The sequence below is a fragment of the Nerophis ophidion genome, linkage group LG28 (assembly GCF_033978795.1).
Source record: "Nerophis ophidion isolate RoL-2023_Sa linkage group LG28, RoL_Noph_v1.0, whole genome shotgun sequence".
Lineage (NCBI taxonomy): Eukaryota > Metazoa > Chordata > Actinopteri > Syngnathiformes > Syngnathidae > Nerophis > Nerophis ophidion.
In genome coordinates this window covers 26,412,045-26,556,223 of record NC_084638.1, presented here as the reverse complement: position 1 = coordinate 26,556,223, position 144,179 = coordinate 26,412,045, and the positions used below count along the sequence as shown (strand labels likewise).

General features: G+C 34.2%; 5 protein-coding genes across 15 annotated transcripts in view; 1 reads left to right on the top strand and 4 right to left on the bottom strand.

Moving 5' to 3' along the window:
• The window catches only part of LOC133545062 (dnaJ homolog subfamily B member 6-like), a 24,695-nt gene extending 4,797 nt beyond the window's left edge, over nucleotides 1–19,898 (bottom strand). The window contains exons 1-7 of the mRNA XM_061890370.1: nucleotides 19,713–19,898; nucleotides 17,152–17,247; nucleotides 15,253–15,362; nucleotides 12,876–12,941; nucleotides 11,010–11,120; nucleotides 10,790–10,933; nucleotides 5,110–5,323 (exon numbers count right to left, since the gene is read on the bottom strand). Of these exons, the coding sequence (XP_061746354.1) occupies nucleotides 5,110–5,323; nucleotides 10,790–10,933; nucleotides 11,010–11,120; nucleotides 12,876–12,941; nucleotides 15,253–15,362; nucleotides 17,152–17,216 (710 nt within the window). The 5' untranslated portion in view covers nucleotides 17,217–17,247; nucleotides 19,713–19,898. The remainder of the gene's footprint in view (nucleotides 1–5,109; nucleotides 5,324–10,789; nucleotides 10,934–11,009; nucleotides 11,121–12,875; nucleotides 12,942–15,252; nucleotides 15,363–17,151; nucleotides 17,248–19,712) is intronic.
• Nucleotides 19,899–29,084: 9,186 nt separating this feature from the next.
• Nucleotides 29,085–82,018, bottom strand: exoc3 (exocyst complex component 3). 4 transcript variants are annotated; one of them, XM_061890684.1, is made up of 16 exons: nucleotides 81,890–82,018; nucleotides 78,544–78,728; nucleotides 74,091–74,310; nucleotides 72,713–72,885; nucleotides 68,716–68,928; nucleotides 67,391–67,569; nucleotides 42,678–42,794; nucleotides 39,909–40,023; nucleotides 39,721–39,846; nucleotides 39,558–39,658; nucleotides 39,379–39,489; nucleotides 37,464–37,605; nucleotides 37,059–37,181; nucleotides 34,901–35,062; nucleotides 33,452–33,573; nucleotides 29,085–29,329 (listed from the first exon to the last, which is right to left on the bottom strand). In XM_061890684.1, exons 2-16 carry the CDS (start codon nucleotides 78,685–78,687, stop codon nucleotides 29,134–29,136), a joined length of 2,244 nt encoding a protein of 747 aa, XP_061746668.1. In that variant the 5' UTR covers nucleotides 78,688–78,728; nucleotides 81,890–82,018; the 3' UTR covers nucleotides 29,085–29,133. The 4 variants fall into 4 exon arrangements, with proteins under 4 accessions (XP_061746668.1, XP_061746667.1, XP_061746666.1 ...); XM_061890683.1 differs by having other exon boundaries at nucleotides 81,876–81,985; XM_061890682.1 differs by having other exon boundaries at nucleotides 81,805–81,958.
• A 105-nt stretch (nucleotides 82,019–82,123) lies between these two features.
• gad3 (glutamate decarboxylase 3) lies at nucleotides 82,124–102,845 on the top strand. 6 transcript variants are annotated; one of them, XM_061890687.1, is made up of 17 exons: nucleotides 82,134–82,369; nucleotides 85,108–85,146; nucleotides 88,176–88,262; nucleotides 88,414–88,520; nucleotides 89,839–89,974; nucleotides 90,546–90,636; nucleotides 90,722–90,837; nucleotides 92,539–92,654; nucleotides 94,355–94,434; nucleotides 94,703–94,757; nucleotides 96,554–96,670; nucleotides 96,748–96,812; nucleotides 98,756–98,834; nucleotides 98,914–99,063; nucleotides 101,925–102,032; nucleotides 102,108–102,197; nucleotides 102,273–102,845. In XM_061890687.1, the coding sequence occupies exons 2-17, from the start codon at nucleotides 85,116–85,118 to the stop codon at nucleotides 102,444–102,446; spliced, it is 1,602 nt and encodes a 533-aa protein (XP_061746671.1). In that variant the 5' UTR covers nucleotides 82,134–82,369; nucleotides 85,108–85,115; the 3' UTR covers nucleotides 102,447–102,845. The 6 variants fall into 6 exon arrangements, with proteins under 6 accessions (XP_061746675.1, XP_061746671.1, XP_061746672.1 ...); XM_061890688.1 differs by having other exon boundaries at nucleotides 88,173–88,262; nucleotides 96,557–96,670; XM_061890686.1 differs by having other exon boundaries at nucleotides 88,173–88,262.
• Nucleotides 102,846–106,921: 4,076 nt separating this feature from the next.
• Nucleotides 106,922–116,746, bottom strand: LOC133545218 (uncharacterized). 3 transcript variants are annotated; one of them, XM_061890607.1, is made up of 5 exons: nucleotides 116,636–116,746; nucleotides 114,309–114,545; nucleotides 111,598–114,084; nucleotides 109,516–109,594; nucleotides 106,922–107,005 (listed from the first exon to the last, which is right to left on the bottom strand). In XM_061890607.1, the coding sequence occupies exons 2-4, from the start codon at nucleotides 114,529–114,531 to the stop codon at nucleotides 109,530–109,532; spliced, it is 2,775 nt and encodes a 924-aa protein (XP_061746591.1). In that variant the 5' UTR covers nucleotides 114,532–114,545; nucleotides 116,636–116,746; the 3' UTR covers nucleotides 106,922–107,005; nucleotides 109,516–109,529. The 3 variants fall into 3 exon arrangements, with proteins under 3 accessions (XP_061746591.1, XP_061746592.1, XP_061746590.1); XM_061890608.1 differs by having other exon boundaries at nucleotides 114,309–114,542; nucleotides 116,636–116,740; XM_061890606.1 differs by lacking the exon at nucleotides 116,636–116,746 and adding an exon at nucleotides 116,356–116,511.
• A 9,061-nt stretch (nucleotides 116,747–125,807) lies between these two features.
• On the bottom strand, nucleotides 125,808–138,163 carry cahz (carbonic anhydrase). The gene is made up of 7 exons (XM_061890161.1): nucleotides 138,033–138,163; nucleotides 134,446–134,643; nucleotides 132,942–133,060; nucleotides 132,258–132,350; nucleotides 130,814–130,876; nucleotides 130,557–130,712; nucleotides 125,808–126,218 (listed from the first exon to the last, which is right to left on the bottom strand). The coding sequence occupies exons 1-7, from the start codon at nucleotides 138,064–138,066 to the stop codon at nucleotides 126,099–126,101; spliced, it is 783 nt and encodes a 260-aa protein (XP_061746145.1). The 5' UTR covers nucleotides 138,067–138,163; the 3' UTR covers nucleotides 125,808–126,098.
• Nucleotides 138,164–144,179: the final 6,016 nt, after the last annotated feature.

Genomic DNA, 144,179 nt, shown 5'->3' with positions numbered 1-144,179 from the left:
TTTACCATTATATTTTTATTTGAAATAAAAAGGCAGGAGCTTTATTTTCTAATTTTAAAAAAGCATGGATATTTTTTGTAATAAAAACCTCATTAAAACGGTGACTTTTTATATTAATAAAAAACAAGAACATTTTATTTAAAAAATCATGTACAATTTATTGTTATTTTCATTAAAAAAAGAAGAATTAGACGTTAAATATTTATTTTATTTAGAAAATTAATAATTTAGATATTCCATCCATCCATCCAACATCTTCCGCTTATCCGAGGTCGGGTCGCGGGGGCAGCAGCCTAAGCAGGGAAGCCCAGACTTCCCTCTCCCCAGCCACTTCATCTAGCTCTTCCCGGGGGATCCCGAGGCGTTCCCAGGCCAGCCGGGAGACATAGTCTTCCCAACGTGTCCTGGGTCTTCCCCGTGGCCTCCTACCGGTTGGACGTGCCCTAAACACCTCCCTAAGGAGGCGTTCGGGTGGCATCCTGACCAGATGCCCGAACCACCTCATCTGGCTCCTCTCCATGTGGAGGAGCAGCGGCTTTACTTTGAGTTCCTCCCGGATGGCAGAGCTTCTCACCCTATCTCTAAAGGAGAGACCCGCCCCCCGGTGGAGGAAACTCATTTGGGCCGCTTGTACCCGTGATCTTATCCTTTCAGTCATGACACAAAGCTCATGACCATAGGTGAGGATGGGAACGTAGATTGACCGGTAAATTGAGAGCTTTGCCTTCCGGCTCAGCTCCTTCTTCACCACAACGGATCGGTACAACGTCCGCATTATTGAAGACGCCGCACCGATCCGCCTGTCGATCTCACGATCCACTCTTCCCTCACTCGTGAACAAGACTCCTAGGTACTTGAACTCCTCCACTTGGGGCAGGGTCTCCTCCCCAACCCGGAGATGGCACTCCACCCTTTTCCGGGCGAGAACCATGGACTCGGACTTTGAGGTCCCGATTCTCATTCCGGTCGCTTCACACTCAAATGCAACCGATCCAGTGAGAGCTGAAGATCCCGGCCAGATGAAGCCATCAGGACCACATCATCTGCAAAAAGCAGAGACCTAATCTCGCGGCCACCAAACCGGAACCCCTCAACGCCTTGACTGCGTCTAGAAATTCTGTCCATAAAAGTTATGATCAGAATCGGTGACAAAGGACAGCCTTGGCAGAGTCCAACCCTCACTGGAAATGTGTTCGACTTACTGCCGGCAATGCGGACCAAGCTCTGACACTGATCATACAGGGAGCGGACCGCCACAATAAGACAGTCCGGTACCCCATACTCTCTGAACACTCCCCACAGGACTTCCCGAGGGACACGGTCGAATGCCTTCTTCAAGTCCACAAAGCACATGTAGACTGGTAGGGCAAACTCCTATGCACCCTCAAGAACCCTGCCCAGAGTATAGAGCTGGTCCACAGTTCCACGTCCAGGACCAAAACCACACTGTTCCTCCTGAATCCGAGGTTCGACTATCTGACGTAGCCTCCTCTCCAGTACACCTGAATAAACCTTACCAGGAAGGCTGAGGAGTGTGATCACACGATAGTTTGAACACACCCTCCGGTCCCCCTTCTTAAAGAGAGGGACCAGCATCCCAGTCTGCCAATCCAAAGGTACCGCCCCAGATATCCACGCGATGCTGCAGAGTCTTGTCAACCAAGACAGCCCCACAGCATCCAGAGCCTTAAGGAACTCCGGGCGGATCTCATCTACCCCCGGGGCCTTGCCACCGAGGAGCTTTTTAACTACCTCAGCCCCAGAAATAGGAGAGCCCACCACAGATTCCCCAGGCACCGCTTCCTCAAAGGAAGACGTGTTGGTGGGGTTGAGGAGGTCTTTGAAGTATTCCCTCCACCGATCCACAACATCCGCAGTTGAGGTCAGCAGAACACCATCCGCACCATACACGGTGTTGATAGTGCACTGCTTCCCCTTCCTGAGGCGGCGGATAGTGGTCCAGAGTCTAATGAGCCAAAAGAACCCGATAGGACTGCTTCTTCAGCTTGACGGCATCCCTCACTGCTGGTGTCCACCAGCGGGTTCTGGGATTACCGCCACGACAGGCACTAACAACCTTGCGGCCACAGCTCCAATCACCCGCCTCGATAACAGAGTTTCGGAACATGGTCCTCCCTCGTGAAATGTTCAAAGTTCTTCCTGAGGTGGGAATTGAAACTCTCTCTGACAGGAGACTCTGCCAGACGTTGCCAGCAGACCCTCACAATGCGCTTGGGCCTGCCGGGTCTGTCCGGCATCCTCCCCCACCATCGCAGCCAAAACACCACCAGGTGGTGATCGGTAGAAAGCTCCGCCCCTCTCTTCACCAGAGTGTCCAAAATATGAGGCCGCAAATCCAATGAAACAACTACAAAGTCAATCATGGAACTGCAGCCTAGGGTGTCCTGGTGCCAAGTGCACATATGGACACCCTTATGTTTGAACATGGTGTTTGTTATGGACAATCCGTGACGAGCACAAAAGTCCAATAACAAAACTTCACTCGGGTTTAGATCCGGGCGGCCATTCTTCCCAATCACGCCTCTCCAGGTTTCACTGTCGTTGCAAACATGAGCGTTGAAGTCTCCCAGTAGGACAAGGGAATCACCCGGGGGAGCACTTTCCAGTTCTCCCTTGAGTGTACCCAAAAAGGGTGGGTACTCTGAACTGCTGTTTGGTGCATAAGCACAAATAGCAGTCAGGACCCGTCCCCCCCACCCGAAGGCGGGGGGAAGATACCCTCTCGTCCACCGGGTTGAACTCCAACGTGCAGGCTTTGAGCCGGGGGGAAACGAGAATTGCCACTCCAGCCCGTCGCCTCTCACTGCCGGCGACGCCAGAGCGGAAGAGAGTCCAGTCCCTCTCGAGAGAACTGGTTCCAGAGCCCTTGCTGTGTGTCGAGGTGAGTCCGACTATATCCAGCCGGAACTTCTCCACGTCGCGTACCAGCTCAGGCTCCCACCCCCCCAGTGAGGTCCCAAGAGCTAGCTTCTGTAGCCGAGGATCGGACCGCCAAGTGCCCTGCCTTCGGCTGCCGCCCAGCTCACAATGCACCCGACCTCTATGGCCCCTCCTATGAGTGGTGAGCCCATTGGAGGGATGACCAACGTTGCCTCTTCGGGCTGTGCCCGGCCGGGCCCCATGGGGACAGGCCCGGCCACCAGGCGCTCGCCATCGTTCCCCAACTCCGGGCCTGGCTCCAGAGCGGGGCCCCGGTGACCCGCGTCCAGGCAAGGGAAAGCGGAGTCCATTTTGTTGTAATTCCATAGAAGTCTTTGAGCTGCTCTTTGTCTAATCACTCACCTAAGACCTGTTTGTCTTGGGAGACCCTACCAGGGGACATGAAAGCCCCCAGACAACACAGCTCCTAGGATCATTGGGACACGCAAACTCCTCTACCACGGTAAGGTAGCAGCTCAGAGAGGAGTGATTTTTTTTAATAAAATGTTCTTGTTTTTATTATTATGAAATACCTCCGTTTTAATGAAGTTTTTATTACAAAAAATATCCATGCTTCTTTAAATTAGATAACAAGAACTCCTTGCTTTTGTTTTTCAAATAAAAATATAATTATAAATTTTTATACATAAAAATAACATTGTACATGTTTTGTTTTTTTAAATAAAATATTGTCTATGGTTAAAAAAAAAAAAGTCAATTTTTATTTTTCTATTATTTTTTTAATAAAAAATGTTGATGCCTCTTTAAAAAATATATATAAAATGTCCATGCTTCTCTTTTTTAATCTAAAAAATATATTATTATTCATTTAATTAACAACATTCATTTTTTTAAATGATTATTTTTAATTACAAAATACGTAAATTATTCCTTTTCAAATAAAAAAAATAGAAAATGTCCATTTTTTTTGAATGGAATGCCTATGCTTCTTTTTTTTTAACGAAAATAAGTAATGCTAACAACACTCAAGTCTAACAAGATACAATGTTAACAAGTTATGCTAACACACAATGTTAAGACACAATGTTGACAAATAATGCTAACAACACACAATGTTGACAAGTTATGCTAACACACAATGTTAAGACACAATGTTGACAAGTAATGCTAACAACACACAATGTTGACAAGTAATGCTACCAACACACAATGTTGACAAGTAATGCTAACAACACACAATGTTGACAAGTAATGCTAACAACACACAATGTTAAGACACAATGTTGACAAGAAATGCTAACAACACACAATGTTGACAAGTAATGCTAACAACACACAATGTTGACAAGTAATGCTAACAACACACAATGTTAAGACACAATGTTGACAAGTAATGCTAACAACACACAATGTTGACAAGTAATGCTAACAACAAACAATGTTGACAAGTAATGCTAACAACACACAATGTTGACAAGTAATGCTAACAACACACAATGTTAAGACACAATGTTGACAAGTAATGCTAACAATACACAATGTTGACAAGTAATGCTAACAACACACAATGTTGACAAGTAATGCTAACAACACAATGTTAAAACACAATGTTGACAAGTAATGCTAACAACACACAATGTTAAGACACAATGTTGACAAGTAATGCTAACAACACACAATGTTGACAAGTAATGCTAACAACACACAATGTTGACAAGTAATGCTAACAACACACAATGTTGACAAGTAATGCTAACAACACACAATGTTGACAAGTAATGCTAACAACACACAATGTTGACAAGTAATGCTAACAACACACAATGTTGACAAGTAATGCTAACAACACACAATGTTGACAAGTAATGCTAACAACACACAATGTTAAAACCCCACAATATGAAGACATAATGCTAACAACACAGCTGAGGGTTGTAGCTGGGACTATCAAGTTGACCAAGTTATTTTTTCAGAACAACTTAAGGCCATGGAAGCTTGGTTGTGACTTAGAGTAATGACAGTATATCCAGGAAGTGGACATGTTGTAGTGACCGGGTGACAACCATAGCAAAGAAGCTGGCAGTCAGTACTGACATAATATCAAATATAGGATTGTATGAAGTTCATTCTTGTTATACAGTATAACAATATGTGATATAATGAAGTATATATAATAATAATAATAATAATAAGATAGTGTGAGCTGACCTCTTGGTGGTGATCTTCCTGCCGTGGATGATCTTGGTGGACGTGGACACGGAGCGGAAGTTGCCCATCCCCCCTCCTCCTCCTCCTCCCCCAAAGGAGCTGCTGGAGAAGGTCAAGCCCCCCCCTCCTGGACCCCCCATGGTGGCCATGGGACCCATGTGACCCATGTGACCCATGTGACCCATGGAACTCATGGAACCAAAGGAACCGAAACCTGAAAAACACACAGCAGAATAACCTGGTGTCAATGTAGAACTAAGGTAGGACTATGGTGTCAAAGTAGGACTAAAGTAGGACTATGGTGTCAATGTAGACCTAAGGTAGGACTATGGTGTCAATGTAGGACTATGGTGTCAAAGTAGGACTAAGGTAAGTCTATGGTGTCAAAGTAGGACTAAAGTAGGACTATGGTGTCAATGTAGGACTAAAGTAGGACTATGGTGTCAATGTAGGACTAAAGTAGGACTATGGTGTCAAAGTAGGACTAAAGTAGGACTATGGTGTCAATGTAGGACTAAAGTAGGACTATGGTGTCAAAGAAGAACTAAAGTAGGACTAAAGTAGGTCTATGGTGTCAAAAGTAGGACTAAAGTAGGACTCTGGTATCAATGTAGGACTAAAGTAGGACTATGGTGTCAATGTAGGACTAAAGTAGGACTATGGTGTCAATGTAGGACTAAAGTAGGACTATGGTGTCAAAGTAAGACTAAAGTAGGACTATGGTGTCAATGTAGACCTAAGGTAGGACTATGGTGTCAAAGTAGGACTAAAGTAGGACTATGGTGTCAAAGTAGGACTAAGGTAAGACTATGGTGTCAATGTAGGACTAAAGTAGGACTATGGTGTCAATGTAGGACTAAAGTAGGACTATGGTGTCAATGTAGGACTAAAGTAGGACCCTGGTGTCGAAGTAGGACTAAAGTAGGACCCTGGTGTCAAAGTAGGACTAAAGTAGGACTCTGGTGTCAATGTAGGACTAAAGTAGGACTATGGTGTCAAAGTAGGACTAAAGTAGGACTATAGTGTCAAAGTAGGACTAAAGTAGGACTCTGGTATCAATGTAGGACTAAAGTAGGTCTATGGTGTCAATGTAGGACTAAAGTAGGACTATGGTGTCAAAGTAGGACTAAAGTAGGACTATGGTGTCAAAGTAGGACTAAAGTAGGACTATGGTGTCAATGTAGGACTAAAGTAGGACCCTGGTGTCAATGTAGGACTAAAGTAGGACCCTGGTGTCAAAGTAGGACTAAAGTAGGACTATGGTGTCAAAGTAGGACTAAAGTAGGACAATGGTGTCAAAGTAGGACTAAAGTAGGACTCTGGTATCAATGTAGGACTAAAGTAGGACTATGGTGTCAATGTAGGACTAAAGTAGGACTATGGTGTCAAAGTAGGACTAAAGTAGGACTATGGTGTCAAAGTAGGACTAAAGTAGGACTATGGTGTCAAAGTAGGACTAAAGTAGGACTATGGTGTCAAAGTAGGACTAAAGTAGGACTATGGTGTCAATGTAGGACTAAAGTAGGACTCTGGTGTCAAAGTAGGACTAAAGTAGGACTATGGTGTCAATGTAGGACTAAAGTAGGACTATGGTGTCAAAGTAGGACTAAAGTAGGACGCTGGTGTCAATGTAGGACTAAAGTAGGACAATGGTGTCAATGTAGGACTAAAGTAGGACTATGGTGTCAATGTAGGACTAAAGTAGGACTATGGTGTCAAAGTAGGACTAAAGTAGGACGCTGGTGTCAATGTAGGACTAAAGTAGGACAATGGTGTCAATGTAGGACTCTGGTGTCAATGTAGGACTAAAGTAGGACTATGGTGTCAAGGTAGGACTAAAGTATTACTATGGTGTCAAAGTAGGACTAAAGTAGGACGATGGTGTCAATGTAGGACTAAAGTAGGACAATGGTGTCAATGTAGGACTAAAGTAGGACTATGGTGTCAATGTAGGACTAAAGTAGGACTATGGTGTCAAAGTAGGACTAAAGTATTACTATGGTGTCAAAGTAGGACTAAAGTAGGACTCTGGTGTCAATGTAGGACTAAAGTAGGACTATGGTGTCAATGTAGGACTAAAGTAGGACTATGGTGTCAAAGTAGGACTAAAGTATTACTATGGTGTCAAAGTAGGACTAAAGTAGGACGATGGTGTCAATGTAGGACTAAAGTAGGACAATGGTGTCAATGTAGGACTAAAGTAGGACAATGGTGTCAATGTAGGACTAAAGTAGGACAATGGTGTCAATGTAGGACTAAAGTAGGACAATGGTGTCAATGTAGGACTCTGGTGTCAATGTAGGACTAAAGTATTACTATGGTGTCAATGTAGGACTCAAGTGGGACTATGGTGTCAATGTAGGACTAAAGTAGGACTCTGGTGTCAAAGTAGGACTAAAGTAGGACTCTGGTGTCAATGTAGGACTAAAGTAGGACTATGGTGTCAATGTAGGACTAAAGTAGGACTATGGTGTCAATGTAGGACTAAAGTAGGACTATGGTGTCAATGTAGGACTAAAGTAGGACTATGGTGTCAATGTAGGACTAAAGTAGGACTCTGGTGTCAAAGTAGGACTAAAGTAGGACTCTGGTGTCAAAGTAGGACTAAAGTAGGACTCAGGTGTCAAAGTAGGACTAAAGTAGGACTCTGGTGTCAAAGTAGGACTAAAGTAGGACTCTGGTGTCAAAGTAGGACTAAAGTAGGACTCTGGTGTCAAAGTAGGACTAAAGTAGGACTCTGGTGTCAAAGTAGGACTAAAGTAGGACTCTGGTGTCAATATAGGACTCTGGTGTCAATGTAGGACAAAAGCATTACTATGGTGTCAATGTAGGACTAAAGTAGGACTCTGGTGTCAAAGTAGGACTAAAGTATTACTATGGTGTCAATGTAGGACTAAAGTAGGACTCTGGTGTCAAAGTAGGACTAAAGTAGGACTATGGTGTCAATGTAGGACTAAAGTAGGACTATGGTGTCAATGTAGGACTAAAGTAGGACTATGGTGTCAATGTAGGACTAAAGTAGGACTATGGTGTCAAAGTAGGACTAAAGTAGGATGCTGGTGTCAATGTAGGACTAAAGTAGGGCAATGGTGTCAATGTAGGACTAAAGTAGGACTATGGTGTCAATGTAGGACTAAAGTAGGACGCTGGTGTCAATGTAGGACTAAAGTAGGACAATGGTGTCAATGTAGGACTAAAGTAGGACAATGGTGTCAATGTAGGACTCTGGTGTCAATGTAGGACTAAAGTAGGACTCTGGTGTCAAAGTAGGACTAAAGTAGGACTATGGTGTCAATGTAGGACTAAAGTAGGACTATGGTGTCAATGTAGGACTAAAGTAGGACTATGGTGTCAAAGTAGGACTAAAGTAGGACTATGGTGTCAAAGTAGGACTATAGTAGGACTATGGTGTCAATGTAGGACTAAAGTAGGACCCTGGTGTCAATGTAGGACTAAAGTAGGACTATGGTGTCAAAGTAGGACTAAAGTAGGACTATGGTGTCAAAGTAGGACTAAAGTAGGACTATGGTGTCAATGTAGGACTAAAGTAGGACCCTGGTGTCAATGTAGGACTAAAGTAGGACTATGGTGTCAATGTAGGACTAAAGTAGGACTATGGTGTCAAAGTAGGACTAAAGTAGGACTATGGTGTCAAAGTAGGACTAAAGTAGGACTATGGTGTCAATGTAGGACTAAAGTAGGACTATGGTGTCAATGTAGGACTAAAGTAGGACTCTGGTGTCAAAGTAGGACTAAAGTAGGACTCTGGTGTCAATATAGGACTCTGGTGTCAATGTAGGACTAAAGTATTACTATGGTGTCAATGTAGGACTAAAGTAGGACTCTGGTGTCAAAGTAGGACTAAAGTATTACTATGGTGTCAATGTAGGACTAAAGTAGGACTCTGGTGTCAAAGTAGGACTAAAGTAGGACTATGGTGTCAATGTAGGACTAAAGTAGGACTATGGTGTCAAAGTAGGACTAAAGTAGGACGCTGGTGTCAATGTAGGACTAAAGTAGGACAATGGTGTCAATGTAGGACTAAAGTAGGACTATGGTGTCAATGTAGGACTAAAGTAGGACTATGGTGTCAAAGTAGGACTAAAGTAGGACGCTGGTGTCAATGTAGGACTAAAGTAGGACAATGGTGTCAATGTAGGACTCTGGTGTCAATGTAGGACTAAAGTAGGACTATGGTGTCAAAGTAGGACTAAAGTATTACTATGGTGTCAAAGTAGGACTAAAGTAGGACGATGGTGTCAATGTAGGACTAAAGTAGGACAATGGTGTCAATGTAGGACTAAAGTAGGACAATGGTGTCAATGTAGGACTAAAGTAGGACAATGGTGTCAATGTAGGACTAAAGTAGGACAATGGTGTCAATGTAGGACTCTGGTGTCAATGTAGGACTAAAGTATTACTATGGTGTCAATGTAGGACTAAAGTGGGACGATGGTGTCAATGTAGGACTAAAGTAGGACAATGGTGTCAATGTAGGACTCTGGTGTCAATGTAGGACTAAAGTATTACTATGGTGTCAATGTAGGACTAAAGTGGGACGATGGTGTCAAAGTAGGACTAAAGTAGGACGCTGGTGTCAATGTAGGACTAAAGTAGGACTATGGTGTCAAAGTAGGACTAAAGTAGGACGCTGGTGTCAATGTAGGACTAAAGTAGGACAATGGTGTCAATGTAGGACTCTGGTGTCAATGTAGGACTAAAGTAGGACTATGGTGTCAAAGTAGGACTAAAGTATTACTATGGTGTCAAAGTAGGACTAAAGTAGGACGATGGTGTCAATGTAGGACTAAAGTAGGACAATGGTGTCAATGTAGGACTAAAGTAGGACAATGGTGTCAATGTAGGACTAAAGTAGGACAATGGTGTCAATGTAGGACTAAAGTAGGACTATGGTGTCAAAGTAGGACTAAAGTATTACTATGGTGTCAAAGTAGGACTAAAGTAGGACGATGGTGTCAATGTAGGACTAAAGTAGGACAATGGTGTCAATGTAGGACTAAAGTAGGACAATGGTGTCAATGTAGGACTAAAGTAGGACAATGGTGTCAATGTAGGACTAAAGTAGGACAATGGTGTCAATGTAGGACTCTGGTGTCAATGTAGGACTAAAGTATTACTATGGTGTCAATGTAGGACTAAAGTGGGACGATGGTGTCAATGTAGGACTAAAGTAGGACAATGGTGTCAATGTAGGACTCTGGTGTCAATGTAGGACTAAAGTATTACTATGGTGTCAATGTAGGACTAAAGTAGGACAATGGTGTCAATGTAGGACTCTGGTGTCAATGTAGGACTAAAGTATTACTATGGTGTCAATGTAGGACTAAAGTGGGACTCTGGTGTCAAAGTAGGACTAAAGTAGGACGCTGGTGTCAATGTAGGACTAAAGAATTACTATGGTGTCAATGTAGGACTAAAGTGGGACGATGGTGTCAAAGTAGGACTAAAGTAGGACAATGGTGTCAATGTAGGACTCTGGTGTCAAAGTAGGACTATGGTGTCAATGTAGGACTAAAGTAGGACTATGGTGTCAAAGTAGGACTAAAGTAGGACTCTGGTGTCAAAGTAGGACTAAAGTAGGACTATGGTGTCAAAGTAGGACTAAAGTGGGACGATGGTGTCAAAGTCCGACTAAGGTAGGACTCTAGTCTTGAGGTACCTGGATCAAAAGGTGAGAAGCCCCCAAAGGGCATGAGGCCCACAAAGCCCCCCGGGTAGGGAGCAGCATTTCGGCTTCTATTTCCCCGGCTGTGGTGTCGCCGGCCGCTGCCAAAGAAGGGGTGTTCTTGGAAAGGATCTGCACCTGGAAGGAGGAGGAGGGGCACGTTGGCAGAGAGTTTTGGTTTGGAGAAGCAGCAGCAGCACCAAAGAAGACGTACCAAAGAAGTTGGCAAAGGGGTCACTGCCTCCAAAGAACTCCCTGAACACGTCCTCTGGGTTTCTGAAGGTGAAGGGTTGATGGAAATGGTCTCCGTTGTGGTAATGTCCTCCTGGAACACATCATCCAGCTTCATGACTAACAGTCACCCGTAGGTCAAAGGTCAGACACAACGTGGCACCTAGGCCACAACCACAGATCCTGGACCACGGAGCGTCCAACTCAAGACTAGACAACCAGGACCTTTGAGGTTTCACTCTAAAGTGACATCTTCTATCGTGTCAAAGTAACATTTCTCATTGATTTTGATAGTCAATTTAAAAAACATATTTTATTATACAAAATTTGAAACAAAATCAATAAAAAATAATAAAGCTTGAAATAAGATACTTTCAAAAAGGTGCATAGTAATAGAACTCTAAATGAACAAAATCAGCTAAAATGCAGTAACATCAATACTGGTTTATTATTATTATTATCATTATTATTATAGAGTTTAATGTAACTGCACCTTTAATTAATTATAATGTACATTTAAGTTGTATTTACTTATCATTTATTTTATTTTTGAGTTGTCCAATTTTATTTTTTCATTATTACTCCTTGCTTGTGTGCCCTTGAGCATTTTACTTATCTTTTCCTTTGGTAATTGAACTCTTTTGTTGAACAAGATTTCGCTTGGAGGTCAAAAAAAAAAAAATAAAATAAAAAAAAAAAAAAAAAAAATATATATATATATATATATATATATATATATATATATATATATATATATATATATATATATATATATATATATATAAAAATGTGTATATGGATATATAGTGTATATGTTTCTTTTGGTTTCTGTTCATGTGTGTATGTGGAAGTTGCTGGTTGCATCGGCTCCGTTACTTTAATGTCTTTAATGTTCTTTGGTGTTTGATGTTTCCCCCTTACACACATGAGTGGGATGTGTGCTATGGCTATGAGTTGTTTTTTTCCCCTTGGCCTCAGTCTGGACCCCTTCTCCAGGGCCCAGGCTTAGACCGATTTTTTTATTTTATTTTAATCTTCTATTTTTTTCTCCCATTCCCCCCCACCTTGTTTACCTGTATCTAACCTTTTTTGTAAGGGGCGCTGGAAGCCAGCAGACCCGTCAGCCATCCTGTTCTGTCTCCCTGTTATGTTTGTCTGATCTTTAATGGGATTGTGCTGAAAATTTGAATTTTCCTGAAGGAACTCTCCTGACAGAATAAATAAAGTACTATCTATCTCATTTTAATCTAATCTAATATATGTGACTTTTTTAGTCTAGTCGCAGGTTTATTTAAACACATCTTTTTAATTGTGAACCTTTTCTCTCTTTTTTAATATCAAAAACTATCATTTTACTATTTTTTAAAACAACTTTAAAATATATTTTTTAATTAAAAAAATATTTAAATGTCATATGTTAGTTTAATTTGTCATCAATTTATTTTTAATATTTTTATTTTATAGTTTTCTATTTAAAAAAACATTTTTTAATAATTATTTAGCATTTTTAAAAAACAACATTTTGAAATACATCTAAAAGAAACTACATTTATTTAAATACATGTATTTTAACTTTATTTTTTAATATAAAAAAACATGTTTACATTGTTAAAAACTAATTTCTAGGTTTATTTTGTTTTTTTTATTTACCTATTTTTAGTATATCTTTTTTTTTAAATTTTTGAAAGAATGAATTTACATTTTTTTAAATATTTTGAAATAGATGTTTTAAAAATTACAAAATCATAAAAAAATACATAGGTAATATATTTTTTTTAAATAATTCAATTAAAAAAATACATATTCAAACAAAAAAAGTGTACATTTTGTGTAGTACCAGGAAAATTACCTGGACCTCTGGCGCTTCCCGTGAGTCCTTCTTTGCCGTAGCGATCGTACGTGCTCCTCTTGTTGGCTGCACACAAAGATGGAGGTGAAATAAAGAATAAAGAACAGCAGGTGTAGTAGTAGAAGAAGGACAGGTAAAGGTGTAGTAGTAGTAGTAGAAGGATAGGTAAAGGTGTAGTAGTAGTAGTAGAAGGACAGGTAAAGGTGTAGTAGTAGTAGAAGGACAGGTAAAGGTGTAGTAGTAGTAGAAGGACAGGTAAAGGTGTAGTAGTAGTAGAAGGACAGGTAAAGGTGTAGTAGTAGTAGTAGTAGAAGGACAGGTAAAGGTGTAGTAGTAGTAATAGAAGGACAGGTAATGGTGTAGTAGTAGTAGAAGGACAGGTAAAGGTGTAGTAGTAGTAGAAGGACAGGTAAAGGTGTAGTAGTAGTAGAAGGACAGGTAAAGGTGTAGTAGTAGTAGAAGGACAGGTAAAGGTGTAGTAGTAGTAGAAGAAGGACAGGTAAAGGTGTAGTAGTAGTAGAAGAAGGACAGGTAAAGGTGTAGTAGTAGTAGAAGAAGGACAGGTGAAGGTGTAGTAGTAGAAGAAGGACAGGTGAAGCTGTAGTAGTAGAAGAAGGACAGGTAAAGGTGTAGTAGTAGTAGAAGAAGGACAGGTAAAGGTGTAGTAGTAGTAGAAGAAGGACAGGTAAAGGTGTAGTAGTAGTAGAAGAAGGACAGGTAAAGGTGTAGTAGTGGTAGAAGAAGGACAGGTAAAGGTGTAGTAGTGGTAGAAGAAGGACAGGTAAAGGTGTAGTAGTAGTAGAAGAAGGACAGGTAAAGGTGTAGTAGTAGTAGAAGAAGGACAGGTAAAGGTGTAGTAGTAGTAGAAGAAGGACAGGTAAAGGTGTAGTAGTAGTAGAAGAAGGACAGGTAAAGGTGTAGTAGTAGTAGAAGAAGGACAGGTAAAGGTGTAGTAGTAGTAGAAGAAGGACAGGTAAAAGGTGTAGTAGTAGTAGTAGAAGAAGGACAGGTAAAAGGTGTAGTAGTAGTTGAAGAAGGACAGGTAAAAGGTGTAGTAGTAGTTGAAGAAGGACAGGTAAAGGTGTAGTAGTAGTTGAAGAAGGACAGGTAAAGGTGTAGTAGTAGTAGTAGAAGAAGGACGGGTAAAGGTGTAGTAGAAGAAGGACGGGTAAAGGTGTAGTAGAAGAAGGACAGGTAAAGGTGTAGTAGAAGAAGGACAGGTAAAGGTGTAGTAGTAGTAGAAGAAGGACAGGTAAAGGTGTAGTAGTAGTAGAAGAAGGACAGGTAAAGGTGTAGTAGTAGTAGAAGAAGGACAGGTAAAGGTGTAGTAGTAGTAGAAGAAGGACAGGTAAAGGTGTAGTAGTAGTAGAAGAAGGACAGGTAAAGGTGTAGTAGTAGTAGAAGAAGGACAGGTAAAGGTGTAGTAGTAGTAGAAGAAGGACAGATAAAGGTGTAGTAGTAGTAGAAGAAGGACAGGTAAAGGTGTAGTAGTAGTAGTAGAAGAAGGACAGGTAAAGATGTAGTAGTAGTAGAAGAAGGACAGGTAAAGGTGTAGTAGTAGTAGAAGAAGGACAGGTAAAGGTGTAGTAGTAGTAGAAGAAGGACAGGTAAAGGTGTAGTAGTAGTAGAAGAAGGACAGGTAAAGGTGTAGTAGTAGTAGAAGAAGGACAGGTAAAGGTGAAGTAGTAGTAGAAGAAGGACAGGTAAAGGTGTAGTAGTAGTAGAAGAAGGACAGGTAAAGGTGTAGTAGTAGTAGTAGAAGAAGGACAGGTAAAGGTGTAGTAGTAGTAGAAGAAGGACAGGTAAAGGTGTAGTAGTAGTAGAAGAAGGACAGGTAAAGGTGTAGTAATAGTAGAAGAAGGACAGGTAAAGGTGTAGTAGTAGTAGAAGAAGGACAGGTAAAGGTGTAGTAGTAGTAGAAGAAGGACAGGTAAAGGTGTAGTAGTAGTAGAAGAAGGACAGGTAAAGGTGTAGTAGTAGTAGAAGAAGGACAGGTAAAGGTGTAGTAATAGTAGAAGAAGGACAGGTAAAGGTGTAGTAGTAGTAGTAGAAGAAGGACAGGTAAAGGTGTAGTAGTAGTAGAAGAAGGACAGGTAAAGGTGTAGTAGTAGTAGAAGAAGGACAGGTAAAGGTGTAGTAGTAGTAGAAGAAGGACAGGTAAAGGTGTAGTAGTAGTAGAAGAAGGACAGGTAAAGGTGTAGTAATAGTAGAAGAAGGACAGGTAAAGGTGTAGTAGTAGTAGAAGAAGGACAGGTAAAGGTGTAGTAGTAGTAGAAGAAGGACAGGTAAAGGTGTAGTAGTAGTAGTAGAAGAAGGACAGGTAAAAGTGTAGTAGTAGTAGTAGTAGAAGGACAGGTAAAGGTGTAGTAAGACAAACCATCAGACAAAACTTCATAAGCTTCTGACAGCTCCTTGAACTTCTTCTCCGCCTCCTCCTTGTTGTCTGGGTTCTTATCAGGGTGCCACTTGAGGGCCAGTTTCCTGTAGCTGCAACACACACATGTGGATGAAGGAGCTACATCCAAAAGCCACATCGGTGTGTCAAGGATATCACCACATGGAAGACTTCAGAAAACCACTGTCAGTAACTACAGTCGGTTGCTACATCTGTAAGTGCAAGTTAAAACTCCACTATGCCAAGTAAGTCATTATTATGACTTAGTAATTTACTAAGTCAAAATAATGACTTAGTAAGTCATAATGACTTACTAAGTCACAATTATTTTTAGAAAACAACATTTTGAAATCCATTTCAAAGAAATTACCTTTCTTTAAATACATATATTTTAACTTTATTTTTTATTATCTTACAAAAACATTTTTACATTGTTAAAAACTAATTTCTAGTTTTTTGATTTATCTATTTTTAATATGTTATCTGTTTTGTTTTAACTTCTTGAATGATTGAATTTACATTTTTAAAACATTTGGAAATAGATGTTTTAAAAATTACAAAATCATTTTAAAAAATTGTTTTAAATATATATTTTTTAATGTTTTAATTAACGCTTAATTAACTTACTAAGTCACATTAATGACTTACTGTATGTATTTAAAGAAATGACTTAGTAATTCACTAAGTCAAAATAATGACTTACTAAGTCACATTAAATTTTAAAAAACAACATTTTGAAATAGACCTAAAAGAAACTAAATTTCTTTAAATACATATATTTTAACTTTATTGTTTAATATTTAAAAAAACATTTTTACACGTTTTAAAACTAATTTCTAGTTTTTGATTTATCTATTTTTAATGTTATCAATTTTTTGTAACTTTTTGAATGAATGATTTTATATTTTTAAAACATTTTGAAATAGATGTTTTAAAAATTACAAAATCATTAAAAAATAGTTTTAAATATATTTTTATACTGTTTTAATTAACGCTTAATTAACTTACAGTAAGTCATTAATGTGACTTAGTAAGTCATTATTATGACTTAGTACATCATTATAATGACTTAGTAATTTACCAAGTCAAAATAATGACTTAGTAAGTCATAATAATGACTTACTAAGTCACATAAATTTTTTAAAAACATTTTGAAATACATTTAAAATAAATTACATTTCTTCAAATACATATATTTTAACTTTATTTTTTAACATAAAAAAAACATTTTTACATTGTTACTACTTACAATGTCACATTAATTTTTAAAAAACAACATTTTGAAATACATTTAAAATAAATTACATTTCTTTAAATACATATATTCTAACTTTATTTTTCAATATTTAAAAAAAACATTTTTACATTGTTAAAAAAACTAACTTATAGTTTTTTTATTTATTTTTAATATGTTATCTACTTTTTTTTTACTTTTTGAATGAATTTACATTTTTAAAACATTTTGAAATAGATGATTTAAAAATTCCAAAATCATTAAAAAAATTGTTTTAAATATATTTTTTCATGTTTTATTAACGCTTAATTAACTTACTGTAATTCATTAATGTGACTTAGTAAGTCATTAATATGACTTAGTAATTTACTAAGTCAAAATAATGACTTAGTAAGTCATAAAAATGACTTAGTAAGTCGCATTAATGACTTACTGTAAGTAAGCATTTGCAATAAGCCAATAATAAGTCATTATTATGACTTACTAAGTCATTATTTTGACTTAGTAACTTACTAAGTCATATTAATGACTTAGTAAGTCATAAAAGTGACTTACTAAGTCATAATAATGACAAACCTAGTATCTCAGGTACCTAAATTTTCTGTGTGTGTCATTTTTCAAGAATAATAAAGAAATGTAATTTTTACGCTTTCTTGATGTCGTCTGCAGGCGCGTCTCTGCGCACTCCCAGGACCTGGTAGTAGTCCACCATGGCTGACGGGACCTTCTCAAGCCTGTCCAACCTAGGAGCACAGGTTGCCGGTTAGATTCCACATCTCGCAAATACAGACAAGGCTATAAATCCCTTCATTTTACGGCTGGGATGATTCACATGAGCTAAAATGCTAGTATGAAATGTTAGCATGCTAATGTTGGCCCGAAAATAGGAACAGTTAGCGTATAACAATCTATGAATTTCTATCCATCCATCCATTTTCTACCGCTTATTCCCTTTTGGGGTCGCGGGGGGCGCTGGCGCCTATCTCAGCTTCTAGGTTTGCATAAAATAAATACTAGCATAAAATGTTAGGATGCCAACAATAGCGATACATAAAATTTTAACAAACTCCTAATATGACGCAAAGTATTAAAAGCCATGAGTTTTAGGTTTAAATGAATAAAATGAACACAATAGTTGACGTAAAACTTAAATGCTAATGTTAGCATGCTAATGTAATCATGATCATATAAGAAAAGTTATCATATTTCTAAAATGTTGTCCGGTATTAAAAGGTCATGATGTCCAGGGTGTACCCTGCCTTCCACCCGATTGTAGCTGAGATAGGCGCCAGCGCCCCCCGCAACCCCGAAAGGGAATAAGCGGTAGAAAATGGATGGATGGATGGATCTTTGGTTTGAAATGAATAAAAATTAACTATATGCTAGCATAATATATTCGCATGGTGACGTTAACATGCTAACTTAAGATGAGTTAGCACTCTTCGACGACGGTTTCAAGTATCAAAAGCCATGATTTTTAGGTTTAAACAAAACTGTGTAAAAGAGCTATCATAAAACATTAGCATGCTTTAGCATGTTATAATGGGAACAGATAGCATACTTACAAGATAGAATGAATCACATTAGCATAAATGCTGGCAGAAAACCTAAGTATGCTATCGTTAGCAAGCTAACAAAAGAGGTTACTATATTCCTAAAATGGAGCAGAGTATCCAAATTAAATATTTTTAGATTTAGACAAATAAAATTTGCAAAAATTCTTGCATTAAACATTAGCATCCTAATGTTAGCTTGTTTTCATGGGAATAGTTAGCATACTTGCAAGATGGAAAGAAGACTCAAAAGCCATTGATTTTAGGTTTGATTCATCCAACTGAGCTAAAACGCTAGTATGAAATGTTAGCATGATAACATAGGAATAGTTAGCATACTCTTAAAATGGTATTAAAAACTGATTTTTAAAAAAAAAAGTTTTAATTAAAATAAAGAGCAAAAAAAATAACAGCATAAAATGTTGAAATGCTAACATTAGCATAACATAAAAAATGTAACATACTTCTGAGATGATACGGAGCACTAAAAGCCATGACTTTTAGATTTGAACATATAAAATGAACAAAAATGCTAACATACAATGTTCCCATGCTAATGTAAACATAATAGCATAAGAACAATTAGCATACTTTTAAGATAGTATCAAGTATCAAAAGTGATCTTTAGGTTTAAATTAAAATTTTTTGCTAAAATGCTAAGATAATACCTTCGCATGCTAACATTACCACGCTAACGTAGGATAGGTTAAAATTCTTGTAAGATGGCTTCAAGTATCAAAAGCAATCACAATAAAATGCTAGCATAAAACGATAGCTTGCTCAAGAGTCTGAATGCTGACACCGGGACAAGTTAGCATACTTCTTGGATGGCGACATGTATCGAAATAAAAAAATTTTTTAGCTTAAAATTAATGACCTTAGCAAAAAATGCTAACATGAAACGTTAGCATGCTCACAAGTCCGAATGCTAACACCGGGACAAGTTAGCATACTTCTTGGAAGGCGACATGTATCAAAATCCATGGTTTTTTTTAGCTTAAAATGAATAGACTCAGCAAAAATGCTAGCATTAAACATTAGCATGCTCAAGAGTCAAAATGCTAACACCAGGACAAGTTACCATACTTATTGGATGGCGACATAAATCAAAATCCATGTTTGGTTTGTTTTTTAAGTTAAAATGAATAAACTCAGCAAAAATGCTAACATAAAATGTTAGCATGATCAAGAGTCAGAATGCTAACACAGGGAGAAGTTAGCATACCTCTAGGATGGCGACATGTATCAAAATCCATGTTGTTTTTAGTTTAAAATGAATAACCTCAACAAAAAATGCTAGCATAAAACGTTAGCATGCTCAAGAGTCAGAATGCTAACACCGGGACAAGTAGGCATTTTTCTTGTAGGTTTTGTAGGGTTTAAAGCTCTACAGGAAATGAGGTTAAACGCCAGTCTCCGAATTACGGCCAGTCCCATCATAATGTGTTAAAGTGCGACAGAAAACAGGTTTTAATTGCCGGCTAAACACTAATTGAACGTAATTATTGCTAGTTGTAGGGAAAATGTTCAACTTGTACACAAATATACATATTAATACATGAATATATGTAATAATAATCCGCTGGTTAGCTCGCGGGCTAGCCAGCAGTTAGCAGCCCGCTAGTTTAGCGCCAATGACGCCACGTCACGTTTACCTGAAACGATGTTGTCGTCTGACGTGGGACAAAAGTTATTTAGTGAGGTTGCCGGTGTATGAAAAAAAAAGGTTTAAAGGCAGAAAAGCGGCTTCTTGTCGCCACAACAAACTGCAGCTTGTCGGATTAGTCGCAGCGTCATGGCAGCCAGGCTTCTTCGTCGGCAACTAGGCGAGGAGGATTTACACATGCCGGCCTCACACTGACACCCGCTGGTCATAGATGGTACTGCAGCCACCGGTCATGGATGGTACTGCAGCCAGTGGTCATAGATGGTACTGCAGCCACCGGTCATAGATGGTACTACAGCCAGTGGTCATAGATGGTACTGCAGCCGCTGGAAACAGATGGTACCGCAGCCACTTATTTTTTTACTTATGACAATGACTTTTTATTTGATAATTCGGCCTTTTATATCGTGATTGTGACATTCTGTGGAGGATTTGCATTTGGTTTTCACTGTCAAATGCGGGCTTCAGTGGATATTAATTTGGATTTAGACAAACTTCCTTAATCCACAAAACAAATTGTTCAAAATAATAATTTGTTTTATTATTTAATTTTTTTAGTATTTATTTATCAATGTGTTTATTTTTTTTTAATTATTATCACGATTGTTATTATTTAATTGATTTAATAATAATATATATATTTTTTGGACACTGAATTTATGTCCCTGTTTTTTATTTATTTCCTATTTAAAATAATAATGTATTTTAATTAATATTGTATTATTTTTTAATTTTATTATTTATTATTATTATTTAATTTATTGTATTTTAATATTTATTATTATCATTTTAGTTAGTTACTTATTATTTTATTATTACAATTATTATTGTTATTTTATCATTTATTAATAATAATAATTTGTCTTTTTTGTCTACAATTATGTACTTATTTTTATTTCATATTCAAAATAATTTATTTAAATAAGGTTTGTATTATTTTATTTTATTTTACTATTTATTTATTTATTTATTATTATTATTATTATTATTTAAAAATTATCATTTGTTTTTTAGACACTGTTTTTTTAAATTTCGTTTTGAAAATAATAATTTATTTTAATTACCTTTGTATTATTTTTAAGTTGTATTATTTATTATCATTATTTAATTTATTTTAACATTTATTATTATTATTATCATTTATTTAATCATTTATTATTGTATTATTATTATTGTTGTTTTATTATTTAATTAATTTAATAATAAAAATTTGTCTTTTTTGGACATTTATGCATCTATTTTTTATTTCATATTCAAAATAATAATTTTAATTAATTATTTATCATTTGTTATTATTCATTATTTAATTTGAATTATTGTATTATTTATTTATTTAATTATTATTATTATATTTGATTAATTTAATGATAATAATAATAATTCGTCTTTTTTGGACATTTATGTACCTATTTTTTATTTCATATTCAAAATAATAATTTATTTTAATCTTTTTTTTATTATTTGTTATTATTATTCATGATTTAATTTGATTTATTGTATTACTTAATTATTGTATTACTTAATTATTAGTTAATTATTATTATTTGATTATCTTATTATTTAATTAATTTAATAATAATTTATTTTTGTACACTGAATTTATGTCCCTGTTTTTTCAAATTTCCTATTCAATACAGTAATTAATTTTAATGAATTTTATATTTTATTATTTTATTATTAAATAAAAAATTTTTTTTATTATTTGTATTATTTAGTATTTTATTATCAGTTATTTTATTATTTTATTAATTTAATCATACTCATTTGTCTTTTTTGGACATTTATGTACCTATTCAACCATTAATTTTGTATTATTTTATTAATTATCATTAATATGATTATGTATTAATTAATAATATGTTATTTTATTATTTTGTTATATAATTAACTTAATAATGATCATTTGTATTTTTTGGACACTGAATTCACGTATATTTTTTTCATATTCCATATTTAAACACATACAGATGTGACATTCACTTGTGTTTTTATTATTATGATTTTATTATTAAAAATATTTGTATTACCTTTGAAATCATTTTTGGAAAAACAATCTTAATTGAACAATGATGAAGTACAATAAATCATCAAATCAATAATTTAAATGAATAAATAACTAAATGTACATTTCTTCGAATACATTTATGACACATTTAATAACACATTTATGTGTTTATACATGTTATTTTAATTATTTGTTATTATTAATTTTGTGATTACAAAACAACTTTAGAATCATTTTTGGAAAAAAAATCTTCGTTTAATTGAATATTGAAATAATTAAACAATAATTTAATCATGAAAAAAATTCAATCACCAAATCCGGAATTGAAACAAACATTTATGTGTTTATTGCCAATTAATAACAATTATTGTCACATTTAAATCATCATTCAAAGTTGATGTATTTATTGAAAAATCAGTGAATTAAAAACATCATAATAAATATATAAAATAACCTTAAAGTAAGAATTATTCAATTAAATTAAAAATGTAAAAAAACATAATTTAAAGAAAATACAATTATTCATAATATTAAATAAAATAACACATAAGTGATTAGGTGGCGACTTGTCCAGGGTGTACCCCGCCTTCCGCCGATTGTAGCTGAGATAGGCGCCAGCGCCCCCCGCGACCCCGAAAGGGAATAAGCGGTAGAAATTGGATGGATGGATGATTTTCACATATAACTTTAAATAAATGCACGTGGGGGATTTTAGATACAAACACACAATTAGTACATGAATTGTATTACACACACACAGATTAAATACAGACACACAATCAACACACACAATTATCTGACTAAACACACAGATTGAGATATAGATACACAATTAAAATGCGAACACAAAAATCTGACTATACACACAAATTGAGATGGACACAAAATTAACACACACACACACACACACACACACACACACAAACACCTGACTACACACAGAGATACAGACACACAATTAACACACACACATCTGACTACACACAGATTGAGATACAGACACACAATCAACACACACGCACACATCTGACTACACGCAAAGATTGCGACACAGACACACAACTAAAACACACAAATCTGACTACACACAGATTGAGATACAGACACACAATCAACACACACACACACACACACACACATCTGACTACACACAAATTGAGATACAGACACACAATCAACACACACAAACATCTGACTACACACACAAATTGAGATAGACACTAAATTAACACACACACACATCTGACTACACACAGATACAGACACACAATTAACACACACATTGGACTACACAGATTGACATACAGACACACAATCAACACACACATCTGACTACACAGATTGAGATAGACACACATTCAACACACACACATCTGACTACATGCAGATTGCGATACAGACACACAATTAAAACACACAAATCTGACTACACACACAGATTGAGATACAGACACAAAATCAACACACACACACACATATCTGACTAAACACATAAATTGAGATACAGACAATCAACACACACAAACATCTGACTACACACACAAATTGAGATACAGACACACAATTAACACACACACATCTGACTACACACAGAGATACAGACACACAATTAACAGAACATTGGACTACACACAGATTGAGATACAGACGCACAATTAACAAACACATTTGACTACACACAGATTGAGATACAGACACAACTAAATAGCGCACACACAAATCTGACTACACACACAAAGTGAGCTACAGACACCTATTCAACACACACCTGACTACACACTCAAATTGAGATACAGACACACAATCTACACACACAAACATCTGACTACACACACAAATTGAGATAGACACTAAATTAACACACACACACATCTGACTACACACAGATACAGACACACAATTAACACACACATTGGACTACACAGATTGACATACAGACACACAATCAACCCACACATTTGACTACACAGATTGAGATAGACACACATTCAACACACACACATCTGACTACACGCAGATTGCGATACAGACACACAATTAAAACACACAAATCTGACTACACACACAGATTGAGATACAGACACACAATCAACACACACACACACATATCTGACTAAACACACAAATTGAGATACAGACACAATCAACACACACAAACATCTGACTACACACACAAATTGAGATAGACACACAATTAACACACACACATCTGACTACACACAGAGATACAGACACACAATTAACAGACACATTGGACTACACACAGATTGAGATACAGACACACAATTAACAAACACATTTGACTACACACAGATTGAGATAGACACAACTAAATAGCGCACACACAAATCTGACTACACACACAAAGTGAGCTACAGACACCTATTCAACACACACACACAGACACACACATCTGACCACACGCAAAGATTGCGATACAAACAATTAAAACACACACAAATTGAGATAGACACACAGTCAACACACACATCTGACTACACGCACAGATTGCGATACAGACACACATCTGACTACACACACAAATTAAGATACAGACACACAATCAACACACACACACACATCTGACTACACGCAAAGATTGCGATAGACACACAATTAAAACACACACACACATCTGACTACACACAGATTGAGATACAGACACAATTAAAACACACACACACATATGACTACATACACAGATTGCGATACAGACACACAATTAAATCACACACACATCTGACTACACACACAGATTGAGATACAGACACAATTAAAACACACACACACACACATATGTCTACACACGCAGATTGTGTATTTACCACCTTGTCCTTCAGGTCATTAGCCACAGTTGGTGACATGTAAATCGAGAGCTTTGCCTTCCGGCTCAGCTCCCTCTTCACCACAACAGAGCGCTAGAGTGGCGCCGCCGCACTCATCCACCTGTCCATCTCACCTGTCCATCCACCTGTCAATCACACCTTCCACTCTTCCCCCACTTGTCAGAATGTTCCTGTCAAAAAGTACTTTTCTATTTACAACAAAACAAAGTTTATTTATTAGTCAAATGATGGCAACTCAACGGACATTTTGTTACTGTTAAAAATCAGCAGAACTGTACTCAATATAACATAACAACAACAATAAAAATAAATAAAATAATTATAACAATAAAGTCAAAAATAATAATAATAATAATGGCAATAACAATAATCATCATAATAACAATAGCAACAATGCTAATAGCAATAATAATAATACTAACAATAACAATAATAATAATGTGGACAACAATATCAATAATAACAATAATAAAAATAATGGCAAAATAATAATACTGATAATAGCAATACAATAATAATCATCATCATCATAACAATAATATTAGTAATAACGATAATAGCAATAACAATAATAACGTTAACATTATTCATAATAGCAATAATATTCATCATCATAATAATTATACAAATAATGCTAAAAATAATAATAACAATAATAATAATGTTAACAATATTAGTATTAACAACAATAATAAAAATAGCAATAACAATAGTATTCATCATCATAATTATAGTAATCATGCTAAAAATAATAATACTAATAATGTTAACAATATAAATAACAATTAAAATAGCAATAATAATCATCATCATAATAATAGTATTAATGCTAAAAATAATAATAACAATAGTGATGATACAATAATAACATTAATAATAGCAATAACAATAATAATCATAATAACAATAATATTAATAATGCAAAGAGCAATAATAACAACAATGATAATAATAATAACAATAATAATGATAATAATAACATTAATAATAATAGCAATAATCATAATAATAATAATGTTAATATTAATAATAAAAATAATAGCAATAACAATAATGGCAAAAACAATAATACTGACAATAACAACAATAATAATAACAATCATAATAATAATAATTTAACAACAATATTAATAATAATAGCAATAACAATAACACTAATGATGATATAACAATAATAATGTAAACAACAATAATAACAATAATAATCATCATCATCATAACAATAGTAATAATGCAAAGAGCAATATTAACAAATCATAATGTTAACAATATTAATAATAATAATAGCAATAACAATAATGATAATAAGGGCACAAACAATAATAATACTGATAATAACAACAACAATAATAATAATAGCAATAACAATAAACATCATCCTGCGATGAGGTGGCGACTTGTCCAGGGTGTACGTTGCCTTCCGCCCGATTGTAGCTGAGATAGGCACCAGTGGCCCCAAAGGGAATAAGCGGTAGAAATCGGATGGATGGAATAAACATCATCATCATAATAACAATAATAATATTAGTAATAATGATAATAGCAATAACAATAATAATACTAATAGTAATAACGATAATAACAATAATAATACTAATAGTAATAACAATAATTATTACAGTAATATTTGTAATAATAACAATATTCATAATTTAAATACTACCATGATAATTATATTAATAATAACAAATAATCATAATAAAACACAACATGCATGAATTAAAAAGGAGTGTTAAATAAACACAGTCAAAGTTTCTCGGGGTTTATGAGAAAGTCTCCAGTAACAAAAGTGTCCGCATCAACTTAACTTACTGAGTCCTGAGCCTAACAGCTTACTGTGACCACTTCAACTTAAAGACAGCACATGTCCATTCCTGGTTAATATTAATATGAATATTAATATTAATGTGGTCTTACTTCATTATGAGTCTTACGGGCTGAAAATTGTGAATTACAACTTGTACTTTTTTTGAGCTGTTCGCCATTTTAGTTGTAGTCCTTACAGTATCCATTTTTCCATTTTCTACCGCTTATTCCCTTTTGGGGTCGCTGGCGCCTATCTCAGCTACAATCGGGCGGAAGGCAGGGTACACCCTGGACAAGTCGCCACCTCATCGCAGGGCCAACACAAATAGACAGACAACATTCACACTCACGTTCACACACTAGGGCCAATTTAGTGTTGCCAATCAACCTATCCCCAGGTGCATGTCTTTGGAAGTGGGAGGAAGCCGGAGTACCCGGAGGGAACCCACGCATTCACGGGGAGAACATGCAAACTCCACACAGAAAGATCCCGAGCCTGGATTTGAACCCAGGACTGCAGGAACTTCGTATTGTGAGGCAGACGCACTAACCCCTCTGCCACCGTGAAGCCTTACAGTAATTACTCGCAAATGTATTATTTAATACAGTTTTTCACAGCATTTTAACCCTTTCAAAAAAGTCTATTTCTCTGCCGAGTGAAAATCGTGTATATATTACCTTATTTTACATTGTAAAATACTTTTGTAAAGTTGTATATTACCTTATTTTACTATTGTAAAGTTGTATATTATCTTATTTTATTATCGTAAAATACCATTGTAAAGTCGTATATTGCCTTACTTTAATATTGTAGTGTTGTATATTATCTTATTTAACTATTGTAAAATAATATTGTAATGTTGTATATATTGCCTTATTTTACTATTGTAAAACTATTGTACATTTGTTTATTTGACTATTGTAAAATAATATTGTGAAATCGTATATTACCTTATTTTAGTATTGTAAAATACTAGTGTAAAGTCATATATTACCTTATTATACTATTGTAAAACACAACCCTAAAGTCGCATATTGCCTTATTTTACTATGGCAGAGCATATATTGCCTTAATTTACTATTGTAAAGTTGTATATTGCCTTATTTTAATATTGTAGTCATATATTACCTTATTATATGATTGTAACACACAATTCTAAAGTTGTATATTGACTTATTTTACTATTGTAAAATACTTATGTAAAGTCGTATATTGACTTGATTTACTATTGTAAAATTGCATATTGCCCTATTTTGCTAATGCAAAGTCGTATATTACCTTATTTCATATTTTACTACTGTAAAGCCGTATATTACCTTATTTTACTATTGTAAAAGTGAAGTGAATTAAATTTATATAGCGCTTTTTCTCTAGTCACTCAAAGCACTTTACATAGTGAAACCCAATATTTAATTCTTACATTTAAAAAGGTGTGGGTGGCACTGGGAGCAGGTGGGTAAAGTGTCTTGCCCAAGGACACAACGGCAGTGACTAGGATGGCGGAAGCAGGGATCGAACCTGCAACCCTCAAGTTGCTGGCACGGCCACTCTACCAACCGAGCTATACCGCCCAGTTCTAAAGTCGTATATTGCCTTATTTTAATATTGTAAAATACTGTTGTAAAGTCGTATATTTCCTTACTATATATTAGATTATTTTACTACTGTAAAGTCGCATATTACCTCATTTTACTATTGTAAAATACTATTCTAAAGTCGTATATTGCCTTATTTTACTATTGCAAAGTCGCATATCACCCTATTTTACTATTATAAATTTGTATGTTATCTTATTCTACTGTTGTAAAATACTATTGTAAAGTCGCATATTGCCTTATTTTACTATTGTAAAATACTATTCTAAAGTCGTACATTGCCTTATTTTACTATTCTAAAGTCGGATATTACCTTATTTTACAATTGTAAAGCCATATATTATCTAATTTTACTATTGTAAAGTTGCATATTGCCTTATTTTACTACTGCAAAGCTGTATATTACCTTATTTTACTACTGTAAAATATTTTTGTAAAAAAGGTGAAAATATAAATAATATAGGTATAATCTACATAAAATAAGTATTTCTGTGAATATATTATATAAATCCTTAAAAAAAAGTGAAACTATAAATAAGAATATAGGTACAACCTACATAAAATATGTATATATATATATATATATATATATATATATATATATATATAATGTTAATCATTAAAAACAACATTGTGGGGCGGCATAGCTCGGTTGGTAGAGCGGCTGTGCCAGCAACTTGAGGGTTGCAGGTTCGATTCCCGCTTCCGCCATCCTAGTCACTGCCGTTGTGTCCTTGGGCAAGACACTTTACCCACCTGCTCCCAGTGCCACCCACACTGGTTTAAATGTAACTTAGATATTGGGTTTCACTATGTAAAGCGCTTTGAGTCACTAGAGAAAAGCGCTATATAAATATAATTCACTTCACTTCACTTCAAAAAAGGTGAAAATATAAAAAGGAATATAGGTACAATCTACATAAAATACGTATTTATATATATATATTATATATATATATATATATGTATATATATATATATATTTAATGTAAATCATTAAAAAAGGTGAAAATATAAATAAGAATATAGGTACAAACTACATAAATATTGTGTACTGGAGTGATGTGCCTGCTGTGGTTGTCATGGCAACAGAGGAGTAATAAAAGTGTGGTGTTTACAGGGATGAGTTTATTGTTGATGAAATGCGATGCTGGGAGTTACTTGAGAAGCTTAGCGGTTGCCATGGAGGTCATGGTTGTCATGGTGATGGTGGGCACGCTGATGTCCCTGAAGATGGGCTGGGAGACCCCCCCGTACGACACCTTGTTCTCACTCAGTGTGCCCATGATCATGCCACGCAGCTCTCTGCTGGCGTCACCTCGCACCGTCAGCAGCGCCTGGATGTGATCCTCCCTGAAATTATTATCAGCATCATTATTATTATTATCATCACTTCTCTACTGGCATCACCTGGATGTGATCCTCCCTGAAATTATTATCATCATCACTTCTCTACTGACATCACCTGGATGTGATCCTCCCTGAAATTATCATCAATATTATTATTAATATTCGATCCATGCTCTGGTTATGTACTATGAATATTATTATATCCATAATACTTGAATTATCATACCATGCACTGTGTGAATATTATTAGTGTTATATTCATGAATGTAAATATACATATTAGTATTATTATATTCATAAATGTGAATATAAATATTACTATTATATTAATGTAAATATAAATATTAGTATTATATTCATGAGTGTAAATATACATATTAGTATTATTATATTAATATAAGTAAATATGAATATTAGTAGTATACAAATGTAAGTATACATATTAGTATTACTATATTCACAAATGTAAATATTATATTCATGAATGTAAATATTAATATTTTCATGAATGTAAATATATATATATTAGTATTATATTCATAAATGTAAACATGAATATTAGTAATATATTAATGCAAGTATAAATATTACAATTATTCTATTAATTAATATAAATATTAGATCATTATATTCATTGATGTGAATATTAATTATATATTCATGAATTTAAATATCAATATTAGATTCATGAATGTACATATTGATATGAATATTGTATTCATGATTGCAAAAATAAATATTTATATTATATTCATGAATAATAATATATTTATGAATGTAAATATAAATATTATATTCATGAATGCACATATATATAATAGTAGTATATTCATCAATGTAAATATATATTATAGCATAATAATCATTAATGTAAATATTAATATATTCACACATGTAAATATACACATAATCATGAGTGTAAATATATTATTATTATATGAATGAATGTAAATATAAATATTATATTCATGAATGCACATATATATAATAGTAGTATATTCATCAATGTAAATATACATTATAGCATAATAATCATTAATGTAAATATTAATATATTCACACATGTAAATATACACATAACCATGAGTGTAAATATAATATTATTATATGAATGAATGCAAATATATATATTAGTAATATATTCATGAATGTAAATATACCTTTTAGTATTACTATATTCATAAATGTAAATATTAGTATTATATCAATGTAAGCATAAATATTAGTATTATCATATTCATGAATGTAAATATGAATATTCGTATTATATTAACATAAACATAAATATTGGTATTATATTCATAAATGTGAATATAAATATATTCATGAATGTAAATAATATTTGTACTTTATCCATGTATGTAAATATTAAACTTGTATTCATGAATGTAATTATTAATATTATGTTCAGGTATGTAAGTATAAATTAGTATTATTGTATTCATGAATGTAAGAATAAATATTATATTCATGAATGTAAACACTAATATTTATTAATGTATATATATATTAATATTATCATATTAATGAACGCAAATATAAACCTTAGTATTATATTCATGAATGTAAATATTATATTCATGTATGTAAATATAAATATTAGCATTGTTGTATTCATGAATGTAAAAATAAATATTAATATTATATTCATGAATGTAATTAATAATAATATATTAATGTAAATATAAATATTAGTACTATTATATTAATTAATGCAAATATAAATATTAGTATTATTTTAATGAATGTAAATACAAATGTTATATTCACATATGTACATAAACATATTCATAAATATAAATATTAGTATTCTATTCATGAATGTAAATTATATTTATAATATATTTATGAATGTAAATATACATATTAGTATTATATTCATGAATGCAAATATTAGTATTATATTCATGAATGTAAATAAAAAATAGTATTATTATAATCAGGAATGTACTTATTAATATTATATTCATAAATGTAAACATTAATATTATTATATTTATACATGTAAATATTAATAAGTATAATTATGTTCATGAATGTAAATATAATTATATTCATGAATGTACATATTAGTATAACTATATTCATGAGTGTAAATATAAATATTAAATTTATATTTCTGAATGTAAATATTAATAATATTTATGAATGTAAATATACATAGTATTATATTCATGAATGCAAATATTATTAGTATTATATTCATGAATGTAAATATAAATATTATTATAATCAGGAATGTACATATTAATATTATATTCATAAATGTAAATATTAGTATTATTATATTTATACATGTAAATATTAATATTAGTATAATTATGTTCATGAAAATAAATATTACATTCATGAATGTAAATATTAATATTGGTATAATTAAATTCATGAATGTAAATATAATTATTATATTCATGAATGTAAATATTTGTTACAGCAACGACCTTAAATTGGTCAAATCTCTTCATGGATTATTTTATTGCGAAAACTACTGACACTTTGTTGTTTATTTTGAAGTCACCTAGAAAACTGTATGACATGAAATCAACTTCTTGGACTGGAAAGTACAGACTATTTGTTTGTCAAAGTATTGTAGTACCTGATATAAGACTATTTGTATCTCAAAGTATTGTAGTACCTGATATAAGACTATTTGTATCTCAAAGTATTGTATTACCTGATATCAGACTATTTGTATCTCAAAGTATTGTAGTACCTGATATCAGACTATTTGTATCTCAAAGTATTGTAGTACCTGATATCATACTAATTGTATTTCAAAGTATTGAAGTACCTGATATCAGACTATTTGTATTTGCAAGTATTGTAGTACCTGATAGACCGGTTCTATTTGCAAGTATTGTAGTACCTGATATCACACTAATTGTACTTCAAAGAATTGAAGTACCTGATGAGACTAGTTGTACTTCAAAGTATTTAAGTACCTGATATCAGACTATTTGTATTTGCAAGTATTGTAGTACCTGATATCAGACCATTTCAATTTGCTAGTATTGTAGTACCTGATAACAGACTATTTGTATTTGCAAGTATTGTAGTACCTGATATCACACTAATTGTACTTAAAAAAATTTAAGTAACTGATATCAGACTATTTGTATTTCAAAGTATTGTTGTACCTGATATCAGACTATTTGTAGCTGGTATCAGTGTATTTGTAATTGAAAAGAGTGTTGTACCTGATACCAGACTAATTGCATTTGAAAGTAGTGTTGTAGCTGATACCAGAGTATTTGTAGCTGCATTCAGAGTATTTGAAAGTAGTGTAATACCAGATATCAGAGTATTGGAAAAAAATGTAATACCTGATATCAAGGTATACAAAAGTAGTGTAATACCCGATATCAGGGTATATGAAAGTAGTGTAATACCTGATATCGGGGTGTATTAAAAGTAGTGTAATACCCGATATCGGGGTGTATGAAAGTGGTGTAATACCTGATATCGGGGTATATGAAAGTAGTGTAATACCTGGTATCGAGGTGTATTAAAAGTAGTGTAATACATGATATCGCGGTTTATGAAAGTGGTGTAATACTTGATATCAGGGTGCATTAAAAGTAGTGTAATACCTGATATCAGGGTATATGAAAGTAGTGTAACACTTGATATCGGGGTGCATTAAAAGTAGTGTAATACCTGTTATCAGGGTCTATGAACGTAGTGTAATACCTGATATCAGGGTATATGACAGTAGTGTAATACCTGATATCAGGGTATATATGAAAGTAGTGTAATACCTGACATCGGGGTGTATTAAAAGTAGTGTAATACCTGATATCGGGGTGTATTAAAAGTGGTGTAATACCTGATATCGGGGTGTATTAAAAGTAGTGTAATACCTGATATCGGGGTATATGAAAGTAGTGTAATACCTGATATCAGGGTATATGAAAGTAGTGTAATACCTGATATCAGGGTATATGAAAGTAGTGTAATACCTGATATCAGGGTATATGAAAGTAGTGTAATACCTGATATCAGGGTATATGAAAGTAGTGTAATACCTCATATCAGGGTATATAAAAGTAGTGTAATACCTGATATCAGGGTATATGAAAGAAGTGTAATACCTGGTATCGGGGTGTATTAAAAGTAGTGTAGTACCTGATATCGGGGTATTTGGAGACCAAGGTGGTGACTTCCAGGAAGAGCAGAGTGGGGTCAGTGAGTTTGAAGACTTCAGCGATGGCAACAATGGCCCCACAGAGACGCTCCGTGTCTGATCCCTGCGACACCAACACATTGGACTGCTGATACTGTACGTGTATGGGATCATGAGGTATCAGAATATGGTATCAGTATGTATCAGCAGATAGTTTGGTAAAGAGAAAGTTGAACTGCTGATATCAGTATGTATCAGTGTTTACTGACAGCAGCCAGTTTGGTAAAGAGGAAGTTGAAGTGCTGATATCAATGTGATATCAGTGTGTACTCCAGCAGATAATTTGGTAAAGAGAAAGTTGAACTGCTGATATCAGTATGTATCAGTGTTTACTGACAGCAGCCAATTTGGTAAAGAGGAAGTTGAAGTGCTGATATCAGTGTGTACTGACAGCAGATAATTTGGTAAAGAGGAAGTTGAATGGTGATATCAGTGTGATACTGACAGCAGATTGTTTGGTGAAGAGGAAGTTGAAGTGGTGATATCAGTGTGATACTGACAGCAGATTGTTTGGTGAAGAGGAAGTTGAAGTGGTGATATCAGTGTGATACTGACACAGATAGTTTGGTAAAGAGGAAATTGAAGTGGTGATATCAACAAGTACTGACATTAATTTGGTAAAGAGGAAATTGAAGTGATGATATCAGTGAGTACTGACAGCAGATAGTTTGGTAAAGAGGAAGTTGAAGTGGTGATATCAGTGAGTACTGACAGCAGATAGTTTGGTAAAGAGGAAGTTGAATGGTGATATCAGTGAGTACTGACAGCAGATAGTTTGGTGAAGAGGAAGTTGAAGTGGTGATATCAGTGTGATGATATCAGTGTGTACTGACAGCAGCTAGTTTGGTAAAGAGGAAGTTGAATGGTGAGATCAGTGTGATGATATCAGTGTGTACTGACAGCAGATAGTTTGGTGAAGAGGAAGTTGAAGTGGTGATATCAGTGTGATACCGACATCAGATAGTTTGGTAAAGAGGAAGTTGAAGTGGTGAGATCAGTGTGATGATATCAGTGTGTACTGACAGCAGATAGTTTGGTGAAGAGGAAGTTGAAGTGGTGATATCAGTGTGATGATATCAGTGTGTACTGACAGCAGATAGTTTGGTGAAGAGGAAGTTGAAGTGGTGATATCAGTGTGATACCGACATCAGACAGTTTGGTAAAGAGGAAGTTGAATGGTGAGATCAGTGTGATGATATCAGTGTGTACTGACAGCAGATAGTTTGGTGAAGAGGAAGTTGAAGTGGTGATATCAGTGTGATGATATCAGTGTGTACTGACAGCAGATAGTTTGGTGAAGAGGAAGTTGAAGTGGTGATATCAGTGTGATACCGACATCAGATAGTTTGGTAAAGAGGAAGTTGAAGTGGTGATATCAGTGTGATACTGACAGCAGATAGTTTGGTGAAGAGGAAGTTGAACTGCTGAGCCTCTTTGATCATCCTGTCCGCCCCCTCCCTCCTCTCCTCTGCGTTCTTGAAGGTGATCCTCTTCTGCATGACAGCCTTGATGTAGTCCACCACCACCCTCCTTAGGGCCTCACCGCTCATCTCCTGCACACACACCTCACTAGTCAGGGGCCCGCGCCACACTCTCAAAAACCACAACAAAGTGGAGTAAAAGGCAGGTCAGATTTAAGAATAAAAATAACATATATTATATATATATATATATATATATATATATATATATATATATATATATATATATATATATATATATATATACTGATGAATCCGATATGTGTAGGACTTATTTTTATCACTTATTTTACTGGGACCTTTAAAACAAAAACAAAATAAATACTATAATTTCTCCAAAAAATAATAATGTCTTAAAATCAAGGTTATTATGAATGATTGACATATTTAAAACCACAAATATTTTACAGCAAATATTACACTTTGACATTTTTTGGGGGGAAATATTGCATATTTTGTGTTTTTGCCATAAAAAATGCATATATAATTTAAAAAACAATTATAATTGACGAATAGTTCTGAAGTTCATTTGGAGTTTTAAGTGTTAAAAGTAAAAATAATAATAATACATTTTAGTTATGTTTAACACTTTTTTAGTTGGACTTTTAAAAAACAAAAAGTTACATTTCTCAAAAAATTATCATGTATGTTAGAATCAATATAATGATTAATTATTATTTAGAACTACAAATACTTCACATCAAATATTACACTTTGACATATTTTTGGGGGAAATCATTGCATATTTTATGTATTTGCCATAAAAAATGCATATATAATTAAAAAAACAATTGTAATTGACTAATAGTTCTGAAGTTGATTTGGAGTTTTAAGTGTTAAAAGAAAAAATAATTATAATAATAATAATAATACATAAGTTATGTTTAACACTTTTTTTAGTAGGACTTTTAAAAAACAAAAAGAAAAAAACAAACAAAACAAAAAATAATGTATTAAAATTAATATTGTTAGGAATTATTGACATATTTTAGACTTCAATTACTTCACATAAAATATTACACTTTGACATTTTGGGGGGGATATTGCATATTTTGTGTTTTTTCCTTAAAAAAATGTTCTTTGCCAAAAAGGTAAAAGAAACAAATAAAAAAAAAATTAAATAAAATTATATATATATATATATATATATATATAAATAACTGATATATCTGAAGTTGATTTGGAGTTTTAAGTGTTTTAAGAGTTAAAAGTAAAATAAATAAATGAGTTATTTTTAACACTTTTTTAGTGGGACCTTTAAAAACCAAACCAAAAAAAAACCTAAACAAAAGAAATAGTACAATTTCTCAAAAAATAATAATGTATTAAAATCAATGTTGTTATGAATGATTGACATATTTAAAACTCCAAATACTTCACATCAAATACTACACTTTGACATTTTTTCAGGGGGAAATATTGCATATTTTGTGCTTTTGCCATAAAAAATGTATTTATAATTGAAATTATATATATAATTGATTAATAGATCTGAAGTCAATTTGGAGTTTTAAATGTTAAAAGTAAAAATTAATAATAATAATAATAATACACATAATACATAAGTTATGTTTAACACTTTTTCAGTAGGACTTTTAAAAAACAAAAAAGACAAAAACAAAACAAAAAATAAAATTTCTCAAAAAAATAATGTATATTATAATCAATATAATTATTAATTATTGACATATTTAGAACTACCAATACTTCACATCAAATATTACACTTTGACATTTTTTTGGGGGGAAATATAGCATTTTTTATGTATTGCCCAAAAAAAAAAAAAAAAATAAAAAAAAAAAAATATATATATATATATATATATATATATATATATATATATATATATATATATATATATATATATTTTCTTTGCCGAAAAGGCGTAACACAAATTTAAAAAAACCTTAAAAAAAAAACAACAACAAACACTATAATTTCTCAAAAAATAATAATGGATTAAAATCAAAGTTATTATGAATTGTTGACATATTTAAGACACTTTGTAATATTTGCCAAAAAGACAAAAAGACACACACATACACAGAGAGAAGGAGGTCTTCCCTACCTGGTTGAAGGGTTTCTTGACCTTGTTGAAGTCGTTAAAGTAGTCCTCCACCGTCACACAGATGGTGTCCACAGCGTGCGAGCCCGTCAGCCACTTCCTGGTCAGCAGCTCGCTCAGGTGATGCTAAGCAGGTGACAGCAGGTACACATCTGTTTGCCGAGGTCTACAAGATGGCACCAAACATGTGTCTGCCAGCCTCAACCCCTAGTAAGAAGCTCCTTGGAGTCCATCCAGCTGGACTGAGTTATTTTGCACTACCATTTCACGCCACGTTATTACATATGGCTCCTTTAAATTGTTTTTACGGAGGAATTTGCTCCACTATAGAAACTTTCCTCTGTACGAACCCTGTGGAGATGATTGGTGCTCCAGCTGCGAATGATTGAAAGAGTGAAAGTGAGCTACCTCCAGGTCCAGGAAGACTTCGTCCAGGAGGAACTGACATCCCTCCTTGGCCACCTCGTTGAGGGTCCTCTCGATGGCGGCGTCGCTGTCCGTGACCTGGCACACCTGGGAGTACTTCCTCTTCAGACTGTTGATGGACTCCCTGGGCAACACATGACCGACTCCGCTTTTAGCTGGAAAATGCTCCCGTGAGAACAAGAGGCATTAACGTCTTTCCCCATTAAGAAAGGACACGCCCCATGTCATTGTGTACATTCAACCGACATTGAGTAGGTTCAATGTACAAGACAAAATACGGGACGGTGCGTTCAAGGACCGATGAACGGAGTACGACGTCACAACGCCCACCGGAAATATAAAAAATTGATTTTGTTCTCAATGCACTTTTCATTCAAATGTATTTTTAAAGGGTTACAATTCAAAGCGATATTTAAAACAATAAAAGCTCAGCCATTAAAACAGATCAAATAGTAATTTTAGTGTCTTGTACTTACTGACAAATGTGCTGTTTCATATTTGCTTTTAATTATTTATTTTTTTAATTGGATAATAGTATTTATTAGCAAATATATTATTTTATACTTGTTTTAGTTATTACTTTTTTGGTATTTGTTAGCATATTATATATATATATATATATATATATATATATGTCCAGGGTGTACCCCGCCTTCCGCCCGATTGTAGCTGAGATAGGCGCCAGCGCCCCCCGCGACCCCAAAAGGGAATAAGCGGTAGAAAATGGATGGATGGATGGATGGATGGATATATATATATTATACTTATTTTAGTTAGTATTAGTTTTTAATTGTATTTATTAGCATATACATTATTTTATACTTATTTTTGTTTTTTATTGTATTTATTAGCATATACATTATTTTATAATTATTTTAGTTTTTGATTGTATTTATCCATCCATCCATTTTCTACCGCTTATTCCCTTTTTTTGGGGGTCGCGGGGGCGCCTATCTCAGCTACAATCGGGTGGAAGGCGGCGTACACCCTGGACAAGTCGCCCTCATCACAGGGCCAACACAGATAGACAGACAACATTCACACTCACATTCACACACTAGGGACCATTTATACTTATTTTAGTTTTTTATTAGCATATATATCATTTTATACTTAATTCTGTTATTAGTTTTTTATTGGCATATATGCCATTTTATTCTTATTTTAGTTATTAGTTTTTTAATTGTATTTATTACCATACATCTTATTTTATACTTTTGTTAGTATAATTTTTTTAATTGTATTTATTATCATATATATTATTTTACACTTTTTATAGTTATTAGTTTTTTTATTATCATATATAGTTTTATACTTATTTTAGTTATTAGTTTTCTATTGTATTTATTAACATATATACTATTTTATACTTGTTTTAGATATGGTTATTGGGTTTTTTGCATTCTATTTATTAGCAAATATATTATTTCATACTTATGTTTGAATTATTTTAATTGTATAATTTAAGAATTGTAATTATATTAAATATATTATCTCCTCTTTATCTTTGAATTAGTTTAATTCCCAATTGTATTTAAAGGCAAATATATTGTTTCGTATTTATATTTAAAGGAATTTTTTGAGAATTGTACTTAATGGCTAACTGAGCTGTCAGCAGTTTTCCACAAAAGTTAACAGGTTGTATGATGCGTTCATGTACTCAAAGTGGACTTTAGAGGCCAGTGTGTTTGCGGTGGTCAGCATGCAGCCTACTTGAAGGTCTGGCAGTTGTTTATGATGGCGATCATGTACTCAAAGTGGACTTTAGAGGCCAGTGTGTTTGTGGTGGTCAGCATGCAGCCTACTTGAAGGTCTGGCAGTTGTTTATGATGGCGATCATGTACTCAAAGTGGACTTTAGAGGCCAGTGTGTTTGTGGTGGTCAGCATGCAGCCTACTTGAATGTCTGGCAGTTGTTTATGATGGCGATCATGTACTGCACGTAGCACTGAGGCAGCTGCCGGTCCCTCAGGTGTTCCTCCTTGTAGAGCACCGCCTCCTCTCGGTACCTGGCGTGGGAAGCGACGAGGTGAGTCCCGGCAGGGGGGGGCGGGACGAGGACCGTGGAGACTCTTACCTGACCAGGAAGGAGTTCATCTGTTTCAGGCACAGCTTGAGGACCTGCTCCTTGAAGTCCCCGTCGATCTGCGCCGCCACTTGCAGGTTCTGCTCGAACATCTGATGAGGCGCGTGGGTGAGTATCACGGAGAGGAAAGACGTGCCGGTGTGTGACCAGGTACCTGGAAGACGATGGCGGGCAGCGTGGTCTGGTAGTAGCCGTCCTGGTCGGCTTCGGGCTCCGTGTCTTTCTGCCAGTCCTTCTTGTCCGTTTCCAGGGCTTTTCTCAGCCAGCCGGTGATGTTGGACTGGGGACACGCGGGCAGAGAGCGTGTAACATGTGTAGCGGGTCGAGGTGGGTGGCGCCTACCGTGAAAGTCTGCACGTATTTGCTGAGGAGGTCATCAACCACGTCCTGAGGGAGCAGCGACTCCAGATGCTCGCTGCTCTCCAAAGCCAGCTCCGGGTGGCCCATCATGTCCACGCTGGCCAACAAACAAACACAAACACAAACACAAACACACACACACACACACACACACACACACGCACACACACACACGCACACACACGCACACACACGCACACACACGCACACACACACACACACACACACACGTCAGTGTTCTCCTCAATTACTGACCTATTGATGTTGCCTATGACTTCACATCAAATGTTACTATTTGACAACTTTTGGTGGGGAAAAGATTGCATGTTTTCTGGTTTTTTTGGAGACAAAATGGGCATAAAACATAGACGAAGAAAAATAATAAGAAGTTAATCTATGGATTTATGTATTGAATAAATACAATAAAAATAAATATAGATATGACTTGTTTAACATTTTTATGATTTCCATTTTTTACATTTTTTGTGTTTTTGACATAAAAAATATTAAATGTTTAATGTGACAATTGTATGTAATAGCAACTATACTGTATTATTGAAAATATATTTTGGAATTATTCAATATAGTTGTATTTATTGGCAAATATATTAGTTTGTATTTCTTTTGAATCTAGTATTTTTTAATTTGAGAATTGTATTTTTTAGCAAAAATATTATTTGTAATTATTGTTATTAGTTTTTTCATCAATCAATCAATCAATGTTTACTTATATAGCCCTAAATCACTAGTGTCTCAAAGGGCTGCACAAACCACCACGACATCCTCGGTAGGCCCACATAAGGGCAAGGAAAACTCACACCCAGTGGGACATCGGTGACAATAATGACCCAGTGGGACGTCGGTGACAATGATGACTATGAGAACCTTAGAGAGGAGGAAAGCAATGGATGTCGAGCGGGTCTAACATGTTACTGTGAAAGTTCAATCCACAATGGATCCAACACAGTCGCGAGAGTCCAGTCCAAAGCGGATCCAACACAGCAGCGAGAGTCCTGTTCACAGGGGAGCCAGCAGGAAACCATCACAAGCGGAGGCGGATCAGCAGCGCAGAGATGTCCCCAGCCGATACACAGGCAAGCAGTACATGGCCACCGGATTGGACCGGACCCCCTCCACAAGGGAGACTGGGACATAGAAGAAAAAGAAAAGAAACGGCAGATCAACTGGTCTAAAAAGGGAGTCTATTTAAAGGCTAGAGTATACAAATGAGTTTTAAGGTGAGACTTAAATGCTTCTACTGAGGTGGCATCTCGAACTGTTACCGGGAGGGCATTCCAGAGTACTGGAGCCCGAACGGAAAACGCTCTATAGCCCGCAGACTTTTTTTGGGCTTTGGGAATCACTAATAAGCCGGAGTCCTTTGAACGCAGATTTCTTGCCGGGACATATGGTACAATACAATCGGCAAGATAGGATGGAGCTAAACCGTGTAGTATTTTATACGTAAGTAGTAAAACCTTAAAGTCACATCTTAAGTGCACAGGAAGCCAGTGCAGGTGAGCCAGTACAAGCGTAATGTGATCAAACTTTCTTGTTCTTGTCAAAAGTCTAGCAGCCGCATTTTGTACCAACTGTAATCTTTTAATGCTAGACATGGGGAGACCCGAAAATAATACATTACAGTAGTCGAGGCGAGACTACTGTTTTTTTCAGTTGTATCTATTGAGAAATGTAATGTTTCTTTTTTATTATTGTTATTTTTTTTAAAATATTTATTTGTTTTAATCATTTAAAAAAATAATAATGAATCAAAATTAATATTGTTAGGTATTATTGACCTATTTATGTCGCCGATGACTTCACATCAAATGTTCCTATCTGACAACTTTTGGGGGGAAACGATTGCATATTTTGTGATTTTTTTTTTTTTTTTTACAAAAAACATAGACAAAGAAAAGTAATAAGAAGTTAATCTATGGATTTATGTATTGAATAAATCAATAAAATTAAATATATATATATATATATATATATATATATATATATGGCTTGGTAACATTTTTATGACTTATATTTTTTACATATTTAGTGTTTTTGACATTAAAAAAATTTCATTTTTAATGTCACAATTGTATGTAATAGCAATTATACTGTATTATTGCACATTATATATTAGAATTATACAATATAATTGTTTTTTTTTGGCAAATACATTATATTGTATTCTATAAATGTAGCATTTTTTAATTTGAGAATTGTATTTTTTAGCAAGTATATTATTTGTAATTATTATTAGTTTTTTTCAGTAGAATTTATTGACAAATATGTTTCTTTTTTATTATTATAGTTATTGATTTTTTCTATTTATTTGTTTTAATCATTTTAAAAATAATAATGAATCAAAATTAATATGGTTATGAATTATTGACCTATTCATGTCTCCACTCACATCAAATATTACACTTTGAAAAGTTTTTTAGGGAAAATATTGCATATTTAGTTTTTACCGTAAAAAAACAGGGTTTCGACAAAATGAGCATAAAACTTAAAAAAAGAAAAGTAATAAGAAGTTTTACTGGAGATTTAAGTATTGAATACATAGAATACATGTAAATATATATATGACTTGTTTTTAACATTTTTAAATATTGAGTGTTTTAAACTGAAAAGAGAGCTGAGGTGCATTGTGCAGGAAGTGACCATCTTTGACATGTTGCTCCAACTTACCTGCAGCACACCTGTGTATATATATATATATATATATATAAACATGTGTTGGGAGCTACCTACCTTTTATAGGTGTTGAGGACCCAGGTCAGCAGTGACACGATCTCATTGGCCTCCAAATCCTCAAAGACCAGCTCTTTCACCCGACTGGACACTGCGTTGTGGTACAGGCTGAAGAACCTGAAACACACCTGTCTTTATGGCACCTGTAGGTGTTATTATGTATACATGTCACCTGTTGTAGGTGTAATAATGTATTCATGTCACCTGTTGTAGGTGTTATAATGTGTGTATTACCCGTTGTAAGTGTAATAATGTGTGTATTACCTGTTATAATGTATTGATGTTACCTGTTCTAGGTGTAATAATGTGTGTATTACCTGTTGTAGGTGTAATAATGTGTGTATTACCTGTTATAATGTATTGATGTCACCTGTTGTAAGTGTAATAATGTGTGTATTACCTGTTGTAGGTGTAATAATGTGTGTATTACCTGTTATAATGTATTAATGTCACCTGTTGTAAGTGTAATAATGTGTGTATTACCTGTTATGATGTATTGATGTTACCTGTTGTAGGTGTAATAATGTGTGTATTACCTGTTGTAGGTGTAATAATGTGTGTATTACCTGTTGTAGGTGTAATAATGTGTGTATTACCTGTTATGTTTTGATGTTACCTGTTGTAGGTGTCATAATGTGTGTATTACCTGTTGTAGGTGTCATAATGTGTATTACCTGTTATAATGTATTGCTGTTACCTGTTGTAGGTGTCAAGCGTGTATTACCTGTTGTAGGTGTCATGTGTGTATTACCTGTTGTAGGTGTAATAATGTGTGTATTACCTGTTATAATGTATTGCTGTTACCTGTTGTAGGTGTCATGTGTGTATTACCTGTTGTAGGTGTCATAATGTGTGTATTACCTGTTATAATGTATTGCTGTTGCCTGCTGTAGGTGTAATAATGTGTGTATTACCTGTTGTAGGTGTCATAATGTGTATTACCTGTTATAATGTATTGCTGTTACCTGTTGTAGGTGTCATGTGTGTATTACCTGTTGTAGGTGTCATAATGTGTGTATTACCTGTTATAATGTATTGCTGTTACCTGTTGTAGGTGTCATGTGTGTATTACCTGTTGTAGGTGTAATAATGTGTGTATTACCTGTTGTAGGTGTAATAATGTGTGTATTACCTGTTGTAGGTGTCATAATGTGTGTATTACCTGTTGTAGGTGTCATAATGTGTGTATTACCTGTTATAATGTATTGATGTCACCTGTTGTAAGTGTAATAATGTGTGTATTACCTGTTGTAGGTGTAATAATGTGTGTATTACCTGTTGTAGGTGTCATAATGTGTGTATTACCTGTTATAATGTATTGATGTCACCTGTTGTAAGTGTAATAATGTGTGTATTACCTGTTATGATGTATTGATGTTACCTGTTGTAGGTGTAATAATGTGTGTATTACCTGTTGTAGGTGTAATAATGTGTGTATTACCTGTTGTAGGTGTAATAATGTGTGTATTACCTGTTATGTTTTGATGTTACCTGTTGTAGGTGTCATAATGTGTGTATTACCTGTTGTAGGTGTCATAATGTGTATTACCTGTTATAATGTATTGCTGTTACCTGTTGTAGGTGTCAAGTGTGTATTACCTGTTGTAGGTGTCATGTGTGTATTACCTGTTGTAGGTGTAATAATGTGTGTATTACCTGTTATAATGTATTGCTGTTACCTGTTGTAGGTGTCATGTGTGTATTACCTGTTGTAGGTGTCATAATGTGTGTATTACCTGTTATAATGTATTGCTGTTACCTGTTGTAGGTGTAATACTGTGTGTATTACCTGTTGTAGGTGTCATAATGTGTATTACCTGTTATAATGTATTGCAGTTACCTGTTGTAGGTGTCATGTGTGTATTACCTGTTGTAAGTGTCATAATGTGTGTATTACCTGTTATAATGTATTGCTGTTACCTATTGTAGGTGTCATGTGTGTATTACCTGTTGTAGGTGACATAATGTGTATTACCTGTTATAATGTATTGCTGTTACCTGTTGTAGGTGTCATGTGTGTATTACCTGTTGTAGGTGTCATAATGTGTATTACCTGTTATAATGTATTGCTGTTACCTGTTGTAGGTGTCAAGTGTGTATTACCTGTTGTAGGTGTCATGTGTGTATTACCTGTTGTAGGTTTCATAATGTGGATTACCTGTTATAATGTATTGCTGTTACCTGTTGTAGGTGTCAAGTGTGTATTACCTGTTGTAGGTGTAATAATGTGTGTATTACCTGTTGTAGGTGTAATAATGTGTGTATTACCTGTTGTAGGTGTCATAATGTGTGTATTACCTGTTATAATGTATTGCTGTTACCTGTTGTAGGTGTCATGTGTGTATTACCTGTTGTAGGTGTCATAATGTGTGTATTACCTGTTATAATGTATTGCTGTTACCTATTGTAGGTGTCATGTGTGTATGACCTGTTGTAGGTGTCATAATGTGTGTATTACCTGTTATAATGTATTGCTGTTACCTGTTGTGTCATAATGTGTATTACCTGTTATAATGTATTGCTGTTACCTATTGTAGGTGTCATGTGTGTATTACCTGTTGTAGGTGTCATAATGTGTATTACCTGTTGTAGGTGTCATAATGTGTGTATTACCTGTTATAATGTATTGCTGTTACCTGTTGTGTCATAATGTGTATTACCTGTTATAATGTATTGCTGTTACCTGTTGTAGGTGTCATGTGTGTATTACCTGTTGTAGGTGTCCTAATGTGGATTACCTGTTATAATGTATTGCTGTTACCTGTTGTAGGTGTCAAGTGTGTATTACCTGTTGTAGGAGTCATGTGTGTATTACCTGTTGTAGGTGTAATAATGTGTGTATTACCTGTTGTAGGTGTCATAATGTGTGTATTACCTGTTATAATGTATTGCTGTTACCTGTTGTAGGTGTCATGTGTGTATTACCTGTTGTAGGTGTCATAATGTGTGTATTACCTGTTATAATGTATTGCTGTTACCTATTGTAGGTGTCATGTGTGTATTACCTGTTGTAGGTGTCATAATGTGTGTATTACCTGTTGTAGGTGTCATAATATGTGTATTACCTGTTGTAATGTATTGCTGTTACCTATTGTAGGTGTCATGTGTGTATTACCTGTTGTAGGTGTCATAATGTGTGTATTACCTGTTGTAGGTGTAATGTGTGTATTACCTGTTATAATGTATTGCTGTTACCTATTGTAGGTGTCATGTGTGTATTACCTGTTGTAGGTTTCATAATGTGTGTATTACCTGTTCTAATGTATTGCTGTTACCTATTGTAGGTGTCATAATGTGTGTATTACCTGTTGTAGGTGTAATGTGTGTATTACCTGTTATAATGTATTGCTGTTACCTGTTGTAGGTGTCATAATGTGTGTATTACCTGTTATAATGTATTGCTGTTACCTGTTGTAGGTGTCATGTGTGTATTACCTGTTGTAGGTGTCATAATGTGTGTATTACCTGTTGTAGGTGTCATAATGTGTGTATTACCTGTTGTAGGTGTCATAATGTGTGTATTACCTGTTATAATGTATTGCTGTTACCTATTGTAGGTGTCATGTGTGTATTACCTGTTGTAGGTGTCATAATGTGTGTATTACCTGTTGTAGGTGTAATAATGTGTGTATTACCTGTTATAATGTATTGCTGTTACCTGTTGTAGGTGTCATGTGTGTATTACCTGTTGTAGGTGAAATAATGTGTATTACCTGTTATAATGTATTGCTGTTACCTGTTGTAGGTGTCATGTGTGTATTACCTGTTGTAGGTGAAATAATGTGTATTACCTGTTATAATGTATTGCTGTTACCTGTTGTAGGTGTCATGTGTGTATTACCTGTTGTAGGTGTCATAATGCGTGTATTACCTGTTATAATGTATTGCTGTTACCTGTTGTAGGTGTCATAATGTGTGTATTACCTGTTGTAGGTGTCATAATGTGTGTATTACCTGTTGTATGTGTCATAATGTGTGTATTACCTGTTCTAATGTATTGCTGTTACCTATTGTAGGTGTCATAATGTGTGTATTACCTGTTGTAGGTGTAATAATGTGTGTATTACCTGTTATAATGTATTGCTGTTACCTATTGTAGGTGTCATGTGTGTATTACCTGTTGTAGGTGTCATAATGTGTGTATTACCTGTTATAATGTATTGCTGTTAACTGTTGTAGGTGTCATGTGTGTATTACCTGTTGTAGGTGTAATAATGTGTGTATTACCTGTTGTAGGTGTAATAATGTGTGTATTACCTGTTGTAGGTGTCATAATGTGTGTATTACCTGTTGTAGGTGTCATAATGTGTGTATTACCTGTTATAATGTATTGATGTCACCTGTTGTAAGTGTAATAATGTGTGTATTACCTGTTGTAGGTGTAATAATGTGTGTATTACCTGTTGTAGGTGTCATAATGTGTGTATTACCTGTTATAATGTATTGATGTCACCTGTTGTAAGTGTAATAATGTGTGTATTACCTGTTATGATGTATTGATGTTACCTGTTGTAGGTGTAATAATGTGTGTATTACCTGTTGTAGGTGTAATAATGTGTGTATTACCTGTTGTAGGTGTAATAATGTGTGTATTACCTGTTATGTTTTGATGTTACCTGTTGTAGGTGTCATAATGTGTGTATTACCTGTTGTAGGTGTCATAATGTGTATTACCTGTTATAATGTATTGCTGTTACCTGTTGTAGGTGTCAAGTGTGTATTACCTGTTGTAGGTGTCATGTGTGTATTACCTGTTGTAGGTGTAATAATGTGTGTATTACCTGTTATAATGTATTGCTGTTACCTGTTGTAGGTGTCATGTGTGTATTACCTGTTGTAGGTGTCATAATGTGTGTATTACCTGTTATAATGTATTGCTGTTACCTGTTGTAGGTGTAATACTGTGTGTATTACCTGTTGTAGGTGTCATAATGTGTATTACCTGTTATAATGTATTGCAGTTACCTGTTGTAGGTGTCATGTGTGTATTACCTGTTGTAAGTGTCATAATGTGTGTATTACCTGTTATAATGTATTGCTGTTACCTATTGTAGGTGTCATGTGTGTATTACCTGTTGTAGGTGACATAATGTGTATTACCTGTTATAATGTATTGCTGTTACCTGTTGTAGGTGTCATGTGTGTATTACCTGTTGTAGGTGTCATAATGTGTATTACCTGTTATAATGTATTGCTGTTACCTGTTGTAGGTGTCAAGTGTGTATTACCTGTTGTAGGTGTCATGTGTGTATTACCTGTTGTAGGTGTCATAATGTGGATTACCTGTTATAATGTATTGCTGTTACCTGTTGTAGGTGTCAAGTGTGTATTACCTGTTGTAGGTGTAATAATGTGTGTATTACCTGTTGTAGGTGTAATAATGTGTGTATTACCTGTTGTAGGTGTCATAATGTGTGTATTACCTGTTATAATGTATTGCTGTTACCTGTTGTAGGTGTCATGTGTGTATTACCTGTTGTAGGTGTCATAATGTGTGTATTACCTGTTATAATGTATTGCTGTTACCTATTGTAGGTGTCATGTGTGTATGACCTGTTGTAGGTGTCATAATGTGTGTATTACCTGTTATAATGTATTGCTGTTACCTGTTGTGTCATAATGTGTATTACCTGTTATAATGTATTGCTGTTACCTATTGTAGGTGTCATGTGTGTATTACCTGTTGTAGGTGTCATAATGTGTATTACCTGTTGTAGGTGTCATAATGTGTGTATTACCTGTTATAATGTATTGCTGTTACCTGTTGTGTCATAATGTGTATTACCTGTTATAATGTATTGCTGTTACCTGTTGTAGGTGTCATGTGTGTATTACCTGTTGTAGGTGTCCTAATGTGGATTACCTGTTATAATGTATTGCTGTTACCTGTTGTAGGTGTCAAGTGTGTATTACCTGTTGTAGGAGTCATGTGTGTATTACCTGTTGTAGGTGTAATAATGTGTGTATTACCTGTTGTAGGTGTCATAATGTGTGTATTACCTGTTATAATGTATTGCTGTTACCTGTTGTAGGTGTCATGTGTGTATTACCTGTTGTAGGTGTCATAATGTGTGTATTACCTGTTATAATGTATTGCTGTTACCTATTGTAGGTGTCATGTGTGTATTACCTGTTGTAGGTGTCATAATGTGTGTATTACCTGTTGTAGGTGTCATAATATGTGTATTACCTGTTGTAATGTATTGCTGTTACCTATTGTAGGTGTCATGTGTGTATTACCTGTTGTAGGTGTCATAATGTGTGTATTACCTGTTGTAGGTGTAATGTGTGTATTACCTGTTATAATGTATTGCTGTTACCTATTGTAGGTGTCATGTGTGTATTACCTGTTGTAGGTTTCATAATGTGTGTATTACCTGTTCTAATGTATTGCTGTTACCTATTGTAGGTGTCATAATGTGTGTATTACCTGTTGTAGGTGTAATGTGTGTATTACCTGTTATAATGTATTGCTGTTACCTGTTGTAGGTGTCATAATGTGTGTATTACCTGTTATAATGTATTGCTGTTACCTGTTGTAGGTGTCATGTGTGTATTACCTGTTGTAGGTGTCATAATGTGTGTATTACCTGTTGTAGGTGTCATAATGTGTGTATTACCTGTTGTAGGTGTCATAATGTGTGTATTACCTGTTATAATGTATTGCTGTTACCTATTGTAGGTGTCATGTGTGTATTACCTGTTGTAGGTGTCATAATGTGTGTATTACCTGTTGTAGGTGTAATAATGTGTGTATTACCTGTTATAATGTATTGCTGTTACCTGTTGTAGGTGTCATGTGTGTATTACCTGTTGTAGGTGAAATAATGTGTATTACCTGTTATAATGTATTGCTGTTACCTGTTGTAGGTGTCATGTGTGTATTACCTGTTGTAGGTGAAATAATGTGTATTACCTGTTATAATGTATTGCTGTTACCTGTTGTAGGTGTCATGTGTGTATTACCTGTTGTAGGTGTCATAATGCGTGTATTACCTGTTATAATGTATTGCTGTTACCTGTTGTAGGTGTCATAATGTGTGTATTACCTGTTGTAGGTGTCATAATGTGTGTATTACCTGTTGTATGTGTCATAATGTGTGTATTACCTGTTCTAATGTATTGCTGTTACCTATTGTAGGTGTCATAATGTGTGTATTACCTGTTGTAGGTGTAATAATGTGTGTATTACCTGTTATAATGTATTGCTGTTACCTATTGTAGGTGTCATGTGTGTATTACCTGTTGTAGGTGTCATAATGTGTGTATTACCTGTTATAATGTATTGCTGTTACCTGTTGTAGGTGTCATGTGTGTATTACCTGTTGTAGGTGTAATAATGTGTGTATTACCTGTTGTAGGTGTAATAATGTGTGTATTACCTGTTGTAGGTGTCATAATGTGTGTATTACCTGTTGTAGGTGTCATAATGTGTGTATTACCTGTTATAATGTATTGATGTCACCTGTTGTAAGTGTAATAATGTGTGTATTACCTGTTGTAGGTGTAATAATGTGTGTATTACCTGTTGTAGGTGTCATAATGTGTGTATTACCTGTTATAATGTATTGATGTCACCTGTTGTAAGTGTAATAATGTGTGTATTACCTGTTATGATGTATTGATGTTACCTGTTGTAGGTGTAATAATGTGTGTATTACCTGTTGTAGGTGTAATAATGTGTGTATTACCTGTTGTAGGTGTAATAATGTGTGTATTACCTGTTATGTTTTGATGTTACCTGTTGTAGGTGTCATAATGTGTGTATTACCTGTTGTAGGTGTCATAATGTGTATTACCTGTTATAATGTATTGCTGTTACCTGTTGGAGGTGTCAAGTGTGTATTACCTGTTGTAGGTGTCATGTGTGTATTACCTGTTGTAGGTGTAATAATGTGTGTATTACCTGTTATAATGTATTGCTGTTACCTGTTGTAGGTGTCATGTGTGTATTACCTGTTGTAGGTGTCATAATGTGTGTATTACCTGTTATAATGTATTGCTGTTACCTGTTGTAGGTGTAATACTGTGTGTATTACCTGTTGTAGGTGTCATAATGTGTATTACCTGTTATAATGTATTGCAGTTACCTGTTGTAGGTGTCATGTGTGTATTACCTGTTGTAAGTGTCATAATGTGTGTATTACCTGTTATAATGTATTGCTGTTACCTATTGTAGGTGTCATGTGTGTATTACCTGTTGTAGGTGACATAATGTGTATTACCTGTTATAATGTATTGCTGTTACCTGTTGTAGGTGTCATGTGTGTATTACCTGTTGTAGGTGTCATAATGTGTATTACCTGTTATAATGTATTGCTGTTACCTGTTGTAGGTGTCAAGTGTGTATTACCTGTTGTAGGTGTCATGTGTGTATTACCTGTTGTAGGTGTCATAATGTGGATTACCTGTTATAATGTATTGCTGTTACCTGTTGTAGGTGTCAAGTGTGTATTACCTGTTGTAGGTGTAATAATGTGTGTATTACCTGTTGTAGGTGTAATAATGTGTGTATTACCTGTTGTAGGTGTCATAATGTGTGTATTACCTGTTATAATGTATTGCTGTTACCTGTTGTAGGTGTCATGTGTGTATTACCTGTTGTAGGTGTCATAATGTGTGTATTACCTGTTATAATGTATTGCTGTTACCTATTGTAGGTGTCATGTGTGTATGACCTGTTGTAGGTGTCATAATGTGTGTATTACCTGTTATAATGTATTGCTGTTACCTGTTGTGTCATAATGTGTATTACCTGTTATAATGTATTGCTGTTACCTATTGTAGGTGTCATGTGTGTATTACCTGTTGTAGGTGTCATAATGTGTATTACCTGTTGTAGGTGTCATAATGTGTGTATTACCTGTTATAATGTATTGCTGTTACCTGTTGTGTCATAATGTGTATTACCTGTTATAATGTATTGCTGTTACCTGTTGTAGGTGTCATGTGTGTATTACCTGTTGTAGGTGTCCTAATGTGGATTACCTGTTATAATGTATTGCTGTTACCTGTTGTAGGTGTCAAGTGTGTATTACCTGTTGTAGGAGTCATGTGTGTATTACCTGTTGTAGGTGTAATAATGTGTGTATTACCTGTTGTAGGTGTCATAATGTGTGTATTACCTGTTATAATGTATTGCTGTTACCTGTTGTAGGTGTCATGTGTGTATTACCTGTTGTAGGTGTCATAATGTGTGTATTACCTGTTGTAGGTGTCATAATGTGTGTATTACCTGTTGTAGGTGTCATAATGTGTGTATTACCTGTTATAATGTATTGCTGTTACCTATTGTAGGTGTCATGTGTGTATTACCTGTTGTAGGTGTCATAATGTGTGTATTACCTGTTGTAGGTGTAATAATGTGTGTATTACCTGTTATAATGTATTGCTGTTACCTGTTGTAGGTGTCATGTGTGTATTACCTGTTGTAGGTGAAATAATGTGTATTACCTGTTATAATGTATTGCTGTTACCTGTTGTAGGTGTCATGTGTGTATTACCTGTTGTAGGTGAAATAATGTGTATTACCTGTTATAATGTATTGCTGTTACCTGTTGTAGGTGTCATGTGTGTATTACCTGTTGTAGGTGTCATAATGCGTGTATTACCTGTTATAATGTATTGCTGTTACCTGTTGTAGGTGTCATAATGTGTGTATTACCTGTTGTAGGTGTCATAATGTGTGTATTACCTGTTGTATGTGTCATAATGTGTGTATTACCTGTTCTAATGTATTGCTGTTACCTATTGTAGGTGTCATAATGTGTGTATTACCTGTTGTAGGTGTAATAATGTGTGTATTACCTGTTATAATGTATTGCTGTTACCTATTGTAGGTGTCATGTGTGTATTACCTGTTGTAGGTGTCATAATGTGTGTATTACCTGTTGTAGGTGTCATAATGTGTGTATTACCTGTTGTAGGTGTCATAATGTGTGTATTACCTGTTATAATGTATTGCTGTTACCTATTGTAGGTGTCATGTGTGTATTACCTGTTGTAGGTGTCATAATGTGTGTATTACCTGTTGTAGGTGTAATAATGTGTGTATTACCTGTTATAATTTATTGCTGTTACCTGTTGTAGGTGTCATGTGTGTATTACCTGTTGTAGGTGAAATAATGTGTATTACCTGTTATAATGTATTGCTGTTACCTGTTGTAGGTGTCATGTGTGTATTACCTGTTGTAGGTGTCATAATGCGTGTATTACCTGTTATAATGTATTGCTGTTACCTGTTGTAGGTGTCATAATGTGTGTATTGCCTGTTGTAGGTGTCATAATGTGTGTATTACCTGTTGTAGGTGTCATAATGTGTTTATTACCTGTTGTAGGTGTCATAATGTGTGTATTACCTGTTGTAATGTATTGCTGTTACCTATTGTAGGTGTCATGTGTGTATTACCTGTTGTAGGTGTCATAATGTGTGTATTACCTGTTATAATGTATTGCTGTTACCTATTGTAGGTGTCATAATGTGTGTATTACCTGTTGTAGGTGTAATGTGTGTATTACCTGTTATAATGTATTGCTGTTACCTGTTGTAGGTGTCATGATGTGTGTATTACCTGTTGTAGGTGTAATGTGTGTATTACCTGTTATAATGTATTGCTGTTACCTATTGTAGGTGTCATGTGTGTATTACCTGTTGTAGGTGTCATAATGCGTGTATTACCTGTTATAATGTATTGCTGTTACCTGTTGTAGGTGTCATGTGTGTATTACCTGTTGTAGGTGTCATAATGTGTGTATTACCTGTTGTAATGTATTGCTGTTACCTATTGTAGGTGTCATGTGTGTATTACCTGTTGTAGGTGTCATAATGTGTGTATTACCTGTTATAATGTATTGCTGTTACCTATTGTAGGTGTCATCATGTGTGTATTACCTGTTGTAGGTGTAATGTGTGTATTACCTGTTATAATGTATTGCTGTTACCTGTTGTAGGTGTCATGATGTGTGTATTACCTGTTGTAGGTGTAATGTGTGTATTACCTGTTATAATGTATTGCTGTTACCTATTGTAGGTGTCATGTGTGTATTACCTGTTGTAGGTGTCATAATGCGTGTATTACCTGTTATAATGTATTGCTGTTACCTGTTGTGTCATGTGTCTATTAACTGTTGTAGGTGTCATAATGTGTGTATTGCCTGTTGTAGGTGTCATAATGTGTGTATTACCTGTTGTAATGTATTGCTGTTACCTATTGTAGGTGTCATGTGTGTATTACCTGTTGTAGGTGTCATAATGTGTGTATTACCTGTTATAATGCATTGCTGTTACCTATTGTAGGTGTCATAATGTGTGTATTACCTGTTGTAGGTGTAATGTGTGTATTACCTGTTCTAATGTATTGCTGTTACCTATTGTAGGTGTCATGTGTGTATTACCTGTTGTAGGTGTCATAATGTGTGCATTACCTGTTGTAGGTGTCATAATGTGTGTATTACCTGTTGTAATGTATTGCTGTTACCTGTTGTAGGTGTCATAATGTGTGTATTACCTGTTGTAATGTATTGCTGTTACCTATTGTAGGTGTCATGTGTGTATTACCTGTTGTAGGTGTCATGATGTGTGTATTACCTGTTGTAAGTGTCATGTGTGTATTACCTGTTGTAGGTGTCATAATGTGTGTATTGCCTGTTGTAGGTGTCATAATGTGTGTATTACCTGTTGTAGGTGTCATAATGTGTGTATTACCTGTTGTAGGTGTCATAATGTGTGTATTACCTGTTGTAGGTGTCATAATGTGTGTATTACCTGTTGTAATGTATTGCTGTTACCTATTGTAGGTGTCATGTGTGTATTACCTGTTGTAGGTGTCATAATGTGTGTATTACCTGTTATAATGTATTGCTGTTACCTATTGTAGGTGTCATGATGTGTGTATTACCTGTTGTAGGTGTATTGTGTGTATTACCTGTTATAATGTATTGCTGTTACCTATTGTAGGTGTCATGTGTGTATTACCTGTTGTAGGTGTCATAATGCGTGTATTACCTGTTATAATGTATTGCTGTTACCTGTTGTAGGTGTCATGTGTGTATTAACTGTTGTAGGTGTCATAATGTGTGTATTGCCTGTTGTAGGTGTCATAATGTGTGTATTACCTGTTGTAGGTGTCATAATGTGTATATTACCTGTTGTAGGTGTCATAATGTGTGTATTACCTGTTGTAATGTATTGCTGTTACCTATTGTAGGTGTCATGTGTGTATTACCTGTTGTAGGTGTCATAATGTGTGTATTACCTGTTATAATGTATTGCTGTTACCTATTGTAGGTGTCATAATGTGTGTATTACCTGTTGTAGGTGTAATGTGTGTATTACCTGTTCTAATGTATTGCTGTTACCTATTGTAGGTGTCATGTGTGTATTACCTGTTGTAGGTGTCATAATGTGTGTATTACCTGTTATAATGTATTGCTGTTACCTATTGTAGGTGTCATAATGTGTGTATTACCTGTTGTAGGTGTAATGTGTGTATTACCTGTTATAATGTATTGCTGTTACCTGTTGTAGGTGTCATGTGTGTATTACCTGTTGTAGGTGTCATAATGTGTGTATTACCTGTTGTAGGTGTCATAATGTGTGTATTACCTGTTGTAGGTGTCATAATGTGTGTATTACCTGTTGTAGGTGTCATAATGTGTGTATTACCTGTTGTAATGTATTGCTGTTACCTGTTGTAGGTGTCATAATGTGTGTATTACCTGTTGTAGGTGTCATAATGTGTGTATTACCTGTTGTAATGTATTGCTATTACCTATTGTAGGTGTCATGTGTGTATTACCTGTTGTAGGTGTCATAATGTGTGTATTACCTGTTGTAGGTGTCATAATATGTGTATTACCTGTTGTAATGTATTGCTGTTACCTATTGTAGGTGTCATGTGTGTATTACCTGTTGTAGGTGTCATAATGTGTGTATTACCTGTTGTAGGTGTCATAATATGTGTATTACCTGTTGTAATGTATTGCTGTTACCTATTGTAGGTGTCATGTGTGTATTACCTGTTGTAGGTGTCATAATATGTGTATTACCTGTTGTAATGTATTGTTGTTACCTATTGTAGGTGTCATAATGTGTGTATTACCTGTTGTAGGTGTAATGTGTGTATTACCTGTTATAATGTATTGCTGTTACCTATTCTAGGTGTCATGTGTGTATTACCTGTTGTAGGTGTCATAATGTGTGTATTACCTGTTGTAGGTGTCATAATGTGTGTATTACCTGTTCTAATGTATTGCTGTTACCTATTGTAGGTGTCATAATGTGTGTATTACCTGTTGTAGGTGTAATGTGTGTATTACCTGTTATAATGTATTGCTGTTACCTGTTGTAGGTGTCATGTGTGTATTACCTGTTGTAGGTGTCATAATGTGTGTATTACCTGTTGTAGGTGCCATAATGTGTGTATTACCTGTTGTAGGTGTCATAATGTGTGTATTACCTGTTGTAGGTGTCATAATGTGTATATTACCTGTTGTAATGTATTGCTGTTACCTGTTGTAGGTGTCATAATGTGTGTATTACCTGTTGTAATGTATTGCTATTACCTATTGTAGGTGTCATGTGTGTATTACCTGTTGTAGGTGTCATAATGTGTGTATTACCTGTTGTAGGTGTCATAATATGCGTATTACCTGTTATAATGTATTGCTGTTACCTATTGTAGGTGTCATGTGTGTATTACCTGTTGTAGGTGTCATAATGTGTGTATTACCTGTTGTAGGTGTCATAATATGTGTATTACCTGTTGTAATGTATTGCTGTTACCTATTGTAGGTGTCATGTGTGTATTACCTGTTGTAGGTGTCATAATGTGTGTATTCCATGTTGTAGGTGTCATAATGTGTGTATTACCTGTTATAATGTATTTCTGTTACCTATTGTAGGTGTCATAATGTGTGTATTACCTGTTGTAGGTGTAATGTGTGTATTACCTGTTATAATGTATTGCTGTTACCTATTGTAGGTGTCATGTGTGTATTACCTGTTGTAGGTGTCATAATGTGTGTATTACCTGTTGTAGGTGTCATAATGTGTGTATTACCTGTTCTAATGTATTGCTGTTACCTATTGTAGGTGTCATAATGTGTGTATTACCTGTTGTAGGTGTAATGTGTGTATTACCTGTTATAATGTATTGCTGTTACCTGTTGTAGGTGTCATAATGTGTGTATTACCTGTTATAATGTATTGCTGTTACCTGTTGTAGGTGTCATAATGTGTGTATTACCTGTTATAATGTATTGCTGTTACCTGTTGTAGGTGTCATGTGTGTATTACCTGTTGTAGGTGTCATAATGTGTGTATTACCTGTTATAATGTATTGCTGTTACCTATTGTAGGTGTCATGTGTGTATGACCTGTTGTAGGTGTCATAATGTGTGTATTACCTGTTATAATGTATTGCTGTTACCTGTTGTGTCATAATGTGTATTACCTGTTATAATGTATTGCTGTTACCTATTGTAGGTGTCATGTGTGTATTACCTGTTGTAGGTGTCATAATGTGTATTACCTGTTGTAGGTGTCATAATGTGTGTATTACCTGTTATAATGTATTGCTGTTACCTGTTGTGTCATAATGTGTATTACCTGTTATAATGTATTGCTGTTACCTGTTGTAGGTGTCATGTGTGTATTACCTGTTGTAGGTGTCCTAATGTGGATTACCTGTTATAATGTATTGCTGTTACCTGTTGTAGGTGTCAAGTGTGTATTACCTGTTGTAGGAGTCATGTGTGTATTACCTGTTGTAGGTGTAATAATGTGTGTATTACCTGTTGTAGGTGTCATAATGTGTGTATTACCTGTTATAATGTATTGCTGTTACCTGTTGTAGGTGTCATGTGTGTATTACCTGTTGTAGGTGTCATAATGTGTGTATTACCTGTTATAATGTATTGCTGTTACCTATTGTAGGTGTCATGTGTGTATTACCTGTTGTAGGTGTCATAATGTGTGTATTACCTGTTGTAGGTGTCATAATATGTGTATTACCTGTTGTAATGTATTGCTGTTACCTATTGTAGGTGTCATGTGTGTATTACCTGTTGTAGGTGTCATAATGTGTGTATTACCTGTTGTAGGTGTAATGTGTGTATTACCTGTTATAATGTATTGCTGTTACCTATTGTAGGTGTCATGTGTGTATTACCTGTTGTAGGTTTCATAATGTGTGTATTACCTGTTCTAATGTATTGCTGTTACCTATTGTAGGTGTCATAATGTGTGTATTACCTGTTGTAGGTGTAATGTGTGTATTACCTGTTATAATGTATTGCTGTTACCTGTTGTAGGTGTCATAATGTGTGTATTACCTGTTATAATGTATTGCTGTTACCTGTTGTAGGTGTCATGTGTGTATTACCTGTTGTAGGTGTCATAATGTGTGTATTACCTGTTGTAGGTGTCATAATGTGTGTATTACCTGTTGTAGGTGTCATAATGTGTGTATTACCTGTTATAATGTATTGCTGTTACCTATTGTAGGTGTCATGTGTGTATTACCTGTTGTAGGTGTCATAATGTGTGTATTACCTGTTGTAGGTGTAATAATGTGTGTATTACCTGTTATAATGTATTGCTGTTACCTGTTGTAGGTGTCATGTGTGTATTACCTGTTGTAGGTGAAATAATGTGTATTACCTGTTATAATGTATTGCTGTTACCTGTTGTAGGTGTCATGTGTGTATTACCTGTTGTAGGTGAAATAATGTGTATTACCTGTTATAATGTATTGCTGTTACCTGTTGTAGGTGTCATGTGTGTATTACCTGTTGTAGGTGTCATAATGCGTGTATTACCTGTTATAATGTATTGCTGTTACCTGTTGTAGGTGTCATAATGTGTGTATTACCTGTTGTAGGTGTCATAATGTGTGTATTACCTGTTGTATGTGTCATAATGTGTGTATTACCTGTTCTAATGTATTGCTGTTACCTATTGTAGGTGTCATAATGTGTGTATTACCTGTTGTAGGTGTAATAATGTGTGTATTACCTGTTATAATGTATTGCTGTTACCTATTGTAGGTGTCATGTGTGTATTACCTGTTGTAGGTGTCATAATGTGTGTATTACCTGTTATAATGTATTGCTGTTACCTGTTGTAGGTGTCATGTGTGTATTACCTGTTGTAGGTGTAATAATGTGTGTATTACCTGTTGTAGGTGTAATAATGTGTGTATTACCTGTTGTAGGTGTCATAATGTGTGTATTACCTGTTGTAGGTGTCATAATGTGTGTATTACCTGTTATAATGTATTGATGTCACCTGTTGTAAGTGTAATAATGTGTGTATTACCTGTTGTAGGTGTAATAATGTGTGTATTACCTGTTGTAGGTGTCATAATGTGTGTATTACCTGTTATAATGTATTGATGTCACCTGTTGTAAGTGTAATAATGTGTGTATTACCTGTTATGATGTATTGATGTTACCTGTTGTAGGTGTAATAATGTGTGTATTACCTGTTGTAGGTGTAATAATGTGTGTATTACCTGTTGTAGGTGTAATAATGTGTGTATTACCTGTTATGTTTTGATGTTACCTGTTGTAGGTGTCATAATGTGTGTATTACCTGTTGTAGGTGTCATAATGTGTATTACCTGTTATAATGTATTGCTGTTACCTGTTGTAGGTGTCAAGTGTGTATTACCTGTTGTAGGTGTCATGTGTGTATTACCTGTTGTAGGTGTAATAATGTGTGTATTACCTGTTATAATGTATTGCTGTTACCTGTTGTAGGTGTCATGTGTGTATTACCTGTTGTAGGTGTCATAATGTGTGTATTACCTGTTATAATGTATTGCTGTTACCTGTTGTAGGTGTAATACTGTGTGTATTACCTGTTGTAGGTGTCATAATGTGTATTACCTGTTATAATGTATTGCAGTTACCTGTTGTAGGTGTCATGTGTGTATTACCTGTTGTAAGTGTCATAATGTGTGTATTACCTGTTATAATGTATTGCTGTTACCTATTGTAGGTGTCATGTGTGTATTACCTGTTGTAGGTGACATAATGTGTATTACCTGTTATAATGTATTGCTGTTACCTGTTGTAGGTGTCATGTGTGTATTACCTGTTGTAGGTGTCATAATGTGTATTACCTGTTATAATGTATTGCTGTTACCTGTTGTAGGTGTCAAGTGTGTATTACCTGTTGTAGGTGTCATGTGTGTATTACCTGTTGTAGGTGTCATAATGTGGATTACCTGTTATAATGTATTGCTGTTACCTGTTGTAGGTGTCAAGTGTGTATTACCTGTTGTAGGTGTAATAATGTGTGTATTACCTGTTGTAGGTGTAATAATGTGTGTATTACCTGTTGTAGGTGTCATAATGTGTGTATTACCTGTTATAATGTATTGCTGTTACCTGTTGTAGGTGTCATGTGTGTATTACCTGTTGTAGGTGTCATAATGTGTGTATTACCTGTTATAATGTATTGCTGTTACCTATTGTAGGTGTCATGTGTGTATGACCTGTTGTAGGTGTCATAATGTGTGTATTACCTGTTATAATGTATTGCTGTTACCTGTTGTGTCATAATGTGTATTACCTGTTATAATGTATTGCTGTTACCTATTGTAGGTGTCATGTGTGTATTACCTGTTGTAGGTGTCATAATGTGTATTACCTGTTGTAGGTGTCATAATGTGTGTATTACCTGTTATAATGTATTGCTGTTACCTGTTGTGTCATAATGTGTATTACCTGTTATAATGTATTGCTGTTACCTGTTGTAGGTGTCATGTGTGTATTACCTGTTGTAGGTGTCCTAATGTGGATTACCTGTTATAATGTATTGCTGTTACCTGTTGTAGGTGTCAAGTGTGTATTACCTGTTGTAGGAGTCATGTGTGTATTACCTGTTGTAGGTGTAATAATGTGTGTATTACCTGTTGTAGGTGTCATAATGTGTGTATTACCTGTTATAATGTATTGCTGTTACCTGTTGTAGGTGTCATGTGTGTATTACCTGTTGTAGGTGTCATAATGTGTGTATTACCTGTTGTAGGTGTCATAATGTGTGTATTACCTGTTGTAGGTGTCATAATGTGTGTATTACCTGTTATAATGTATTGCTGTTACCTATTGTAGGTGTCATGTGTGTATTACCTGTTGTAGGTGTCATAATGTGTGTATTACCTGTTGTAGGTGTAATAATGTGTGTATTACCTGTTATAATGTATTGCTGTTACCTGTTGTAGGTGTCATGTGTGTATTACCTGTTGTAGGTGAAATAATGTGTATTACCTGTTATAATGTATTGCTGTTACCTGTTGTAGGTGTCATGTGTGTATTACCTGTTGTAGGTGAAATAATGTGTATTACCTGTTATAATGTATTGCTGTTACCTGTTGTAGGTGTCATGTGTGTATTACCTGTTGTAGGTGTCATAATGCGTGTATTACCTGTTATAATGTATTGCTGTTACCTGTTGTAGGTGTCATAATGTGTGTATTACCTGTTGTAGGTGTCATAATGTGTGTATTACCTGTTGTATGTGTCATAATGTGTGTATTACCTGTTCTAATGTATTGCTGTTACCTATTGTAGGTGTCATAATGTGTGTATTACCTGTTGTAGGTGTAATAATGTGTGTATTACCTGTTATAATGTATTGCTGTTACCTATTGTAGGTGTCATGTGTGTATTACCTGTTGTAGGTGTCATAATGTGTGTATTACCTGTTGTAGGTGTCATAATGTGTGTATTACCTGTTGTAGGTGTCATAATGTGTGTATTACCTGTTATAATGTATTGCTGTTACCTATTGTAGGTGTCATGTGTGTATTACCTGTTGTAGGTGTCATAATGTGTGTATTACCTGTTGTAGGTGTAATAATGTGTGTATTACCTGTTATAATTTATTGCTGTTACCTGTTGTAGGTGTCATGTGTGTATTACCTGTTGTAGGTGAAATAATGTGTATTACCTGTTATAATGTATTGCTGTTACCTGTTGTAGGTGTCATGTGTGTATTACCTGTTGTAGGTGTCATAATGCGTGTATTACCTGTTATAATGTATTGCTGTTACCTGTTGTAGGTGTCATAATGTGTGTATTGCCTGTTGTAGGTGTCATAATGTGTGTATTACCTGTTGTAGGTGTCATAATGTGTTTATTACCTGTTGTAGGTGTCATAATGTGTGTATTACCTGTTGTAATGTATTGCTGTTACCTATTGTAGGTGTCATGTGTGTATTACCTGTTGTAGGTGTCATAATGTGTGTATTACCTGTTATAATGTATTGCTGTTACCTATTGTAGGTGTCATAATGTGTGTATTACCTGTTGTAGGTGTAATGTGTGTATTACCTGTTATAATGTATTGCTGTTACCTGTTGTAGGTGTCATGATGTGTGTATTACCTGTTGTAGGTGTAATGTGTGTATTACCTGTTATAATGTATTGCTGTTACCTATTGTAGGTGTCATGTGTGTATTACCTGTTGTAGGTGTCATAATGCGTGTATTACCTGTTATAATGTATTGCTGTTACCTGTTGTAGGTGTCATGTGTGTATTACCTGTTGTAGGTGTCATAATGTGTGTATTACCTGTTGTAATGTATTGCTGTTACCTATTGTAGGTGTCATGTGTGTATTACCTGTTGTAGGTGTCATAATGTGTGTATTACCTGTTATAATGTATTGCTGTTACCTATTGTAGGTGTCATCATGTGTGTATTACCTGTTGTAGGTGTAATGTGTGTATTACCTGTTATAATGTATTGCTGTTACCTGTTGTAGGTGTCATGATGTGTGTATTACCTGTTGTAGGTGTAATGTGTGTATTACCTGTTATAATGTATTGCTGTTACCTATTGTAGGTGTCATGTGTGTATTACCTGTTGTAGGTGTCATAATGCGTGTATTACCTGTTATAATGTATTGCTGTTACCTGTTGTGTCATGTGTCTATTAACTGTTGTAGGTGTCATAATGTGTGTATTGCCTGTTGTAGGTGTCATAATGTGTGTATTACCTGTTGTAATGTATTGCTGTTACCTATTGTAGGTGTCATGTGTGTATTACCTGTTGTAGGTGTCATAATGTGTGTATTACCTGTTATAATGCATTGCTGTTACCTATTGTAGGTGTCATAATGTGTGTATTACCTGTTGTAGGTGTAATGTGTGTATTACCTGTTCTAATGTATTGCTGTTACCTATTGTAGGTGTCATGTGTGTATTACCTGTTGTAGGTGTCATAATGTGTGCATTACCTGTTGTAGGTGTCATAATGTGTGTATTACCTGTTGTAATGTATTGCTGTTACCTGTTGTAGGTGTCATAATGTGTGTATTACCTGTTGTAATGTATTGCTGTTACCTATTGTAGGTGTCATGTGTGTATTACCTGTTGTAGGTGTCATGATGTGTGTATTACCTGTTGTAAGTGTCATGTGTGTATTACCTGTTGTAGGTGTCATAATGTGTGTATTGCCTGTTGTAGGTGTCATAATGTGTGTATTACCTGTTGTAGGTGTCATAATGTGTGTATTACCTGTTGTAGGTGTCATAATGTGTGTATTACCTGTTGTAGGTGTCATAATGTGTGTATTACCTGTTGTAATGTATTGCTGTTACCTATTGTAGGTGTCATGTGTGTATTACCTGTTGTAGGTGTCATAATGTGTGTATTACCTGTTATAATGTATTGCTGTTACCTATTGTAGGTGTCATGATGTGTGTATTACCTGTTGTAGGTGTATTGTGTGTATTACCTGTTATAATGTATTGCTGTTACCTATTGTAGGTGTCATGTGTGTATTACCTGTTGTAGGTGTCATAATGCGTGTATTACCTGTTATAATGTATTGCTGTTACCTGTTGTAGGTGTCATGTGTGTATTAACTGTTGTAGGTGTCATAATGTGTGTATTGCCTGTTGTAGGTGTCATAATGTGTGTATTACCTGTTGTAGGTGTCATAATGTGTATATTACCTGTTGTAGGTGTCATAATGTGTGTATTACCTGTTGTAATGTATTGCTGTTACCTATTGTAGGTGTCATGTGTGTATTACCTGTTGTAGGTGTCATAATGTGTGTATTACCTGTTATAATGTATTGCTGTTACCTATTGTAGGTGTCATAATGTGTGTATTACCTGTTGTAGGTGTAATGTGTGTATTACCTGTTCTAATGTATTGCTGTTACCTATTGTAGGTGTCATGTGTGTATTACCTGTTGTAGGTGTCATAATGTGTGTATTACCTGTTATAATGTATTGCTGTTACCTATTGTAGGTGTCATAATGTGTGTATTACCTGTTGTAGGTGTAATGTGTGTATTACCTGTTATAATGTATTGCTGTTACCTGTTGTAGGTGTCATGTGTGTATTACCTGTTGTAGGTGTCATAATGTGTGTATTACCTGTTGTAGGTGTCATAATGTGTGTATTACCTGTTGTAGGTGTCATAATGTGTGTATTACCTGTTGTAGGTGTCATAATGTGTGTATTACCTGTTGTAATGTATTGCTGTTACCTGTTGTAGGTGTCATAATGTGTGTATTACCTGTTGTAGGTGTCATAATGTGTGTATTACCTGTTGTAATGTATTGCTATTACCTATTGTAGGTGTCATGTGTGTATTACCTGTTGTAGGTGTCATAATGTGTGTATTACCTGTTGTAGGTGTCATAATATGTGTATTACCTGTTGTAATGTATTGCTGTTACCTATTGTAGGTGTCATGTGTGTATTACCTGTTGTAGGTGTCATAATGTGTGTATTACCTGTTGTAGGTGTCATAATATGTGTATTACCTGTTGTAATGTATTGCTGTTACCTATTGTAGGTGTCATGTGTGTATTACCTGTTGTAGGTGTCATAATATGTGTATTACCTGTTGTAATGTATTGTTGTTACCTATTGTAGGTGTCATAATGTGTGTATTACCTGTTGTAGGTGTAATGTGTGTATTACCTGTTATAATGTATTGCTGTTACCTATTCTAGGTGTCATGTGTGTATTACCTGTTGTAGGTGTCATAATGTGTGTATTACCTGTTGTAGGTGTCATAATGTGTGTATTACCTGTTCTAATGTATTGCTGTTACCTATTGTAGGTGTCATAATGTGTGTATTACCTGTTGTAGGTGTAATGTGTGTATTACCTGTTATAATGTATTGCTGTTACCTGTTGTAGGTGTCATGTGTGTATTACCTGTTGTAGGTGTCATAATGTGTGTATTACCTGTTGTAGGTGCCATAATGTGTGTATTACCTGTTGTAGGTGTCATAATGTGTGTATTACCTGTTGTAGGTGTCATAATGTGTATATTACCTGTTGTAATGTATTGCTGTTACCTGTTGTAGGTGTCATAATGTGTGTATTACCTGTTGTAATGTATTGCTATTACCTATTGTAGGTGTCATGTGTGTATTACCTGTTGTAGGTGTCATAATGTGTGTATTACCTGTTGTAGGTGTCATAATATGCGTATTACCTGTTATAATGTATTGCTGTTACCTATTGTAGGTGTCATGTGTGTATTACCTGTTGTAGGTGTCATAATGTGTGTATTACCTGTTGTAGGTGTCATAATATGTGTATTACCTGTTGTAATGTATTGCTGTTACCTATTGTAGGTGTCATGTGTGTATTACCTGTTGTAGGTGTCATAATGTGTGTATTCCATGTTGTAGGTGTCATAATGTGTGTATTACCTGTTATAATGTATTTCTGTTACCTATTGTAGGTGTCATAATGTGTGTATTACCTGTTGTAGGTGTAATGTGTGTATTACCTGTTATAATGTATTGCTGTTACCTATTGTAGGTGTCATGTGTGTATTACCTGTTGTAGGTGTCATAATGTGTGTATTACCTGTTGTAGGTGTCATAATGTGTGTATTACCTGTTCTAATGTATTGCTGTTACCTATTGTAGGTGTCATAATGTGTGTATTACCTGTTGTAGGTGTAATGTGTGTATTACCTGTTATAATGTATTGCTGTTACCTGTTGTAGGTGTCATAATGTGTGTATTACCTGTTATAATGTATTGCTGTTACCTGTTGTAGGTGTCATAATGTGTGTATTACCTGTTATAATGTATTGCTGTTACCTGTTGTAGGTGTCATAATGTGTGTATTACCTGTTGTAGGTGTCATAATATGTGTATTACCTGTTGTAATGTATTGCTGTTACCTATTGTAGGTGTCATGTGTGTATTACCTGTTGTAGGTGTCATAATGTGTGTATTCCATGTTGTAGGTGTCATAATGTGTGTATTACCTGTTGTAGGTGTAATAATGTGTGTATTACCTGTTATAATGTATTTCTGTTACCTATTGTAGGTGTCATGATGTGTGTATTACCTGTTGTAGGTGTAATGTGTGTATTACCTGTTATAATGTATTGCTGTTACCTATTGTAGGTGTCATGTGTGTATTACCTGTTGTAGGTGTAATGTGTGTATTACCTGTTATAATGTATTGCTGTTACCTATTGTAGGTGTCATAATGTGTGTATTACCTGTTGTAGGTGTCATAATATGTGTATTACCTGTTGTAATGTATTGCTGTTACCTATTGTAGGTGTCATGTGTGTATTACCTGTTGTAGGTGTCATAATGTGTGTATTCCATGTTGTAGGTGTCATAATGTGTGTATTACCTGTTGTAGGTGTAATAATGTGTGTATTACCTGTTATAATGTATTTCTGTTACCTATTGTAGGTGTCATGATGTGTGTATTACCTGTTGTAGGTGTAATGTGTGTATTACCTGTTATAATGTATTGCTGTTACCTATTGTAGGTGTCATGTGTGTATTACCTATTGTAGGTGTCATAATGTGTGTATTACCTGTTCTAATGTATTGCTGTTACCTATTGTAGGTGTCATGATGTGTGTATTACCTGTTGTAGGTGTAATGTGTGTATTACCTGTTATAATGTATTGCTGTTACCTATTGTAGGTGTCATAATGTGTGTATTACCTGTTGTAGGTGTCATAATGTGTGTATTACCTGTTATAATGTATTGCTGTTACCTGTTGTAGGTGTCATAATGTGTGTATTACCTGTTATAATGTATTGCTGTTACCTATTGTAGGTGTCATAATGTGTGTATTCCATGTTGTAGGTGTCATAATGTGTGCATTACCTGTTATAATGTATTGCTGTTACCTATTGTAGGTGTCATGTGTGTATTACCGGTTATAATATATTGCTGTTACCTATTGTAGGTGTCATGTGTGTATTACCTGTTGTAGGTGTCATAATGTGTGTATTACCTATTGTAGGTGTCATAATGTGTGTATTACCTGTTCTAATGTATTGCTGTTACCTATTGTAGGTGTCATAATGTGTGTATTACCTGTTGTAGGTGTAATAATGTGTGTATTACCTATTGTAGGTGTCATAATGTGTGTATTACCTATTGTAGGTGTCATAATGTGTGTATTACCTGTTATAATGTATTGCTGTTACCTATTGTAGGTGTCATAATGTGTGTATTACCTGTTGTAGGTGTCATAATGTGTGTATTACCTGTTGTAGGTGTCATAATGTGTGTATTACCTGTTGTAGGTGTCATAATGTGTGTATTACCTGTTATAATGTATTGCTGTTACCTGTTGTAGGTGTCATAATGTGTGTATTACCTGTTGTAGGTGTCATAATGTGTGTATTACCTGTTGTAGGTGTCATAATGTGTGTATTACCTGTTATAATGTATTGCTGTTACCTGTTGTAGGTGTCATAATGTGGGGGGAAGCAGTGCACCATGAGGTTCTTGACCACAATGAGGTCATCCAGCACATATTTCCTGGTGATCTCCAGGAGACGAACCAGCCACATCTTGTCTGCTTCTCTGGTCACGGACTGGGTGCTCTCGATGCGTGTGCTGACGGTCCCCTCCAACACCTGCGGGACAACAACACCCGAGGACTGCATTGGATTCAAGCCACTTCTGCTCAGGCCTCGAGCTACACATACTGTAATAGTGCTACTACCCACAGTGTAGTATACATACTGTAATAGTACTACTACACCATAGTGTAGTATACATACTGTAATAGTACTACTACACCATAGTGTAGTATACATACTGTAATAGTACTACTACACCATAGTGTAGTATACATACTGTAATAGAACTACTACACCATAGTGTAGTATACCTACTGTAAAAACCGGAGCAGTTCAAAAACTCTTTGGGCAACTTGTAATCAGAAGGGTTCAATCTCTTTCCTGTGCGAGTTTGAAGCCGACACAACAAATGCGCTCAGAGGAGATAATGTTTGAAAAAAGGTGACAGGTTTTTATAAAACTTTTGTTTTGAAAGGCTTCCTGTAGATTTTTGCTGAAGGATGTAAATAGATGAAATGTAGGTCTAAGTGAGACCTACATAGAGGTTTTTGTTTCATGTCTCTACGACATTCCTACCGGAAGTTACAAGCAGTTATGTCTGTGGTTTCTTTCTAGGATCAGTTTTGTCTGTGTTTTATTCCTAGGGGGCGCTAGAGCGCAATTTTGAGTTTTTTATTTATTTTTATTATATCGCAATTTTTGCCAGTCCTGACGTGTGTCCAGTTTGGTGAGTTCTGAAGCATTATAAGGGGGTCAAATTACAGCTCAAAGAGGCAAAAATGACATTTTTTTTTAGGAAACTTTTGTTTTGAGGGGATTTTTGCCAACTCCCTGTTGATTTTTGCTGAAGGAGGTTATTGTATGAAATCTAGGTCTAAGTCAGACCTATATAGAGGTTTTTGTTTCATGTCTCTACAACATTCCTAACGGACGTTACAAGCAGTTTTGTCTGTGTTTTTTCCTAGGGGGCGCTAGAGCGCAATTTTGAGTTTTGGGGTTTGGTTCTTTTATTAGATGGCCATTTTTGCCAGTCCTAATGTGTGTGTCAAATTTGGTGAGTTTTGAAGCATGTTAAGGGGGTAAAATTACAGCTCAAAGAGGCGGTGGTATAATAATAATAAAACCTTAGAAATACAAAAGGGTCCTCTGTCCCAAAGGGACATTCGGTCCCTAATAATAGAACAAGTTCATCCTTCTGACCTCAAACATTCTGTCCTTCCATCTTTTGGGTCGTCCAGGCGGGATGAAGCCCGTCTGTTTCTTGCGGTCCACCATGCGGCGGTCGATCTTCTCCTCGCGCTCGATGATGCGGACCACCGACACCAGCATGGTGGGGTCACGGCGCACTGTCCCCATGGCTCGCTGCAGGACCATCCACAGCTGCTTGGCCAGCTCGTCTGACAGACCCTGGACCTGGAAGACACCACATCCTCCATTTGCCACCTTCTCGCTCCAAATATGCCACAGTCCATGAATGGCCGGGAAAAAAAACAACCACAATAAACCTAGAGAGTGTTTCTTTTCTAGCCATTGTGAGAATGAGATTCAATCCATAGTCACGTTTAAAGCAGCTAGTATTTTCCCATGTCTTCTCGTGACCTCCTTGCTTTTATCTTATTTCCGCTACGAAACTCTTTGTTTTGTCTTAAGGGCTGCTGTTTGTCTGTTTTGGCCAGTTCCTTACCTGTTTTGAAGAAGCAGCCGCGCTCCTTTCTGAACGGGAGGGGCTTTTTTCGCTCTACATAAGCTGACTCTTTTTGTTTGACTTTCGATTTCTCTTGTCGACGCTACGGTTGGGCTGGTCTCCTAAAGCTTTAGTAAAATTTGGCCACGTACTATTCTGTCTCAGTGGTCCTTTTTACTCAAGATACAGTTGCGATAAAAAAGTGTACATACACTTGTAAAGAACAAAAGCTTCAGCTTGAATTTTTGACTACTCCTCTTGACAAAAATGCTGCAGTTCAGTTAAATGAGTTTGCTTTTCTGACATGGACTTGTTTCTTCAGCATTGTCCACACCTTTAAGTCAGGACTTTGGGAAGGCCATTCTAAAAAAAACAACCCGCGATGAGGTGGCAACTTGTCCAGGGTGTATGCCACCTTCCGCTCGATTGTAGCTGAGATGGGCACCAGCGACCCCAAAAGGGATTAAGCGGTAGAAAATCTGATGGATGGCATACTAAAAAAACCTTCATTCTAGCCTGATTAAGCCATTCCTTTTCCACTTTTGAGGTGTGTTTTGGGTTCATAGCCCTGAACAATTTGGAGCTAATCCTCCTTTTTATTTGTTCCTGTGGAGGTAGGCGTGGCCTGCGGGCCTAGCGCGGAACGGGGAGTTGCCAGGACCGGCCTCAAAGACAGTGACAGGTGGGCCTTGTTATCTAATCACCTGTCGCATTTATTAGCAGCAGCCGTGATGAGACGAGTAGTTGAGGTTGGAGGTGCAGCTCAGCAGACAAAGACACTTTGCTGAAAAGCAAAAGCCTCTGCGCCTTTTGATGAAAATAAAAACAGTGTTATACTCTGAAATTCCTGGCTCTCCTGGCAGTGTGTGGTGGTCCAAAGAACCCACTAGAGGGCAACATCTGCAGTCCCATTTAAAGCAGCAGTTCCATTGGCAGCAAAACGGTCCCAGAGCATAATACTACCACCACCATGCTTGACGGTAGGGTGGTGTTCCTGGGATTAAAAGGCCTTACCCTTTCTCCTCCAGGGTATTGTGGCCAAACAGCTCCAGTTTTGTTTCATCTGACCACAGAACTTTCCTCCAGAAGGTCTTATCTTTGTCCATGTGATGTCAGTGAAACAAAAATGGAGCTGTTTGGCCACAATACCCAGCAATATGTTTGGAGGAGAAAAGGTGGGCCTTTAATCCCAGGAACACCATCCCTACCATCAAGCAGGGTGGTGGTAGTATTATGCTCTGGGCCTGTTTTGCTGCCAATGGAACTGCTGCTTCTAATGGGACTGCAGATGTTGCTCTCTCGTGGATTCTTTGGACCACCGCACACTGCCAGGAGAGCCAGGAATTTCATGGTATAACACTGTTTTATTTTCATCAAAAGGCGCAGTAGCTTTTGCATTTCAGCAAAGTGCTGACTACTCGTCTCATCACGGCTACTGCTAATACAGGCGACCGGTGATTAGATAACAAGGCCCACCTGGGCCATCTACGCACCTGTTGCTGTCTTTGAGACCGGTCCTGGCAAAACCCCGTTCATAAAAGAAGCAAACTTCATGAATGTTTTTTGTGAGCAACAAGTATGTGCTCCAATCACTTCATCCCCCAAAAAAATAAGAGTTGTAGAAATGATTGTAAACTCAAGACAAGGGCCATCAAATATTCATTTTTAAATCAAATGAATCATATTTTGGAGTTGGGATTCATTGTTAGGGCTGAGAATCTTAGGGAACGTGACGATTTCATGCGATTCCTGGGGTGACGAATCCATTCTCCATTCAAAGTAGTACTCGCAATGTATTATTGACAACAACAATTATAACTACATGAGGCAATTCCTGAAGGACTGTTGAATGTTGAAGACTTTCAATTTCCAGGAAAACCGGAATTTGGTTCGGAACTTGGGAAAGGGTTAGTTTGAATGTCCAGGACGAGTGGAATGTGTTGATGTTGGAATGCTTTGAATAGGTTGAAAAATGTGGGAATTGTGCAACTTGGAAAAATGTCCCATTCATTTCAATGGGATTTTCCTGGAAATTTGTGAAAATCAGGATTTTTTTGGGAAAATGATTAGGAGCATGATTGTCCTGAATGAGCAGAATTGGTCGGTGTTGGAATTGCTTAAATCGGTCAATAAATGTTGACGTAGTAAATGGTATTAGGGAATTTCGGGAAAATCGGGAATGTTTTTGAAAATGGTTAAAAAACATGAATGGTCCGAATGAGTTGAAATGGTCGGTGTTGGAATTTTTCAAATCGGGGGAGAAACCTTGAAGTAGTAGAATGTTGAAATGAGAAATGGTATTACGGAATTCCTGGAATTTGGGGAAAACCTGGGAATTTTTCCAGTTCAAAAAACAACTTTGTTTTTTTGTCCTGATTGAGAGAAATGTTAACGGTGGAACGGTTGAAGTGGGTTGAAAAATGTGGGAGTAGCCGCCGCCAGAAAATAGTGAAGTGAAGTGAATTATATTTATATAGTGCTTTTTCTCTAGTGACTCAAAGCGCTTTACATAGTGAAACCCAATATCTAAGTTACATTCAAACCAGTGTGGGTGGCACTGGGAACAGGTGGGTAAAGTGTCTTGCCCAAGGACACAACGGCAGCGACTAGGATGGCGGAAGTGGGAATCGAACCTGCAACCCTCAAGTTGCTGGCACGGCCACTCTACCAACCGAGCTAAACCAGTGGAAACTGGGCTTTTTTCAACTTGGAAAAAGCGTAGCTTCAATTTCCAGAATGGTGGAATGTGTTGAAGGTGGAATGGTTTGCATAGGTTGAAACGTGGAAATTGTGAAAATTAAAAAAATGGCCAAATTGTTTTGAGTGGGAAAAATGTCCCAGAAAACCCTGGACATTTTTTTGAACTTGGAAAAAGGGTAGCTTCAATTTCCAGAATGGTGGAATGTGTTGAAGGTGAAATGGTTTGAATAGGTTGAAAAATGTGGAAATTTGAAAAATGGACAATTCATTTTGAGTGGGAAAAATGTCCCAGAAAACCTGTAATTCTGGGAATTTTTTTGAACTTGGAAAAAGAGTGGATTCAATTTCCAGAATGGTGGAATGTGTTGAAGGTGGAATGGTTTGAATAGGTTAAACATGTGGAAATTGTGAAAATTAAAAAAATGGCCAAATTGTTTTGAGTGGGAAAAATGTCCCAGAAAACCTGGCAATTTTTTTGAACTTGGAAAAAGGGTAGCTTCAATTTCCAGAATGGTGGAATGTGTTGAAGGTGAAATGGTTTGAATAGGTTGAAAAATGTGGAAATTTTAAAAATGGCCAATTCATTTTGAGTGGGAAATATGTCCCAGAAAACCTGTAATTCTGGGAATTGTTTTGAACTTGGAAAAAGGGTGGATTCAATTTCCAGAATGGTGGAATGTGTTGAAGGTGGAATAGCTTGAATAGGTTGAAAAATGTGGAAATGGTGCAAGTTTTAAATGTCCGGGAAATCCCACAGACCAGTGGCAGTGAGGGTGAGCAGTGAGCAGTGAGGTGCTGGCCCCGCCCACTCACCTCTTCAAAGTAGATGGAGATGAGGTGCATGTCGCTGGTGTTCTTGCTGTCCATGCGGTACTGCTCGTACATGAGATCGTCCCGGGAACTCTCCAGCTCCATCAGCTTCCTGTGGGCCTGCAGCAGCTCCGCCTGCTCGATCAGCTGCTGGGTGTGGCCCACGATCTCTGGGACTGCCACAGCGGGGAAATACTTTGTTCCTTTTAAAACTGTCATGGCTTAAAACACCTGTTATGTAAAAGGCCATTTGGATATTTTTCATTTCTAAACTCACTCAATATATGCTTTTGTTCGACCTTTAAGTTCAGGGTGACCCTCAAGTTGGTCTCAGTCATAATATATAGAAATATATAATATCTATTTATTGAATCTCTAAATCAACATCAAACCTATCTCTCGATTTAAAGTAAAAAAATATATATTATTTTTATATTTTAAGCCTGTTTTGTTGGAGAAAAGTTTGTTGGGGGAAAAAAAACACAAAATATGCAATATTTTCCACCGCAAGAATGTCGAAGTGTAATATTCGATGTGAAGTAATTAGGGCGCCTAAATGATGTCAATAATTCATAACAACATTGATTTTGATTCATTATTATTTTTTGACAGTTTTTTTTAAAAACACACTAAAATTCTCCAAAAGGGTCCCACTCATGAAAGCAAATGTTTCCTTTTTTAGCACTTAAATCTCTGAATCTCAAAATAAAGTTACAAAAAATACATTATTTTGATGTTTTATGTCATGTTCATTAGAGAAAAGTATTTTTTAGGCAAAACCACAAAATATGCAATATATTCCACCGAAAAAATGTCCAAGTGTAATATTTGAAGTGAGGTAATTGGGGCCCTAAATGATGTCAATAATTCATAACAACATTGATTTTGATTCATTATTATTTTTTGACAGTTTAAGAAAATAACACTAACATTTTTAGGGATCTGAAAGGGTCCAAATCATTTTTTTCACCCTTTTTAGCGCTTAAATATTGAGAGCAACTTCAAAACTATCTCTCAAAATAAAGTAAAAAAATCTGTAGATCAACCTCGGATCCATCCGTCAAATACAGTTTTTTTAATTATATTTTTATGGTTTGTTTTAAACGTGTTTTTTATGGCAAAAAATAAAAATATGCAATATTTTCCCCCGAAAAATGTAAAAGTGTAATATTTGAAGTGAAGTAATGTGAGCCTCAAATATGTCAATCATTCATAACAACATTGATTTTCATTCATTATTATGTTTTGAGCTAAATTATTAAAATTGTTGAACATAAGTCACATATTTATAAATTATTTTATTTTATTTTAGCACTTAAATCTAGATGACTTGTTTTTTTGGGGACTTTAAGATTCCAAGAAGGATGTAGTTGCTTCCTACCTGAGAAGATGTTCTTGAGGTTCTCCACAGCGGAGGCCAGCTGACTGTGCTGGACCACGGCATCCTTCACGTCCTTCAGGTTCTCGATGGTGCTGATACTCTGCCTCCAGTCCTGGCTCACGTCGCTCAGGGAGCTCTGGATGTCCTTCACGTCCAGCAGGGCGCTGTGCAGCTGGCTCAGTCCTGTGCGGACCCCGTCCAGCTGGGACTGGATGGCAGCCTGGACCACAACAACATAACATTGTTTGGCACCTTCTAAGTGGGTCACATGACATTATTGTGGCCTGGCTGCACAAGTTTTCAACACAAGATTACATCACAGGTGTTGAACTGGAGTCTGGGCCGCACATCATTTTACATGGCCCGTCCCGTTTCTTTAAAGTGGACTGTCACTTCATTTAATGAGGCCTGTCTATTAATTTTACATTTTAGATCACATGTCAAACTCAAGGCCTAAAGGTTTGAAAATGGCCAGCCACGTCATCTTAAACGCCTACTGAAATGAGATGTTCTTATTTAAACGGGGATAGCAGGTCCATTCTATGTGTCATACTTCATCATTTCGCCATATTGCCATATTTTTGCTGAAAGGATTTAGTAGAGAACATTGACGATAAAGTTCGCAACTTTTGGTCGCTAATAAAAAAGCCTTGCCTGTACCGGAAGTAGCACGATGTGCGCGTGACGTCACGGTTGTGGAGCTCCTCACATCTGAACATTATTTACAATCATAGCCAACAGCAGCAAGAGCAATTCGGACCGAGAAAGCGACGATTTCCCTATTAATTTGAAAGGGAGGGTTTGCTGTTTACTATTTGTTCCAGGTTTGTGCTCTTATTTTGTTACATCTGTTTCCTGTCTGTCAAGCTCTTTTAAATGAGAAAAATAAACAGATGTACTTCTATATCTTGTATAAAATTAGCCTTTAAATTTTCTAATTGGTACTCGTCGCTAGCTGGAAACTACAGCCCTCAAAATAGAACTTAACATTACAAACCCAACATGAATAAAATAGTGTGATTATTATTAAAGTTTTAATTTTAAACCTGATACAATGAGTGACTTTTTAAACCCAAACAAAGTAGTTTAAAAACCTAACATGAATAAATTAAATTGTGATTGTTATTAAAGTTTTAATTTTAAACCTGGTACAATGAGTGACTTTTTAAATCCAAACAAAGTAGTTTCAAAACCTATGTTGGAGCCTATCTATATTATTGATTAATAAATTGTTTTGACAATGAAATCAAATAATGCCAATGATGATGTTGATGAATTATTGGATGAATTATGATTGACTGGTGAGCCACTTCCTCCTCCTATAATTAAGAAGACAGGACAGCTGTGGGCTCCTTTTGTCTGTCTGTCATGAAGAAGTGAGGAGTGAAACAGTTTATTTACCGCTAAATAAGTTATTTTGATTATGTTGCAGTCAACCACAGAGAATATTTTGTTTGTGAAAATAAATTATAATCATTTTGAATTTAGAAATATCTCCGCAAATGCTTATTAAGGAATTTGGTGAGTTATAAACCTATTCCTCAGCACTACTCTGCAATCTTTATTTTTTCAAACTTTTTTGAACGCAAAAGTAGCCGTAACAACCTAAAATGAATTTAAAAAATGTTGATTATTATTAAAGTTTTAATGTTAAACCTGGTACAATGAGTGACTTTTTAAATCCAAACAACATGAGATTTTCTTATTTAAACAGGGATAGCAGGTCCATTCTATGTGTCATACTTGATCATTTCGCGATATTGCCATATTTTTGCTGAAAGAACATTGACGATAAAATTTGCAACTTTTCGTCGCTTATAAAAAAGCCTTGCCTTTACCGGAAATAGCAGACGATGTGCGCGTGACGTCACGGGTTGTAGGGCTCCTCACATCTTATTCGGACCGAGAAAGTGACAATTTCCCCATTAATTTGAGCAAGGATGAAAGATTCGTGGATGAGGAAAGTTAGAGTGAAGCAATACATTAAAAAAAAGGCGACGGCAGTGGGAGCGATTCAGATGTTATTAGACACATTTACTAGGATAATTCTGGAAGATCCCTTATCTGCCTATTGTATTAATAGCGTTTTAGTGAGATTATAAAGTCATACCTGAAAGTCGGAGGGCTGCGGTGAACGCCAGTGTCTCTGAGAGAAGCCAATGGAGGAGCCAAGATCACAGCTGCCTTTTTGACAGCTGCAGGAGGAGGTCGCATAATCCACTCAAGTCTCCGGTAGAAGCCAACTTAATATCACAATTGGTTGACATGTGGTACAGAAACATGTTCGCTTGACCGCTCTGTGTTAAAGCTTCACAACAAACAAAGAAACACCGGCTGTGTTTCTGTTGCTAAAGGCAGCTGCAATCCACCGCTTTCCACCAACAGCATTCTTCTTTATAGTCTCCATTATTACTTGAACAAATTGCAAAAGATTCAGCAACACGGTTGTCCAAAATACTGTGTAATTAAGCGATGAAAAGAGACGCCTTTTAGCTGTGAGTGGTGCTGGGCTGAAATGTCCCCTCCAACCAATAACGTCACAAACTCGCGTCAACATAAGCGTCATCATTCCGCGACGTTTTCAACAGGATACCTCGCGGGAAATTTCAAATTGTAATTTAGTAAACTAAAGCGGCCGTATTGGCATGTGTTGCAATGTTAATATTTCATCATTGCTATATAAACTATCAGACTGCGTGGTCGCTAGTAGTGGCTTTCAGTAGGCCTTTAACGGGCCCGCCACTGCATTTTAATGTGGCCCGTCTCTTAATTTTACATTTTGATACACACGTCAAACTCAAGGCCCGAGGGTTTAAACGTGGCCTGCCACATCCTTTTAAGTGGTCCACCACATTTATTAATATGGTCCGCCACTTCTTTTCAAGGTAACCCATCCCACAATTTAAAATTTGAGATTCACATGGCAAAATGAAGGCTTGGGGGTTAAACGTGGCTAGCCACATCATTTTACCGTGGCCTGCCTCGTCATTTTAAGTGGTCCACCACAACAATTAATGTGGTCTGTGAAGTTTTTTTATAGTGGCCCATCAGGTGATTTTATGTGGTACGCCACCTCTTTTAACGTGGTCTGCCATATCTTTTAAATGTGGCCCGTCTCTTAATTTTACATTTTGATACACACGTGCACCTCAAGGCCCGAGGGTTTAAATGTGGCCTGCCACATCCTTTTAAGTGGTCCACCACATTTATTAATATGGTCCGCCACTTCTTTTCAAGGTAGCCCATCCCACAATTTAAAATTTGAGATTCACATGGCAAAATGAAGGCTTGGGGGTTAAACGTGGCTAGCCACATAATTTTATTGTGGCCTGCCTTGTCATATTAAGTGGTCCACCACAACAATTAATGTGGTCTGCGAAGTTTTTTTAACGGGGCCCATCAGGTGATTTTATGTGGTCCGCCACATCTTTTAACGTGGTCTGCCATATCTTTTAAACGTGGCCCGTCTCATAATCTTAAATTTTAGATTAAAAGGTATCAAACTCAAGGCCCGGGGGCCAATGGGTCCTACCACATCATTTTATGTGCAACGCCACTTAGTTTTATTGTGGCTTGCCACATCATTTTATGTGCTCCACCACTTGATTCATTGGGGCCCGCCACTGCATTTTAACGTGGCCCGTCTCTTAATTTTGAAATTGAGATCACATGTCAAACTCAAAGCCCAGGAGTTAAACGTGCCCCGCCACATCCTTTTATTGTGGCCTGCCTCTGCATTTTAAGTGGTCCACCAAAACAATTAACGCGGTCTATCAATTGTTTTTAATGTGGCCCGTCCCATACAGTTTTAACGTAGCAGGCCACATAATTCTAATGTGGCCCACTACTTAACTTTATGTGGCCTGCCACTACTTTTAATGTGGTCTGCCAAATCTTTTCAGAGTGGCCCATCTCATAATTTTAAATTTTAGATTAAAAGGTATCAAAATCAAGGGCCCCACCACATCATTTTATGTGCAACGCCACTTAATTTTAAATCGTGGCCCACCACTTCATTTTATTGTAGCTTGCCACATCATTTAATGTGCTCCACCACTAGATTTATTGTGGCCCACCCCATATTTTTTTATTTTAGATCACATGTCAAAGTCAAGGCCTGGGGGTTAAATGGGGCCAGCCACATAGTTTTAACATCATTTTAAGTGGTCCACCATAAAAATTTAATATTTTTAATGTGGACCTTCCAATTGTTTTTTTAATGTGGCACCCCACATAATTACAGTGTGGCCCACCACGTAATATCGATGTAAAAAGTTTGGACACCCCTGATATAAATGATAGCATTTGGAATAAAATCCTCATATAGTGCTTTTGCAAGCCAATAAAGTACGTACTGTTATCACTGGAGGGGTATGTGAACATGCTACAGTACAGAATGTGGGAAATTAGAAGACATGCTAAGCTGGATGCATGTTGAGGTGGTTTGGCTCACTTTGAGCCGGGCTTCCACGGAGGCTTTCTTCCTGGCCTCTCTTCGTCTGTACTGCTCCACCTTGTCCAGTTGGTCAGAGCGCTGCAGCATGCCTGCTACACGCTGCACAGCTGTGGCCACCGCCTCCCTGCTGGTCTCCTCCATGCTGCTGCTGCTCAGTCCTGGCCGGGCTTCATGCGAGCATCCTGGGACGGAACAAGACATGCTGTCACCTTCACCACAAAACATGATTCTCAACAACGTATTATTTGACATAATAATCGTAATGAAACGTCTATAATACGAAAGCTCCGTCTGGTTGCATGGAGGTGGCCGAAAAATGTATTTAAAAAAAAATTATAATAATAATTGAGCTCGGGCCCAGCAAAGCGTTTCTGGCTGTTGTTGACAAATGGCTGTGGCTTTGCATAGTAGAGTTTTAACTTGTACTTTCAGATGTAGCGACCAACTGTAGTTACTGACTGTTGTTTTCTGAAGTGTTCCTGAGCCCATGTGGTGATATCCTTTAATATCATGGCTTACGTGCAGTGATTTCTCTACATTCTCTCAAACTTTTGATGATATTACGGCGCATAGATGGTTAAATCCCTAAATTATTTGCTATGTATTCACCACATATTGGTATGATTCAAATAAGCTCTGCTTTTCGGACAAATATGTCCGTCATATAGTAAGTGTGTGCGTGTTGGAAATACACTTAACAACAACCCATCCATCCATCCATTTTCTACTGCTTGTCCCTTTTGGGGTGGCGGAGGGTGCTGGCAAAGTCATGACGACAGCGTCCGTGGAGTTTGTGAGTGCTCGTTCGGCGTGTGTTTAACGTTATTGGTAGTAACTTTAACATGTAACAATATTAGTAGTCATGTTTAGCATGTAACAATATTAGTAGTCATGTTTAGCATGTAACCTTATTAGTAGTCACGTTTAACATGAAACGTTATTTTTAGTAACGTTTAACATGTAACATTATTAGTAGTTACGTTCAACATGTAACATCATTAGTAGTCAATTTAAACACGTAACGTTATTAGTAGTAACACTGAATATGAACCGATATTAGTAGGAAGGTTGAACATTTAACATTAGTAGTAAGGTTGAACATGTAATGTTATTAGTAGTCACGTTTAACATGTGATTTTATTAGTAGTAACGTTGAACATGTAACGTTGTGAATTGTGAATTATATTTATATAGCGCTTTTCTCTAGCGACTCAAAGCGCTTTACATAGTGAAACCCAATATCTAAGTTACATTTAAACCAGTGTGGGTGGCACTGGGAGCAGGTGGGTAAAGTGTCTTGCCCAAGGAAACAACGGCAGTGACTAGGATGGCGGGAGCGGGAATCGAACCTGGAACTCTCAAGTTGCTGGCACGGCCACTCTACCAACCGAGCTATACCGTTATTATTAGTAACGTTATTAGTAGTCACGTCATGTAACGTTTAACATGTAACGTTATCAGTAGTATGGTTGAACATGTAACATTGTTAGTAGTCACGTTTAACATGTACCATTGTTAGTAGTCACGTTTAACGTAAGGTTATTAGTAGTCACGCTTAACATGTTACATTGTTAGTAGTAAGGTTTAACATGTAACGTTATTAGTAGTCACGTTGAACATGTAACGTTATTAGCAGTAAGGTTGAACATTTAACACTATTAGTAGAAAGGTTGAACATGTAACGTTATTAGTAGTCACATTTAACATGTGATTTAATTAGTAGTAACATTCAACATGTAACGTTATTAGTAGTAACGTTATTAGTAGTCACGTTTAACATGTAACGTTATTAGTAGTAATGTTTAACATGTAACGTTATTAATAGTCACGTTTAACATGTAATGTAATTAGTAGTCACGTTTAACATGTAACGTTATTAGTAGTAATGTTTAACATGTAACGTTATTAATAGTCACGTTTAACATGTAATGTAATTGGTAGTCACGTTTAACATGTAACGTTATTAGTAGTAACGTTAAACATGTAACGTTATTAGTAGCAAGGTTGAACATGTAACGTTTTTAGTAGTCACGTTTAGCATTTAAAGTTATTAGTAACGTTTAACATGCAACATTGTTAGTACTCACGTTTAACATGTAACGTTATTAGTAGTCACGTTTAACATGTTACATTGTTAGTAGTAAGGTTTAACATGTAATGTTATTAGTAGTCACATTGAACATGTAACGTTATTAGTAGTAAGGTTGAACATTTAACGTTATTAGTAGCAAGGTTGAACATGTAACGTTATTAGTAGTCACATTTAACATGTGATTTAATTAGTAGTAACATTCAACATGTAACGTTATTAGTAGTAACGTTATTAGTAGTCACGTTTAACATGTAACGTTATTAGTAGTAATGTTTAACATGTAACGTTATTAATAGTCACGTTTAACATGTAATGTAATTAGTAGTCACGTTTAACATGTAACGTTATTAGTAGTAATGTTTAACATGTAACGTTATTAATAGTCACGTTTAACATGTAATGTAATTAGTAGTCATGTTTAACATGTAACGTTATTAGTAGTAACGTTAAACATGTAACGTTATTAGTAGCAAGGTTGAACATGTAACGTTTTTAGTAGTCACGTTTAGCATGTAAAGTTATTAGTAACGTTTAACATGCAACATTGTTAGTACTCACGTTTAACATGTAACGTTATTAGTAGTCACGTTTAACATGTTACATTGTTAGTAGTAAGGTTTAACATGTAACGTTATTAGTAGTCACGTTGAACATGTAACGTTATTAGTTGTAAGATTGAACATTTAACGTTATTAGTAGCAAGGTTGAACATGTAACGTTATTAGTAGTCATGTTTAGCATGTAAAGTTATTAGTAACGTTTAACATGTAACATAATTAGAAGTCAAGTTTAACATAAAACGTTATTAGTAGTAAGGTTGAACATGTAACATTATTAGTAGTAACGATGAACATGTGACGTTATTAGTAGTAAGCTTGAACATGTAACATTATTAGTAGTAAGGTTGAACATGTAACATTATTAGTAGTAAGGTTGAACACGTAACATTATTAGTAGTAAGGTTGAACATGTAACATTATTAGTAGTAAAGTTGAACATGTAACATTAGTAGTAGTAAGGTTGAACATGTAACATTAGTAGCAATGTTCGACAGCGAAGTTGTGACATGTCAAAGCAATGCTAAGCTAAGTGGCTAACACGTTAGTAGAAAAGACACGAGGCGGCTGGTAAAAGCCAGCTATGAAATAAATGGTAATAAATCTTACGTGGCAGTGTGAACAATCCACGGCCGCTGCCCACATTACAAACATATCTCGCAATATGACATAAATATCACCTGATTAGTCATACTTTATCTTCTGGTTGTGTCGGCTTTACTTCCGCCTTTGGCCACGCCCCAGAGTTGGCGTCGACTTCCGCTTTGGGTTTATTGTTCTTTTTTCGAATCACCGTGCCAAGTATTATATTTTCACATAATTGTTCCAACGGGTGTGTGTATAATAACGTGCTTATTTATAAAACGAATGTATTTATCTAAATGGAATAGCTCGTGATTTTATAAATGTAATACAAGCCCACTACCGGAAGAGGACGCTGTTGGATATAGAGTACCGATGGCTCCCACCCGGAAGTGGTGCGTGTTTATTTATTATTATTAAAGTCCAACATTAAGACGTTTAAACATGTGCTAGACGTGAAAGTAGTGAACTGACGACCGCAAAACAACATTAGCAGGGATAAAAGCCGCCTCGTTTAGTTTCTTGTTTACAAAAAGAAGATAATGATATTCACCAGTTTTAGCTAGTGCTACTTTCCAACTGCAGTACATAGGTAGGTGGGATAAGACAATAACATTTTATTTTTAATTATTTGACTTTTTTTCTGCATGCTAACATGTGACTGTTCTATCATTGAAGTGTTTTGTTTTGTGTTAACATATTTTCAATGTGGAACTCATTATTTGGCTTGTTTCTGATGGGAAAACGGCATGTCTGTGTTGATGACGTCACATCCGTAACTCGTTACCGAGGTTACGGGCCAGTGTGTATATATATATATATATATATATATATATATATATATATATGTAACATATAAACATGGTGTTGTGTTCAGGGAGCCGAGCATAAATTGGATTGCTCAGCATCTTTCATTTAATTCATGAATTATGAATGATCACCACTCCACTTCAGTTGAAAAATTGCCATAGTCTCATCATGATGGTTAGTAATAAAATATAATTTTTCAAAACAGGTTTGAAAATAAAACTCATCATTTATAAAATTGGATTAAAAATATATATATTTATGGACTCATAATTCTGAAAATTCTGAATCAATTTAGAATCAGGATGAATATATATATATATATATATATATATATATATATATATATATATATATATATATATATATATATATATATATATATATATGTAGGTGTGGGGAAAAAATCACAAGACTACTTCATCTCTACAGATCTGTTTCATGAGGGGTTCCCTCAATCATCAGGAGATTTTAATGGGACCCTTCACATACAATGGTTTATATAGAGCACAGAGTGGGTGGGTACAAGCAGGCGTAGGGTGTGGTGATTGGCTCATGTGTTACCTAGGAGGTGTTTCCGTCTATGGCGGCATGTTGAAATGATTTCACTGCGCTTGTTGAGGGATGATAGATCTGGATGATATATAATAAACAGTTTCTCTTTTAAGCATAGGTTGCATCTTTTATTACCACTGTTGTAAGGTGTGCTGGATGCAAGAATTTGCCATGTTATTGAATATTCAACATTATTGTCTTTGAGGTTCCAAATGTGTTTGCTGAGTTCTGTAGAATTCTGCAAAGTCTGGTTTCTAAAGGAGGCGTTGTGATTATTCCATCTTGTTTTGAACGCTCCTTCGGTTAATCCTACGTACGTGTCGGATGTGCTAATGTCCTTTCGTATTACCTTTGCTTGGTAAACGACTGATGTCTGTAAGCACCTTCCGTTGAGAGGGCAATCAGGTTTCTTGCGACAGTTACATTCATTATTGGTTTCAGAGTCGTTTAGTCTGGGGGTAGGCAGTCCTTTTGCAATTGCTTTGTTGTGGTTTGAAATGATTTGTTGCATGTTATTCATACAGCTGTAGCTCAATTTAATGTTGTTTTTGTTGAATATTTTTCTTAGGGTGTTGCCTTTGGGGAAGTGTTTGTCGATCAGAGTGAGGAACTTGCGGCCGATGTTGGTTGAGACGTCTTTGCTGAATGGCGGATTGTACCAGATGATGTTGTTTCGTTTTCTGCTCTTTTTTGGTTGCTTTCCTGGGGTGGGTTCATAGGTGAGGGTGAAGTTGTATCCGCTTTCATCAAGTGCTTTCTGGTACGGGGGGGTTGCTTGGTCGAATTCAGCTTTGCTGGATGACAGCATCGATAGTCTTTTATTAATTCCGGTAGGTATTCTTTTCGTGGTGGTGGGTGGGTGGTTGCTGTCGTGGTGCACGTATTGGAGTGTTGTGTTGGGTTTCGTGAATGGCTGGTAGCTGTTATTTCTCAGGTTGAAAGTGACGTCGAGGAAGTTGACGGTTTGCTTGTTGGCTTCAATCGTGATCCGTAGGCCGTTTTCTTTGAAGATTTGGCATATGCGCTTCTTGGTGTTCTCGTTGCTCCTTGGCGAGGCGCGGCACACTGCCAGTCCATCATCACGGTAAATACCAAGGTTCAGGTTGAGGCTAGCAAGCTGGGAGAGGAGGAAACTCCCAACGAGTTCGCACGTTTCTGCTCCGTCAAAACTCCCCATAGTAACGTCAAATGTTGAATTGTTCTTTTTTTGCCATGGTGTACTGTTGTGGATGAGTATGGAGTTCTTTGCGTGGATGATGATGTTTCTTTCGTTGCCTGTGATTGAGTCTGTTTATTATACATCATCCAGATCTATCATCCCTCAACAAGCGCAGTGAAATCATTTCAACATGCCGCCACAGACGGAAACACCTCCTAGGTAACACATGAGCCAATCACCACACCCTACGCCTGCTTGTACCCACCCACTCTGTGCTCTATACAAACCATTGTATGTGAATGCTTCCATTAAAATCTCCCGATGATTGAGGGAACCCCTCATGAAACAGATCTGTAGAGATGAAGTAGTCTTGTGATTTTTTCCCACACCTACATATTGCGCTCTACCACGGTATCGAGCACTATTCTCTGGATAATCCAATCAAGACATATATATATATATATATATATATATATATATATATATATATATATATATATATATATATGTATCAAACATGATGTATTATGCCACATGATATAATATTGTATTGTGTAGTATTATTATGCAACATGATGTATTGTATTGCAGTATTATGCAACATGATGAGATACAAAAGTAGGCAGTGATTGATGCTTGTGTCAACACACCTGTGTGTGAGTGCAGTGTCACACAGGTGTGTTATTGTTGTTGCTGCAGGTGACTTTCCTTTTCACTTCCACTTTCATCACATTATGATATTAGAATAAGTGTGATCACATGATTAGATATGAACAAGAGTCATGTGACCGGCTGTCACGCACTTTCAGGCGCAGGTATGGACACGGACTTGTTGTTACAGCAGCAAGGTAAGACACCTTCGTCTTCTTTTTTAGTGCAAAAGGATGATAGATTATTATTTGTATTATTTATTATCATTTCTGATCAAAGGCATAACATTCTGCAATATAAATCAAAATCATGTGGCACAGACTTGTTTACATACTGAGAGGATGGTGCAGTGTGATTATTAACTATATAAATCACTATATTCATGTAGTGTTGCACAGATTGAGAGGATGGTGCAGTGTGATTATTAACTATATGAATCACTATATTCATGTAATGTTGCACAGACTGAGAGGATGTTGCAGTGTGATTATTAACTATGTAAATCACTATATTCATGAAATGTTGCACGGACTGAGAGGATGTTGCAGTGTGATTATTAACTATGTAAATCACTATATTCATGAAATGTTGCACGGACTGAGAGGATGTTGCGGTGTGATTATTAACTATATAAATCACTACATTCAAGTAATGTTGCACAGACTGAGAGGATGGTGCAGTGGGATTATTGACTATATGAATCACTATATTCATGTTATTCAGTGTGATTATTAACTATATAAATTACTATATTCATGTAATATTGCACAGACTGAGAGGTTGGGTCAGTGTGATTATTAACTATATAAATCACTATATTCATGTAATATTGCACAGACTGAGAGGTTGGTACAGTGTGATTATTAACTATATAAATCACTATAATGTTGCACAGACTGGGAGGATGTTGCAGTGTGATTATTAACTATTTAAAAAAATCTATATTCATGTAATGTTGTACAGACTGAGAGGATGGTGCAGTGTGATTGTTAACTTTATAAATCACTATATCCATTTAATATTGCACGGACTAAGAGGATGGTGCCGTGTGGTTATTAACCATAGAAAACACAATATTCATGTAATCTTGTGCAGACTGTGAGGATGGTGCAGTGTGATTATTAACTATATAAATCACTATATTCATATCATGTTGCACAGACTAAGATGATGTGTGATTATTAACTATATAAATCATTATCATGTTGCACAGACTGAGAAGATGGTGCAGTGTGATTATTAACTATATAAATCACTATATTCATGTAATGTTGCACAGACTGAGAGGATGGTGCAGTGTGATTATTAACTATATAAATCACTATATTCATGTAATGTTGCACAGACTGAGAGGATGGTGCAGTGTGATTATTAACTTTATAAATCACCATATTCATGTAATGTTGCACAGACTGAGAGGATGGTGCAGTGTGATTATTAACTATATAAATCACTATATTCGTGTAATGTTGCACAGACTGAGAGGATGGTGCAGTGTGATTATTAACTCTATAAATCACTATCATGCTGCACAAACTGAGACGATGGTGCAGTGGGATTATTAACAATATAAATTACTATATTCATATCATGCTGCACAAACAGAGGATGGTGCAGTGTTATTAACTATATAAATCACTATAATGTTGCACAGATTGAGAGGATGGTGCAGTGTGATTATTAATTATATAAATCACTATATTAATGTAACGTTGCACAGACTGAGAGGATGGTGCAGTGTGATTATTAATTATATAAATCACTATATTAATGTAACGTTGCACAGACTTAGAGGATGGTGCAGTGTGATTATCAACTATATAAATCACTATATTCATTTAATGTTGCACAGACTGAGAGAATGGTGCAGTGTGATTATTATAATAAATGGCTTGTACTTGTGTAGCGCTTTTCTACCTTCAAGGTACTCAAAGCGCTTTGACACTACTTCCACATTTACCCATTCACACACACATTCACACACTGATGGAAGGAGCTGCTATGCAAGGCGCTAACCAGCACCCATCAGGAGCAAGGGTGAAGTGTATTAACTATATAAATCAGTATCATGTTGCACAGACTGAGACCATGGTGCAGTGTGAGTATTAACTGTATAAATCATTATGTTTATGTCATGTGGCACAAACGGAGATGATGGTGCAGTGTGATTAACTTTATAAATCAGTATAACGTTATAAATCACCATATTCATGTCATGTTGCACAGACTGAGAGGATGCTGCAGTGTGATTATTAACTATATAAATCACTATAATGTTGCACAGACTGAGAGGATGCTGCAGTGTGATTAACTATATACATCACTATAATGTTGCACAAACTGAGAGGATGTTGCAGTGCGATAATTATTAACTATATAAATCAGTATCATGTTGCACAGACTGAGAGGATGCTGCAGTGTGATTATTAACTATACAAATCACTATAATGTTGCACAAACTGAGAGGATGGTGCAGTATGATTATTAACTATATAAATCCGTATTATGTTGCACAAACTGAGAGGATGGTGCAGTGTGATTATTAACTATATAAATCAGTATTATGTTGCGCAGACTGAGATGACGGTGCAGTGTGATTATTAACTATATAAATCAGTATCATGTTGCACAGACTGAGAGGATGGTGCAGTGTGATTATTAACTATATAGATCAGTATCATGTTGCACGGACTGAGAGGATGTTGCAGTGCGATAATTATTAACTATATAAATCAGTATCATGTTGCACAGACTGAGAGGATGGTGCAGTGTGATTATGAGTGTTTTCATTGTGTGCTATAGAAGAAGTTGTGTGTTCATGCCAAGTACAGTAAGTGGTGTTGTGGTTGCTTACAGATCATTTGAATAATATGCAAATGAGACCTCACCACTGACGACCTCGCTGTGTCCTTAAGAGACACAACTCAATAGGAAATATTGCTCTCATAGATTTGACCTTGTTAGTAAAACTTGATCTAACTGTAATATTTACACTAGGTTATATCTATTGATAATGCATAATACTGTACAATGTTTTTACTATGACAGTACATTAATGTGACTTTATTTCATAAAGTTTTGCTGTATGTTTGACAGGAGGAGTACAAAGAAGCATTTTATTGTATATTGATAAAAGTGTATTAGTAACATGTTATTGTATATAGATATAACTTTATTAGTAACATGTTATTGTGTATTAATATTTTTCCGTATGATTTGACAGAAGGAGTGCAAAGAAGCAAGATGAATAAAGAGTGTGAGGACTCAATGAGAGAAGAGAAACAAATTGATTTCAGCAACATCTACAGCAAAGGTCAATAGTTCATCATATTCTCATCAATAATCAATATGGCGTACATTATGTGTCATATAAGAGTGTAATCAATAGAGTGTACATGATGTGTGATGTAATCAATAGTGTACATGATGTGAGTGATGAATACTGAATAATGAATACATGACAGAGCTGCTGCCAGCACCAGGAGGAGAAGAAGTAACCAGAATGTTTGTCCAGCAGCTGATCAATTTATTGATGGATTACATCTGCAAGTCACATCACACTCAATCCAAGGTGAAATATTCATGTTGTGTATCATCTTTATTATTGTCATTATTTTAACATTATTATTTGTATTATCATTATTGTTTTTATTAACATTATTCTTATTATCATTATTATTTGTATATTTATTTTTATGATCATTATTTTTTATTTTTTATTTGTATTTTCATTTTTTTATCATTATTTGTATTATTTTGTCATCATTGTTTTTATTTTTATTTGTATAATCATTATTTTTATTATCTTGATTTATCATTGTTATTATTTTTATGATCATTATTATTTTATTATCATTTTAATAATTATTACATTTATGATGATGTTTTATTATCTTTTAAAATGATTATTTTTATGATCATTATTGTTATGATCATTATTATTTTTAGCATTATAGTTTTTGTCATTATTTGTATTTTCATTATTTTTATCATCAATATTATCTTACTATTTCTATTGTCATTATTTTATTATCATTATAATTTTTATTATCATTATTTGTAATATCATTATTTGTGTTATTTTTATCATTATTTTATTATTATTTTAATTATGTTATTTTCATTATATGTAGTACTATCATTATTTTATCATTGTTTTATTATAGTTTTTATTATGATTATTCTTTTTATGAATATTATTTTATTATCATTTTTATTCATTATCATTATTATGACCGTTTTTATTATTATCATTATTGATTATCATTATTATTTTTATGATCATTATTTTATTATCATTATTATTTGTATTTTCATTATTATTTTTATCATTATTTCTACTGTGTTATTTTTATTTTCTTTATTTTAGTATAATTATTATTTGTATTATTTTATAATTTTTATTGTCATCATTTAGTATTATTTGTATTATTATTTGTATTTTATTATTTCATTATCCTTATTTTTATTCTTATTCTTATTTTTTATCATTATTTTTATTATTTTTTATCATTATTTTTATTATCATTACTTATTATTTTTCTGATCATTATTTTATGACAATATTTATTCATCATCATTATTTTTAGGATCATATTTTATTATCATTATTATTTATTATAATTATTTTTATGATCATCACTATTTGTATTTTCATTATTATTTTTATCATTATTTGTATTATTTTGTTATCAATATTATTTTTATTGTCATTATTTTATTATTATTATTTGTATTATTATTTTATGATTATGATCATTATTATTTTTGTATTATTATTATTTGTATTATTATTATTTGTATTATCATAATAATCATAATTATTATTATGATTATTATTATTTTTATGATCATTATTATTGTTATGATATGTTATTCCCACGAGACAGGTTTTGGACTTCCATCACCCTCACCAGCTCCTGGAAGGTCTGGAAGGTTTCAGTCTGGACTTGCCCGAGTCAGCAGAAACCCTGGAACAGATCCTAGTGGACTGTCGAGACACGCTCAAGTACGGGGTGGATACAGGTGAACACGTGTCTACTATATATATATATATATCACCTTATTTAGATAGCATTAAACAGATACATACAATATATATATATATATAAAAAAAAAATTAAAAAAAAAATAAAATATATATATATATACGTCACATTATTTATAAATATATATTTAGTGTCACAGGAGTTACAGTATGAATATTATGGTGCACAAAAAAATTCATTCGCATCTGAATCGTGATTCTTTTTCATTCTGGTTCTAAATCCATTTTTCATTTTCAAAAATTGATGAAAAACAATAATTAAAAAATGTTTTTGATATAATAGGACATGTTTTAAACAATAGAGTTGTTGATGATAACTTTGTCATGTGATCAAAAGGAGCAATGTTTTGGTTAACTTTGGGCAAAAGGCAGTAATACAGCATCAATCACAAGGAGTGTACTCTTAGACCTAAAGACAGATGCCATATAAATGAGTGATGTCACCATCACAGCAGTTTTTGTCTCATGCTCTTCAAATGAGCAGTTTTTGAATATATAAGTATTTTTTAATATATAAGTATTTTTAAATATCTGCTTTTTGTTATGCAGGCCATCCTCGCTTCTTCAACCAGCTGTTTTCAGGTCTGGATGTGATCGGCGTGGTTGGCGAGTGGCTGACATCAGTGGCAAATACTAACATGTAATACTAAGTACACGCAGTACTTGTATGTACTGTAAGTAGTGTATGTATGTATATATGTATATACAGGTGTATGTTGTACTAGGTTCACCTATGAAGTATCTCCGGTCTTCACGCTGATGGAGGAAGTTGTGCTGAAGAAGATGCAAAGCATTGTGGGATGGAGGACTGATGATGAAGGAGATGGTATTTTCTCTCCAGGTACTCTCAGTACTACTACTCAATATACTACCTATTATTCATGTTGGTAGTATTTCATCACTTCCTATTTATGTTTACTTCTACAACTGTATGAACATTTACATCACCATCATCCTTACAGAAATATAAACATTTACATTATTTTTATACTCACAAACTATATGAAAATTTACATATTTTTATACTTAAAATATAAATATTTACATATTTTTTATACTTACAACTATATGAATATTTAAAAAAAAAATACACTTACAACTATATGAACATTTGCATAATTGTTATACTTAGACAAATATGAACATTTACACTCTGTTCATCTTTAAAGAAATATGAACATTTACATAATTTGTATACTTAAAAATATGAATTTTTACATATTTTTTATACCGAGAGAAATTTGAACTTTTACATGATTTTTACACGTACAAAAATATAAACATTTCCATCATTTCAATACTTTAAAAATATGAACAGTAACATTATTTTTATACTTGTAACATTTTTTTTTTTTTTTTAATCATATGTATACTTAAACAATATAAACATGTACATCATTTTTATTCTTACAAAGTATGAACATTTACATTATATTCTTACAAAGAATGAACATTTTACATTTTTAATACTTCAAAGTATGAACATTAACACCATTTTACACCTAAAAATTTGAACATTTACAATATTATACACTTAAAAATAGGAAGAATTACATAATTTTTATACTTACAAAATGTGAACATTTCCATTATTTTTAATACTTAAAAGTATGATCATTAACTCAATTTTATACTTAAAAATACATTTACAATATTTTACACTTAAACATATGAACATTTACATAATTTTACACTTAAAAATATGAACACTCACATCATTTTACACTTAAAAATATGAACATTTACACAATTTTCATACTTACAAAATATGAATATTTCATTATTTTTAATACTTAAAAGTATGAACATTAACATAATTTTACACTTAAAAATATGAACATTTACAACATCTTACACTTAAAAATATGAATATTTACAATATTTTACACTAAAAATATGAACATTTACATTTTACACTTAAAAATATGAACATTTAGATAATTTTCCACTTAAAAATATGAACACTCAAATCATTTTACACTTAAAAATATGAACATTTACATTATTTTTAATACTTAAAAGTATGAACATTAACATTATTTTAGACTTAAAAATACAAACATATACAATATTTTACACTTAAAAATATGAACATTTACATCTTTTTACACTTAAAAATATGAACACTCAAATCATTTTACACTTAAAAATATGAACATTTACATAATTTTTATACTTACGAAATTTGAACATAGATTATTTCTATTCTTACAAAGTATGAACATTTACATTTTTTATACTTAAAAGTATGAAGACTTGCATAATTTTACACTTAAAAATATGAATATTTACATTATATTCATACTTAAAAATATACACATATAGATCATTGTTATACTTACAAAAATATGAACATTTACATTATATTTTCATACTACATTTATTTCAACACGGAAACACAATTTAAAAACATATAAAAACAATATTTTCCCTAAAGTTATAAATAAATTATTTGAAAACTTCAAAGGCAGACATGTTGGTGCAGTGGACTACTTTGCACATGCTAACTAACATAAGCTATATTTGTTGTTTTATTTTGAAGGCGGTGCAATATCCAACATGTACAGCTTGCTGGTGGCCAGGTATTACTTTTACCCAGAAGTCAAGAGCAAGGGCATGAGAGCGCTGCCGGAACTTGTACTCTTCACTTCACAACACGTAAACAAACTCTCTTCTTCTTACACTAAAATACTCTAGATTTTAAATGCCGTTGTTTTTTCTCTTTTTTAAATTACTTATTTTTTTAGAAAAACATTTGTCTAATATATTTTTTGAGTGCCATCGTTTTTAAAAAAAAATGTTTCAAAATATATTTTTTATTAACATCTTTATTTTTTACATGTATTTTTCAAATATAGTTTTTGAACACCATCGTCATTTTTTAAATGAATTATTTTTAACACATTTTTTGAAATATATTATAACATTTTCATGTTAACTAAATTACTTTTTAATTAAAAACTGTTTTGAATGCCATCCTTTTTTTTTTATTTAGAATTTTTTTTAAATACATATTTTTAACGACATCTATATTTTTTCATGAATTTTTCAAATATATTTTTTGAATGCCACCATTATTTTCTTGTTTACTAAATTACTTTGTAATCTGTTGTTTAAAATATATTTTTTGAATTATTATTATTTTTTTTAAAAAAATTTTCAATGCTGTTGTTTTTTTAATTACTTATTTAGATGTTTTAAATATATTTTTAAAAAAGACATCTTTATTTTTTTAATTTAATTTTTCATGTATATTTTTTTAATGCCACCATTATTTTCTTGTTTACTAAATTACTTTGTAATCAGTTGTTTAAAATATATATTTTGAATTATAATTTTTTTTTCAATGCTGTTGTTTTTTTAATTACTTATTTAGATGTTTTAAATATATTTTTAAAATAAGACATCTTTATTTTTTTTATTTAATTTTTCATATATATTTTTTGAATGCCACCATTATTTTCTTGTTTACTAAATTACTTTGTAATCAGTTGTTTAAAATATATATTTTGAATTATAATTTTTTTTTCAATGCTGTTGTTTTTTTAATTACTTATTTAGATGTTTTAAATATATTTTTAAAGTAAGACATCTTTATTTTTTTTATTTAATTTTTCATATATATTTTTTGAATGCCACCATTATTTTCTTGTTTACTAAATTACTTTTTAATTGGTCATTTAAAATATATATTTTAAATTTGATTAAAAAAAATTAATTCGTTTTTATAATGCCATTTTTTTGTTTTATTAAAGTGCTTATTTAGATATTTTAAAATATATTTTTTAACGACCTCTATTTTTTTTAAATATATTTTTGGAATGCCATCGTTTGATTTTTTAATTACTTATTTTGAATAATTTTTTTCAATACAGATTTTTTTAACGTCCTCTTTACGTTTTTAAAGTAATTTTTAAAATATTTTTTTTGAACACCATTGTTATTTTCTTGTTTTAATTAGTTGTTTAAAATATATATTTTGAATTACTTACTTTTAAAATTATTTTCAATATATTTTTTGAATGCCATTGTTCTTTTTATATATAAATTACTTATTTTGAATTTTTTTTTTAAAAGATATTTTTTTGACATCTTTATTTTATTTTTTTAAATGCATTTTTCATCTTTACTTTGATGAATTTGCCTATTTTGAATTACTTTCTTAAACATGTTTTTAGGGACTTTACTGAAGGAGTTTTGCATCTAATATGTTGTAAGTGGGGGGCCAAACAAAGTTGCGAGGTCGCACATAAATCCCAGTGAATGTGTTGTGCAGCTGCAGCGTGTGCCAATAATAATAATAATAATAATAATAATAATAATAATAATAATAATAATAATGAGATATGTGTGTTCAGAGCCACTACTCCGTGGTGAAGTCTGCTGCGGTGCTGGGGCTGGGCAGCGACAGTGTGGTGGAGGTCACCTGCGATGAAAGGTACAAAGATGGACAACATTCACATGAGGACAAAGAGATGTTTGCTCACCTGTGCCACTCACCTCACCTGTTGTGTGGGTGTGTGTGTGTGTGTGTGTGTGTGTGTGTGTGTGTGTGTGTGTGTGTGTGTGTGTGTGTGTGTGTGTGTGTGTGTGTGTGCGTGCGTGCGTGTGCGTGTGCGTGTGTGCGTGCGTGCGTGCGTGCGTGCGTGCGTGCGTGTTGGGCACACAAAGATCCATTGCTAACAAGTCATCCTTCACCTTTTCAGAGGGAAGATGATTCCAGAAGAACTCGAGGCTTGCATCCTTGCTGCTGAAAAAAAGGTCATCACATGTGCAGAGTGTTAAAAAAAAAAAAAAAAAAAAAAAAATGACACTTTGATGGGCGGCACCCCACATTTTTAGTGGGATTAAAAAACAAAAAGTCATTGCTCAAGAAATAATTATGACTAAAACATGTTTTGAATTATTGCCCTAATTAAAACTCCAATTACTTCACATCAAATATTACAATTGTGGGTGAAAATAAATAATTTATGATTTTTGGATCCCTAAGAATTTTAGTGGGATTTTTTTTTATTAACTGTCATTACTCAAAAAAGAATAAATCAAAACCAATGTTACGAATGATTGACATATTTAAGGCTCACATTAAATATTACACTTTGAAATATTTTTTTTGTGGATACTATTGCATATTTTCTGTGTTTGCCATTAAAAAAAACAAGTTTTCTTTGAACAAAAGGGTGTAAGAAAAAAAAAAAAACCTGAAAAAAATAATTAAAATGTAGAATTGAGCGATAGATCTGAAGTCGATCTAGAGATTTAAGTGTTAAAAAAAGAAAGAAAGAAAAAAAAGAGTGACTTATTTTGATTACATTTATGAGTGGTCCCTAAGATTTTTAGAGGGATTAAAAAACAAAAAGTCATTGCTCAAAAAATAATTATGAATAAAAAAATGACCTAATTAAAACTGTAATCACTTCACATCAGTTTTAAATTTTTGGGGTGAAAATATTGCATATTTAAAAAAACGGTTTTCTTTGACAAAAATGGCATAAAATGTATTTTTTTATGTATTTTTATTTGATATCAACACAGATCTGAAGTCAATCTAGAGATTTAAGTGCTACAAAAGTAAAAAGAAAATAAATGTATTACTTATTTTATAAGTGGGACCCTTTTGGATCCCTAAGAATTTTAGTGGATTTTTTTTTTTTTTTTTAAACTGTCATTACTCAAAAAATAACGTTATAAATGATTTATATATTTAAGAGTCCCATTACACTTTCACATATTTTGTGTGGATAATATTGCATATTTTGTGTTTGCCATAAAAAAAAACAAAGTTTTCTTTGAACAAAAGGGTGTAGGTCAAACAAAAAAACCTGAAAAAATAAAAATTAAATGTAAAATAGACGGATAGATCTGAAGTCAGTCCAGAGATTTAAGTGTTAAAAAAATTAAATAAAAAATGTCTTATTTTTAACACTTCTATATATATTAAAAAAAACTTATTGCTCCAAAAATAATTCTGAATACAAATATCTTGTTTTGATTTATTGACTGAATATTCCACTTTGAAGTATTTTGAGTAAAAATATTGCCTATTTTGTGTTGAAATTTTTTGTTTTTGCACCCCCTAAAAAACAGTTTTTTCTTTGACAAAAAGGGCATAACATTTTTTTTTTTTTAATCAATACATAAAAATGAAGTCAATCTAGAGATTTAAGTGTGGAAAAATAAAGTTGTACGATTAAAAAGTGTTGATTTTGAACATGTGGCCAAACTGAATAATAGCCATATTCTTCTTAAAGGCGCTAAAGCAGAGGAACTACTTCTAGCAACGCCAGCTTCTGTGACATATTTTCTTAGTTAGCATGCTAACATGATAGCTTATTTAGACAAATTTTGTCATATATGGAGGTATGTCACTCATGCTAACTGTAAGCACGCTATTGTTAGCATGCTAGCTTCTGTTACTATCCCTAAATGTCATTTAGTAGTTCTTTCAAAACAAATCTATACATTGTATAAACTATTGCTTATATTATGAGGTAATGTATGTCGTTATGTACGATGGCGTATATAGTTTGAAGAGTTGTTGTTGTTCTCTTTAGAAGAAGGTTCCATTCTACGTGAACGCCACGGCAGGAAGCACTTTGTACGGCGCCATGGACCCCCTGCTGGACATTGCGGACATCTGCCACAGACACTCTCTCTGGATGCACGTGGATGTAAGTGTGTATATACATATATATATATATATATATATATATATATATATACATACGTATGTTCTCTCTCCCTGCAGGCATCATGGGGTGGAGGACTGCTCCTGTCACACAGACACAAGATGAAGCTGCAGGGCATTGAGCGGTATCATACCAATCGTCATGTATCGCAACATACCAATCATAGTTTACACCAAAATGACCCCTTTCCCTACAGAAAAAACATGTGTGTCATCATAGCAGTATCCACTTTATACCGCTCTTGTACCTGGTATCGTTACAGTGGATACTTGTATGGATCCACCCCTTTGTTTACCTCGAGGAGCGCATTGTATACTGCACACTTGTCACTGGGTGCTGGTGGATGGGAATGTCAAAGTCCATAAAGCAACTAAGAACTGGATTATGTGACACCCGTAAAGCTCGTAAAATCAAAATATAAGGAGGATCACCCGACCTGTAGGGGAGAGCGCCGCCCCCTGACGGAGGAAACTAATTTGGGCTGCCCGTACCGAGATCTTGTCCTTTCCGGTCATAACCCAAAGATCGTGACCCTTGTCACCACAACGGATCAACGCTGAGTCCGCATCAACCTGTCGATCCGCTCTCCCCTCACTCGTGAACAAGACCCCAAGGTACTTGAACTCCTCCACTTGGGGAAAGATCTCTTTCCCAACCTGAGGATGATGGAACTCCCGTCCTTTTCTCGGCCTCGGATTCTCATCCCGGTGGCATCACACTCGGCTGCGAACCGATCCAGTTAGAGTTGAAGATCCTGGCCGGGAGAAACCATCTGCAATGCTCAACTCCACCTCTGAGGACATCTCCAGAGGCGCATGGTTGGCAGCAGGAGTGGGAGTCGACCGGGCCCTCCCGAGTCCACCGCTACATTTGGGACCCATGAGATGGCGCCATCGGAGGAGATGACCACGCTGAACCGTCTACGGATTGGGGTCGGTCGCTTTGGGTCATCAATGAAGACGTGGGGCTTGGCGGACAGTACGGTATGAGAGTGTGGTGACCCTGACCTGCCCCTTATATGGACCGCCCTCAGAAGCCAGCCCCATCCACTTAGGACCAGAGATGCGGGTATGGCTACGCCACACCGAGTTAGACATCTGACGTTACACGAAAGAAGAAGAAATAATTTGCAAAAAGCAGAGACCTAATCCTGCCGCCACCAACGCCCTGACCGTGTTGAGAAATTCTGTCCATAAAAGTTGTAAACTTCATCGGTGAAAAGCCCAGCCCAACCAAACAGGTCGGACTTGGCAATGCAGACCAAGCTCTGACGCGTGTCATACCACCGCTATCAGACGATCTAAACCCTCATATTCCAGGACTTCTCTTCTTCTTTCCTATGAGACAGCGAGGCAATGCCACTCAGCCGCCGCAGCCAGCTCACTCTGTCAGAGCTCAGATTATCGAGGTCCAGGTCATTGGGTGGGGGAAAGGTGGGTTCACTCGTGGATGATGTGGTGGGCAGTCTGTTCCTCGGCTCTGCATGGGCAGGCCGCTGATGGGCGCAGACCCAAGCTCTGCATGTTGGCGTTGAATCGGCCAATGCCCTTCCGTATCCGGTTTAGTGTCGACCAGTTCTTGCGACGTGGTAGACTTGTATTTGGGTTTACTGAAAGTTGAGGGGGTTTTGGGGTCTCCTGCTAGCTGGCTCTCCATGCTTCAAGTGTGTTGAATTTGGGTCCACCAAAAGTTGCTGGGTGGCGGGAAAACAGACACCGGGAAGGTAGGCGTTGGCGACCACAGGACCTCCCAAGAGACACGGTGGAATGCCTTCTCAAAGTCCACAAAACACACAAAGACTGGCAGCGCAACCTCCCATGCAACCTTGAAGACCCTGCCAAGTAAAGAACTGGACTATCCGCCGTAGCCTCCTCTCCCGTACACCTGAATAAACTTCACCGGGAAGGCTGAGGGGTGTGATCCCGCAATAGTTGGAACCCACCCTTCGGTCATTTTAATCATCATTTCCGGCCTTGAGAAACTTGTAAACTATTTTTGAATGAAATTATTTGAACTTTTTGCGAGGAGTTTTATTGCGTAGTCAGCACCACCGTTGTTGTTTTGCAGAGCGTGGTCGGTGACGTGGAACCCTCACAAGATGATGAACGTTCCTCTTCAGTGCTCCGTGATCCTGATCAAGAAGAAAGTAAGATGCCGCAACACAAACACAGTACCTTCTTTTTTTCTCCAAGTACTTCTTCAGTTCTCGGTCTCGTCCTACCCAGGGCCTCTTGCAGAAGTGCAACGAGTTGGGGGCGGCGTATCTTTTCCAGAAAGACAAGTTCTATGACGTCAGCTACGACACTGGAGATAAGAGCATCCAGTGTGGAAGACACGTGGACGTCTTCAAACTTTGGCTCATGTGGAAGGCTAAGGTACTTTGAGTACTTCGAGTCATGTTCTTGGAAACTGACCACCGAAGTCAGCATGTTAGTTATGGTCCTGATGTCTGCTTCTACCAATCATGGCTTGAACCTCTGCTACAGAAGGCAAAGTAGTCCAAAATCTCGATGGTTCTTGTGGACCTGGAAGAGGAATCAGCCTTAGTGTGTCTGCCGTATGCTTACATCATTGCAGGAAACCATGGGCATGGCATGGCCTATAGTCCCTGTCGTTGAGTCATAGCAGCCTAGGCAGAGTTCCAGCATGCTTCCGTCAATTCCAGTTGTTTTATTCCCTTGCAACATAGGAGCAGCCCAACGGGACGGTCTGCTGCCGGACCGGAGCTTGCCGTCGGTCCGGAGCCAGTCGTCGGTCACAAAACCCGCCACATACGCCGTAGCCGCCGGAGGATAATAATAATAATTAGATTTTATATCGCGTTTTTCTATTTGTAGGTACTCAAAGCGCTCACAGAGAAGTGGGAACCCATCATTCATTCACACCTGGTGGTGGTAAGCTTCATTTGTAGCCACAGCTGCCCTGGGGTAGACTGACGGAAGCGAGGCTGCCAGTTTGCGCCTACGGCCCCTACGGCAACCAACTATCATTCATTCACCGGTGTGAGCGGCACATCGGCAGCGATTTGGATGTCAAGAGGCGGGGAGTGAACCTGCAACCCTCAGGTTTTTGGCACGGCCGCTCTACGCCATACCGCCCCAACACTTGACAAGGTGCACGGGAGAAGCGAGGTCCGCCGGCTGCCACGCCCGCTCATTTTGTGAGTTTGTAGCATGGGCACCCTGCCTTCCACCCTCGTAACGCGGACCGGGGACACAAGGTTCGTCGGAAGCTGCGCCCGCTCATGCTGTGGGCTAGTAGCAGGGTCACCTGCCTGCCCCCTACCCACTTCACACGTAACACGGACCGAGGGCACGAGGTCTGCCGGTAGCCGCGCCTGCACATGCCGCGGGTTCATAGCAAAAGCACCCATCGCATGCGTAACGGAGGCCGCACGGGGAGGTGAGGACCACCGGCAGCCCCGCCCGCTCATGTTGTGGGTTCCTATCACGGGCACTCTGCCCACCACCCACGTAACACGGACTGGGGACACAAGGTCTGTCGGCAGCCGCACCCGCTCATGCTGTGGGCTAGTGGCAGGGTAACTTGCCCGCCCGCTTCAAACGTAACGCGGACCGCATAGGGACGCGAGGTCTGCCGGCAGCCTCCCCTGCACATGCCGCGGGTTCGTAGCAAAAGCACCCGTCGCACGCGTAACGTGGCCAGCAAGGGGAGGTGAGGTCCGCCGGCAGCCGCGCCCGCTCATGTTGTGGGCTCTTAGCATGGGTACCCTGCCCACCACCCGCGTAACACGGACCGGGGACACAAACTCCGTCGGAAACCGCGCCCGCTCATGCTGTGGACTAGTAGCAGGGTAACCTGCCCACCCCCCACACAATTCACACATAACACGGACCGCATAGGGACGCGAGGTCTGCCGGCAGCCGCGCCTGCACATGCCAGGGTTTGTAGCAAAAGCACCAGTCACACGCGTAACGCGGACCGCACGGGGAGGTTAGGTCCGCCGGCAGCCACGCTTGCTCATGTTGTGGGTTCCTATTATGGGCCCCCTGCCTACCACCCACGTAACATGGACACAAGGTCTGTTGGCAGCTGCACCTGCTCATGCTGTGGGCTAGTAGCAGGGTAACCTGCCCACCCCCACCCGCTTCACACGTAAAGCGGACGGCATAGGGACGCGAGGTCTGCCGGCAGCCTCCCTTGCACATGCCGCGGGTTCGTAGCAAAAGCACCCGTTGCACGCGTAACGTGGACCGCACGGGGAGGTGAGGTCCGCCGGCAGTTGGGCCCGCTCATGTTGTTGGCTCTTAGCACGGGTACCCTGCCCACCACCCGCGTAACACGGACTGGGGACACTAAGTCCGTCGGAAGCCACGCCCGCTCATGCTGTGGGCTAGTAGCAGGGTAACCTGCCCGCCCCCCACACACTTTACATGAACGCGGACCGCACAGGGACGCAAGGTCTGCCGGCAGCCAAGCCTGCCCATGCCGGGGTTCGTAGCAAAAGCACCCGTCAGACGCGTAACGCGGACCGCACGGGGTGGTGAGGTCCGCAGGCAGCCGCGCCTGCTCATGTTGTGGGTTCCTATTACGGGTTCCCTCTCCACCACCCACGTAACACGGACTGGGGACACAAGGTCTGTCGGCAACCACGCCCGCTCATGCTGTGGGCTAGTAGCAGGAGCACCAGCCCACCCGCTTCACACGTAACGCGGACCGCATAGGGACGCGAGGTCTGCCATCGGCCGCCCCTGCACATGCCGCGGGTTCGTAGCAAAAGCACCCGTCGCACGCGTAATGTGGAAGCGAGGTCTGGGCTTCTCTACATAGGATGCTGCCCTCGCGACCCGACCTCACACGGTGATCCCCAAACATCCTGCACCGCAAACTCACCCAGTGCTGGTCTCCAGCTGTCAGTGGCTCACTGACTTCCTGACTGACAGGAGGCAGCCAGTAAGGCTGGGAACGACACATCCAGCAACCCGTGCCCCTCATGGTCTACAAGTCCATCATTCAGTCTGTCCTGTGAACCTCCATCACGGTCTGCGGCAGTCAATCAGGACAGCAGAAAGGATAATCTGTATGGAACTTCCTCCTCATTCAAGACTTTTACCAGTCTAGGGTCAGGAAACGGGCCGGGAGCATCACTGTAGAACCCCTCACCCCCTGGTCTCAAACTCGTGTTACAGGTCACAGTAACCGGTTCTATCCCCTAGGTTGTCCCTCTGGTGAAGGCTGGTGTTCTTTCACATGTTCCGGTCTTTGTCTCCTCCAGGGGACAGAAGGCTTCGCAGCCGAGGTCAACAAGTGTTTGGAGAACGCAGAGTACTTGCATGATTTGCTGCAGAGGAGGACCGACTTCGAACTGGTCTTTCCGCACAAGGTGGGTCATGTGACTTGCTGGATGACCCCATCACAGGACACGCACCTGTACACACCTGTCGGTTGTTCTCCACAGCCCGAGAGCAGCAATGTGTGTTTCTGGTACATTCCACCCAGTCTGCGCGGCATGTTACCTGGACCGGACCGGGACAAGAAGCTCCATCAGGTCGGCACAGAACAATATTCATATAAATATATATATATATATATATATATACATACGTACATATATTGTGTTCAGGTAGCGCCTCGGATCAAAGGGCGGCTGATGGAGAAAGGCTGCGTTCTGATTGGCTGTCAGCCCACAAGCAGCAAGGTGAACTTCTTCAGGTGCGTGTTTGTCAACCGGGCCACTCGGAGAGAGGACATCCACTTCCTGCTGGAGCAGATCGCCCTGCTTGGCCGTGACTTATGACTGCAGAACGCCGCTACTCCTAGTGTGGTTTACTGCTCACCACGTTCAGCCAAGTTGAAGATGCGGACACTTTTGTTACTGGATGTCATCTCACCTGCCTTTCAGACTTTGTGTGAGTCAGTACTCAGCCACTAGAATTGATGCTGGTCAGCACTGATCATTGATTAGTACTAGCTGTGGTGTAGCTGCCCAAGTCCACCACTTTACAAAATAAAAGCCCAACCTTGTGGCCTCACACAGTCACCTTTTGTCCATGACTCTACAAAATAAAAGCCCAACCTTGTGGCCTCGCATGTTTACCTTTTGTCCATGACTCTACAAAATAAAAGCACAACCTTGTGGCCTCGCACGGTCACCTTTTGTCCATGACTTTACAAAATAAAAGCACAACCTTGTGGCCTCGCACGGTCACCTTTTGTCCATGAATCTACAAAATAAAAGCCCAACCTTGTGGCGTCGCATGTTTACCTTTTGTCCACGACTTTACAAAATAAAAGCCCAACCTTGTGGCCTCGCATGTTTACCTTTTGTCCACGACTTTACAAAATAAAAGCCCAACCTTGTGGCCTCGCATGTTTACCTTTTGTCCACGACTTTACAAAATAAAAGCCCAACCTTGTGGCCTAGCACATTCACCTTTTGTCCACGACTCTACAAAATAAAAGCCCAACCTTGTGGCCTCGCACATTCACTTTTTGTCCATGACTTTACAAAATAAAAGCCCAACCTTGTGGCTTCGCACATTCACCTTCTGTCCATGACTTTACAAAATAAAAGCGCAACCTTGTGGCCTAGCACGTTCACCTTTTGACTTTACAAAATAAAAGCCCAACCTTGTGGCCTCGCACATTTACCTTTTGTCCATGACTTTACAAAATAAAAGCACAACCTTGTGGCCTAGCACGTTCACCTTTTGACTTTACAGAATAAAAGCCCAACCTTGTGGCCTAGCACGTTCACCTTTTGTCTTTACAAAATAAAAGCCCAACCTTGTGGCCTCGCACGTTCAGCTTTTGTCCATGACTTTACAAAATAAAAGCGCAACCTTGTGGCCTAGCACGTTCACCTTTTGACTTTACAAAATAAAAGCCCAACCTTGTGGCCTTGCACATTCACCTTTTGTCCATGACTTTACAAAATAAAAGCCCAACCTTGTGGCCTCGCACATTCACCTTTTGTCCATGACTTTACAAAATAAAAGCCCAACCTTGTGGCCTCGCACGTTCACCTTTTGTCCATGACTTTACAAAATAAAAGCCCAACCTTGTGGTCTAGCACGTTCCCCTTTTGTCCACGACTCTACAAAATAAAAGCCCAACCTTGTGGCCTCGCACGTTCACCTTTTGTCCATGACTTAACAAAATAAAAGCCCAACCTTTTGTCCACGATTATACAAAATACAAGCGCAACCTTGTGGCTTGCACGTTCACCTTTTGACTTTACGAAATAAAAGCTCAACCTTGTGACCTAGCACGTTCACCTTTTGTCTTTACAAAATAAAAGCCCAACCTTGTGGCCTCGTACGTTCACCTTTTGTCCATGACTTTACAAAATAAAAGCCCAACCTTGTGGCCTCGCACGTTCACCTTTTGTCCATGACTTTACAAAATAAAAGCCCAACCTTGTGGCCTCGCACGTTCACCTTTTGTCCATGACTTTACAAAATAAAAGCCCAACCTTGTGGCGTCGCATGTTCACCTTTTGTCCACGACTTTACAAAATAAAAGCCCAACCTTGTGGTCTAGCACGTTCACCTTTTGTCCATGACTTTAAAAAATAAAAGCCCAACCTTGTGGTCTAGCACGTTCCCCTTTTGTCCACGACTCTACAAAATAAAAGCCCAACCTTGTGGCCTCGCACGTTCACCTTTTTTCCATGACTTTAAAAAATAAAAGCCCATCCTTATGGCCTCGCACGTTCACCTTTTGTCCATGACTTTACAAAATAAAAGCACAACCTTGTGGGCTAGCACGTTCACCTTTTGACTTTACAGAATAAAAGCCCAACCTTGTGGCCTCGCACATTCACCTTTGGTCCATGACTCTACAAAATAAAAGCCCAACCTTGCGGCCTCGCATGTTCACCTTTTGTCCATGACTTTACAAAATAAAAGCCCAACCTTATGGCCTCGCACGTTCACCTTTTGTCCATGACTTTACAAAATAAAAGCGCAACCTTGTGGCCTGGCACGATCACCTTTTGACTTTACAAAATAAAAGCCCAATCTTGTGGCCTCGCATGTTCACCTTTTGTCCATGACTTTACAAAATAAAAGCCCAACCTTGTGGCCTCGCACGTTCACCTTTTTTCCATGACTTTAAAAAATAAAAGCCCATTCTTATGGCCTCGCACGTTCACCTTTTGTCCATGACTTTACAAAATAAAAGCACAACCTTGTGGGCTAGCACGTTCACCTTTTGACTTTACAGAATAAAAGCCCAACCTTGTGGCCTCGCACATTCACCTTTTGTCCATGACTCTACAAAATAAAAGCCCAACCTTGCGGCCTCGCATGTTCACCTTTTGTCCATGACTTTACAAAATAAAAGCCCAACCTTATGGCCTCGCACGTTCACCTTTTGTCCATGACTTTACAAAATAAAAGCACAACCTTGTGGGCTAGCACGTTCACCTTTTGACTTTACAGAATAAAAGCCCAACCTTGTGGCCTCGCACATTCACCTTTTGTCCATGACTCTACAAAATAAAAGCCCAACCTTGCGGCCTCGCATGTTCACCTTTTGTCCATGACTTTACAAAATAAAAGCGCAACCTTGTGGCCTCGCACGATCACCTTTTGAATTTACAAAATAAAAGCCCAATCTTGTGGCCTCGCATGTTCACCTTTTGTCCATGACTTTACAAAATAAAAGCCCAACCTTGTGGCTTAGCACGTTCACCTTTTGACTTTACAAAATAAAAGCCCAACCTTGTGGCCTAGCATGTTCACCTTTTGACTTTACAAAATAAAAGCCCAACCTTGTGGCCTCGCACGTTCACCTTTTGTCCATGACTTTACAAAATAAAAGCCCAACCTTGTGGCCTAGCACGTTCACCTTTTGTCCACGACTCTACAAAATAAAACCCCAACCTTGTGGCCTCGCACGTTCACTTTTTGTCCATGACTTTACAAAATAAAAGCGCAACCTTGTGGCCTAGCATGTTCACCTTTTGACTTTACAAAATAAAAGCCCAACCTTGTGGCTTCGCATGTTCACCTTTTGTCCACGACTCTACAAAATAAAAGCCCAACCTTGTGGCCTAGCACGTTCACCTTTTGACTTTACAAAATAAAAGCCCAACCTTGTGGCCTAGCACGTTCACCTTTTGACTTTACAAAATAAAAGCCCAAACTTGTGGCTTCGCACATTCACTTTTTGTCCATGACTTTACAAAATAAAAGCGCAACCTTGTGGCCTCGCACGTTCACCTTTTGACTTTACAAAATAAAAGCCCAATCTTGTGGCCTAGCATGTTCACCTTTTGTCCATGACTTTACAAAATAAAAGCCCAATCTTGTGGCTTGCACGTTCACCTTTTGTCCATGACTTTACAAAATAAAAGTCCAACCTTGTGGCCTCGCACATTCACTTTTTGTCCATGGCTTTACAAAATAAAAGCCCAACCTTGTGGCCTAGCACGTTCACCTTTTGACTTTACAAAATAAAAGCCCAACCTTACGGCCTAGCACGTTCACCTTTTGTTCACGACTCTACAAAATAAAAGCCCAACCATGTGGCCTCGCACGTTCACCTTTTGACTTTACAAAATAAAAGCGCAACTTTGCGGCCTAGCACGTTCACCTTTTGTCCACGACTCTACAAAATAAAAGCCCAACCTTGTGGCCTCGCACATTCACTTTTTGTCCATGACTTTACAAAATAAAAGCCCAACCTCATGGCCTCGCACGTTCATCTTTTGTCCATGACTTTACAAAATAAAAGCGCAACCTTGTGGCCTCGCACGTTCACCTTTTGACTTTACAAAATAAAAGCCCAATCTTGTGGCCTCGCATGTTCACCTTTTGTCCATGACTTTGCAAAATAAAAGCCCAACCTTGTGGCCTAGCACATTCACCTTTTGACTTTACAAAATAAAAGCCCAACCTTGTGGCTTAGCACATTCACCCTTTGTCCATGACTTTACAAAATAAAAGCGCAACCTTGTGTTGGATGTTGTGCATGCAAACTGATACTTGGATATCAATATCGATTAAAGCTGCAAACAGCGATCGACGGGACCGCTTGGGCTGCTGCAGCGGGTCTTTGAAGGCTAATAAATTCAAAACCAGACCATTTACTTTGATATCAATATCGATTGTTGTAAACACGTTTTATTACATTGATATCAATGTCAATGATTGTTGTAAACATGTTTTATCACAGTATGACTTCATTAAACTAAAAATACACATGATTAAGTATATATAAACATCAGTTTAAAAGGAGAAGGTATGCTGTAAAAAAGACTAGAAGTTAAGGTAGCAAAAATGCTTTATTATTATTATTATTATATTTAAAACCAAATCCCGACTGTTCCTCTTCAGTGTTGATGTCCTCCTGCAACAAACAAGAGAAGAATAAGAGTGGACTGCCTCTAGTGGCTGAACTTGCTATTACACCTCAATCAGCACATTCCATCTACTGAAGTGTACCGCATCAAGTACATACACTTGTACTTCATCATGTAAGTACAAGTGTACTTCCTAAAATACGATTTTTCATAAAGCAAACAATTGTACTTCCTGAAGTACAAATCTTCCTGGGGCACGCACAAGTGTGCTTATTTTTGCACCAAACAAGAATTTGTATTTTATATTTTAGCTTTTTTTTTCCACTGAACAACAATTTGTATTTTTTGGGCACTGAACAAGAATGAGTATTTTAAATCATTTAATTTTTATTTCTTTTTGCACTGAACAAGAATTTGTATTTTTTTTGGCACTGAACAAGAATGAGTATTGTAGATAAATTCATTTTTATTTATTTTTTGCACTGAACAAGAATTAGTGTTTTTTTTTGTTGCATTGAACAAGAATAAGTATCTTTTTAGATTTTAGTTGTTTTTTTGCACTAAATTTGTATTTTTTTTGCACTGAACAATAATTTGTATTTTTGATTATTTTATGTGTATTTATTTTTTCACTGAACAAGAATTAGTATTTTTTTATTTTTTTTATTTTGCACTGAACAAGAATTAGTTGTTTTTTTTGCACTGAATTTGTATTTTTTTTTGCACTGAACAATAATTTGTATTTTACATTATTTTATGTGTATTTCTTTTTTCACTGAACAAGAATTAGTATTATTTTTATTTTATTTTGCACTGAACAAGAATTTGTATTTTTTTGGGCACTGAACAAGAATGAGTATTTTAAATCATTTAATTTTTATTTATTTTTGCACTGAACAAGAATTTGTATTTTTTTGGCACTGAACAAGAATGAGTATTGTAGACGAATTCATTTTTATTTATTTTTTGCACTGAACAAGAATCAGTATTTTTTTTAATTGTTTTTTTTTTCATTGAACAAGAATAAGTATCTTTTTAGATTTTTGTTGTTTTTTTTGCACTAAATTTTTATTTTTTTTGCACTGAACAATAATTTGTATTTTAAATTATTTTATGTGTATTTCTTTTTTCACTGAATAAGAATTAGTATTTTTATTTTATTTTGCACTGAACAAGAATTAGTTTTTTTTTGCACTGAATTTGTATTTTTTTTTGCACTGAACAAGAATTTGTATTTTTTGGGCACTGAACAAGAATGAGTATTTTAAATCATTTAATTTTTATTTATTTTTGCACTGAACAAGAATTTGTATTTTTTTGGCACTGAACAAGAATGAGTATTGTAGACAAATTAATTTTTATTTATTTTTTGCACTGAACAAGAATTAGTATTTTTTTTTAATTTTTTTTTTTTTTTGCATTGAACAAGAATAAGTATTTTAAATCATTTAATTTTTATTTATTTTTGCACTGAACAAGAATTTGTATTTTTTTGGCACTGAACAAGAATGAGTATTGTAGACAAATTAATTTTTATTTATTTTTTGCACTGAACAAGAATTAGTATTTTTTTTTTTTTTTTTTTTTTTTTTTGCATTGAACAAGAATAAGTATCTTTTTAGATTTTAGTAGTTTTTTTTTGCACTAAATTTGTATTTTTTTTGCACTGAACAATAATTTGTATTTTAAATTATTTTATGTGTATTTCTTTTTTCACTGAATAAGAATTAGTATTTTTAGTTTTATTTTATTTTGCACTGAACAAGAATTAGTTTTTTTTTGCACTGAATTTGTATTTTTTTTGCACTGAACAATAATTTGTATTTTAGATTATTTTATGTGTATTTCTTTTTTCACTGAACAAGAATTAGTATTTTTTTTATTTTGCACTGAACAAAAATTTGTATTTTTTTTGCACTGAACAAGAATTAGTATTTTTTTTTTTTTTTTTTGCACTGAACAGGAAGTTCTTATGCATTCACACATTTCCATTTGTGCACTGAACAGTAGGTTGTGTGCATGTTTTAACACCCACACAAAAACAAGTTTATATCAACACATACTCCTCAAAGTTGATCTTGAAATTCAAGTGTTGAAAGTAAAAGAAATAAAAGAAATAAGCGGGACTTATTCATGATTGGGACCCTTTTGGATTACCAAGAATTTTAGTGAGATTTTTTTATTTTTTTTTAAACGACCATTACTCCAAAAAATAATGAATTCAAGTCAATGTTATGAATTATTGACTATAATTATTACACTTTCAATTTTTTTTTTTTGGGGGGGGATATTTCATATTTTGTGTTTTTGACGGAATTATTTTTTAACTATTTGATGACCAAGACCCTGCCGGGTCCCAGGAAGCTGCTGATGGTGTGTTTGACACTCTCCAAGGTAAATACTGTACTTCACACAACTACATTCTATTGTTTTATACAATATCTTCTAACATACATTTGTAGTAAATCACTTTAATGGACCACACACATCATCCAAGTATTATTATCACTGCAGTTATGCAACCAAACATTTCCCACAGGATTCAATTCAAACTTACAGTCTGCTCCTCCATCAAGAGAAGTTGATCAGATCCCCCTGCGCTCCTTCACTCGTGTTGTTCTTGCATTTTCTCACACCTACAAGCACACACTTGTTACGAGACTTATCACAAACTAGCACGGATGATACAAGCTGGCATGTGAAAGTGCGATACAGACACTTCCGCAGAAAAGATATTTTGCTAAAAGCGGTGAACATGCTAGGCTATAGGAGCTAGCAGCTACACAACAGCCAAGCACACAATAGCACAAGCTAGAGATAGATAATCATTGAACTATAATCAAGCAGGAAATATAATTGCATTAAATTTACACACAAAGTCTACAAGACATACTACAAACCATCCAGTAACAAGTGGGTCCGCATCTTTCAACTTACTCAACTTCATGAATTACTGTGACTACTAGGTGTCCACATAAAAACAATTACCACTCCACTTCGACTTAGACAGTATTAGTCCATTCAGGACAGTTCTTCCCCTTCATGAATCATAAAATATTTTGTTTTATTTAAAAAAATTCAAAAAAAGGTATATATATATATATATATATATATATATATATATATATATATATATATACATATATATATATATATATACATATATATATATATATATACATATATATATATACACACACACACACACACACATATAAACACTAACCTAATTACCTTCTGGAATATTTTTTACAATGAATATAGCATTTAAAACTACAAATCATTTAAAAAATTAAGAAACATATCCAGTAACAAATGTGTCCGCATCATTCAATTTACTGCATCAACTTCTTACTGTGACCACTAGGTGTCGACAAAAAAAACACCCAAAAACTAATTACCACTCCACTTCAACCTAGACACAGCATTAGTCCATTCCAGACAGTTCATAGGTTAGTGCTTAAAAAAACAAACAAATATAAAATATATTATTTTCCATTTTTTTTTAAAATATATATTTTACTAAAAAAAAAAATAAGAAAAAATTCTAACCTATTTATTTACCTTCTGGACTGTTTTTTTTTACAATGTATTTAGTATTTAAAACAATAAATTAAAAAATACAGAAACTTATCCAGTAACAAATGTGTCCGCATCAACTGTGACCTCTACGACTTGACAAAAAAACAATTACCACTCCACTTCAATTTAGAAACAGCATAAATTCATTCCAGACCGTTAAAGGGTTAGTGTTTTTTTATGTATATTTATTATATATTTTCTATTAAAATAAAAACACTAATCTATTAATCTTTTGGGATGTTAAAAATAAATACATCAAAAAAATTCAATTTAAATAAGTGTCCAGTAACAAACGTGTCCGCATCATTCAACTTTCTGCGTCATGAGCTTCACTTCATTGTGACCACTAGGTATCAACTAAAATAAATAAAATTACCACTCCACTTCAACCGAGAGACAGCATTAGTCCATTCTAGACAGTTAATAAGTTAGTGTTATTACAAAATATATTGTTTAAATTTTTTTAATATATATTTTACTATGAAAAACATGAACCTATTTCAATTTACCTTCCAGAATATATTATATATATATATAAATATTATTTTTTAAAAAAAGAATAATAATTTAAAAATAAACTACCCAGTAACAACCGTGTCCGCATCGTTCAACTTACTGCATCAACTTCATGAATTACTGTGACCACTAGGTGTCGCAAAAAAAATTAAAAATACAAATAAAAAAATCAATTACCACTCCACTTCAACTTACAGACAGCATAAGTCCATTGCAGACAGTGTTAGTTTAAAAAATAAAAATATTAAAAAATAAAATTTTCTATGAAAGAAAAAACAAACAAAAAAACCTATTAGCCTTCTGGGATTTTCTAAAATTAAACATATTTTTTTATTTTATTTTTTTTAATTAAATCTGAAGAAAAAAAAAAAAGTAGTATCCAGTAACAAACGCGTACGCGTCATTTTAAACAATTACCACCCCACTTCAACTTGAAGTCCATTCCAGATGATTACTAGGTTAGTGTTTGTGATATCACTAGTCCAACATTCCACACTAGTAAATAATACAAGTATGCATCGGTATGGTAAGTACACCTTACCTGGTCGCCCCGCGTTCGTCCTGGTCTCCTTGTGAGGACATCTGGCGGTGTGGTACTTGTTGCACAGGAAGCAGATGACTAAGCACTGCGCCACGCTGCCGGGCGAGAACTCTTCAGTTCTGGGATCAGGTAGAGGGACACAAAGCTGGACTGCTTTCCCAGCCTCTCTGAGGTCCAGAGTCCACTGGGTTCTCTCCCCTGCCGATGGGTTACAATGTCTTCCTTCTTGGCCAGCAGAGCATAGACCTCCGGCCTGGTTTGGGCTCGGATCAGCCACGGGTTCAGAAGACCCATCTTCAGCCACACCTCCCCTGGGGGGAGTCGCTTGCATCAGTAAGCAAACTGGGGCGTAGTTTCCTGAAGGAGTCGTGCTCTGCGGTGCCCTCACTTGGGTTTCTTGGGTCTTGGTCTTGACAGCTGGAGTGCTGAAATCTAACCAAGCGCCCGACATCGGAACAGAGTCGGACGACGACAATCTCAGACTTCGTTTCCTGTTGGCTTTGGAAACGTTTCCAGTGGAGGGTCCATCTTGTTCAGGATACTCGGTCATCTCAGGACTGAACACACCATTTTGCAGGATCCACTCCTTGTTGGGGACAAAGGGGGTAAGAGATTCGACAGACCAGACGGACTCATTCATCGTGCGACTCCTGTGGCGAAGATTCTCTGTGGTGTCGTCATGGTCTTCTTGGTCAGGGGACTTATTCAGTGAACGCCCAACTTGGCTTGGAAGACTACTCAGCTTCTCAGAGACTTTCGAACCAAACACTCCGTCTCTTGTGCACTCCGTAGCCAGCACTTCATTTGTGTCGTTCCCGTGATTTAAGACGACCTCTGGAGGGTCGGTACAATAGTCAACAACAGGTCTTTGGTCTTCCTCGTCAGTTCTGGAAGGAAGCTGGGACTTATTGCAGTGGTAGCTGATGACAGTGTATTGCGCTAATCTACCAGGTGACAAATCCTGTGTTCTGGGATCAGGTAAAAAGACACAAAGCTGGTTCCTCGGCTGTCCGTCATCTTTGCTGTGGTCCGGAGTCCACTGGGCTATGGGTGGGGTTTTCTCCCGATGTTTTTCTTCTTGGCCAGCAGAGCACGGACTTGCTGCCTGTTGTGCAGTAATGCATACTTCCTGGTTTGGGCTTTGACTAGCCACGGGTTCAGAAGACCCATCTTCAGCCACAGCTCCCTTGGGGAGAGTAGCCTGCATGTGTAAGAAAACTGGGGCGTAGTTTCCTAAAGGAGTCGTGCTCTGCGGGGCCTTCAGTTGGGTTTGTGGGTTCCTGGTCTTGACAGCTGGAGTGCTGGAATCTAACCAACTATCTGACATTGGAACAGACAATCTCAGATCTCGTTTCTTGTTGGCTTTGAAAACATCTTGGGTCGAGGGTCCATCCTGCTCAGGGTCTTCGTCCATCTCTGCAACCATCGCAGGACTGAACGCGTTATTATGCAGGTTCCACTCCTTATTCAGGACAAAGGGGGCTAAAGATTCCACGGACCACACAGACTCATTCATCTTCCGACTCCTGTAGTGAGGATTCTCTGTGGTGTCGTCGTGGGGCTTCGACATGCTGAGGTCTTCTTGGTCAGCGACTATGTGGGATTTATTCAGTGGACGCCCAACTTGGCTTTGAGGACCGCTTGGCTTCTCAGAGACGTACAAACCCAACACTGTACTTTCTCTTCTGGACTCCTCGACCAGAACTGCATTTGTGTCGTCGTGATTTAAGACGCCTTCTGGAAAACTGGTACAACAGTCATCCTTTAAGCGACTAGTACCAACAGGGCTTTGGTATTCCTTGTCAGTTCTGGAAGGCAGCTGGTCGTCATTGTCAGGAAGTAGCTCGTCTGTCAGGTTGATCCTCACTTCCTGTGGCGTGGTACTTCTCCAACGCAGCAAGATGTCAGGGATTTCTTTGCAAACCTCGTTTGTTTGCTGAGAAGAGCTGCACACAGGGGCTACACAATCCTGAGAGGTCACGGACCAGATGTTGCAGTGAGCGTTCCTCGGACCGCTCATGTCTACGACCCTGCTGGCGTCCAATGTTGGACTGCAGGACTTGACACTTCTTTGGTCAGGAGACGACACAAAAACTTGTTCATGAGGACAGTCCACCTGGATCTCCTTGTCCACACAGCTGCTGGGTGATGGACACTTTTCAACCTCCACAGATCCCGGCTTTTTAAAGCTGGAACTGGAGGTTGACGGAGAACACGGCATAGTTTCCCGCCCTGAATCCGAACCGACACAGCGACTCGTCAAGCTTTCCTGTGGCGGTTCAGTTTGGACCTCGCAGCTGACGGTTTCTCGAAGACATCGAACTCTCCTGGTCTGGTTTATGTTCTGGTACGGTGGGCAATGGCTATGGACTGGAGGATGCAGGAAGCGTCTGTAGTCCACTGGCTGAACATGTGGGTGGGGCATGATGCACGCCGGGGCCTCCATATAGGGTGGAGGCGGGAACTGGGGCATGACCATACCATAGCCTGAGAGTTGGGGAAATGTGGTTACAGAGACCTGGTTCCATTTGAACAGTATCAAGTACAATTTGGTAAACAAAGTCCAGCCTTTACCTTTTAAAAGGTAAGGCGGCTTTGATACTACTAAATGATTCAAACATGGATGAGAATTTCAATTGTTTTTGCTGATTTTTGGTTGTTTTCAGTTGGAAGTTTTCCAGGTTGAGGTATACAAAGTGTGGAAGACTCACCCATGGGTGGGAATCCAGCAAAGGGGTTGTAGGAAAGGGGCACGGGCCACTGGTATTGAACATAAGGAGGCGGAGCTTGCATGTAAAACAGGGGTCGTGGGGCCACAGGCTGGGGGGGCGGTCCTGGGCCTAGCCTGGGGTTCTGGGGCACGCCGGGGTCCAGCTGTCCGTTGTGGGGGGGAGGCTGTGGCTGGCAGGCGGGATGGTTGCTGCTGGCCGCCATTGTCGTCAAATCTTCTAAACAGCAAGGGAAACATTTCATAAAACTACACATCATTTTCATTTTCAAAAACTAAAAATAATCCATGTAATTAAACTACACATAATTGTCACTTTTTAAAGACTAAAAATAATACATGTCAAAATCATTTTCAAAGACTAAAAATAAGCCATGTCATAAAACTACACATAATTGTGATTTTTAAAGACTAAAAATAATCCATGTCATAAAACTACACATAATGGATTATTTTTAGTCTTTAAAAATGACAATTATGTGTAGTTTTTTAACATATATTATTTTTAGTCTTTAAAAATGACAGATGTGTGGTTTTATTACATGAATTTGGTCATTTTCAAAGACTAAAAATAATATATGTTAAAAACTACACATAATTGTCATTTTTAAAGACTAAAAATAATCAATTTCATAAAACACATAATTGTCAATTTTAAAGACTAAAAATATTCAATTTTATAAAACACATAATTGTCATTTTTAAAGACTAAAAATAATCCATGTCAAAACTACCAATAATTGTCATTTTTAAAGACTAAAAAAAATTCATGTCATAAAACTACACAAAATGGATTATCTTAAGTCTTTGAAAAAGACAATTATGTGTAGTTTCATGACATGTATTTAGTCATGTTTAAAGACTAAAAATAATACATGTCATAAAAGTACATATAATAACTGTCCATTTTTAAAGACTTAAAATAATCTATGTCATAAAACGACACATAAGTCATTTTTCAAAAGACTAAAAATTATTTTAAAGAGGAAAAAGACATTTTAAAGACTAAAAATAATCCATGTCATAAAACTACATACGTCATTTTAAAAGACAAAAAATGATCCATGTCATAAAACTACACGGATTTGTGATTTTTAAAGACTAAAAATAATCTATGTCATAAAACTACACATAATGGATTATTTTAGTCTTCAAAAATAACAATTATGTGTACTTTTTTAACATTATTTGTAGTCTTTAAAAATGACAATTGTGTAGTTTTATTACATGAACTTAGTCATTTTAAAGACTACAAATAATTTCATAAAACACATAATTGTCATTTTTAAAGACTAAAAATAATCAATTTGATAAAAGTACACAGAACTGTCATTTACACATTCCAACTCATCCAGGGCATTCAAACTAACACTTTCCCCAAACTCCAAACCAAATTCCGGTTTTCCTGGGAATTCTAACAATTCTTCCATCCAAACTACATTCAACAACTTCTACTGTGTGGCTCCACTTCGTGGTCAAGTTTATTCACTGCAAGTATTGCGTTTCGCACCGGAAATAGAAATAAATTCGACTGAGTGCACCGGAAGTGAAAGGGTTGTCGCTAGCTAGCTTGATATGTTGGCTTCATTCAAACAATGCGCATGCGTATTCGCTCTCAGCCGCTAGGTGGCTAAAGCTAACACTAGCATCGAGCTAACGTGCTTGCTAGTTGTCGCTTTTAAACGACGCTCGCTCACAACTGCAGGCTTTCGGTTTAATTTCAGACCCAGACGACACCTCACTTATGTAAAGCCTTTTCACCGGAAGTAGTAAAAAATAAAGCTTTGGAAGTGAGCTAGCTCGTCTTGACTTTGAGCTAAGCTAATGTTGGTCACGTGACTAACCCGCGTTGCCAGACGTATGATATTCATCGCGATTTGTAGGATAGTTTTATTTCCCCTACTCTAGCAATAATTTCAAAATCCCACACAAACTTAACCCTGAAATGTATTCTAAATGAGTAAAATATACTAATACTGTCATTTCAATAAAAGTTTCAATCGATTTCCTCGAAATATGACCATTTTTACCTTCTGGTCGGACAGTTTGTAATTTCCCATCTGGCAACGCCATCGTCACATTTTGGCAACCTAAACGTTCGCTTGAACTCACTTAAAATACTTTTAAATGCTCATTATCAGTCGATGGATGGACACAAAGTTAACGCTGAAAACTATACATAAGTTTAGATATTTTTAATGGCTTAAAATGATACAAATGTTGAAACAAACAAGACATTTCCGGGCAAACCAACGACTAAAAGTTTGAGTTAGAAAGTAAAACATGTCCGTTTAAAAAAAAAGTGTTTACCTTGATAAAAGTGTGGAAGAGAGGCGGCGGCACACACCTGAGTTCAAGTGAGCGCTGAATGACGTCACCTCATTTATGTGCTGGCCAGTCAGCAGTGACGTCACCTTCTCCTTTCTGAACACGGGAGGGCGCCAAAGTACAGACAGTGCCTGTTGCGCCTCTTCGCGTGACGTCACTATTACATCTTTTTTACTCAATGACTGCTGGTTCAAGTCTCAGTCCTGTTACTTACTTGACTATGTTCATGTTTTAGTTAAATAACTGTAATGTGATTATTGTTAACATGATATTAGCATTGATGTCACATATATCATGTTTTTATTTTTTTTATTTCAATTCACTCCTGTTACTTTCAGTCCTGTTACTTACTTGATTAAGTTCATGATTTTAGGTAAATAACTGTAATATATTTAATATAAACATGATGTCAGCATTAATGTTGCATACATCATGTTTTTATTTATTTTTTAATGAAAACTCATTGCTGTTACTTTCAGTCCTGTTACCTACTATATTATGTTCATTTTTTTAGTAAAACCACTATGATGTGATTAATATCAACATGATGTTAGCATTAATCTCACATGGTTATACGCCATGTTTTTATTCATTTAGTGATTAAGACTCACTCCCGTTACTTTCAGTCCTGTTACTTACTTCATTATGTTCATGTTTTAGTTGAATGACTGTAATGTGATTAATGTCAACATGATTATAGCATTAATGTCACGTATGTCATACTTTTCTTTATTCTTTAATGTAAACTCATTGCTGTTACTTTCAGTCCTGTTACTTACTTTATTGTGTTCATGTTTTTTAGTTAAACAACTATAATGTGATTAATGTCATCATAATGTTAGAATCACTGTCACATATGTCATGTTTATTTAATTTAATTTCATTTTAACTCACTCCTGTTACTTTCAGTCCTGTTACTTACTTGATTATGTTCATGTTTCAAGTTGAATGAATCTAATGTGATTAATGTCGCCATGATGTTAGCATTAATGTCACATGGTTGTAACTCATGTTTGTATTCATTCTTTAATGGAAACTCACTCCTGATACTTTCAGTCCTGTTACTTACTGTATTATGTTCATGTTTTTAGTTGAATGACTGTAATGTATTTAATGTCAACATGATGTCAGCATTAATGTCACATATGTCATGTTTTTATTATTTTTATTTAATTTTAACTCACTAATGTTACTTTCTTTCCTGTTACTTTGTTGTTTATTTTCATGTTTTTGTTAAACATCTGTAATGTATTTAATGTCAACATGATATTAGCATTATTGTCACATATATCATGTTTTTATCATTTGTATTTTATTTTAACTCACTCCTGTTACTTTCAGTCCTGTTACTTACTTCATTATGTTCATGTTTTAGTTCAATGACTGTAATGTATTTAATGTCAATATGATGTTAGCATTAACATCACCTATGTCATGTTTTTATTTATTTTTTAATGTAAACTCATTGCTGTCACTTTCAGTCCTGTTACTTACTTTATTATGTTCATGTTTTTATCAACATGGTGTTTGCATAAATGTCACATATTTCATGTTTTTATTATTTTTTCTTTATTTTCATTCACTCGTGTTACGTTCAGTCCTGTTACTTACTTGATTATTTTCATGTTTTAGTTAAACAACTGTAATGTATTTAATGTCAACATGATGTCAGCATTAATGTCACATATGTCATGTTGATATTTTTATTTTTTATTTTAATTCACTCCTTTTTTTTCAGTCCTGTTACTTTTTTTATTATTTTCATGTTTTTAGTTGAATGACTAATGTGTTTAATGTCAACATGATGTTAGCATTAATGTCACATATGACATGTTTTATTTTATTTTAACTCATTCCTATTACTTTCAGTCCTGTTAGTTACTTGATTATGTTCATGTTTTTAGTTAAACAACTGTAATGTATTTAATATCAACATGATTTTAGCATTAATGTCACATATGTCATGTTTTTATTCTTTTTTTATTTCATTTTAACTCCCTCCTGTTACTTTCTGTTCTGTTACTTGCTTTATTATTTTCATGTTTTTAGTTGAATAACTTTAATGTATTTAATGTCAACATGATGTTAGCATTAATGTCACATATGTCATATTTTTATTTTTTCTTTATTGTAAACTCATTGCTGTTACTTTCAGTCCTGTTACTTACTTGATTATGTTCATTTGTTAGTTAAACAACTGTAATGTATTTAATGTCAACATGATGTTAGCATTAATGTCACATATGTCATGTTTTTTTTTATTTTAAATTTTAATTCACTCCTGTTACTTTCTGTCCTGTTACTTACTTCAATATTTTCATGTTTTAGTTGAATAACTGTAACGTATTTAATATCAACATGATGTTTGCATCAATGTCACATTTGTCATGTTTTTATTATTTTTATTTGATTTTAACTGTTACTTTCTGTCCTGTTACTTACTTGATTATTTTCATGTTTTTTGTTAAACAACTGGAATGTATTTAATGTCAACATGACGTTGGCATCAATGTCACATATGTCATGTTTTTAGTACTTTTCTATTTTAACTCACTCCTGTTACTTTCAGTCCTGTTACTTACTTGATTATGTTCATGTTTATAGTGGAATGACTGCAATGTGATTAATGTCACCATGATGTCACCATTAATGTCACATGGTTATAACTCATGTTTTGATTCACTCTTTAATGAAAACTCACTCATATTACTTTCAGTCCTGTTACTTACTTTATTATGTTCATGTTTTTAGTTGAATTATGTAATGTATTTAATATTCACATGATGTTAGCATTAATGTCACATACGTCATGTTTTTATTTATTCTTTAATGGAAAATCACTCCTGTTACTTTCAGTCCTGTTACTTACTTGTTTAAGCTCATGTTAAACAACTGTAATGTATTTAATGTCAACATGATGTTAGCATTAATGTCACATATGTCTTGTTTTTATTTTTATTTCAAATTTTAATTCACTCCTGTTACTTTCGGTCCTGTTACTTACTTTATTATGTTCATGTTTTTAGTTGAATGACTGTAATGTATTTAATATTAACATGATGTTAGCATTAATGTCACATATGTCATGTTTTTATTTATTCTTTAATGGAAAATCACTCCTGTTTCTTTCAGTCCTGTTACCTATGTTTTATGTTCATGGTTTTAGTTGAATGACTGTAATGCATTTAATGTCAACATGATGTTTGCATTAATGTCACATAGGCAATGCTTTTATCATTTTTATTTTATCTTAACTCAATCCTGTTACTTTCAGTCCTGTTACTCACTTGATTATTTTCATGTTTTTGTTAAACAACTGTAATGTATTTAATGTCAACATGATGTTAGCATTAATGTCACATATATCATGTTTTTATTTATTCTGTAATGTAAACTCACTGCTGTTATTTTCAGTCCTGTTACTTACGTTATTATGTTCATGTTTTTAGTTGAATGACTGTAATGTATTTAATGTCAACATGATGTTAGCATTAATATCACGTGGTTATGAATCATGTTTTCATTTTCATTCATTCCGCTAAAAAACTCACTGCTGTTACTTTCATACAACACAACACACGTGTAGAAAGTAGCACAACAACTTGTGTCGGCCTTCATTCCTGTCGTGTTTCTTCTCAGCCATCAATGCCTCTTTCATTTCCTGAGGCCCACCCCCCCCCCCTCACACACCCACACACACACACACACACACACACACACACACACACACACACACACACACACACACACACACACACACACACACACACACACACACACACACACACACACACACACAAGTTGTTGCTTGTAGCCGCCAGCTTGTTAGTTGTGTGACTGCAAGCATGACAGAAACGATGATAATTATTCCTAATGAGCACGGAGATGAGGGACAATAAATGAGAGACAATAAATGAGAGATAATTATTCATAATGATGAAGATGAGGCGGAAGTAACAAGTTGTGATTACAGCAAGGCAGAAAAAGGACGTTTGTGTTCCAGTCTTGAGCAGGTCTACCATCACCTCTTTGGAGCGTATGTGTGTGTGTGTGTGTGTGTGTGTGTGTGTGTGTGTAAAGTGCTTTATTTTCAATTTTATTTAATTAATTAATTTATTTTTATTTTGAAGTTTTTAATGATTTGATTTTGATTTTAGGAATCATTTTTTGATTTGAAAAGTTATTTTCCAAATTGTATTTTTATTTTAGGAGTAATTTCATCGTTTTATTTTGAAAACATTTTTTGTTTTTATTTTCTTAATTTTCATTTTAAAAAATGATCGTCTGATTTATTTCTTTATTACTTAAATACGTTTTATTTTATTATTAACATTTTTATTTCATGATTTATTTGATACATGATCAGTATTATTATTTTTTTGTATTATTACATTTTTATTTAATTTCCCCAAATTCTATTACAATTTTGTTTTCGGAGTGCTTTTATAAATTGTGATATTTAAACAAAAATGTTATATTGTTTTTTTAATTTTTTGGAACTACTTTCTTAATTTTTATTTGATCATTTTTTAAAATTAATTGTCATTTTTATATCTTGAGATCCCAAAACATTTTATTTTACTAGTATCATTTTTATTTTTAGGATTCATTAAAAGATAATTTTACAATGTTACTAATGAGTTTTATTGTTTTTCTTTTTGTATTATTCCATTTTTACTTTAAGAGTACTTTTTTATTGGAAATGTTTATTTTTTCAAATCCTCTTATATTTGTATTTTTATTCCAGGGGTACTTTTTCTAATTTCTAATTATGTTTTACTGTTAAAATATTAAAATTTTAGGGGTAGTTTCTTATTTTCCTTTTCATTTAAAAATAATTGTCATCATCATTTTCAAAGTAAATGTCATTTTATTATCAACATCATACATTAAAAAAAAAAGTATTTATTACTGTTGAAGTTTTTTTTAATCGGTATTATTATTTTTGTCTTGTACTATTACATTATCATTTTGTTTTTTTTTTTCATTTAAAAGGTTTTTTCTCTTCAATGTTTTAGTTTATAATTATATTTTTTTACTGTAGAAGTATTTTCTGTATTAAAATGTTGTTATTATTAATTTAGGTTTTGGATTTTAGGGTTACTTTCTTTATTTTATTTTTCATTTAAAAAACCAAATGTCATTTTTATATTGGGATACCTACATTTTTTATTTTATTATTTTCATATGTATTTTAAGATTTGTTATATATTTTTTAAACCGGTATTATGTGTTTAGTTTTTTTTGTATTAGGCTTTTTAAATTATTTTTTTTTAATTTAAAAAGTTATTTTTAAAATTATATCATCAACTAATTTTCATTCCAGGAGTACTTTATTTTATTTTATTTTATATTTTGTCATTTTTATTTAATCTCTATAGGTGTATTTAAAAAAAAAAAAAAATTAAAACATTTTTTTTAATTTTTTGTGTTAGGGTTATTTAAACAATATCAATCAATAATTGATAAACAATAATTGTGTTGTACATTTGATTTTATTTTTTATTTGATAAATCTTTCAAATTCTTTATTCCGTTTTATTTTATTTTGGGGGTACGTTTTTAATGCCATTTTTTATTTTATTTTATGATTTTGTAATTATTTCAGGAGTACGCTTATATTTTATAAAAAAAATATTGGAATTTTCCTCTTGCTTTCTTAATGAAACAATATTTCTTACATAATTTTTTTTTTTTAAATTGAGGAGTTCATAAGTAGTAAAAATAAAACATAAATGAATAATACATTGTCAAATATTTATTATATATATATACATAAATATGTATATTGTGAGTGTACAGTACACAGTATATAATGTGCAGTATTCAGTATATAATATGATGCAACATGCAGTATACTGTATTTGTACGAGAAGATGTTTTATTCCTGGGTGTTGTTGACTGATAAGCGTTTCATGTTCCGATAAAAGAGCCCGCCTGCGTCTCAACTCAGAGTTGCGTAAGACTGATAAGATGACGGAGGAGACCACACCCACATAATAGACCACGCCCACTGACACACCAGCATGAAAAATGAGAGCAACAAACAAATATCCATGACGATCACATGCACATGCGTCAAGGCCAAATAAAACAATGACGTCATTAATCATTTTGAAGAGTTTCTTTTTGTACTACAAAGTATTTATCTATACTGGGACCAAATACTTATCAAATAGTACTCATTTGATCAAGTCTATTTCCTGTTTTTTGTTGTCATATTTATTTATATATATATTATTATATTATATTATTTATTTATTTTTGGATTACTTTATTATCATTTTAGGAATAATTTGTTAATTACTTGATTTTTTTACATTAATCTTTTTATACTATATTATTATATATTATATAAGTATTATTCTTACTTTTATTTATATTTTTTAATGTTGTGAATTTATTAATTAATTTTTTTAAATGTTTTTTCCTTTTCGTAATACTGTACTTTATTAAAAACTACATCTACATTTATTATTGCTTGTATTGTTTTATTTCTATTTAAGAAATACTTTAAGATTTCAAACCTTTTAATTTTTAAAATTAGTACTTATTTTTTATTTATTTACTTACAACAAAAAAACATGATTATTATTTAATTTTATGGCTACTTACTTAGTTTAATAAATAAGATTTAAAAAATCATCAACATCTAAATTTTGTGTCTTTCGATTGAAAAAATAACATTTTATCATTATTATTATTATTATTATTATTATCATTATCATTATTATTATTATTTTATTTAAGTAGTAATACTGATAATAATTATTAAGAGTGAACTTGCAGAGAATCGCTCATTTATTTATTTTAAATTAATTATTAAAAATAATATTAATCTTATGATTTTAAGAGGGAAAAATAGAAAAGAGGAATAAAAATAATGAAGCTAGTAATAATATTTTTTTTAGGTGATCAAATATTTTAGATATTATTTTATACATAATACATTTTATAAAATTAATGATGTACTATTATGACTTATATAATAATCACATATCATTTGAATTATGTTATAGAAATATGATATATTATCTATGTTTTATTGCATTTAAATAATAAACATTATTGCGGGAAACTTCTAGTCGTGTAAACTCAAGTAAATGTTTAGAAAATTTACCATTAAATATTTTCACATTTCAGTCATATTTGAGAATAAAAATACTTCTTAAAAAACTTGGAAAGAATACCCTTAAAAAAAAAAAATTATGATAGGATTTGAAAAAAAATCAACATTTAGAATAGAAAAATACTCTTCAAATTAAATTTAATAATACAAAAAAATAACACAAATAAAAATGTGATTTGTAAAATGATTTAAATAAATCCCCCCAAAAATGACACAAGTAAAATAAAATGTTTTGAGTACTCAAGATGTGCAAGTGAAAATTATTTAAAAAAAAAAAGATCAAATTAAATCTAAAAAAAATAATCATACAATAAAAAAAAATCACAAATTATCAAATAAAATTATAATATAGATTGTGTAAAAAATGGTTTGCAATGAAAAAAGTACCACTAAAATAAAATTGTCATAATATCAAACAAAAATAATGCTCATTGAAAAAAAAATAATCATAAAATGTATCCAAAAATGAATGAAATATAAATGTTAATAATAAAATAAAACTTCTTGAGGCAATACGGAAATACATCTGATAATATTTATTTGTTTGAAAGTTTGCCCTGAAATATTTTCAGACATATTGGAGTATTAAATTACTTCTTAAACTGCAAAAATCAGTCATTATAAATTATGAATATTAATTATTAAGATTAATGATGCAACAGAGTTTATTAGTTTTATTGGAAGCCACTGAATTACTAATACTACTGATAATAATACTTATGATAATAATATTAATAATAATACTTACTACTAATTGTGGAGATCATATTTCACTTTTAGATTATTGAATTTTAATACATTTTTATACATTTATTCATCTTACTATTGTAGTTTTATTTTAAGAATATTTTTCCCCCCAAAATGTTATCATCTTTTTATATTTTTTTATTTATTTTGGTGCCACTTTAATAATTTCCAAAAGCTAGCGTGCTATCTTAGCAGACAGGCGGCCATTTTGGTGATGGCAATATTTTACTAGCTTTTTTTCTATGAATTGATTGAACAAATACAGTGAAAACTGTTTCATTGTAGTATCTGTTACACTAATAAATCATTACAGGTGTTAATTTAATTTTAAAAATAAATGTAATGGTTACAAAATTTGCTTTTGGAAATGAGCTAGCGTGCTAGCTTAACAGACAGGCGGCCATTTTGGTGATTGCAATATTTTGCTAGCTTGTTTTCTATTAATTGATTGAAGAGATATAGTGAAAAGTGTTGAATTGTGGTATCTGTTACACTAATAAATCATTACGGATGTTAATTTGATTTTAAAAGGAACTTCAATGGTAAAAAAAAATAACTTTTATTAATGAGCTAGCCTGCTATCTTAACAAAGAGGCGGCCATTTTGGGGATTTTGATATTTTGCTAGCTTTTTTTCTATTAATTGATTGAAGAAATATAGTGAAAACTGTTTAATTGTAGTATCTGTTACACTAATAAATCATTACAGGTGTTAATTTAATTTCAAAAGGAACTATAATGGTAAAAAAAATAGCTTTTGGAAATGAGCTAGCGTGCTAGCTTAACAGACAGGTGGCCATTTTGGTGATTGCAATATTTTGCTAGCTTGTTTTCTATAAACTGATTGAAGACATATAGTAAACATTTTTTGAATTGTAGTATCTGTCACACTAATAAATAATTACAGGTGTTAATTTAATTTTAAAAGTAACTTTAATGGTTACAAAATTTGCCTTTGGAAACGAGCTATCTTGCTATCTTAACAGAGAGGCGGCCATTTTGGTGTTTGTAATATTTCGCTAGTTTTTTTTCAATGAATTGATTGAAGAAATATAGTGAAAACTGTTTAATTGTAGTATCTGTTACACTAATAAATCATTACGGATGTTATTTAATTCAAAAAGGAACTTCAATGGTAAAAAAATAAATTAAAATAAAATTTTCAAAATGAGCTCGCGTGCTATCTTTGCTCGCTTGTTTTCAATGAATTGATTGAAGAAATATAGTTAAAACTGTCGAATTGTAGTATCTGTCACACTAGTAAATCACTACAGATTGCATTGATTTGAAAAGGAGGTTTAATGGTAAACAAACACCCACAACAAAACAAAGAGCTAGTTTGCTAGCTAGCTCAACATGCTGCTATTTTGAAGCATATCCTCGGACGGTCACGTGGGGGTCAGATGGGGGTCAGATGGGGGTCAGATGGGGTCACATGATAGCTAAATGAGGCAGAAAGCTGTGTAGGAGACATTTGAAGACTTTCAGAGTGCGGCTAAGAGCGGGAAAACTTTGAACGGTCGCCGTGTGACGTGGAGAGAAAGTGAAAGTGAAAGTGAAGGGGGCGTGGCTCATTTGAAGGAGGCGCGGACCTGGCGACCCTTCAGAGGCTGAGGAGGCCTGTAGTTGTCCACCATGCAGCTGGGAGACTCTCCTTCTGCGCTGAACAGCAAACCACGGAACTTGGCCATCTAGGAAGAGATATCAATGATATCGTCACATCTGTATCGTCCTCCACGTCTACCAAGATCAATAAATATCAATAAACATGAATATGATCACGTCTGTATCGTCCTACACGTCAACCAGTATGAACAAATATCAATATGATCACGTGCACGTCTGTATCGTACTCCAGCCCGGGGCCAGAAAAAGTTGCGAGTGTCAGCACTTTAATAAAGAAGGTGAGAAACACTCATTTCGTTCATCCTTTATTATTGTTTCATGCGTCTTCTTCCATCATCATTCTAATGATATTGTAATTGTATTATTATTATTATATCATATTTTATCATATTATATTTATTTTTTATTTATCATATTGTCATGTTATTATTTTTTGGGGAAAATTGTTCAGTTTTTTGTATTATTAATTTTTGGATTTATTTCCTAATTCATAACAAAAATGTAGTTAGCATTTTTTAAGTACATTTATTTTAAATTTATGATTAATATACAGTAATACAATAAAATAAATGTTTTTTTATATTATTATTATTAGTATTTCATTTATTTATTTATTATTTAGGAGTATTTTAAATATTAAAACATATTTAAAAAATGAAATAAAATCAATCATTATTCTCTATAAAATGTCTTCATATTTCATGCCTTGAACACATGAATGATTAATTAATTAAATTAATAATATCATATTTGATCATATTTATTTTATCATCCATCCATCCATCCATTTTCTACCGCTTATTCCCTTTCAGGGTCGCGGGGGGCGCTGGCGCCTATCTCAGCTACAATCGGGCTTATCGCATTATTGTTATTTGGGCGAAATTGTTTAGTTTTTGTATTATAATTTTTTGGATTAATCTTCTAATTCATAACAAAAATGTATTTTTTTGTTTTTTAAATATATTTTTTAAAATGTATGATCAATATATTTTAATCCAAAAAAATATCATTTTTTTAGATTATTATTAGTATTATTTAGGATTATTTTAAACATTTGAAATATTTAAAAAATAAAATAAACTCAATCATTATCCTCTTTATAATGTCTTCATATTTCATGCCTGGAACACATTAATTATTAATAATTTCATTTATTAATACATCATATTTTATCAAATTTATTTGATCATATTATAAGATTATTTTTATTTGGGGAAAATTGTTCGGTTTTTGGATTATTAATTTTTGTATTCATTTTCAAATTCATAACAAAAATGTATTTTTTGTTTTTTAAATTTTTTTTTTAAATTTATGACCAATATACTTTTATCCAAACAAATCTCAAATTTTTTGATTGTTTTTAGTATTATTTAGGATTATTTTAAACATTAAAAAATATTTAAAAAATAAAATAAAATCAATCATTGTTCTCTATACAATGTCTTCATATTTCATGCCTGGAACACATGAATTATTAATTAATTAAATTATTAATACATCACATTTTATCAAATTTATTTGATCATATAAAAGATTATTTTTATTTGGGGAAAATTGTTCAGTTTTTGGATTATTCATTTTGGATTAATTTTCAAATTCATAACAAAAATGTATTTTTTGTTTTTTAAAAATTAAAAAATAAAATAAAATCAATCATTGTTCTCTATTAAATGTCTTCATATTTCATGCCTGGAACACATGAATTATTAATTAATTTAATTATTAATACATCACATTTTATCATATTTATTTATTTTTTATTTTTTAAATATAATTTTTTAAATTTATGATTAATATATTTTAATCTAAAAATATTTTATTTTTAGATTATTATTAGTATTATTTTTGAGTATTTTAACATTAAAATATTTTAAAGATTAAATAAAATCAATCATTATTCTCTATAAAATGTCATTTTTCATGCCTGGAACACATGAATTATTAATTTAATTATTATTGTATCATATTTAATTTATCACATTATTATTATTTGGGGAAAATTGTTCAGTTTTTGTATTATTAATTCTTGGATTTATTTTCTAATTCATAACAAAAATTGATTTTTCCTTTTTTCTTTTATGATTAATGTAATTAAAAAAAATATCTAATTTTAAAATTATCATTAGTATTATTCAGGAGTATTTTAATATAAAGAAAACATATATATATATAAAAAAAATCAATCAATATTCTCTATAAAATGTCTTCCTATTTCATGGCTGGAACACATTAATGATTAATTAATTGTATTAATATTTTGTCATATTTATACACGTGATAGTTAAATGATTATTCATTATTATCCTATTATTATTATTTGGGGAAAATGGTTCAGTTTTTGTATTACACATTTTTGGATTCATTTTCACATTCATAACAAAAACGTATTTTTGTTTTTAAACATATTTTTTTAAATGTATGATTATATACTTTAATCCCAAAAAATATCAATTTTTTAGATTATTTTTAGTATTATTTAGGAGTATTTTAACATTAAAGTAATTTAATAAAATAAAATCAAATCAATCATAGTTCTCTATAAAATGTCTTCATATTTTCATGCCTGCACATGAATTATTAATTATTTTAAATATTTTATATCATATTTCATCATATTTATTTGATCATATTATCACATTATATACATTTGGGGAACATTTTTCAGTTTTTGTATGATTAATTATTTTTCATTTTTTAAATACATCTATTTTTTATTTATGATTAATTTAATTTTATACAAAAAAAAACAAAATTTAAAATGATTATTAGTATTATTTAGGAGTATTTTAAAATAAAGAAAAATATATAAATGCAATCAGTATTTTCTGTAAAATGTCATGTCCGGAACACATCAATTATTAATTAATTGTATTAATATTTTATCATATTTATACATGATAGTTAAATGATTCTTAATTATTATCAAAATATTATTATTTGGGGGAAATAGTTCAGTTTTTGTAATATTAATTTTTGGATTTGTATTCAAATTCATAACAAAAAATAATTTATTTAAGTTAAATAAAAAAAAAATCAAATTTCATGATTATTAGTAGTTTTATTTAGGAGTATTCTAACATGAAAAATATATATTTGAAATAAAATCAATCATTATTCTCTCTAAAATGTCTGGAACAAATTTATTATCGCGTTTACTGAACTTTATCATTTTATGATTTTTTTTGAGCATATTCATACGCTTTATGACAAAATAATACTTATTGAACAATGATTAATTATTAATGTTAATCACATTATTTCCTTAAAAAAGCGGTTGGTGTCTTCCAAATTATCTTTTTTATTGTTATTTTCATATTATTAAAAAAAGTGTGTTGATTGTCACAAAATGTTTTAATAACAACACAAACATTATTTTTTTCATATTAGAGGTTTTATAACACGAGTCATGTGACCAAAACGATGAAAAATAGTCATAAATATCTTTATTTTTCCTCACAAATTTATTAAAATTCTTTTTTCTATTACTTTATTTTATTTTTTAGGATTACGGTTTTATTTATGTCTTAATTATTCATATTATTGTTTTAATACATATATTTATGTTTTAAATGTCATCATTTTATGTTAATGTTCATTGTAGGGCTACTTTATTATTTATTTATCTTTTTATTAAATGATTTTGTTAACATTTATAGGAGTACTGTACTTGATTAAAAAAAAAACACCTTATTTTTATTAGTATTATTTTGTTTCTATTTTAGGATTACTGTTTTATTGTTGTCGTATTTACTATTATTATTATTGCATTTTTATTTTAGGAGTATTTTTTTCTTAAATGTTACCATTTTTATGTTAATTATTTTAGGGATACTTTATTATTTTTTTTTTTGTTTTTATTAAATGAGTTTGTTAACATTTGTACTTGATGTACAAAATCACATCTCATTTTATTAGTATTATTTTGTTTGTATTATTATTACTATTATTTTTATTAATATTGCGTTTTGATTTTATGAATATTTTTTCCTCAAATGTTACCATTTTTATGTTAATATTTATTTTAGGACTACTTTGTTATTTAGTTTTGTTTTTATTAAATGATTTCGTTAACATTTGTACTTGATTTGAAAAAAAACCCCACATCTCATTTTATTTGTATTATTTTGTTTCTATTATTATTTTTATTATTATTATTATTGCATTTTTATTTTAGGAGTATTTTTTCTTAAATGTTACCATTGTGGTTTAATATTTATTTTAGGGCTACTTTATTATTTATTTTTGTTTTTATTTGAAGATCACTGAACTTGATTTAAAAAAACACGTTTTATTTTTATTGTTTCTATTTTAGAAGTGATCTAAATATTCCAAAAATGCAAATAATTGATTTATGAAATCCATAATAATTTTTTAATTTAAAATGTTTGAACGTTTGTCAGTACCTGGGCGGGGCTGACGCTGATTGGCTCCCTGAGGACGATCCAGGTGACGCTCTCCAGCAAAGGGGGCGTGGTCAGAGAGCCGTCGTACGTCCAGTAGTCCAAGGAGGCGGGAAGGAGAGTCTTGGGGTCAAAGTTGGAGAAGCTGCTCTGTTTGCCCTGGCGGAGGTCAGGTGGTCAGGCGTGACAAATGAAGAAGAAAAAGAAGAAGAAGAAGAAGAAGAAGAAGAAGAAGAAGAGGAAAAGAAGATTGTTTGTACTTTGGTCTTGATGGCGTCTAAAGCATCCAGAACTTTCTGCAGCTTGGGGTTGGCAGCACCGATCTGACAAGAGAAACAGGATTTAGGTGTCATTCTGGCAGCACTAGATTTGAATCATCTATAATAATAATAATAATAATAATAATATTAACAATTATATCATTATTGTTAATAATATTAATAGCAATAATGATAATAATACATATTAATATAGAAATAATTATATAATAATAATTATAATATTGATAATAATAATAATGATAATCATTATTATATGAATAATAATAACATTATATTTTTATTCTTAATAGTAATAATCATGACGATAAAGATAATAATAATAATAATTATTATTATAATAACAATAATAATAAAAATAATCATATAATAAATTATAATAATATTGTAAATAATGATAATACTAACAATTATATCATCATTGTTAGTAATATTAATAGTAATAATGATGATGAATATTAATACTATATTGATAATAATAATAATAATAACTATAATTATATACAAATTAAAAATATTATTAACAACAACAATTATCATTATTATATGAAAGATTATAACATTATATTATTATTCTTAATAATAGTAATGCTGATAATAATCATAGTAATAATAATACAAATAATAATTATAACAATAATATTTAACATTTATTATAATAATTGTAATAATAATAATAATAGTAATAGTAGTAATAAATTAACAATAATAATAATAATATATTCTTAATATTAATCGTAATAATAACAATAATAATGATAATAATAAAATTGTAATGATAAAATTGAATATTGATAGTAATAATAATAGTAATAACTCTAATTATACAACAATTAATAATAATAAAAATAATAAAAAGTATCATTATTATATGAATAATAATACAATGATATTATTATTCTTAATAATAACAATGATGATAATAATACAAATAACAATTATAACATTTAATGACAATATTTCATATTTATAATAATTATTCTAATAATATTAATGATAATGATAGCAATAATAACACTACTACTAATAATAGTCATAGTAGTAATAAATTAATAATAATAATAATGATATTATAATTCTTAATAATAATAATAGTGATAATAATAATGACAATAATATTAATAATTGCATAGCAATAATAATATGCAATATTTATAATGATAAGGATAATAATAATGATAATATAAATAAAATAATAATCATACTATTGTTACTAATAAGGATAATAATTTTTTGGGGATCAAAAACTTTTTCTCCAAACGGAGTAAAAATCAATTATAACAATAAGTATTATTAATATTAGTAATATCAATAAAATAATAATGATAACAATAATGACGATCGTTATATTATCAATTATATTATCATTATTAATTCATAATAATAATAATAATAATAATAATAATAATAATAATAATGAAGTCACCTTGAGGAAAACTCCAACGACCGCAAGTCCATCAGGTTGACTGGCCGCTTCTCCAAAACTTGCATATTTGGTGTTCCAGTGCACCAGGTGAAGCTACACAGCAAATACAGACAATATTACTCATATTGCTTTGAAGAGTACTACAATACTACACAATTCATTGGCATATTACTCATATTTCTTTGAAAAGTACTGCAATACTAATTCAGCTTTTATGACAATAAACACAATGTACACACAACACACTTTCACTTTCCTTTTCTTTGACAAAGTAGTCCTACACACACGACTACTTATACTACTCCATGTAGTATTTTCTTCTGCAACACTCCGTTATCTTCTGATAGTACCTGCTCATACTATCCTACTACCTTCTGGATTTACAGGAGCAATTTAGGATATTGCTGGAGTCATTTGTCATGATACTGTAGTACTTTGGGTCTTGTAATATGACTGAAGTATTTTCTAGTAGTACTCTAGCATTTTGTGATAATACTGTAGTTTTTTGTAATGTTACCGTAGTACTTGTTGATAATATTGTAATTTTTATCGATACTATTCCAGTATTTGATAGTATTACTGTTGTATGAATATTGTTGTACTATCGTGTTGTATTACTGTAGTGATATGTTAGTGTAGTATTGAGTGCTAGAGTAGTGTAGTAGTACTAGGTGAGAGTAGTACCTCACAGGGGAAGGTGAGACCACAGAGGGTGTGCTCGGAGCCCCGATCATCGCTGGCCCCCCAGTGGAAATGAAACTGCTTCAGACGGTACTTTCCTGACACCGGACCTCCTGTCAGAGCTGCCATCAAACACACAGTATTTTGTACACACTCTAGTACTTCATACACTCTAATACACTCTAGTATTTGTCTACTTTGAAGTACTTCTTCAAGGGTACCGGGTGGAGGCGGACCTCCTGTCAGAGCTGCAATCGAACACGCACACTTACTCCAGTATTTTGTACACACTCTAGTATTGACTGTAGTATTTTATACACTCTAGTATTTGTCTACTTTGAAGTACTTCTTCAAGGGTACCGGGTGGAGGCGGACCTCCTGTCAGAGCTGGGATCAAACATGTACATTGTAGTATTTTATACACTCTAGTATTTACTGTAGTATTTTATTCACTCTAGTATTCGTCTACTTTGAAGTACTTCTTCAAGGGTACCGGGTGGAGGAGGACCTCCTGTCAGAGCTGCGATCAAACACACACACTTACTCCAGTATTTTGTACACGCTCTAGTATTGACTGTAGTATAATTTATTCACTGTAGTGTTTGTCTACTTTGAAGTACTTTTTCAAGGGTTCCGGGTGGAGGCGGACCTCCTGTCAGAGCTGGGATCAAACATGTACATTGTAGTATTTTATACACTCTAGTATTTACTGTAGTATTTTATTCACTCTAGTATTCGTCTACTTTGAAGTACTTCTTCAAGGGTACCGGGTGGAGGCGGACCTCCTGTCAGAGCTGCGATCAAACACACACACTTACTCCAGTATTTTGTACACGCTCTAGTATTGACTGTAGTATTTTATTCACTGTAGTATTTGTCTACTTTGAAATACTTTTTCAAGGGTTCCGGGTGGAGGCGGACCTTGTGTCAGAGTTGGGATCAAACATGTACATTGTAGTATTTTATACACTCTAGTATTTACTGTAGTATTTTATTCACTCTAGTATTTGTCTACTTTGAAGTACTTTTTCAAGGGTACCGGGTGGAGGCGGACCTCGTGTCAGAGCTGGGATCAAACATGTACATTGTAGTATTTTATACACTCTAGTATTGACTGTAGTATTGTATACACTGTCGTTTGAAGTATTTTTTCAAGGGTACCGGGTGGAGGCGGACCTCGTGTCAGAGCTGGGATCAAACATGTACATTGTAGTATTTTATACACTCTAGTATTGACTGTAGTATTTTATTCACTCTAGTATTTGTCTACTTTGAAGTACTTTTTCAAGGGTACCGGGTGGAGGCGGACCTCGTGTCAGAGCTGGGATCAAACATGTACATTGCAGTATTTTATACACCCTAGTATTGACTGTAGTATTGTATACACTGTAGTTTGGAGTAGTTGTTGAAGGGTACCGGGTGGAGGCGGACCTCCTGTCAGAGCCGGGATCAAACATGTACATTGCAGTACTGGTGTAAAAGTAGTGTGAGTATTATGGGATGGTACCACAGGAGTCGTCGTCGTCCAGGAAGTCCACCTGGAAGGAATGTCCGTTGTTGAGCATGCCGCTGGACTTGGCGGGGTCGTACTGCAGCCGCAGAGTCCTGGCCGACGGCGAGAAGGCCGCCGCCTGAGGGTCGATGTCGATGGGAGACTGCCGCTGCCCGCCTGCCACCGGGTACTCTGCCCCCCACTTGTCCGGTCCTCAATATGACATCATCATCACCACCATTATATGTGACATCATCATCATCATTATATGACATCGTCATCATTATATTACATCACAACTGAAGTCTACCCCCCACATTGTCACGACTTGGACTTGGACGAGGATTGCTTTTCCGAGGCAAATTAAAGTTGGCGCGAGCAAGGCGTGAATGAAGGTACATATTTTTTGTTTACACTATCATTAAAAAGTAGGAACAAACAAAATACTAGCACAAAGGCAATTAACTATAAACACAAAACAAAACACTTGCACTGTGGCATGAATAATAAGAAAAACTTATTTGGAACAAAAGGAGAACGGGATAGGGATCATTGAGATGGAATTACAAGTTGCATAGCAGGTGATGGAGGGTGTGAAGGAAGGAGGTGATGTTGCCAGCACGAACAACAGAAACAGACAGGCTTAAATAATAGTGTGGTGATTAGTGAAAACAGGTGTGAGACATGAGGACAAGGTGAAAACTAAAGCGTTGGTTGGCATGGTAATAAGACAAACAAGGAAGTGCAAAAAACTAGAAACAATGGAGTCTTAAGCCAAACAGAACATAACTGAACAAAAACATGAACAGACATGACAATCATTATATGACAACATCATAATAAAAATACAACTGCCAGAGGGAACTCTGCGCCCCACTTGTCCGGTCCTCAATATGACATCATCACAATTATATGACATCATCAGAATAATAACAATATGACGTCATCATAATTATATGACATCATTATAATAATCATACATCATAATAACACAACTGCCAGAGGCAACTCTGAGCCCAACTTATCTGGTCCTAATATGACATCATCATCATCACCATTATAAGACATCATCATAATCATATCACACCATCATAATAATACAACTGAATATTACAGCATCATAATAATAATACAACTGAACTCCGCGCCCCTCTTGTTCGGTCCTAATATGACGTCATCATAATTATGACATCATCATAATTATATGACATCATCATAATTATATGACATCATCATTATAATACAACTGCCAGAGGGAACTCTGCGCCCCACTTGTCCGGTCCTCAATATGACATCATCATCACCGTTATATATGACATCATCACAATTATATGACGTCATCATGACTACATGACATCATCATAATTGTACAACTGCCAAAGAGAACTCTGCGCCCCACTTGTCCGGTCCTCAATATGACGTCATCATAATTATATGACATCATCATTATAATTGTAATATTACATTATCATAATTATATGGCATCAGTATACTAATATTACATCATCATCATCATCATAATAATAATACAAATGCATTAACATAATGAAATATATTTCATCAACCACACATCATCAATAATTATTATATTACAATAACTTACACAATCATTTTTTTTTTATCAATACACACAAATAAATCATAATAATGGATGTAATGTTTATTAATAACAAAGAACAATGAAATACGTCAAGATGATTTTAAATCAATGAAGGAAAATAAATTTTTTTATGGATTAAAATAATAATAATATATATTTTCCAGTACAAATTAAAAAGTTTAGACTCCATTGTAAATTGTGAATAAAAGAAAAAATATGTCTGGTAATTCTTTTTTAAACATATTTAGATGAATAAATTACATTAAATAAAATAAAAAAATATATTTATTAAAAACCATTCATTTATACCATACATAAAAACAATACAATAATGAATATATATATATATATATATATATATATATATATATATATATATATATATATATATATATATATATATATATATATACACACACACACATATATATATATATATATATATATATATATATATATATATATATATATATTATATATATATATATATATATATATATATATATATATATATATATATATATATATCCATCCGTTTACTACCGCTTATTCCCTTTGTGGTCGCGGGGGGTGCTGGTGCCTATCTCAGCTACAATCAGGCGGAAGGCGGTGTACACCCTGGACAAGTCTCCACCTCATCGCAGGGCTAATAATATAACCATTTATTATTATTTATTTTATCACGTTGCATATTTATTGACCTATTTCTTCTTCAAATAATACATTAAATAATAATTGCTTGAAAAAATATGCTAAAGTAATTGTAAAACAAATAAATATCTATTGTTTTTTTTTACAAAATATACTTAAAAATGATTAAGATTAATAAATGTATTTATAAAAAATATATATTTATTGTGTTGTATACAAATTAAAACATACAGATTGTTGATATTTTTGTCTTAAATATACATATAGTTTTTCAGTCTATGCTGTGTATATTTAATTAATAGTTAATTGTATTTAAAAACAATATTTTAATTCAATAATTGTAAAAACAAAAATGTATATTAACTGCATCTAGTAATTTGTATTTAAATATGTTAAAATAAACACATTCAATTAAGGAAAACAAAATATTTGTCTATAAAACAAATAGTACATATATTATATATAAAAAATTACAATAGTTATGATACGGTTTTTATTGTAAAATGTATATTTAAATAGTTGAAACACAACATAATATTTATATGATAATTAGTTGTGTAAAAAATTATATATTAATTAATTTGTTATTATGTATTGACATAAATGTAAAAACAATAATATAATATATGTATGAATTGTGTATAATAATAACAATTTAAATGTGTATTAAGATAAATACAATTATTAAAGGCAAATATGAACATATTTTTAATATTGTTTTTTATCTTTACAACAAATGAAATGTTTCAGCTATGATTTATTAAACTGTATAAAATAATATATATATATATATTTAATTGTTTAATTATTATTCAAATTATAAAGCAATACATGAAATATATAACTAAAAAATATTACAGTAAAACAACTGTAAAAATGAAATAGGAAACATGTATTATTGTGTAATAAAATCAATGTAATTATACCAAATAATAATATTACAATATGAATACATTACAAGACAAAGAAGGCAGACAAATAACGACGATAATAGTAAGAATATTACAGTTTTAATACTTTTTTTACTTGACTAGAAATGTGATAAAAATGTACATAAATAAATAAAATATGATAGTTGACTATAAATGTGATAAAATGTCCATAAATAAATAAAATGTGATAAAAAAATATAAAATATTACAGATGACTAGAAATGTGATAAAAATGTACATAAATAAATGAAAGGTGATACCAATGTACATAAGTCATTTGAATATGATAGTTGACTAGCAATGTGATTAAAATGTACATAAATACAATGTTATCAATGAGGTGTAATGTGAATAAAAAGTACATAAATACAATGTTATCAATGAGGTGTAATGTGATTAAAATGTGATGTGTGACTCACCATTATTAGGTCCGTAGCCCCAACTATGAGACATGTCTGCTATGTCCTGATCAAACAATAGATATCAATATCAATTTTAATATCTCAGGCAGAGAACTTACAGTCTGTCTGCATCATAACTTTTTATACACACACTCACTCTGTGGGCGTGGCCTAGTTCACATTTGACTCCTCCTTCTCCCCTACCTTCATAGGATGACATCATCCATATTTCCCCACATCAATAAATGCAGTTTTCATTTATTTTAAACAAGCATTTTTATTATTATTAATATCATTATTATGATTATTATGATGATGATGATTATGATTATTATCATTATTATTATTATTATTATTATGCTTATGATTATTATTATTTATAAACAACCACTATTATTATTACTTATAAACAACATTATTATTATTACATATAAACCTTTTTAATTGTTATTATTATTTATAAACACTAGTGATTATTATTACTTATAAACAACCATTATTATTATTGTTATTATCATTATAATATTATTAATAATAAACAACTATTATAATAATTATTATTACTTATAAATAACTATTACTATTCTTATTACTATTACTTATAAACATTATTATTATAATAATAATAATAATAATAATAATAATAATAATTATTATTATTATATATAAACAACCATTATTAGTATTATTACTCATAAAAAATCATTATTATTGGTAATTATAAACAATCATTATTATTATTACTTATATACAAAATTATTATTGTTACTTTTAAACAAAAATAATTATTATTACTTATAAACAACATATTTAATTGTTATTATTATTCATAAACAACCATGATTATTATGATCATTTCTTATAAAAAAACATTATTATTATTACTATTATTATTCATAAACAACCATTAATATTATTATGTATAAATAACCATTACTGTTATTATTAATTTTTCTTACAAAAAATATTATTATTGTTATTATTATTACATTTTATTATTACTATTATTATTATTTTTTTATAAACAACCATTACTTTTATTATTACTAAAAAAACATTATTATTATGGTAAATGGTAAATGGTTTGTACATTATTATTATTATTATTATTACTTATACGCAACATTATGAACAACCATTATTATTATCATCATTATTTATTATAAATATCCATTATTATGATTTATTATAGACAAAATTATTGTTACCTTGATTATTATTATTTATTAATAATTTTATTATTATTACTTATAAACAACATCATTATTATTATTTATAAACAATATTACTATTACTTACAAACAACATTTTTATTATAATTGATAAACATTATTATTATTTATAAACAACATTTTTATTATCATTTATAAACGTTATTATTATTATTTATAAAGAACATTGTTATAATTATTATTACTTATAAGATGTATAGATAGCTCTTAATTAGGAAAATTAAAATAATATAAACAATTAGTATTATTATTACTCGTAAACAACCAATTTCATTAATATTATTCCTTAATAGCCATTATTATCATTATCAGTGAAAGGTGGATGGGTCGATGCTAATATATATATATGTATATATATATATATATATATATATATATATACATATATATATACATATATATATATATATATATATATATATATATATATATATATATATATATATATATATATATATATATATATATATATACATATATATATATGTGTGTAACGGGTATAAAAAATACTTCAATTATTTGAGTGAAATTCCTGCTAAAATATGTATATTGTTTTGTAATGCAATGAGGTCCAATTGCGCCATCTGCTGGTACCTGAAAGTCTGTAAACATGACCGGAAACCGGAAGCTATTAGCAGACTTCCTGCACTCTGCTAATTGTAAGACATGTTCCGATATTGCTCCGCAAAATATTGTAAATGACACGAAAGCTAACGAGATATTTATTGTAAGCTCCACAGTTATTTAACAGCAGTTTTGTTGTGCAATCTCTCTTTTCAATTGGTTGTTGTTCACGTTTGATTTAATACTATTTTGCACTGAAGTCCATATTATTTCCCCCCATAGACATGGAAACCAGCAGAGGTGCTAAGTACATATATTGTGTGTGTGTGCATTCCCATCACTCATTGCAGGTAATAATTGTTGCACTCTGTGCGTGTTACCTGTCCGTACCTTCATGTTTAACTTTGAATGGTCCGACATTTTGGCATGGACACAACCTGGGCTGTCATTTCCGCTAGTCGCCACCAGAGGGTGCTAAAAGTCCATTTAATGATTGTGTCATGTCTTGTATTGTATTTTATACTTTTCTATTTCATAAATATATAAAAAAGGGATGATGTTGGTTAAAAAACAAGTTCAAAATATATAGTATTGAATTGAATGTAATACCAGTGAAGATAAAAGCAAGTTAAAAGCACTATACGATCACACTTTTGGATCCTATGGTCAGGAAATGACTTTCATTTCCTGAAGTTTTTTCATTTTTGATTTTTGAGATGTTTGCGGTGATGTTCCGTAAGTGCAACATTTCCTTTATTTACTTACCTACTTCTTTAATGATTTACTTACTTATTTATGTATTTATTTCATTCATTTATCTACTTACTAATTTATGTACGTAAATTATTTATTTATTGACATATTTATTCATTTATTATTATTAAACTAACGAGTATAAACAACCCAATGATTGCTAGAGTGAATCCTGTGCTCCCTAAATACTCTCATTAACATGAAATAAAACATGTTTTATGAGCTGATGAGATACGCGAAGTGAAGTGAAGTGGGTTATATTTATATAGCACTTTTTCTCAAGTGACTCAAAGCACTTTACATAGTGAAAGCCAATATTTAAGTTCCATGTGCAGCAGGTGGGTCGAGTGTCTTGCCCAAGGACACAACGGCAGTGACTAGGATGGCAAGAGCGGGGATCGGACCTGGAACCCACAAGTTGCTGGCACGGCCGCTCTATAGATAATAGTATAATTATTTATAATAAATCATAACAATAATAATATTAATAATAATGATAATAATAACAACTACAGCAACAAATACAACATCTATAAAAATAATAGTCATAATAATAATAATAACAGTAATAATAACATTTATAACATCAACAGCAATAATGATAATAATAATAATAGTATTAACAATAATAATAACAAAAACAATAATGATAATAATAATAACACAAACAACAATAATAATAATGATAATAGTAGTTCTAATAATATTGTATAAAAAATAGTATATATAATTATTTGTAATAAATCATAACAATAATAATAATATTATAATAATATTAATAATAATGATAATAATAACAACTACAGCAACAAATACAACATCTATAGATATAATAGTCATAATAATAATAATAACATTTTTAACATCAACAACAATTAATGATAATAATAATAGTAACATTAACAGCAATAATGATAATAATAATAATAGTATTAACAATAATAATAACAAAAACAATAATGATAATAATAATAACACAAACAACAATAATAACAATGATAATAGTAATTCTAATATTGTATATATAATAGTATATATAATTATATATAATAAATCATAACAATAATAATAATAATTATTATAATATTAATAAGGATGATAATAACAACTACAGCAGCAAATACAAAAAGTATAAAAAATAATAGAATAACAATAATAATAACACTAATAATAATAACATTGATAACATAATCAACAACAATGATGATAATAATAATAATAGTATTAACAATAATAATAACAAAAACAATAATGATAATAATAATAATGCAAACAACATTAATCATAATAATGATGATAGTAATTCGAATAATAATAATATTGATGATAATAATAATAAAAATGGTGATGATTATATTATTATTATTATTATTATAATGATAATAATAATAATAATAATTATTATTATTATTATAACTAATGCGACCCCATAAGGAACAAGCAGTAGAAAATAGATGGATGGATTATTTTTATTACTATCATTATCATTATTGTTATTATTTTTATTACTATTATTTTTATTATCATCATTATCATTGTTGTTGTTAATAATAATAATAATAGTAATAAAAACAACAACAAACAAATAATAATAATACAAATAAGAATAATAGTACAAACCCCGTTTCCATATGAGTTGGTAAATTGTGTTAGATGTAAATATAAACAGAATACAATGATTTGCAAATCCTTTTCGACCCATATTCAGTTGAATATGCTACAAAGACAACATATTTCATGTTCAAACTCATAAACTTTATTTTTGTTTGCAAATAATAATTAACTTAGAATTTCATGGCTGCAACACGTGCCAAAGTAGTTGGGAAAGGGCATGTTCACCACTGTGTTACATCACCTTTTCTTTTAACAACACTCAATAAACGTTTGGGAACTGAGGAAACTAATTGTTGAAGCTTTGAAAGTGGAATTCTTTCCCATTCTTGTTTTATGTAGAGCTTCAGTCCTTCAACAGTCCGGGGTCTCCGCTGTCCTATTTTAGGCTTCATAATGCGTCACACATTTTCCATGGGAGACAGGTCTGGACTGCAGGCGGGCCAGGAAAGTACCCACACTCTCTTTTTACCAAGCCACGCTGTTGTAACACTTGTCTTGCTGAAATAAGCAGGGGCGTCCATGATAACGTTGCTTGGATGACAACATATGTTGCTCCAAAACCTGTATGGACCATTCAGCATTAATGGTGCCTTCACAGATGTGTAAGTTACCCTTGCCTTGGCCACTAATACACCCCCATACCATCACACATGCTGGCTTTTACACTTTGCGTCTATAACAATCCGGATGGTTATTTTCCTCTTTTTTCCGGAGGACACCACATCCACAGTTTCCAAATATAATTTGAAATGTGGACTCGTCAGACCACAGAACACTTTTCCACTTTACATCAGTTCATCTTAGATGAGCTCGGGCCCAGCGAAGCCGGCGACGTTCCTGGGTGTTGTTGATAAATGGGTTTGGCTCTGCATAGCAGAGTTTTAACTTGCACTTACAGATGTAGCGACCAACTGTAGTTACTGACAGTGGTTTTATGAAGTGTTCCTGAGCCCATGTGGTGATATCCTTTACACACCGATGTCACTTTTTGATGCAGTAGCGCCTGAGGGATAAAAAGTACAAAAAAAACACCGCTTACATGCAGGGATTCCTCCAGATTTTCTGAACCTTTTGATGTTATTACGGACCGTAGATGTTGAAATCCCTAAATTTCTTGCAATTGCACTTTGAGAAATGTTGTTCTTAAACTGTTTGACTATTTGCTCACGCAGTTGTGGACAAAGGGGTGTACCTCGCCCCATCCTTTCTTGTGAAAGACTGAGCATTTTTTGGGAAGCTGTTTTTATACCCAATCAAGGCACCCACCTGTTCCCAATTAGCCTGCACACCTGTGGGATGTTCCAAATAAGTCTTTGATGAGCATTCCTCAATTTTATCAGTATTTTTTGCCACCTTTCCCAACTTCTTTGTCATGTGTTGCTGGCATCAAATTCTAAAGTTAATTGTCACTACATACTTTTGGCCTGCAAATGATCACATAGTTTTTATAATACCTTTTTTTTTTTATTATCCATATGTCAGTTTGTTTGTATTGATGATGATCAAATATACTTGAATATTGACTAATAATTGCATATTAATTAATAAATAACAATGATCATTTAATTATAGTAATTCATTGCAATGTTACTTTGTGATTATTGAAACGATTCATGACAACTTCATAGATTTTTTTTTTAGTATTTTTTAAATGTTTTAAAACTTTTTTTACTTATTCATTTTTATTTTCTTTAATAATTACCATCGATGTTATTAATTAAATCTTGCATAAACATGCAAACATGCTTTTTTTTTTTTTACTTTGTCGTTTATTTTTATCTGTGTTTAATGTATTCAATAAATTATTATTATTATTTTTTAATAATTAGCATTTAATTTAATATTCTTGAATAAACATGCTTTTTTAAATTACTCCTTTTTTGGTAATTTTCTAAACGGCTATCATACGATAGCAAAATTTAATTTAAAAAAAAGCATGTTTATTAAAAAATATTAAATTAATTCCTATTTTTTGAAATATTATTAAAAAAATAATAAACAA

What these genes read in the sequence shown, in the direction of transcription:
- exoc3 (XM_061890684.1), bottom strand. Translation starts at nt 78,687, where the DNA reads ATGGAGGAGACCAGCAGGGAGGCGGTGGCCACAGCTGTGCAGCGTGTA. An exon ending in TGCCCGCCATCGTCTTCCAG is followed by an intron (nt 39,659 to 39,720) that starts GTACCTGGTCAC and finishes GCGCCTCATCAG; the next exon opens with ATGTTCGAGCAGAACCTGCA. An exon ending in TCTTCACCAAACTATCTGCT is followed by an intron (nt 33,574 to 34,900) that starts GTCAGTATCACA and finishes TTGGTGTCGCAG; the next exon opens with GGATCAGACACGGAGCGTCT.
- LOC133545218 (XM_061890606.1), bottom strand. Translation starts at nt 116,398, where the DNA reads ATGGCGTTGCCAGATGGGAAATTACAAACTGTCCGACCAGAAG. An exon ending in ACAAACTGTCCGACCAGAAG is followed by an intron (nt 114,546 to 116,355) that starts GTAAAAATGGTC and finishes CTTGCTGTTTAG; the next exon opens with AAGATTTGACGACAATGGCG. An exon ending in TGCTGGATTCCCACCCATGG is followed by an intron (nt 114,085 to 114,308) that starts GTGAGTCTTCCA and finishes CCCAACTCTCAG; the next exon opens with GCTATGGTATGGTCATGCCC.
- gad3 (XM_061890686.1), top strand. Translation starts at nt 85,116, where the DNA reads ATGGACACGGACTTGTTGTTACAGCAGCAAG. An exon ending in CAAGTACGGGGTGGATACAG is followed by an intron (nt 89,975 to 90,545) that starts GTGAACACGTGT and finishes TTTGTTATGCAG; the next exon opens with GCCATCCTCGCTTCTTCAAC. An exon ending in AAGCTGCAGGGCATTGAGCG is followed by an intron (nt 96,813 to 98,755) that starts GTATCATACCAA and finishes GTTGTTTTGCAG; the next exon opens with AGCGTGGTCGGTGACGTGGA.
- cahz (XM_061890161.1), bottom strand. Translation starts at nt 138,066, where the DNA reads ATGTCTCATAGTTGGGGCTACGGACCTAATAATG. An exon ending in GGACGACGACGACTCCTGTG is followed by an intron (nt 133,061 to 134,445) that starts GTACCATCCCAT and finishes GTTTGATGGCAG; the next exon opens with CTCTGACAGGAGGTCCGGTG. An exon ending in TAGACGCCATCAAGACCAAA is followed by an intron (nt 130,713 to 130,813) that starts GTACAAACAATC and finishes GACCTCCGCCAG; the next exon opens with GGCAAACAGAGCAGCTTCTC.